This window comes from Delphinapterus leucas, chromosome 7, assembly GCF_059928025.1.
Source record: "Delphinapterus leucas isolate spDelLeu-1000000601 "Yukka" chromosome 7, BTC_Dleu_Yukka2, whole genome shotgun sequence".
Lineage (NCBI taxonomy): Eukaryota > Metazoa > Chordata > Mammalia > Artiodactyla > Monodontidae > Delphinapterus > Delphinapterus leucas.
In genome coordinates, this window is record NC_143135.1 from 88,945,727 (window position 1) to 89,067,308 (window position 121,582).

Here is a 121,582-nt window from a genome sequence, read left to right on the forward strand (position 1 = left end):
GTTACTGAGCCCGTGCTCTAGAGCCCACGAGCCACAACTGCTGAAGCCCACGCGCCTAGAGCCCATGCTCCGCAGCAAGAGAAGCCACTGCAATGAGAAGTCCGTGCACCTCAACGAAGAGTAGCCCCCGTTCGCCAAAACTAGAGAAAGCCCATGCACAGCAACGAAGACCCAATGCAGTCAAAAAAATAAAAAGAAATAAATTAATTAAAATATATATACATCAAAAAAATAGTCATTGTAAATCTTCAAAGCAAAGATCAAATCCAGTGCAATATTCAAATAAAATGTGAGGTATTAAATAGAATAGGATTTTTCTAAGCATGAAAATATGTATCATTCCCTAACCATTAGGCAAAACATCCATTTGGTTTCTAAATGTTACATCTTATTGAAATTATATGTATGTACTCTACACACATTTCCCAGATTTCTTCTTTAAAAAAATGATAGTTTAAAAAAGGTAAAGCGCTTCTTAGCACAGTGCATACCTAACAGTAAGTGCTTAATAAATGTTAGCTCATATTAAAAAACAATAAATGCTAATTAAAATTGCCTCAACAAACTTCTGGCATAATTCAGACATAGGGAATGAAGTAGAATTATGGAAGAGCTAGCTATAAAGCTAAAGAAAAATCCCTCAAATATGCTAGACTAGAAAAGTCCTACACTAATAGGACTTTAGTGAACAAATAGCTATAGCAAAGCATGTGATCTGGAAAAGAATAACAACAAAAAACTAGTCTAACTTGGGGATGGTAATAATAAACAAAAAAGGTGACCCTGCACATTCTGAACAAATTTGTCAAAAACATAAATATCATACTCTAATAGACAAAGTGTGATTCATTTAAGATCAAATCATTAAGATTATGTCTGCTTGAGAAATCTGGTAATTCACTAAAATGATTAAAGCTGACACATGGTTTCCAGGGCATTCTTCAGTTTTTTACACTACTTAATTCAGCCTCAATCAGTTAAGGTGTTTTTGCATACCAGTAACATAAAACCCTCATCAAAAAAGATTAAACAAAAACGAGATGTAATGAGACATTGTGAAGTAAGGAAGCTCTAAAGGTGACCAGTTAAGCAGTTCAATGACCCATCAAGGTCTCGGAGTCTTACCATCTTCTTGCTCAGCCATCATCAGTATATCATGGATACTCGTGATTTCAAGATGCCTACAGCAATCTGAGTATCACATTCTCATGCTCCAACATGCAGAGGAAGAAAAAAAATCAATCTCTCTCTCTGTCTCTGTCTCTCTCTTTCTCGCTGTCTCTCTCCCTCTCCCTCTTCCCTCCCTCCCTGTCTCTTTTTTGGCAAGTCTTTTTAAAGGTAAAAAGCTTTTCTAGAAGCATCTATAGCGAATTTCCTTCCTGTCTCATTGATCATAATTGGGTTGTAGCCCTTTCAAGACTCATCCCTACAGAAGGAAGGGAATTTCCATGATTGATTTAGACCAACTCTGGCTGGAGCTTGGGAGAAAGAATATGGTGGATACCTAAACCAATCTGGGGTGCTGTTGGCAAGACTGAAGGTAGTAAATAGGTTACTTAGGCAGCCAACAACGTCTGCTACACAGCCATAAAAATTGGCTCTAAGTTTAGAGAAATCTGACTTCTGGCTAGATCACAGCATTTCAGACTATTAGGAAGTTGTTTTTTAAGATAAAACATTTTGAACCTGTATAGATTTGCAATGTATATTGTCCTAGCTCCACACCCCTACAACATAAAAACTTTCGACAGTTGTTTCATGTGTCATATTTTAAAAGCATGGCCAATCCCCAAATTGTAGGTTTTGTGAAGGAAAGAGTCCTTGTGAGAAATCAGAAATCAGCTGGAAGAGGGTGCAGGAAAAATAAGAGTTGTCTCTAAACATTTATACCAGGGCTATTTTTCATTAATTGAATCAGAAGTTTGTCTAGACTCACAAAAGTGAAATAGAGGTGTTTTTGTAGAGCAGCATGTCTTTGTTTAAGCTAAATAATATAATCACTTATTGATCTGTTGTTATTCACTGTAATTCTTAAACCTTTTAAAGACAAATATCATATGATATCACTTATATGTGGAATCTAAAATATGACACACCAATAAATAAATAAATAAATAAATAATAAAAAGGGACTTTCCTGGTTGTCCAGTGGTTAAGACTCCATGCTTCCAATGCAGGGGGTGCAGGTTTGATCCCTGGTCGGGGAACTAAGATCCTACATGCCGCGTGGTGCGGCCAAAAAAAAAAAAAAAAAAAACTAAACTAAAATGTGACACAAATGAACATACCTACGAAACAGAAACAGACACATAGACATAGAGAACAGACTTGTGGTTGCCTGTGGCGGGGGGATGGGGAGGCAAGGATTGGGAGTTTGGGATTAGCAGATACAAACTATTATACATAGGATGGATGGACAACAAGGTCCTACTGTATAGCACAGGGAACTATATTCAATATCCTGTGATGAACCAAAATGGAAAAGAATATGAAAATATATATATACATGTGGATAACTGAGTCACTTTGCTGAAGAGCAGAAATTAACACAACACTGTATAATAAGTCAACTATACTTCAATAAAATAAAAAAAGTAAGGGACTTCCCTGGTGGTCCAGTGGGTAAAAATCCACACTCCCAATGCAGGGGGCCAGAGTTCCGATTCCGGTTGGGGAACCAGATCCCCCATGCATGCCACAACTAAGAGCCCACGTGCTGCAACTAAAGATCCCACATGCCACAACTAAGACCCAGAGTGGCTTAAATAAATATTTAAAAATAAATAAAAAACAAAAGTTAAACTTTTTAAATTGTGGGTCAATGGATTGTATATTCCCCAGTCTTAGTTTTAATAGGTGTTTACTGGCTAATTAAGGGACTACACCTGAGAGGCTTGTTTGGAGATAATCACTTGTCCTATTGTGATAATCACCTGTCCACCTTGTGAATCAGCTGAAGGCAATGCTTATCAGTAGCAAAATGTCAAAGTTGAGGACACCATCTCCTCCCTGGTGACATGATTAATTCCAGAGACGCACTAGGGCCTTTTATGCATTGTCATCCAGACCTCATTCAGGTTTGTTATTGGAACTGATGGCCAAAATCAAAGAGGGAGGAGAGGAACTAATATTCCTTGAACTCTGCTAAGGGCTTTACCTCCTTTTTCTCATTAATTTACTCCTTACAACTAGTGTACAAATCAGTACCCCATGTTATAAATGGAAGACCTAAAGACCATAAAGCTTAAGTGACTTGCTAAATTTATCCCATGAGTAAACGCTGGAAACAGTCATTCTGACTCTAATATTCCTGGAGTTCCCTAAATCATATGTGATGATTATTACAAAATATTCAAACACAAGACAGTTATCTGTTGCTGAATGATATTTATTAGCTTAATAATTTGGGCCTGCCCTTAGCATTAATAAGCTTCAGCACTAGTCACAAGATTTTCATTCACTGGTGGGGAAATTTTCTTGTTTTAAAAAATGCAGTTAGAGAAAGGGCATCTACTTCTTGGGGGCTGCAGTGACAGCAGGTTTCTCTTCACGGGTGATGGGAATGGTGCGCTCAGGGCCCGAGGCCTGTTTCCTTGGTCCATTCACAGTGAGGATGCCATCAGATGACAGGGATGAAGTAATTGTGAGAGGGTCCACATCAGCTGGGATCCGGTACTTCCGGTGGAACTCCCGGGAGACGAAGCCATGTTCATCCTAATCCAAGAGAATAAGGAAAGAGGTAGAGAGATAAGAACAGGAAATAGCATCACTTGCCTAGAACTCAGACATCCTCCTTCCCCTTACGTGCGGCCAAATGCATGGCAACATGAGAGAAAGCTAAATAGCTGTTCTGTTTGGGGCTAAGATGAAATTGCCTAGGTGGTCACTCCTACCAATGAGAGTCTGAGAAGTCTGAACCGCCAAAACTTCATAGCTCTCTAAACCCTCAGGCATGGACATGTTCAGGGGTATTTCCCAGAGGTTTAGATCAATGTTTTTTGGGCCTACACGATTTGGAATATCATCTGGCTTTGAAGATTTGAGTCCCTGAGGAAACCCAGAAATTGTCCTGACTCTTCAGGAATGTTCCAGAAGGTTCCAGACCAATAGACCTAATAATAACAACAACAACAACGAAGACTCCCTCCAGGGAGGCTCTGATCTAGAGTTGAATCATACAAGCAAAACTGAAACAGCTTGAGGACCTCACACTATACTCTTTGATGCACAAGTTTCTGAGGTGGGAATTCCCTGGCGGTCCAGTGGTAAGGACTCCGCACTTTCACTGCCTTTGGTAGGAAGCAAACTCATTGAAAAACTCTCCCAGAAAGTAATGAAAAGCTATTCCATTCTCTAGAATTTGGCTAAAGAATTCTGACCCTAACCTTTACACCTGCTGAATCTCAAGCATTTATCCAGACAGGCTCTCAACTGATTTCCACATGGGTCTAGGGTATTAGGAGGTGAGTAGAGCTCTGAAGCTTAGGCAAAGCAAGTAGTTCAGCATTAAGGTGGGCTAACGAGAAGTGAATTCCAAAACATCTGAAAGAAAAGTCTCAAATTCAAGGGGCTTCTGAGTGCATGCAGTTAATGTAATTATATAAAGCGATCAGATGTCTGACAACCACTACTCCTAAATCAGTGGTCTTCAACCTTGACTAACTGTACATTAGAATCCCTTAGGGAGCTTTGAAAAATCCTGATTTAACTGACCTGGGATATGCCTAAGCATTGCGATATTTTTTTTTTTTTTTTTTTTTTTTAGCTGTACGTGGGCCTCTCATTGTCGTGGCCTCTCCCGTTGTGGAGTACAGGCTCCGGACGCGCAGGCTCAGTGGCCATGGCTCATGGGCCCAGCTGCTCCGCGGCATGTGGGATGCTCCCGGACTGGGGCACGAACCCATGCCCCCTGCATCGGCAGGTGGACTCTCAACCACTGCGCCACCAGGGAAGCCCTGGGATATTTTTTTTTTTTTTTAATTCCCCTGGCAATTCTAATGTGCTCAAGGTTGAGAACCACTGGCTTAAACAGGAAGTTAACATCCCATCTATCCCATCTGAGGCAATCAAATCAAAACAAACAAAGATCACTTCTCTGGCCAAAACAACAACAACAATAACAACAACAGGTTTATCCCTGTTCTTGACTCTTATGGCTTAGGACTGGAATGCTTCCAGCCTCAGGGGCTGATGGCAGTCTCTGGCATATAGTACTCGCTGGATGAATGAGCAGAAGAGAAAGTCAGCTACGTACCTGGCGCTCTTCATGTTTTCCATGCACCTCAATCACATCTCCCAGCACCTTAACCTTGAGTTCCTCTGGGGAGAAGTGCTTCACATCCAGGTTGACAGAGAATCTGTCCTTCTCCAACCGCATCTGGAAATAGCAAGGTGGGGGAGGGGAAGACAAAAGATAGTAGGAATATGAACAACACTAGTACAGTCTCATTCTGCAGACTTGCTTTCTTTCCAGGCAGTTTATCCTCCTCGTTTTAGCTAAAGATCCCTTTTTGAATAAACATGACTCTCTAGTTCAGGGGTGCCACCACAGTGGTACCCAAGGCACACCATTTGGTCATCAGGCCAAACTTTATTTACAGGGACAGGGAAGAAGACAGACCACCCAGGGGACAAATCACAAGGATGGGTCTGGGCATGGCTTCTGCTGCTTCTCTGACCCAATGCCTGGCCTTGTCATTTGTCTGTGAGACAAAGGCCCCTTCTTCTTACTCAGGTCTCTGCCAAGTTTCCCACCCACTCAATCTGGAATGTTCTGCTAGCTCTGATTGTCCTTCCAAAGCCCTTGCCCACTTGGCTCCTGTTTACTCACTCTTGAATATTTTTAAACCAGAGTGTTATCTGTGACATCTTCTATCAATCTTATCTGTTTGCCCCATTCTCCTACCCTCTCAGGACAAGTGGAGGGGGGTCCCTAAACTTGACCTACCTTCTATCCTCATTAGGCTTGGACCCAGGCCAGTGCCCTGTCACAGCCCTGAGAAACCCAGAAAATCATAGAAGAGGGAATAGAAAGGAAGAAAATAGTGGCTGCTGTCTCCAGTTCCATGCAGCTGGGATGAAAAGCTCAGGATGAGGTAGGACTGCCTCCTGGCTCTGGAACTTGAGATGATAGTATTTGTCAGGAGTGTGAGGTATTAGAAGAGGTGAGCAAAGGAGTCTGAGCAAAGGCAGCTCCTTCCCTGTAGATCATTATGAACCAAACCAGAAAGGGACATCCTACTTAGAAGATGGGACAGAGAATGATCTTCATAACACATGGAGAAAATGTAATAAATAAGGATACAGAGGTGCATCGAATACAAACAGGTGACTGGGGAAGAGAGGAACTAGGGACCTCATCTTTCTTCACTGCAGGACACACAAGAGCCTAAGACACTTGGAACCCTTAGACCTAGTCAGATTTAGGCCAGGAGGAAAAGGACAGTGGATGGAGACGCTTCCAGGAGGCTCCAGAATGAACTCACCTGTCCTGGCAGAGGCGAGACTTACCTCTGAGAGCCCAGTGTCAATCCAGCTGGGTGCCCGCAGAAATGAAGGCAGCCGAAGGTAGAAGGGGCTCAGGGAAGTAGAAGCTGGGAAGAGATCAGACTCCAACAGGTGCTCGCCAAAGAACTGGTCAAAGAGGCGGCTGGGAGAGTGAAAAGGAAAGAAGGGGCGGCGGATCCAGGGGTGGTGGATGGCGATGTCCATGGTGGCTAGGTGAGTGTGGGGACTCAGCTGGCTGGTCAGCTCCTTCAGCCGCAGCTACAGCCAGCCCCTTATATACGCAGTCTTCTGAAGCTTCTGGAATGGTGATGTCAGGGGTTTTATTATCCCAGCTCACTGCCCGTTCATGGAGACTTGTGATTGGGGATTTGGCAGTGTGACACATACCCAGTACTCACTGAGCTAAGAAAAGAGAAATACAAACACGCCTGAGCTGGCCAGTGACTTGTCCTGGTCTTGTTTTACTCGCTTTCTGTCCGCACCCCATGCCCCCCCCCGCCCTTCTCTGGAGCTGGGACTGAGGCAGGAATCCCAGGCGGGCGGGCAGCGGGCCCCTCCTCCTCCCCTGTAGCCTAGCATGCCAAGGGAATGCGGCCAGAGACTATCTTGGGCCTGGGCAGGAACTGGAATCTTCCTAGGCTGGGCCCAAGGTTATTAACTCTTTGTGAGTCCCTGAAGGAGAGTAGTGATCACCAACATGTCAACGGCAGGTTTCCACGTGGTGCCCTGGGTCGTCCTGGGTTCAGAGAGGACCCTGACCTTAACCTTGGCAGGAAGGCCCCTCACCCCACCCCAGAGAAAGGGGAGAAAGTTGTTTGCGTCGTTCACTTTACAGGTCTGGCAGAACAGTAAATCCGGGGGAGCTTGATGAAGCAGAGCGCCGGCTGCCTACCACTGAGGAGGGGAAGAGGGGCGTGGAAAACGTGCAAACTCTTTGGGAGGGTCTCAGCGCGGTCTCTCCGGGGCCTCCGGCACCAGCCTCCCCTCCCCAGCTCGCTCCGTAGCCAGGACCCCCAGCTGTCCTCCCCGGGGGGGCCCCCCGTGACAGCTGAAGGGTGTGCAGCGGAGGGGACGGGGGTCCAGGCGGCGCGGGTCACACACTCGACGCGGGCGCTGCCCGCCCCTCCCCCACCGGGCTCGGCACTATTTTGGGTGGTGTAGACCCCGCCCCCACCTCCAAGTGCGCCGGGGCTCTGCGGCAGCTGGAGGGGTGCTGCTGCGCCTGCTGGGGCCGCACCTCGAGCCGGGGCCGCCGGCGGGTCTGCAGCCATGTCGGGCCGCTCGGTGCCACATGCCCACCCGGCCACCGCCGAGTACGAGTTTGCCAACCCGAGCCGCCTGGGCGAGCAGCGCTTCGGGGAAGGTATGGCACGGACGCCACCCCCTTGCCTCCCACCCCCACCTGCTGAAATTCTGGGCTGACCTCCCAAAGATACTGGCCTCCACCCCACTCTGGGCTTAACTGAACTCCTGGGGCGAGACGTCTCCCACCCCAGACTCCCCCCTCACCCCCCTCCGGGCAGGGCTCGCTTCCCTTCCTACTGACCTCGGTGCGGACTGCTGCCCGCTGTGCTCTGATACCTGCCCCTGCTCCCCTCGGGATGCCTCCCCTGCGAACCACCCAGACCCTGTCTGGTTTGCTCTTCTTCATCCCAACTCATTCCCTTTCTCAATCTCCTCTCCCCAGCCGCCTCATTCCAGCCACTGGGACCCCTCCTTCCCCTTCCCTGCTTCTCCTGACTCCCCTCCAGCTCTCCCGAGGCCTCACCTCCTGATCTGCTCTCATGTCGCCCTCCTTCCCACCCAATCCTCCCTCATTCTGCCTCTTGCCTTCTCTCTCTCTGCCCCTCAGGCCTCCTGCCAGAAGAGATCCTGACCCCCACCCTCTACCATGGCTACTATGTCCGGCCCCGGGCTGCCCAAGCTGGGGAGGGCAGCAGGGCAGGGGCCTCTGAGCTTCGGCTCAGTGAGGGCAAGTTCCAGGCGTTTCTGGATGTGAGCCACTTTACCCCCGATGAGGTAACCGTGAGGACTGTGGACAACCTACTGGAGGTGTCTGCCCGGCACCCCCAGCGCCTGGACCGCCATGGCTTCGTGTCCAGAGAGTTCTGCCGAACCTACGTCCTGCCTGCTGATGTTGACCCCTGGCGGGTCCGCGCTGCTCTCTCCCATGATGGCATCCTCAACCTGGAGGCGCCTCGGGGTGGCCGACATTTGGACACAGAGGTCAATGAGGTCTACATCTCCCTGCTCCCTGCACCTCCTGATCCAGAGGAAGAGGAGGAAGCCAGTGTTGAGCCCTGAGTGCCACAGAGCCAGCACCCTTTCTAGCTCCCGCGGTGATAGGACTAGCTGCTCACCACCCCAGAGGTAGCAGCATCCTTGGGGGAAGGGAAAAGTGCATGGTCACAATGTATGGTTTGGTCCCTTGGGACATGTCATAGTGTTTTCATTTAGTTTTGGGTGGAGCTGAATAAACCCAAATCTCAGGGCCTTATTTGTGCTGCTCCCTATTCTGTGGCCTGGAGGATGGGATGGGCAGGGAGGGAGACAAAAAGGACAGCTAGACAAAAAGGTCCTCAGTTAGATGTACCCAATGTCATAGCACCCTGAGCTCACACTTGGATGCTGAGATCACACCTGGAAGCTGACACTGGCTCCAGATCAAATTCCTGGCCATAATTTTCTCACAATGCAACAAAAGAGAGAGTGATCCTGGGAGGGAAAAGGGATATGCCATCCAAACAGCCCAGAGGGCACTGTCTGAGCTGGTGATTAGAGACACAAAAACAAGGGTCTCCAGACTGTCTGGCCTGTTTTGGGTAGGGGTTGGGAAATCAGCTTTTGGCTGCAGAGTTGCCTAAAGCCCTGGTTTCCCATACTAAGGTCTGTCCACTGTAAATGGTCTCTGATTCCGAGGGATCGAGTATGCAGACACAGGGGCACAGACACAGAAGCCTCTGCCATTGTCACTAAATCACAAAGCCTCCCAACCCTCTGCCTATGAGAGAAAGCATTTGTTTCTAACCTTGAAACATCCCAAAGAGAGGAATTGCTGCATCACTCCACCCAATCCAAGTCTAAATGCAGGGGAGCTAGGGTTATTGGTATGGGGGTGATGGCCAGAGAAACTTCCTTTGGAAGTAGAGTCTTAATACTAGGGGTATGATGTATTCAGGAGAGCCTGGGGGTGGGGGGGTTGACCTCTTAATTACTTTCTGTAATCAAGAGAACATGCATGTGTATGCTTTGAGGAGTGTCCAGAAGACCTCCCTGCCCCCAAATATATCTTTTACTAGGTTGTGATGGACATCTGAAATTCTTCCATTAAAGTGGTTGATACTTAACTTTTTTTATGGACCCTCTTGAAAAATCTGACAAAAGCAATAGATCCTCTTTCCAGAAAAACACACATGCTCCGAAATTTGGCATATAATTTGAATAGGTTCACACAGCTCTTGAGATCCATTCATATGCCCCTCTTAGGGAATCTGTGGACCCCAGGATAAGAACCCTCACTTGAAGAATACAATTCTTGGTTAAAGGATTGCCATCTATTAAAAATTAAAGCATGCCTTAGAGAAATAACTATTGATGTATTCTTTTGTTCACTCATTCAACAAATTAAACCCCAAGTAATATACTATGGAGGTTATACATTGTAAATATAAATTTAAAACTATGCTCCTTTGTTGTCTACTCTCAGGAATCTTAACGTCTAGCTGAGAAGAAAAAGAATTGTAAAAGGATCCTATTCAGACTTCAACCAGAACAGCTTCACTTTGATCTGTTTCGTAGTTGGAATTTTTACCTGAGCTTCATTTAAAAGAAAGGGTTCCTTAGCTAGAAAAAAATTTGAAACCTCTGATTTTGTCCAAATCCCCATCCCATTCAAATACTTTGAAGATTATTCGCCAACTTCTGGGACATTTTCAGTGACCGAGGGCTTAGAACTTCATAAGGTAGCCCATTTCATTTTCTTTTTGGACACATCTGTTATAAATTCTTCCTTCCATTGATCCAAAATCTGCATTTCAGTAACTTCTGCCCATTGGTTCAGGTTATGTCCAGAAAATAAATGCAATCCTTCTTTCACTTGAGAGTCCCTTCAAATATTTAAAAGTAACCATCCTGTCCTCCAAAAGCTTCCCTTTCCCAACTAAACATGCCTAATTCTTTTAACCATATTTTATAGGACTTTCCATACCACTTGTAACTCAGACAACTTTCTCTTCAATACACTGCCTCTTGACACTGTAACTTGAAATTCAACATGTAAACCTAAAATTATTATTCCAATCATGGACTGACTGGTACAGACTTCAATGGAATAATCAATACCGTTGTTTATCACTCTAGACTTCTATTAATGGTGCTTTGGGTATATCAGATTTTCTGGCCACCACAACACAGAGTTGGTTCCTTTGGAATTTCTGGTCATATAAAAATCTCACATGTTTTCCTTTAAATTTTTTCTTTAAATTAGAGAAAGTAGCTAGAAAGGGACCGAGATTGTGGAGGGCTTTGAGTGCCCAGCTAAGAAGTTTGGGTAACAGGATGAAAAGAATACAGTTAATGGTAGAGTACAGAATGGATTGCCAGGGAGAAGCACGGCCATGAAATAAGAGGCTAGTGCAATGATCCATCACCAGACAATAAAGTAAGATGCTTTACCATCTAACAATTAGCTGAGAAAAAGAAGTAATAATAATAACAATAGCTAGGACTTACTGAGAGGGTGCCATGTACCAGGCCCTGGACTAGAGTTTTATATATATTATCTCATTTAATCTTCACCACAATCCTACAAGGCTGTGACTCTTATTATCTCCATTTTTCATAAGGAAAGAAGATGGGGAGGAATGAAGCGTCCAGGGTACCCTCTGTGGAGGGCTGAGTGCTGGGTCCTGAACATCCATAAGGGACACACAAATAACTGGGCATCTGAACAAGACACTAAAGAGGGGGTGGGAACACTGAAGACAAGCCATACAGGTTCCACAAATTCTCCTAGAGCCCCTATTTTCTACAGAGGAATTTGCTCAACTTCATCCTAGTTGCCAGTGAGTGTGGATGAATCAGCTTCAGGTCATTGGAGGAGAAGCTGAGTTGAGGTTAAATGGAGATTCTGTAGTTCTGTACTGGGGATGGGGAAGTGAGTGGTTAAGAAGTGCTGAGACCATTCCAATCATAGAATCATATGATTTTTGACCAGAAAGGGGATTAAGTAATGAGTTCAGCCCTCCATTTTTACAGTCCTCGATAAAAGTGATTTGCCCACATTAATTCCAATAGCAAGGGAGAATACAAAAGGAATACATTTCCCTAAATTTTAGTTTCCCAAAGAGTCCAGTATTCAATCCCAGATTCTGGACAAGGATAATAAGAGACTGACACCGATTACCTTGAAAGTGAAACTCAATTAGACCTGCGTAGTGCTGGGGAAACATAGGTAAGACTCTTCATTATAGACGATACATTTCAATGACAGTGTGAAGTAGTAGAGAAACATTTTCTAAGGAAACCCAGAGCCCTTTTCTGTCTCAGGTTTCTTCTCACTGAAGCTTGAAGCTCAAAAGTTAACGCTTCATCAAAGCAGCTCCAAATCCCGAAGGTGAGATTGCTCTCACCTGGAGCCCCTGTGTGTTCCTCTACCCTTTGGCTGGGAGCAGTCACCTGGGAATCTTTCCAGCAGGTGGCTTCCAAAGTCCAACCTGTTAGGTTGAAATCTGACCGTGACGGAGACTCCCTGGGAGCTGCTACTGAAAGCTGAACCGGGAACCAGGAAATGCACAAGCCCCTATCTATAGCAAAACAGCTGGGCTCTCTGGGAGACAGAGCACCATGGGAAACCGGCTCTGCTGCGGGGGAAGCTGGTGAGTAGGGGGAAAGGTCGGAGGGTAAGGTCTCTGTTGGTGGACATGAAGGTCCCAAGAATAAGAGAGAGCCTGCAGCTAGTGCTCTGCCAACTTCCCACTGTCACCTTCTCCACATGGCACCTCCTCCACGTGGCACCTCCGGGGGCAAACACCAGAGCAGCACCCTTTCTGTGCTCCCTCCTTTCAGGAAACCTCAAAAAACAGCCAAGCCAGCTGTCTGTCCAACGGCTAGGACAGGGCTGGAATGGTAAATTGACATTTTTTTCTCTTTGTCTTCTTCTGCCTCCTCTTTCCCTTTATTCTCTTCCTTTCTCCTCCAGATAATGGTAATAATTGTAGCATTTGGAACTTTATAATCTCATTTAATTTTCCCAACAATTCTGAGGGATGTGGTCTTACTCCTTCTCCCATTTTACAGCTAAGAAGCTGAAATTCAGAGAAGTTAACTAATTTGTCTGGGGTCACATGGCTAGTAAGCAAACAAACCAAGATTCCAACCCAAGTTTATCTGACTTCAAAGCCCATACTTATAATCATGCCATAATACTGCCTCCTGAATCAAGCAAATCAACTTTGGAGAAATGTTTATTTAAAAGGGTAGAACTGGGCTTCCCTGGTGGTGCAGTGGTTGAGAGTCCGCCTGCCGATGCAGGGGACGCGGGTTTGTGACCTGGTCTGGGAAGATCCCACATGCCTCGGCGCGGCTGGGCCCGTGAGCCATGGCCGCTGAGCCTGCGCGTCCAGAGCCTGTGCTCCACAACGGGAGAGGCCACAACAGTGAGAGGCCCGCGTACCGAAAAAAAAAAAAAAAAGGGTAGAAGTAAAAATAATTAATAATAAAATAAAAGGGCAGAAATGAGAATATCCATACAATATTTGAATATAACTTTCACACTTGTTTGCTGTGTGACATTAGGCAAATTCTGTAACTTCTCTTTTTCCTCATGTGTGATATGTAGATAACACAACCTGTGTTGTTTAGATCACGGACTTGAAGAGCAGATTATATGTGAAAGCCTCACAATAAATGAATCATATTGTCTTTATTGTTCTTTCCCAGGATTGTCATCACTGTTGTTAAATAACAAAAATTCAACCAAGTAAATTTTAAAAATTTAATTGGCTTTATTGAACAGTTCATGAATGGGGCAGCATCTCATCTAGCAAGTAGAAAGGAGCTCCGAAGAGCTGTACAAAATGAAAGGCTTTTATAGGCAGAAGGGGGAAGGGATCAAGGGAAGAGCAGATGACCTCGTCTTCCTTTGGGTGATGGAAAAGGTCTGTGTGGCAGATTATCTCATTGATGCTGACCAGAAAATTCCAAACTGACGTTTAAGACTACATTCCTGGGGAAGGTTGAAACTCCTGTTAGGCTAGGTATTAAGCCATGGTTTGGTGGTATGAGCTTAGCACAAGCAACACCGTTTGAGGCCTGTTGTTTATTTTCTTTTCTTTTCTTAATTTTTTGGCCACACTGCACTTGGCATGTGGGATCTTAGTTCCCCGACCAGGGATCGAACCCATGCCCTGTGCAGTGGAAGTGCAGAGTCCTAGCCACTGGACCGCCAGGGAAGTCTCGGCCTGTTTCTTTTTAACACTATAAACCCGTGGGCCTAGTTTTATCCTGTCCACTGCCTTCTTAGCTCTACCACTCCATGCCTGCATCTGTCTTGAGGGTGTCCTGTTTATGAATAAAGTATCATTATGTTTAGAGAGATAGGTGAGGTACATTGAAAAGCACATATAATTTGGAGTCAGTACATTGGATTCAAGTCCTGCTCCTACTACTCAGTCATTTATTACACAAATATTTTATTGAACACCTATGTGTATCAGGCATAGTGATAGAGGCAGAAGACATAGCAATAATAGGAAATTTGGTTCTTGCCTTCTTGAGTAAGGTACCAAAGTTCTAGGGCCTTAGTTGGCCCATCTATAAAATGAGAACAGCGCTTTTTAAACTCTGAGATGTCCTATAGACATGGGACATCTAGAAACATGAAAACTTCCAGAGAAGGGGGTGTAAAGCATCTTTCACTCCCTTTCTTCCCTTTCTTCCCAAGTCTTCATAGTTTTCATTTTTGGTTATTTCTTCCTCAGATGGTGGTAGTCATAGTAGTCAGCTTTGACTGACACTCATTATATGCCAGACACCTAGCTGAGTATTTTACATTTATTATTTTATTTAAATTTTACAATGATCCCATGAGTCTTAAGTTCTATTATTATCTTCATTTTATTAATAAGAAAATGGAGGGAATTCCTTGGCGGTCCAGTGGTTAGGACTCAATGCTTTCACTGCTGAGGGCCTGGGATCGATCCCTGGTCAGGGAACCAAGATCCCGCATGCCATGTGGCATGGCCAAAATTTTTTAAATAAATAAAATGAAAATGGAAGCCTAATGACGTAAAAAACTTGCTAAAGGTCATACAGCTAGTCTGACACCGTCAATCAGACTCTAGAGCCTGGCTAGAAACACTATACCAGATATTCTAACCAAAATATATTTTTTCCTCTTAAAATATTAGTAGGACTGGATAAATATTGTTCTTCTCTATTTCTCATTATCTCAATAAACTTCAGAAACTTAAAGGCACTGTGAAAATTGAGATTTTTATTAAAAAAAATTTTTTTTCTGATTACAAAAGTAATACACATTCACTGTGTATTCGGAAAGCACCAAAGAGGAGAAAATAAGAAACAACCATAAATATAAGCACCCAGAGATGACAGGAACATTTTAGTGTATTTCCATGTAATCCTTTTTAAATACCTATATACATAGTTTTTATCCCAAAACATATTACCTTTATATTATCTTAATAAAGAGGAAAATTTTCCATGCTATTAGGTGTTCTTCCAACATAACATCTTTCTTAAATTGGTGTATAATGTTCCATTGATTGGACATGCCATTTATTTAGTTAGTTCCCAATGTTGGACATTTAGGATATTTCCTAGTTTTTGCAATTATAAATAATGCTTCAATGAGCATCCATATTTGCACCTGTCTGATTATTGCTTAGAACTGCTACATCGGAGGGTACACGCATTTACGTTTAAGGCTTCTTATACTTATTGCCAATTGCATTCTAGAAAGACTGCACCAATTTTTATTCCTACTACCAATATAGGAGAGTGCCCATTTGGTTTCCTTAATTCTGGGCTAAAAATAAAATCCTATCACCCGCGAGTCTAACTGAATATTCCATTTGGGCCGTGTCCAGGCATTGTGCAACATCCAACGTGGGAACAGGCTCTGTTCACTAAAATTGAGTCACCCAAGTCTACGTTATTTTAGAATTAATATTCTCTTTATCTGTTAAAGTAGAAGTAAGTAGGAAGACAGTAGTGACCAGGGGCAAGGAATTAGAGGCTGGGATTAGGCTATGACTAGGCAGTGGTAAAGGAAAGGAAGAGCTAAAGTGGAAGACGAGGAAGTAGAAAGACCCAGAAATAGTCTCAAAGCTTTTCTTCTGAACCACCTCTAGTGTTCAAATGGAGACTCAGATTATTCTCAGCTCAGCAAGCTGCATTAAAACCAAAAATCAAACCAAAACACAAACCTCTGACAGATATGTGTGGAAAAATCCTGATTTTCCTATATTAGTAAAATGAACACGATTTAGAAGTCCCCCCCCTTTCTTTTTAATTAGCAAAAGAAGGAAACTTCCTTGGGGAGACAGAAGTCAGATAAATAGGGTTGGCTCTGTTACAGTTGGAAATGTACTAGCAAGAAAAAGCATCCGGAGTAAGCCACAAACTATTCAGCCTATTTCCTCAGACAAGTGTTGTTTCTCTGGCCATCAAACAGTTGACAATCACGTAGACACACTGGCTCCGTTGGGGAACCCAGGGGCTCAGAAATTAGTATAAGAGATCTGTCCTGCAGGGAGGGCAATGTAGCTGAGTCACTCACCAAATTCAGAGCTTCCTGTGCTATGGATGTTAAAGCTTAAACATCTCTCACTTTCTCTGTTAATTAAAAACAAGGACAAAAAAGCAGGGCGGGAGGTCACCTGTTAGGAAAGGGCTGTGCAGGGCTCTAATTAGTCAGCCCTGGTTGTGGCAGTTTCTGTGACTCCCAGAATGAGAACCCCAGGTTGGCAGAGACCCTGAAGGAGAGACACCAGAGAAGAAGCAAGAGGGTCTCTGAATCCAGGAATATCCCATTATTTGGCCAGTTTCCCTTACCCTCTGCTGGGATTAGCCTGTTAGACAATCCCAGAATAGCCCTCAACCTAGCTACATACCTGGCATGTAGCCCCTGGTTGCCTGAGGCTGTATTTTGGGTTTGGTTATGTCAGTTGTACCACTCCATCTTCCAGAACCATCCCTTTGGGAGAGCTATGGTACCCTTGATAAATGCTTTGGGACTGGCTCAGGGTGAATCTTTGTTAGAGGGAGGTGAGGGAAGGTCATCCTACCAGAATGCTAAGGAGACCACAGAGCAAATGATGAAGGAGGGAAGATAGTGGCCAGGCTCTTACACATGAGTGATCTGTTTTTCCTTTCACAGGAGCTGCCCATCAACTTTCCAGAGGAAAAAGAAAATGGGTAATGGGTGCTGGGGGGGTGGGGTGGGGGATGCTAGGGGGAGTGCAAATTTAAGAAAAGAAGATAAGAGAACCAGTGTCTTTAGAAGGGGCATAGGGTGGGGGACGGCTAAAGGGAGATAGTACACCAAAGAGAATCGTTAGGTTACTGTGTTCAGGACCAGCTCTGAAACTCTGAGTCTCGTCCTTTCCATTATCTCAGAGTGGCAAGGTTGGTTGCTCATTCCTTCATTCATCTAGCAAAAATTTATTCAACCCTTATATTGTATGTGAAGCATTAGGCAGGATTCCAAGGAGGCAGAGAGGCACAAGAGGAAGGGCACATGGTTTCGGCCCTAGAGGGACTGAAAATCAAGTTTGAGAAAGAAATACACGTTAACAAGTAACCATAATACCACATATTATACACGTTAACAAGTAACCATAATACCATGTATTATACTAGTGCTCCCAACAGCACCAGATTCATGCTGTGAGAGAAGGGGAGAAAACACCGATGTTGAAGGAATAATAGCAAGTTCACAAGTTGGAAGAGGAGCAGGGAGGAGAGGGTATTTTAGGCCGGGAAATTATCTCATGCAGAGAAAAGAAAGACAAGAGAAGAGAGTGACTTTATGGAAAGTGACCAAATGTTTGGTGTAGCTGAGCTCTTACCATATTGCCCTGTAATAGTCTGTTTACTTGTCTCCCCTAGTAGACTGCAAGCTCCCCTGCACAGGAGAAAACAGCCTACTCGTCCTTCTATCCCCAGAATGTGGCACAGAGCCCGGCATACAGTGGGCTCTCAACATATGCCTGTTGAACTATGTTAGGGGCCAGTGAAAAAATAGGGTGGAAGATATTACGGACAGACTGTGAAAGGGCCAGATTGTATACTCTGCTAAGGAGTTTGAATGTGGGAATGGTAGAAGTAAGAGATGAGAGCAGAGGCAGGGAGATTAGTTAGAAGCCCACCATAATAATTTCACAGAGATTTGAAGAAGGCAATCTCAGTAGAGACAGGAAGAGAAAATGGATTTAAGTCGGTGGATTTAAGTCGGATTTCTTCCTCTCAGGGAGCCAAGCAAGACGGACATTAAAGCAGCAGCAGCAACAGAATGGCACAAAGGTAATGACAACCTCCGCCCCTTCCAGGAGGCTGCTCAGACATGGGATCCCAGGACTCAGCTTTTCCAACCTGGGACAGAAACGTCTCAGTCATCTGTAGAAGTTTCTGGTTTTGCCCATCTTCCTCCATCCCCCAAAGTAGCAAAGCAAAGTGTCATTTAACAGACCCTGTGTTGGAGGTGAGGGGCAAAACCAAGTCAAGAATCTCCCTTAATGCTGTCCATTCCTCTCAGGGCCATGACCTAACGGGACGTACGTATGAGCAGGTGTTAAAGCAGCCTGTGTCTCAGGAGACGAGTCAAGGCCTCAGGTCGGAGGAGAGCAGCTTACACTATGCAGACATTCAAGTGTGCAGCCTAACCCAGACACGCTCTGCCCAGGAGGTGAAGCACCTACAGCTAGAAAATGCTACAGAGTATGCGACGCTTTACTTCCCCCAGTCCACACGCCGCTATGACAGCAAGAACGGGACCCTAGTATGAGCCCTGGGGAGGATGGACCTGATTGCATCATTTCATCACTATGGCTGTGGGGAGAATCTACTGCTTTGGGGAACTGGCTAGCAGCCCAGGGATGGCAGACACGTTTTAGAATTACAGAGCCCCTGGAATTGAGGGCCCCAGTCTTGCGCTCTCCCTAAGCCTATCTCTTATTTGCCACCATTAGCTTGGGGTTGTATTTGGGTTACCTGGGGGTGGATGGAGTTCTACAAAATGAGGGGGCTAGGCTGAGTGTGCGGGAAGGTAGGGTTTTGCCCCCTACCTTTGCTCCTGCTCTCTAGAAAAGTGCAGAGAGAACAGGTTACCCTTGAAGCATCTGCACTTGAGCTGATTTTATTGGAGTTAATTTGATGGTATCCCTTCTACACACCTTAAACGCCAAAGCTGAAGAAGAAGAGGTGCTCTGGAAAGCATTCAGAGCTCTCGTACACAGCTTCTAGGGCTGTCTTGGGCAATTTCCTCAGTGGCTGGGTCAAGGGTCCCAGACCTATACAAACAAATGAGGACAGGGGCTGAGGCATGGAGCAAGCGTTTTCTGACCATCGATTACAAGGACGTCAAGTCACAGATGCTGACAGCACTGCGAGGCCCAGAAACTCCCTTTAGCTGGACTGTTTTCTCTCGCGGGTGCAGAGCCGTCAGGATCAATAAATCGCATAAGGAACATGCCTGGTGTGTTTTCTTGGGTGGAGGTCTGCGGGCTTTTCGAAGCACAGCGGGTCTCACTCAGCCTCAGGGTAGTAGGGAAGGCCAGCCACTTTCTGCCGCACTACAGGCTGCGGCCGGAGTAGAGCCCCGGAGGCAGTAGTTTGCACGGACTGGCGGCAGGTTCCCATCTACAAAAGGCAGAGCTCCCAGGGCGGGGGCGGGGCCGGCAGGAGGCGGGGTCCGGGCAGAGGGACAAGGTTCTGGCTATCAGGAGGCAGGGTCCGAGCCAGCGAGAGGCAGGTCTAGACGGGCAGCGGGCGCGGTTCTGGCAGTCGGGAGGCGGCGTCCGGGCCGGCAAGAGACGGGGTGAAGGCCCGCAGAGGTTGTGCTCTGGGCCATTAGGAGGCGGGGCTGGACACGCAGGGGGCGGGGTCTGAGCAGGCATGGGGCGGAGCCCGGGTGGACCAGGGCTGGCTCCGGTTGGCTGGAGGCGGGACCGGTCCGGGCAGGCCTCCGCCGTCACCATGGCAGCGGGCACGCAGAGGCGACGCTATAGCAGGAGGAGGCCGTGCTCAGAAGGGCTGGGGACAGAAAGGCGGAACCACACATCGACAATTTAAGAGGTAGGTGCTGAAAGGTGGCGGGTACCTACCTGGAAAGTATTATTACCACCGGTTGAGCTTCCAGACCAGAACTGGGGACAAACGGAGGGGCGAGAGTGTGGTGGGAAGAAGGAGGTGGAAGTTTCAGGTTCCGAACCCTCTCCAAGCTTTGCAGGTTCTTAGTGTGCAGTTCTTGATTCAGACTTTCGGAGCTTGAAGACTTCCCGTTCTCAAGCTGCACACCATCCTCTCCAAATACGGTGGCCCCCGGGTTTGTTCCTGAGAGGGAAGATTCCTTAAGGTGGATAGAGTACTGAAAAATGGAATCACAGCGCAAAAAATAGTTGGAAATAATAGTATCAACTACTTAGAGTATTTGTGAGAATTTAAAGCACTTGGAAGAGTTCCTAGGATGTGGGCAAATGATGCCTGTCACCATGATCATCACCACCACCGCTAGGCACCATTCTAGGCCTGTTCTCTGGCACACATTTAGTGCAAGTGGATTCAGAAGAGGTGGCTAGAACACTGCCTGCACTACTAATTGGCAGAACAACACACTAGCCTGTTTCCTGTCAGCTGCGGGTAATAAAATGAACTCGCTTTCCAAGGGTTGTTTACTATGCTGGTCAAATAAGTTGATATAGGTGATAGCACTTTATAAACTTCAAGTGCTTTATAAAAATTTCTGCCTTGGAATGTAAGTGCTGCCTTTCTAGGTTAAAACTGAATTCCTGACGATGAAGGGAAGAGTGAGCCAGAAGCAGAGCTCCCGGTTATTTCTCCTCATCGTCTTCAGAATCCTTCCTGTGATCTGTGACTTAACAGAAGAAATTTTCACATATTGAGGTATGGGAAAGTCATTATGGCTTATACATAGTTTAACTTGAATTTTGTGCTAACTATAACAGCCTGTTTGTGGCTTATCAAACATACATTGTACATCTGCTTTAATCATTATAGAAAAGGGTGCATTGACTAGAAGTAAAGAATAGCCATGTTTTAAAAGTAAAGATTAAATGCCTCCCTTCTTGGGACACCAATGCTGCTACTCCTTCGATGATAAGACTCCCTTCCCAGGCGCCAAGGCCATACTGACTTGCTGTGTACATGCTGATCTGTTTGTTTGAAAGATTGAAGGAACGAATCTCTGATTTGTTTGATGTTCTTTGTTCTGACAAGATTTAAAACTGTGCTGAAAACCATGCTTCTCCAGAGCAGTTCCTTAGAGTTATCTGAGAAGCTATCTCTGGGCTATAGTCCTCAGGTTGGTTCAAATAAAACTCTTTTCTATTTCTATTATAGATTGTTTATTGATTACTTCTGTCAACAGACTGATACATTTAGGGAGGAAGGAAAATGCATTCTTGCTTGACTGATAGGGAAGCACTTGTCTTTACTTATTACTATTAAAACCTAAGTCACTAGTATTAAAAATGCCACTGTGATAGCCCTGTTGTAATTATACTATCTTGGGCTGGATTTCCTGCTCACCGGGGTCCTAATTTTTCATACTTCCAGATGACTTAAATGGGTAGGCTTGGGGCAGGAACCTGACCCCTCTAAATTGGTTTAACTTTTGGAATTTTTTTCCTGACCTGTATTTTGGCATGGATCTTTCTCTTCCTATTTTAAGGTGGCCCTGATCCAGCTCTTCTAGGGACTCTGAAGATGGGTACCCAAGTGGTTAAGAGACTCTGTAACCCCCTGCTACCAGCAGAGCCCTCTGTAAGTTTCTGGTGTACCGTTGAGAGGAGTGTGATGACATTAATGGAATTTCAGTACAGCTCGACAACTGGGGGATTTCTCCATCAGTACTCAGATCCTGGAACAAAATTATAGTATATTTGCTTTCTTTTCTAGCTTCCCCTTCTTGTGGAAATTCTGGCTCACTTGATTTATTATCTTTTTCTGGAATTAATAAAATCAGGCAGAGGTTGAAAATTTCTAGCAATTAATCAGAACATATGGATTGTTTAAAAGACTTCAATAACATTTGTTATAGAAATAATGTACATGGGAATTCCCTGGTGGTCCAGCGGTTAGGACTGCATGCTTCCACTGCAGGAGGCATGGGTTTGATCCCTGGTTGGGGAACTGAGATGCTGTGTGCTGCATGGTGCAGCCAAAAAAAAAAAAGGAAATAATGTATGTGAATTATAGAGCATTTGGGAAAGAGTGCAAACCATGATTTTTTAAAAAATATAATCTTCCCAACTACAAGCAATCCTGTTAATATTTTAGAATATTTTCTTCTAGTCTTTTTTCTATGTATATTATTTACATATTTGAGATCATATTATGCACATAGTTTTGGCTTTTGCTTTTTCTGGCTTAATATTTGTTAATATGAAATTGTTAAAATATTTGTTTTCATATGAATACAAATGTTTGGTAGACATCATAATGGCTGTAATTTTCTTTTTTTGTTGTTTTATTTTTTTCTTTTGAATTTTATTTTATTTATTTTTTTATACAGCAGGCTCTTATTAGTCATCCATTTTATACACATCAGTGTATACATGTCAATCCCAATCTCCCCATTAATCACACCACCAACCCCACCCACTGCTACTTTCCCCCCTTGGTGTCCATACATTTGTTCTCTACATCTGTGTCTCAATTTCTGCCCTGCAAACCGTTTAATCTGTACCATTTTTCTAAGTTCCACATATATGCTTTAATATGCGATATTTGTTTTTCTCTTTCTGACTTACTTCACTCTGTATGACAGTCTCTAGATTCATCCACATCTCTACAAATGACCCAATTTCGTTCCTTTTCATGGCTGAGTAATATTCCATTGTATATATGTACCACACTTCTTTATCCATTCATCTGTTGATGGGCATTTAGGTTGCTTCCATGACCTGGCTATTGTAAATAGTGCTGCAATGAACGTTGGGGTGCATGTGTCTTTTTGAATTGTGGTTTTCTCTGGGTATATACCCAGTAGTGGGATTGCTGGGTCGTATGGTAGTTCTATTTTTTGTTTTTTAAGGAACCTCCATACTGTTCTCCACAGTGGCTGTATCAATTTACATTCCCACCAACAGTGCAAGAGCGTTCCCTTTCCTCCACACCCTCTCCAGCATTTGTTGTTTGTAGATTTTCTGATGATACCCATTCTAACTGGTGTGAGGTGATACCTCATTGTAGTTTTGATTTGCATTTCTCTAATAATTAGTGATGTTGAGCAGCTTTTCATGTGCTTCTTGGCCATCTGTGTGTCCTCTTTGGAGAAATGTCTATATAGGTCTTCTGCCCATTTTTTGATTGTGTTGTTGTTTTTTTTAATATCGAGCTGCATGAGCTGTTTATATATTTTAGAGATTAATCCTTTGTCCATTGATTTGTTTGCAAATATTTTTTCCCACTCTGAGGGTTGTCTTTTCATCTTGTTTATAGTTTCCTTTGCTTTGCAAAAGCTTTTAAGTTTCATTAGGTCCCATTTGTTTATTTTTGTTTTTATTTCCATTACTCTAGGAGGTGGATCAAAAAAGATCTTGCTGTGATTTATGTCAAAGAATGTTCTTCCTATGTTTTCCTCTAAGAGTTTTATGGTGTCTGGTCTTACATTTAGGTCTCTAATCCATTTTGAGTTTATTTTTGTGTATGGTGTTAGGGACTGTTCTAATTTCATTCTTTTACATGTAGCTGTCCAGTTTTCCCAGCACCACTTATTGAAGAGACTGTCTTTCCTGCATTGTATATCCTTGCCTCCTTTGTCATAGATTAGTTGACCATAGGTGTGTGGGTTTATCTCTGGACTTTCTATCCTGTTCCATTGATCTGTTTTTCTGTTTTTGTGCCAGTACCATATTGTCTTTATTACTGTAGCTTCATAGTATAGTCTGAAGTCAGGGGGTCTGATTCCTCCAGCTCCGTTTTTTCCCCTCAAGACTGCTTTGGCTATTTGGGGTCTTTTGTGTCTCCATACAAATTTTAATATTTTTTGTTCTAGTTCTGTAAAAATGCCATTGGTAATTTGATAGGGATTGCATTGAATCTGTAGATTGCTTTGGGTAGTATAGTCATTTTCACAATATTGATTCTTCCAATCCAAGAACATGGTATATCTCTCCATCTGTTGGTATCATCTTTAATTTCTTTCAACAGTGTCTTATAGTTTTCTGCATACAGGTCGTTTGTCTCCCTAGGTAGGTTTATTCCTAGGTATTTTATTCTTTTGGTTATGGCTGTTAATTTCTTGACCATTCCTTTGTTGTTGGACTTTTAGATTCCCCTCCCTGCCTTGTGAATAACTAATTGATTTTCTCATTTAAGACTTTTTCCCCCTCAGGATAGAGTTCCAGAAGTAGAATGCTAGGTCAAAGGATGTGAACATTTTAAGTAATGTTACTCTTTAAAAGAAGAATTGCAGTGTCAGATTTTGTATACATGCTTCCGAAGGCAGAGCGACGTCAGGTGGGAGATAGGAAGATCCTTGGTAGAAATCTGGCTACCTCTTGCAACGAGACCCAGGGTCCTGCAGAAAGATTATTTCACGTCACGGTAGTATAATTAGTCATGTGGAACCTTAACACATTATAAATGGCAGTCCAGAGACATGGGGGCATTTACAGGTGTTTTTATTTAGAGAAACTCAGGGTCACTTCCAAAATATCCACCAGATGGTGCTAGTCCTAATCTAATTTTTACCCACGGGATAGTTGGCAGATAACGTTTGAAATGTGAATTTTAAAAAATCATGTAGAATATATTTGCATATCTGCTTTGGTACAGTTTATATTAAGCACTAGCATCTGGTGACTACTTTGGCAGCATCCTACTCTAGTCTCACACCATTCTGTCTCTTTTCTCCTTTTTCTCCCCACTCAGTCTGTCACAATCACCCTGTACACTCTGTTCCCACATACTAATATTGGATTCTCTGCTTTACTAGTCTTCCTGTTACTATTCTTTCTTTTAGTCTTGTTTCTTGCCCTTCTGTGTGTGTGTGTGTGTGTGTATTTATGTGTAACTGTGACTTCTTGAAGTTTTTGCTAAAAGAATAGGACCTGCTGTATATAATAGGTGCTCAGCATACATTTAATATATGTTTAATCAAAGACTGCATTGGTGAAGGAGAGGAAAGTATAGAAGAATACCAGAAATTGTTTATATTTGTCTTGGAAATGCAGTAAAAGAGATTAAAAAATCACATTCCTAAATTAACTATAAAGTGCTAAATGATACAGTATATATAGCATGCTATCACTTTTAATTTTAAGGAGAAGAAGCCAATATTTATTGAGCATCTACTATATGCCATGAAATATTCTTGGTTCTAGAGATAAATCAGTAACAAAACATACAAAACTCCCTGCCCTTAATGCAGCTTACATTCTGGGCAGAAGGGAGGCTGACAATAAACAAGTAAATATTAGAGTATGCAAGATGGTGATGAATGTTAGGAAGGAAAATAAAAATAAACCAGGCAAAGAAGTTTGGGAGTGCTGAGGTGAGGAGGTGGTATCATTTTAAGTAGAGTGGTCAGAGAAGGCCAAACAGAATAAACACATTTGGGCGGAGACCTGAAAGAAGAGCAGGGATGCACCATGGGTTATCTGAGAGGTGGGTGTTCCAGACAGATTACGATCAGATCTGTCTTGATTTTAACAAACTCAGGAGTGGTCAGAGGAGTTCCATGAGGAAGTGGAACTTAAACTAGGCATAGTGAAGATTTGAGTAAATAGATTTGAAGCAGAAGTGTGGGACATTCTAGGCAGAGGGATAGTCATGAAGGTATAGAGGTGAAAATGAGCCCTGTGCATCTATGGAATGGTGAAGAGCCTGTGAACTGAGCATAGGCAGTGAGGGGGGAGGCCTTAAGAGCTGGGCATGAGGAATTTATATCTGACATGCTAGGAAAAGGGAGTGTTTGAAGACATTGAGCAGTTGAACAGCAACATGAATGTGTTGCCTAAGGAAGATTAAGGGATGCAGACTGGCAGAAAAGCCTGGAGACAAAAGAGAGCAGTTTAGGAGCCAGGACACGTTTGGGACCTTTGCCGGTGGACGTGAACCCTTTTGTGTATATGTATTTATGGTGATGTCTCTGAAGATAAATGCAATAAAAATTGTAAACATATGTTACTGCCAAGGAACTTGCTAATGTGAGAAAACAGAAAAAGACTGAGAAATTATTTCAGAGAGTCATTTAAAATATTTCCATTGACAATTTTAATTACTTGTTTATTCAAACTGCCTTTCTGCTTCCTGATAGTTATTAATGATTGCCCGTAATAGATGTGTTAAATTTTACATAGGTGTGAATTTCACACTTCTTAGTTCTCTGCAGGGAGAAGTCACAGTCAATATTTTCACCAAATGACAGTTTTGTTTGAGGTTCAAAGTCTTACTTAGGCTAACATGTTATTATCTGTATTAATAGAAGTGATGAATCAGTTTGCCAGTGTTTCCTCCATTGGCTCATTCTTTCATTCAACTAAAAACATATGCTGAGTTCCTTCTATGCTGTAACATCATATAAGAATATTGCATAATGATTAAGAACCTGGACTTCGGCTTCACTGCTTAGTAGCTATGGGGTTGGGGCAAATTACCCTCCAGATCTCTCTTTCTGCGTATGTAAAGTGGGGACAATAAAAATAACCTACTGATTGTGGTAACTGTGACCATCACATGAGCTAATGTATGTAAGTGCTGAGTACGGGGCTTGGCACATGGTAAGAGCTCAATTTTGCTATTATTACTTTTGTAGATAGATATTTGGGTAGCTTGTAGTTGGTGAGGAAAGTATCTGCCTTTACTGTTTTTTTTAAATTTTATTTTATTGAAGTATAGTTGATTTACCATGTTGTGCTAATTTCTGCTGTACAGCAGTGATTCAGTTATACGTATATATACACATTCTTTTTCATATCTTTTCCGTTATGGTTTATCACAGGATATTGAATATAGTTCCCTGTGCCATACAGTAGGATCTTGTTTATCCATTGCCTTTATTGTTAAAGTAATGCAGGACTGAGGAAGCTTGGTATAATTTCAGAAACCAGGCAGCATGACAGAGATATGCAGAAAGCAGCTTGCTTGGACTCTTTGCCTCTGCTCCAGGCAGAGTAAATAAGAGGCCTGTAGCGGTGGGAGTGGTTCCAGCTACCGGACTGGCTTGCAGTTTTCCCTGGCTCGGGCACTACAGGGTGCAGATCATTGTCCTAGTTATTCCTAGGTAATTTAGCTAACCCACTGATTCTCCCAGCTCTTGTGTTGATATCACAATAGGGTGAGATGGAGAGGATAGAAGGAATAGTAAATGTTAGCTCTGCTTAGAGCTAAAGCTTGATTCTTTACCTGGGTCACTTTCTAAGTCAGACCATGATAAGTATGGTGAACATATGTTTTGAGGGAAAAAAAAAATTGGGATTATCTGGTCCAACAAGAATTTTTTGCTTTTTCCAAGTCTGAGAGGCAGACTCTATGTGAACATATTATAATTTTTGGAACATTCCAGTAGTTGTGTGGGGACAATGGAACAGAATATTTTGGAATTGTACTACCTAAATTTAAACGAATTAATATTAAATGCCATGTCAATTTTAGTTCCAACCTTGCATTTGCCACATTTCAAGTTTTCATTAGCTACCTGTGGTTCGTGGCCACTGGATTGGACAGCACAGATATGGAACATTTCCACCATCACACAAAGTTCTATTGGATACTCTTGCTGTAGAATATGTGGTTGGTATTATTATAGACTTCCAAGGAATAGTAGTCTTGGATCATATGCCCTATAATAGATCTTGTATCTATTTACCACAATTCTCTCTAATTCCTCCAGCATAGGGCAAACAGCATAGTACTGGGCCTCAGAGGCCTTTGGTTCAGATCTTAGCTCCTGTACTGACTTGCTAAGTGATTGTGAGCACCTCTGCTAGCCTTGGTTCCTTCATCTGTGAGATGAGAGAGTTGGGCCAGATGAGATCTTTTTTTGGAGCTTTAAAATTCAGTGATTTAATGTCTTTCCCCAGGAATATTGAGTTCACAGGTCCTACTTTGATAAATAGCTTGTTGTTTGAGAAACAGTGACCTCTTGGCATAGATAACTGTCAGCAGAACCTCCCTCTGATGTCTCAATGTTTTATGCTGTATCCAAAGCATGATGGGCTGTCAACCAATCAGAATCCTTTATCCGGGGATCCACCAACTGGGTGTTCTGGACTTGCATCACTAAGTATGTAGATGTGTTGCATACAACTTTATACTCTTGGGAGTTTCACAATTCTCTTTAAAAGGGGCCTTGTTGCATTAACATGGGTTAGTGATTCAACTGAGGGTGGAACACCATGAACTGTGGTGGCCGCGAGGGGAGTTCTTGGCAACCAAATTCCCCATCTAGAGGATGAAGGACAGTGGTCTTCTGACTTGTGGGCTGTTCGGATTCAGTCTGAGTTGGTGTCATGGCTTTTCCCCAGCCTTAGCCAGAATTGAACCCACAGCATTCAACCAGCAGCAGCCACTTAACACCTCAGCTGACTTCTGCTTCCTCTTTGCAGTGGTCAGAGGGAGGTGTGTCTTTTCTCTTTGTGCTTAGCAGCTTTAGACATTCGGGCAGATGTGGCTAGTTCCAGCTGCTTTGGATAAGGATTTTCTTCCTTTCTAGTGACCTGAGGAGGAGGTCAGTTAGGTTGAAAAAGAGCCATGACTGACTTTTCGTCCTAAGGTACTAATGGGATTTGGGGAGGGAATCTGGGCCTTTTGCAAAATCACCAGTGTAGAGTCCTAGCTCCTCAAATAGCCTCTGTCACTGTCCAGCTGTGTCCTTGGGCGAGGCCTGACCTTCTGCACGCCTTAACACTATGTAAACCCTTCTGCCCATCTGGGATCACGAGGTGTAACATAATACGGGTGTTCTTTCAGCTTCCAGTTTTCCTGTAGAGACAAGAGTGTGCACTGAGAGAAAAGATGATTAGTATTTTTAAAATAAATATGACTGTGGCTGGAATAACTAAAAACAGGGGACTAGCTCTCTGTGTCACTTGAGGAAGCTTTTAGCTAACCCTTTCAAAAGTACCAGGACATTTTGCAGTTAAACCCATTTTCATTAAAACCCATTTAATTAATTTAAAACTCATTTAAAATATGGGTTTTACACACTTTACCAGTCATTTGAAAAAGAAAGACAGGTTTTTTTGGTAAAACCTTGTTCATCCTTGGTTCACCCTTGATGTTTCTGTTGTGATCCTGTGATTGGTTTAGTACTATTTTATTAAATGTACCCTAATACCATCAATAACTAAAGCTCTCTCTATCCTCTTTTTGTGTCTTTCCTTTCTGTTTCCCCTTCTTTAGCCTAACTTCACTGTCCAGGCCCCATGTGGAAAAAGGTTGCTATTTTCAGCTAGTCTGGGGGAAAAAATAATCTTATGATTCACTCCCCTTCCTACCCACCTTGTGGTGGGGCACTTGAGGCCTTAAGTCATCAGAACTTGTGTGTGTCTGTATGTGTGCGTGTATGTGTGTGTGTGTGTGCGCGCGCGCACAGCACATGCACATACACACGCCGGCAGGCCAGCCTGGTGTGTGTGTGTGTGTGTGCAGCGTACGCACACACGCCCATCCCCCGGCCCAGTGTGTGAGAGTGTGCGTGTGTGTGCGCGCCGCGGGGCTCTCCTTGACGCACGCCGGGCAGGGGGCCCCCAGCCAGCGCCCCTCCGCTGGGTGCGCGCCCAGCAGTTTCTATAGGAACCGCGACGGCGCCCGGGCCCCTCCTGCGGAGCCCGGGTGCGAGCATGCCCAGTGGAAGCCGCTAGTTTGGCCCGGGTCTAGGTTTCCAGTAAGTGGCATGCGGGACTCCGGAGACATCCCAATGAGCTGAGCCGAGAGTCTTTGTGTGCACAGGGAGAAGGAGGCGGTGGCCGCCGGGCCCGGAGACCCCGCCCCGGGGGCCCGGCAGGAACAATGCTAGCCTGCCTAACCCGGGGGAACTTACTGGACGTCCTGCAGGAGGGCTTCAATGAGGTAACTGTCCGCTCCTCCCACACCCCAGCTCCCCTGCCCTAGCGCCTCCTGCCTAATCTCTGGGAGGGGTCCTCTTCTGCCCCCATCCTCACCGGAACCCCAGAACAAACCCCCCACAGAGCCCTAAGGAGGCTAAGGTGGTGGGTACGGTACAGACGAGCCTGGTGAAATCAAAAGGGCCGACTTCCAGCTGAGCTGGGCGATGACCTTCCCTGGTAGCTTGCCTGAGCCCAGAAGACAGGACCACAAATTCAGAGGTCATCTCCTGCCAAAGGAAGTGGTCTCCTGTCTCCCCAGGCTTTGCCTTAAGGAAATCCCCAGGAAGCCTGTGAATATATGGCAGAGGTGCTCATTCTGTTTCAGGAGCTAAGTGGGTGAGCCAAGGGAGGGTGGGGTGTCATTGCATTGGTAGAAAGTTTGAGAGGGGGCAGGGTGAGTAGGTGGTCCACAGGAAGTGCCCGCTTCACGTTCACATCTCTTTCTAAATCTAGGGTAGTACATTTCTCCACAACCCCGGGTGTGATTGGCAGACAGGACCTAGGAGGAGAGAGAGGTTTCTGGGCCCAATTCAGGGGAGCTGTGTTTGTTCCTTTCTGTGTGAGAATGGGAAACTGGGGCCTCAATCTGACAGGCAGTATGGGCTAGGGCTGGCGGGGAGTCTTCTTCTCTTCAATGTTTTCTCTCAGAATTTTGTTATTTATTCCATTTTCTTCTCTTGTGACCCCGGACATTCTGGTTTAGGACCTTTGCCCCTTGCAATTTGCTCCATATGCCTTCCATTCCAACCCCTTGGGTTGCCTTATCCCAGCATCCAGGGAGACCCCTACGAGGAGAGCTGGACTGTTAGTTGTGTCTTTCTTCCTTTCTCCCTCTCCCTCTCTTCCCTTTATGTCGCTCTTTCTTAAGTCTAAGGTTTTTTAAAGTGTGTTTTTTTGTTAAGCAGTTAACATATGAATACATTCTCTTCTTAAATATGAACATTGCAGGCAAGACCGAGTGCCTTGGCCACCCCTGCCATCCTGGGCTTTTCCCCAGAGGTATCCATTCTCATGAATTTGTGTATAAGATTTTCTTTCTACATCTGCACTACAGACTCTTTCCTTAATTCCTGTTTTTAGTTAAGAAGCTCTGCAGCCTGACCTGCCTCAGATCCTTCCCCATTCCTGGCCCCTGTGCCCCAGCCTTTTTCCTGACACAGAGAGGAAAACTGCACACATGCTGTCCCAACCTAACCAACTGAGACAGAATTTTCCTTTGGCTGAGGGGTGTCACAGCCTTCGCTGAAGGGTAGAGCTTGTGTCCCATCTGCACTGCGCGGGTCCTCATCTTTGCGTCATCCCCCTTTGAACGCGTGGAAGGGGCTTGTTAACAAAGAGCTACAGTCTGAGAGTTGAAGCACAGACGAGCCAGGAAGCCACCTTTTTGAGTGCTTCCAGTATTCTTTTTTCACCCTCTGCCTTTGGGCCTCCCCTGGTCTTGAGCCTCATAGAAGCTCCTTAGGCCATCCTATGGTCTCCCGTTTTTGTCAGTCCGTCCCCAGGGACCAGGTTCCGCTATCTTATTAGGAAGAGGAAACCCGCACAGAGTGAGCCCTAGTCTTTGCCTTCTGCTCCTTTCACCTCCAAACCGTTCAGCTGAAGAGCCAGGTAAACCGAGAGGCTAGACTGTCTTTTTCTTTTTCACGCTTTGGTGCTTCCATAAATGTCTCCTGACACCCGATTCTTATAAAATATAAGGGAAAAGGAGAGTGGGAGAGTTTTCTTTTTGTGGTGGTAATAGAGTCTTCGTAAAAACAACAGACAACTTTATAATTAATTCATCTTTAGAATAATGCGGTAATGCCTTTCTTCCCTCTCTGACATTGGATTTTTCTACCCATCTTGTAAACTTCCCTCCATGCCCTCCACAGGCTAATGTACAGTCCACTCCCTTTTCTTAGTAGATTTGAACTCTGATAGCCAACAGGTACTTTCGCTTTCTCTGAGAAATTGACATTGTCTAAATGATAGTAATATGTTTAATCTCAATGATTCCTTACAGTTTAAATAATTCTTTCATATACATAATACATTATATTAAATAATGCTTTTCTCATATGGGATCACACGTAGTGCTACTGAATAATGGTACAGTTGGCCATTTCAGAGTCAGTGGGGCCCTGTTTGACCTATTCCAGCCTCTAGGGTTGCTTAATAGATCCAGTAATGTTCAGTCTCTTCTGTTAGAGTCATGTGATAAGGGTGTAAAGAGGGACTTAAAAGCTAATGTCAGAATACACTTCAATTTCTCTGAGAAACTCTTCCTACTGGGGCTAAGAATACCACTTACGTACCCAGTCATCTCCTGGGAATGAGCCAGGCATATCTGAAGCTGTTCTTTATCACCCAGATGCTTTACAGGTCTATGTGGTTAGGGCTGTGACCTCATTCTCTATGGCAGAGAAAACTGCCACAGGAAATGAAGCTATGGCCCTAATTGGTTAATTATAGGCGAACCCTGCAGCAGTGAAACTCTGCATTCTGGATCAAGGCTTCCCTCTACCCACTGTTCTCAGTCCACTTGCCACTCATGGATGACTATGCACATCAGAATTTTCTTCTACCACCTTCCTTTCTTTCTTCTACCACCTGTCTTCTTCCACCTTCCTGGCCTCCACACACCTAACAAATTACTCGCAGGACTGATCCATGTCAGTGCTGTCAGTGCAATTGCTTTTACTGATACGGCAAATCTGCATTGTGAATTATCCACGAGTTTTGGCTACTGCCTCATTCTGTAGCTCACCCTGGCTGTCGTCCCCTGTCTCCTACGTTCTGGGCCTGGCCAGGCTTTCTATCGGTCAGAATTTCCCCATTCTGCCTCTGCCTCAAAGCTATTTATTTGTTTTCTCTGCCTCTTGGTATTGATGTTATATGAATGTTGTCTTTGATTCACGTGCCAGTGTATTTTCTGGGGGCTGAACTTTCTTTTAAAAAAGACTTTGGTGCTTGTGTTGAAAGGTTTTGACAGACCTGAGACTACAATATGGTTTGGCCAGTAAGCATTCATTCACTTAGTTATTTAGTTCATTACTGGGCGGGGGGATAGATAAAATAATTGAAAAACACCTGGTCCCTGCTGCCAATGAATTTATAAGGAGAGAGATTTATAGTTGTTACTGAAAAAACCATATAGGGTGCTTAATGTGCTAAGTGTCATAAAAGAGGTAGTGTTTTTGGGAGATGAGAGAGATATCTTCCAGCTAATTATATCATGAAAAGCACCAAATATTTACCAACCTACCTGATCACTGAAGCCAGACTTTTTTTTCCTGCTCATTTAGTAAACATGCATGCAAACACTCAATCGATAGACAGTCACTGAATTACTGTGCTTACCAGGCACTGTGCCAAGCTCTGGAAATAGAAGGCAAATAACATAGAGTCTGTGCCCAAGTGGCGCTCACAGGCCAGTGAAAATAGAGCAAGTGTTCAGAGTGGAAACTTGGGAAAATTCTGACTATACAGAAATCTTGCTTGTCAGGCAGAGCCAGCTTGTGCCCGGCTGCAGTGTAATGGCCTGAGGGACTGGAAGTTGTGGGAATGGTTTATTAAAATGTTGGTTGACAGGAAATCAGTTCTCTGAGCCTTAACCTTTCAAACAGACGACTTGGAAGACTTTCCCTACAATTTTCCCTCCAACTAGAAAAATAGAAATTTAAATCCCACATTGAGAGTCATCTGCCTCAGAGTCATCTGCAGGCCCTGAGAAATACAGGAAGGGCCTTTCTGTGGTGTCATGCCCATAAGGGGGACACAGAATGAGTGAGGAAGGGGATTGGCAGGTGGAGCAGCTGCAGGGCACATCTCTCCTAAGTGCCCCATGCCTTCCATGGAGGAGGATTTGCAGCATGGGCCAATCGGAGGCTCTCAGTCATTTCCACAATGCATTCCTCTGTGATTTACTATAGAAAGTAAAGGCCTGTTAAATCTTCAGTGTAGCAGAGCACCACACCCCCTAGCCTTCTTTTTTCTATCCTGGCTGATTTCTGCTCTCCTCACCCAGGCTCCTTGGCTTTGTTCCCACAGGAGTCAATGCCAGCTCAACAGATGCTCCCTGGCAGCAAGCTGTCAGGCAGTTTTATGTTCCTTGTGGTGAGTGATGGCCTGGCCAGGCATGTGGATCAGTGATAGGGTGCGGTTTGCCAGGTGCCACTCCCCCGGGCAGTTCAGAGAGGCTGGGGAGCATTGGAAGTGCTTCAGCCGCCTTGACTGGCCTTGTTGTCTAGGCTGTGCGAACCAAAGATTCCAACTAGCGTTTTCCTGAGTGTATTTCCTTATTTGTTATCTCCAAGCCAGGCCCCCTTTGAGTGGTCATGGACATAACCTTCAGTGGTGAGGTATGGTAAGGGGGTAGGGAACCAATCCGAAAGGCCCTAACGGTGGGCTCCATGCTCTGTTTCTATAAGGGACACTCGTAGACCATACAGTGATACTTCATTCATTCATTCACATGCATTTTTTGAGCACTTACCTTGTAACATGTACTCATGAAGAAACAGAGTGTTTGTTGAACTCACAGTTAATGGAAATTTTAAAATAAGGTTAGGAGATGGTATCTTTTCAGATTTCACCATATCATTATTCTTTGACCACTGGGCTGAACAGGAATACAAAGAGCTCTGCCCATACAGGGAAGAATACATTTAATGATATTTTTACTTACTAACTTTATTTTTAAGTGTTTACCCATCAGGTTCAATGAATAGCTTTTCCTGGTTCAGTAAAGGCCTGAAAGAGTTAATAGAAAAGAAATACAATATTGCATTCTTTTACTGGGAGAATTTAGGCCAGTAATAACTCCAGGTTTCCAAACCTCCTGCCTTCCTCTCAGTTTCTCAGCAATGTCTCCACCCCCATCTCATCTTCTGCAGCTGGAGGAGGGTCTCAGAGTTCTAAACAGGTATCTGGTTTCACTGTAGAACTGATTTCCTTCCTGAGCCATTCAGGCCTCCTCCTGAACTCTCTCTCCAGCGCACCGCAAGAGCCCGCGCTTTTCGTGTTTGTCTCTCTTGCTGGCCAGCAGGGAGCCATAAAGCCAACTCCTTGGATGTCTCTCCACTGGGAACACAAGGTAAAGCTGGTGAAGCTCAGTCAGTGCTTTTGCAACTCTAATGGCATAAGTCCCCTGCAGGAATTCTCTTTGACCTAGAGGCTTAGAGTAGATAGAGAGCAGAGGCTGGGTTTACAGACTTGTTTGGAAGGAAGTTCAGGTCCCAAAGAAAAACAGAAAGAAAGTTACATTTGTTGACAAGAAAGCTTCCTTGCACAAAGGAAGAATGTGGACAGAATTGTCTGTTCTGGAAGAGTTTTATCTCATATTCTTGTTCAGTTTTGGAGTGACCTGGAGGAAGCTGATGGAGATACCTCCAGCCGCTCCCTGGTATTACCATTGCTCTCACAGCTTTAGCGGTCTAGTCTCATCAACGCAAAATCCTGCTCACACAGTTTTGACTATTGCTATGTCTGCTTTTCCTCCCCCTGAGGCCTGACTCAGATTGTCATAAAAACTCTGTCTTTCTTAACTTTTGGATTGCACAGGCATCCTTCTAGCTTCCCCAGAACAAATGAGAGATGTTAATCCTGGACTGAGATTACTTCTGTGCTGCCACTGACATCGTCTGTTGGATTGTCTTGTTTCCTTTATTAGTTTGGTTGTAAAGTGCCAAGAACCCATCTTGAAATGGCAGAGATAGAAAGTGGAATTTACTGACTCATGGAATCCAAGGAAAAGGCTGAAAAACTAAACCATGGAAAGGGCAAGGATTGGGCTGTGTCCCAGAAACAATGAAAATCAAGAACTCAAAACACTGGCAGGATCTCTCCCTCTGCTCTCTGTCTCTTATCTCTGGTTCTTTCTGTGGGTAGCTCTGTTCCTTCTCACTACAAATGACTTTTCTCTCAGGTGGGCAACATGGCTTATGGCAACATCCAACTTTTATATCTTACAACTTTGTCAGAGACAGAGAGAGAAAACTGACTCGATTCCTAAATGCCAGATCAAAAAATTCCAGAGATTGGCTGGATTTGACCAATCAACTCAGCTAGACCAGTCACCTGTGGCCAGTAGATGGGGTTACATGATACCAGCTGGTCCTGGGGCCCACCACTGTTTTTGCAGAGGGGGCGTGTTTCTAGAGAAGGGAAGTATTGTGAGCTGGGCAGCTACCCCAAGAGCTGTGAGCTACAACACCCCCAGGGGCCTGATTTGAACCTGACTGTGGTCCTACTGTGCTTCTCCAGCTGCTGCTGGAAACAGATCAAGAACTGGGGGGCATGTTCAAGATATATTTCTTAATAACCAAGATACTTTCATATTTTGGAACCTGTTGCATCTTGTCTTCACTGAATAATAGACTTACAAAATGACAGTGCTAGAAGGAAACAAAATGCAGTGCTTTTTTCCCCGGCTGCTGAAAGAAGCCCTAAGGAGTTATTTCAGATGTCCGGGGGGTCTGGGTGGGGGGTGGGTGGAGTTAGAGAAAAAGAAAGTAAGTGAACTGACCTGTGGATTCCCACCCCAGCCCTAACAGAGAAGCTCTGCTTTTCCCTATTCTACATATCTGGAGTTCATAGAAGTTATAATTTGAAAAAAGATTATGAAGCAAAAAGGAGGAGGAGGAAAATAAAAATAAAACTACTAGTCCAACACCTCAGAGGGTAACAGCCTCTTACAAAAAGCACATGTTATTTCATCTGCTGCAGGAGCAGGTGTAGTCAGTTGTAAAACCTAGCAGCAGAGCTACTCAGGGCCCGGGCTTGCACCCCAGGCCTCTTTTAAGATAAACATCTTTGTGGGCAAGGAAAGTGGGTGGTGTGGTTGGTCCTCGTAAGTGTGTACTTTGTCCTTCAGATCAGTTTTTTTCAGAGCCAGCAGCAGGCATTTATAGCAAGAACTAGGTCTTGCCTGCCCCCTAGGTGAGAAGTACAGGAATCTTCAAGTCAAAGAGGAGACAAACTGAGGCTTGGTTTAGTGGTTGGCTCCCAAGTTAGATTTAAAGCGAGAGGCCGAGACCTGAAGTCAATGTGACCCTTAACCTGTGGACAAGAATAGTCCCACTCACGCGTGAATCTCTGATCTCTTTGTTAGATGCCACTTAACAGATCAACATGCAGTCATAGTAGTGACATGACAAAGGCCTTTCTTCAACTAAAATTTTTTATCAATGATTGCACTGAAGACATGCTTATCAGTTTTAAAAATCACATGACTCTGGGCAGAGTAGTAAATATCCTCAGGATTTAACCATCTACCACTCTTCTGGAATGACTTCAGGATCCATGATGAAGACAGTCCTGCCTTGTAATTCCTTGACCGTCCCCACTGCAATGATTGTCCCCCTCTGTGCCACTTCACTAAGGGCACGTACTGAGGCCACATCCTGCATCTTATTCCACAGAATTGCCCTACCCCTGAAATCGTGAACTCTGAAACTCCACTCGGTGCTCAAAGCCCCAATTTCCACACTCCTCCATTCCCATGAAACTTATTTTCAATCGCACCAAGTTCTCTTCTCCTTACTCTTCTCCATCTTCTCAGTTTATCAGCTTTCATTTAGTTTCTTCTCCCAGGTGCAGATTCCACGATCAATCCCTTCAAATACACTCTCATCACCATCCTCACTTCCTTTGCCTTGGCGATCTCTGCCTCTCCTCTGACCAGTTCTGGTCCTACATTAGCCTATTTCTGGTTTCTTCCACTCAGGGCCCAGGCCTGCTGAGCACTTCTAGAGGAAACACAGAACCTTGCGGATTGATTCAATTACAAAATTACAATTTCCAGCCCCAGCTGAGTCCTTGGTGCTGCCAGGAAATCTTTAGCTCTTTCCAGCTTCCCACAGGGTCCCTTTCCTGAAGCCTCCGTCACTCTCCCTGTCCCTTTCACTCTCAACAGGAAGACCTGCCTACTTTATAATGGATAGAGGGGCAATTGGATTTGAGCTCCTTCAGCTGCTGTCTTCCCCACCTCCCCGTCTCCCCACAGAGGTACCTATTCCTGGCTCTCATCGTCATCAGAGGAAGTGGCCCTCTTCCCTCCTCATTCGTGCTCCTCCCCCTGTGTCTGTTTCTGCTTCACTAACCCCTCATCTCAGCCTGCAAATGTCCTCTCATCCTAAAAAACCCTCATTCCTTCCCACCTTCCTCTCCAGCAAATACCCTCTCTCCTCCTCTCACCATTTCTGTTTTCCTCCTTCCTGAGGTCTTCTCAGTTCACTGCCATCTGACTTTTCACCCCACCGTGCATGCTATCAGTTCTCAAAAAGGTCACCAAAGCCTCTTAAATGTAAATGAAATGGGTTTTACAGTCCTCAGCCTGACTTTTCTATAGCATTTGACCTTCCTGACCACCCGTCTTAACATTCTCTGGTCCTGGATTCCCACATAACACTTTCTCTTGATTCTTCGCCTGTCCCTCTGATTGCATGTTCTAAAATAATTTTTTTTTTTTTTTGGCCACGCTGCGAGGCTTGCAGGATCTCAGTTCCCCAGCCAGGGATTGAACCCGATCCCCTACAGTGAAAGCCCAGAATCATAACCACTAGGCCACCAGGGGACTCCCTAAAAGAATTTTTTTTGCTGCTCACTTCACTTGCCCCTTTGATGTTGATATACCCCAGCCTCTGACCTGAGCATTCCTTCCTTTTCTCTCATTGTATGCTTTCTTTGCTGTAGTAGAAATAATACATTCTTTAGAGTAAGATGGGGTGGGTTCAGATTCCATTTTCACCACTTATCAGCACTATGCTCTTGAGCAAGGTTTTCCACGTGAAAAATGGGGCTAATAAAATCGATTTTAATGACTGGATATGATGATTAAAGGAGATAATGCATACAAAGAGCTTCATTCAGTGGCTGACAGGGATGGGCACTCAGTGCATTTTCATTCTCTTCTTTCCCTCAGTGCCCTCTCTCTCCACTCCCTTTCCTGCCAAAATAACTTCTTATGGTTCACCTTACTTTTGTGGGTGTTGTAGATCCCAGGATTTGGAGTCAGCACTGGGATGAGATCCTTGTTCTGCCACTTACCTGTCCTGTGACCCTGGGCTTGTTGCTCTGAACTGTGGTTTCCACATCTGTAATATGGTAATAGTAGTTCCACATCTCTAATCAATGTGAAGGGGGGGATAAATATTTACATATTTGACCCTTGAACAACATGGGTGTTAGGGGCACCAGCCCTCCGCATAGTGGGAAAACTGCATATAACTTATAGTTAGCCCCTTGGAGGCCCACAGTCCCTCCACATCTGCATTAACTAACCGCAGACATTATAGTACTGTCGTATTTACTCTTGAAAAAAATCTGTGTAGGGAATTCCCTGGCAGTCCAGTGGTTGAGACTGCGCTTTCGCTGCTGAGGACCCAACTTCGATCCCTGGTTGGGGAACTGGGATCCCACAAGCTGCGCAGCACAGCCAAAAAAAAAAAAAAAATTATAAATCAATTATACTGCAACAAAAAAATAAATTAATAAAAAGGTTAAAAAAAAGAAAGTAGTCTGTTTATAATTGGATGCACACTGTTCAAACCCATGTTGTTCAAGGGTCAACTGTATAAATATATATGCACACACATATATAGACACACACACGTATGACGTTTTGGACTCTCTCTTTTCGTCACTGCCTACCTCCTGTCAGTCATCTCTGACTTAATTCTGTAATTTGTCCTTTTCTAACTGTACTGCTTCAGTTTAGGCCTTCATCTTCTCTCACTTGAATTATTGCCTGGATGCTGCTCTTTCTGTCCCATGTTCTGCTGCGTCCAGAGTGACCTTTCTAAGATACATGTCTCACCGTTTCACTCTCCTGTTCCAAAACTCCATGCTTTCCTTTTGAAGCTCTTTAGGCTTTAAGTCTAAGTTCTGGTAGGTTTTGTGCTGACCTGTTTCTCCAAAATCATTGCCTGCCACTTACAGCTCTGCCCACACACTGATTTGTTAACTGGCTGTTCCTCCAAGATACCATATGCCTTCAGGCTCTTCCTTTCTTTTTCTTTTCTTTCCTTTTTTTTTTTTTTTAATTACTGCTCACTAGGATACCCTTCTACTCTTCTCCAATTGGCAAATATCCTTAAAGAACCAGACAAATGTCTTCTTTCCTCTTGATCTTTCCCCGATAGCCTCATCATTCCAACCTGTTGCTCCTTCTGTGCATAGATAGCGTTTTTTAACACTTCTCCATTGTTGCAGTAATCATTTTGTATTAGAGTTATTTATATGCCTGTAATCAGTGAGCCTGGCACAATGCCTGGCAATGTTGGTTGATTTGAATAAATGAATACATGAAGTGACAGGATCTGGAAGGATCTTGTGAGATGGGATCTAACCAGTTGAAATTTGTTAAAGGTAAATATGCGTCAAGAAGACCAGTTATACAAGAATGGAAATAGAGGAGACTGGCTTCACAGCAGAATGTGTTAAAAATTTTTAGGGGTTTGGTTGATAGCACTGAGTCAACTATGTGAGGTGGTAACAAAAAAAGGAGAAGAAGAGGAGGAGGAAGAAGGGGAAGAGAAGGAGAAAAGAATGTGAAATATCTTGTCTGATTTTATAGCCAGAGTATTGGGTTTGGTTCTAGATATTATGGTTTTAGAGGGATTTAGGCCAGAATAGCAATAATTCTTGAAACCATTTGTAAAAATAGACAAAATAAAATGATGAAAATAAACGTGATGAGGAAGAAAAAAGGAGAAAGCACAAATATACAAAATAAGAAATGAGAGTGGAGAAGTAATCCTTGAAACAGAAAAAATTGTAACAGTCTTTGCAGGTCTGTACAAATAAATTTTAAAACTTTGGTGAAATTGATAATTTCTGAGGGAAATTCTGATTACTAAAATTGATAGAAATGGAATATTTAAACAGACCAATTTCTGTAGATGAAATAGAGAACCTTAATAAGGAACTATTCCTCAAAAAAGTACCAGGCAGAAATTATTTCACAGGGGAATTCTGCAAAACCTCCACTCGTCAGACAGTCCCAGTGCTCTACAGATGATGTCAGAGGATTGAAAATAAGGAGAAACTTCCTGCTTCATTTTATGCATATACCTACATGGTAGTGCAAAAAAGAAAACTACAGACTAATACTACTTGTGAATACCCATGAAAAAGTACAACAAATATAGTACTAATATAGCACTAGTAAATATTTTATTAGCGAACAAAATTCAAAACCACACTAAAAATGTAATTATTATGATCAAATAGGTTTAACTCCAGAAATGCAAGGTAGGTTCATTATTAGGAAATCCACATATACCATATTAGATCTCAGGAACAATAATCATAGAATTATCTCCATAAATGCTGACAAAACTTTCATCAAAATTTAACACCCGTTCCTTATAAAACCACTCAAGAAAATAAGACTTGCTTGGTAATGGCATCGAGATGTGGTTCGAGATTCACTCTGGGATCGCCATCATGACCATGTGCTTGTTCAAACTGCGAAAGGCCACTGCGCGCATCCACAGGTTCACTAACAGGGGCAAGGAAAAAATGGTTGCCCATTATTCGTATCAGTGGAGCTTGATGGAAAGACATAGGCGCATCTCTGGAGTTAATCGTTACTATGTGTTAAAGGGTTTGGAGAACATTGATTAAGGAAGCATTTTCCTGATGGATGAAAAATAACTCAGTTACGCTCGTCTACCCCTGCTAGAAGGTTATGCAGTGTATTGTGTAGCATGCCCTGTATTTTATAGTGTGTGATAAAAATAAAACAAAAAAGTAGGGACTTCCCTGGTGGCGCAGTGGTTAAGAATCCGCCTGCCAATGCAGGGGACGTGAGTTCCAGCCCTGGTCTGGGAAGATCCCACGTGCTGCGAAGCAACTAAGTCCATGCGCCACAACTACTGAGCATGTGCTCTAGAGCCCTTGCACCTCAACTACAGGGCCTGTGCTCTAGAGCCTGCAAGCCATAGCTACTGAGCCCACATGCCACAACTACTGAGCCCACATGCCACAACAACTGAAGCCCATGCACCTAGAGCCCGTGCTCCGCAACAAGAAGCTAGAAGCTCGTACACTGCAATGAGAAGCTTGTGCACCACAATGAGAAGCTTGTGCACCACAATGAAGAGGAGCCCCTGCTTGCAGCAACTAGAGAAAGCCCACATGCAGCAGTAAAGACCCAACGCAGCCAAAAATAAATAAACAAACAGACAAACCCCCAAAAAAGTCGAAAAAATAAAAAGAAAAGAATACTTGATGTATTCTTTCTTAACATGATAAAATAAATAAATAAATAAATAACCATATATATATATATATACACACACACACACACACACACACACACACACACACACACATACCTTATTCCTAAAAACCAGTCACTTTCTAAATTGGGAAACACTACAAGTATTTTCTCTAAGTCCAGAAACAGGGAAGGATGCCCACTATCTCCACTACTGGTCAACATTGTACCAGGGGTATTTAGAAATTGATTAGAGGCACAAGGCTTAGTAAAGAAGTAAAACTATTTCTTTTTGTAGATGATATGACAGTAATCCTGGAAAGCATTGAGAATTACTGATAAAACAAACAATAGAAGATAAGGTAACAGGATATAAAATTAACCTACAGCTTTCACATACACAAAGAGTAACCAATTACAGAATGTAATATGGTAGAGAAAACCACATTTATAATCACAATAAAGAAGAATTGAATACTTAGAAGTGAACTTAACAGGAAATGTATAAAACCTACAAGAGGAAAACTTCAAGACACTCCTGAAAGACACATTTGAACAAATGGAAAGACACCCCCTATTCTTGAATAGGGTGATTCAACATCATAAAGGTAACAGTTCTGGCTATGTCAATTTATAAATTTAATATAATCCCAATAAAAATTCTGACAGGCTTTATGGAAGTTCATATGGGGAAATAAGTTTGCAAGAATAGACAAGAAAACATTAAAAAGAGAAAAATTTCAAGGGGGAGGGACTAGTACCAGATATTAAAATATACTATAAAGCCTCTACAAATAAAACATTTTGGTACTGGTGCATGAATAAACAAATATACAAGTGATATAGAATACAAAGTCCAGAAATAGACCTAAACTCTGGAAATTTAGTATATGATAAAGGTGGCATCTCAAATCCCTGGGGTAAAGAGTGTCTTTTTAGTAAATGGTGCTGGAACAACTGGGTAGCCATTTGAAAAAAGATAAATTGTATCTATATCTCATATCATACACGAATAAATTCCAAATGGATCAGGGATCTAAATGTATACAATTTTGAAACCATATGAGAACTAGAAAAAAGCAGAGGTGAATTCTTTCACCTCAGTGTAGGGAAAGGCTTTCTGACCATGACTCAAAATTCAGAGGCAATAAAATAAAATATCAGTAAATTTGATTATATAAAAATGAAAACCTTTTCATGGCCAAAAAACTACCATAAACCAAGTCAAAAGATGACTGACAAACTGGGAAATCTCTGCAACATATGTCAAAGACAAAAGGGTAACATTCCTAATATATAAAGAACTCTTAAAAATGGAGGCACAAAGGACCAAACACTTTGATAGAAAAATGGGAAAGAGATGTGAACAGACAATTCATGTAGATATAAAAAAGATATAAAAGATAAGAATATAAAATGGATTCTTAAACCTACCAAAGGAGGTTCAAACTCATAACTAAAGAAATGAAGATTAAAACAGCACTGAGATACAATTTCTCACCTATCTATCACACTGGCAAAAATTTTAAAGTATGACAACATGTTCTGTTGGCAAGGCTGTGGGAAAATGCGCTCTCATGCATTGCTGTTGGGAATGCAAATGAATACAATGCTTTTGGCAGGGATTTTGGCAATATATGGTAAAGCTATCTACTTAATGTGCCTTTTTACCTAGCAATCTTCTTTGAATCTACCCTGAAGGTAGACCTCCATCAACATGAAAATACGCACGCATAAGTGTACTCATTGCTGCAGCGTTTCTAATAGCAAAATATTGGAAAAAACCTGAATGTGCATATGTAGAAGAGTGGTTGAATAAATTATGGCATAGCCACATAATGGAGTACTATGTAGCTGTAAAATAAGGAAGATCTCTAGACCATTATGGGGTGATTTCCAGAATATATTAAGTGAATATTAATTGAAGTGAAGTGAAAAGTGCAGGTGATAAAAGAATATCAATACTATGCTGTTTTTCACATAAGAAGGAAAGGGAAATAAGAAAATATACATCTCTTTTTTCCCCCAGATAACATAGGACGAATCTGATTGGTTACCTACAGGGGAGGATAGGAATGGGGTGGAAAGAATGGAGAAAAGGGAATGGAGTAGAAAGAATGATGGAGGAGTGATACTTCTGAATATATGTTTTTATATAGCTCTGACTTTTAGAATCATGGTAATCTTTCTCCTACCCCAAAAATAAATAATTAAAATCCACCAAAACGTGAGGAGAACCCAAAATGGACTGTAAATTGTAATAAATGTACCTAACCATATTGCAGTTAGTAACATAACCACACTGAAGGTGGTGGAAAGAAAAGAACTAACCTAAGTCACTTTGGAATCAGTATTTTGAGTGTACACTGTAAGGCCAAAGACAAAAAGAACTATATACAAATATTATGTTCTGGTTAGTAAATTTGTTTTTCACAAGGTATGGATTAGCAAGTCAAACTATTTGATGTGTTTTCTAGGACTGCGGAAATGTTGGTAAATATATTGTGAATAGGGTCAGATTTCTCACTGTGGGAGAAAGGAGTTACATATAAGGAAAAGGGAAAAGAGAGGTGAACCCTGTGGTGTTGGGCTGGAGGCGGGATCAGGATAATTCATGGTATGTCTCTCCATCAGTCTGTCAAGATGAGTAGACACAGATACGTGTGTATGTGTGTATACATACACATATTTCCTACTCTACTACCGAGCGGGCCCAGAATGTCACCCAAGTAGAATGAGCACACCTCATGCCCAAAGTTTGGATTCTAAAAACTGTTCTCCAGTAAAAGGAGCCAGAATTGTTTTCTTTTGAGAAATAGCTGATTACAGAGCTGGGACAGAGAAAATACAAGATGAGGGGACTCTTTTAAAAATACAGGTTCAAAAAAAAACAAAAAAACAAAACCAGGTTCTAATTCATTAGAGCTGGGGCACTGTTTGAGAGTCTGCATTTCCATTTTATTTATTTATTAGAAATTGGGGACCCAATTCAAGGGTCCCGCTATTCTTTTTTTAAAATTAATTAATTTATTTATTTATTGGCCGTGTTGGCTCTTTGTTGCTGCGCGCAGTCTTTCTCTAGTTGTGGCGAGCGGGGGCTACTCTTCGTTGTGGTGCGCGGGTTTCTCATTGTCGTGGCTTTTCTTGTTGCGGAGCACGGGCTCTAGGCACGCAGGCTTCAGTAGCTGTGGCATGTGGGCTCAGTAGTTGTGGCTTGCGGGCTCTAGAGCACAGGCTCAGTAGTTGTGGCGCACGGGCTTAGTTGCTCCGTGGCATGTGGGATCTTCCCGGACAAGGGCTCGAACCCGTGTCTCCTGCATTGGCAGGCGGATTCTTAACCACTGTGCCACCAGGGAAGCCCTCCATTTTATTTTATTTTTATTTTTTAATTTATTTTTGGCTGTATTGGGACTTCGTTGCTGCGCGTGGGCTTTCTCTAGTTGCAGTGAGTGGGGGCTCCTCTTCATTGCAGTGCGTGGGCTTCTCATTGTGGTGGCTTCTCTTGCTGAGGAGCACGGACTCTGGGCGCGTGGGCTTCAGTAGTTGTGGCATGTGGGCTCAGTAGTTGTGGCTCACTGGCTTAGTTGCTCCATGGCATGTGGGATCTTTCTGGACCAGGGCTCGAACCTGTGTCCCCTGCATTGGCAGGCGGATTCTTAACCACTGTGCCACCAGGGAAGCCCTTATTTTATTTTAGTCTATTCTATTTGAAGTATAGTTGTTTTGAAGTATAGTTGATTTACAATGTTTTATGGGAGTGCATTTCTAACAGGCTCCTGGGTGATACTGATGCTGCTGGTCCAGGGAGCACACTTCGATTAGTAGACAACTACTTACTGTAGATTATTACACAAGAGACTCAAACACTGGATGTGGTGGAAGAAGTGACTTCCATTCTAAGAGTTTTGGTGAGGTCATTTGAACCTCCGGGATGCGTTAATTTAGCTGGCAGTGTAGTCGAGTGTAGAGTGGAAGGAGCACTGGCTTGGGAGTCAGGGTGAATTTCATATGGTTTACAGTCTGGGTGGCCTTGAACAATTTACTTCACCTTTTTTGAGCCTCAGTTTCCAGTTAGCAAAATAGATACAGTAAAATATCCCTGGCAGATTAGCATTAGAGAAAATGTGTTTAAGGACCTAGCATAGCTCTTGACACAGCGTAGGTGTTCAGAATAGTGGTGACAATTATTATGCTGTAGAATCCTCTTTACTGGAAGACTAGAGCTGTGATTAATGTGCATGAACATTACTGTTTGGAGCCTCAAAGTAGTTTTGCATCAGAGACAACTTACTTTTATTCATTGACCAAAAGAAGGCTATGGTTACTTAAGTAAAATCGTCTTGGCCTGATGATGAAAAATACATGTTCTTGTCTGCCCTTGCATAATCAACTTTTACAATCATTTTAAGTCTTGGCCTGATGAAATGTGACAAATGATTCACTGATTCAAACAGATATTTGTTGAGCACCTGTTACTCTGAGTCCAACAATCTTGAACTCTTACAACTTCCTGCATAGAGCGTAGTTCAGACCTGAGCTCCTTTTGAGCTCACTGTCCCCTCTGCCTCCTCTCCTCCTTCAGGAACCCCTCCACCGCCGAGCATGGGCTTCAGGTTGGGCTAATACTCTCTTAGCACCTTGTACACCCCTGTCATAGTGCTTGTCTCTACCAGCCTGCAAGCTTCTCTTCCTCTCCCTCTCTTCTCGTATTTTTCCTGCAAACTTCTCGAAGGCATAACGCTCTTTGTAGCCCCATAGCAGAACAGTGCCTGCACTCAACTTGTTGAACGGATTGCTTGACACAGGACTTCCTCAAGGAGATCGGAGTCTGAGGTGTGTGGGAGGGTCAGGGAAGGCTTCCTAGAAAAGGTGATGCTTGAGCTGAGATTTAAGAGGAGATGGCAAGCAGGGGGAGGTAGCGTGGCTGGATAACATGGTGCATTTGGGGCACTGCACATGGTTTGGATGAACTGAAACATGGGGGGCAAAAGTGGGGAAAGGGAGTGAGTGAAGCTGGAGAAGAGGTAAGGGCCAGCATATGACAGACTTAAATGCAGCTAAGGAGATTGGGTTTTATCTTGAGGATAATGAGAAGCCAGTGAAGGATTTTAAGCAGGAATGTGTGGAGGTGGGTTGGGGGTGAGATTTGATACAGAGAGTTGTACATAAGCCTGGTAATCTGACCCAGCTGTTACCCATAATGCCTTTCTGGCCCGGAGCATAGTGGTTTGCTATGGAAGTGCCCTTTGCCTGGCCTGCTTCACACAGTGTTTTGGCTGTACAGTGGGAGCAGACCTGGACAGGAGTCTGGCCCATGTTAAGGCAGAAGGTGCAGCCGCCTCTATTCTGCAGAGTGAGTTGAATAGCAAGAGGCCCTTGGTAAATGCTTGGACCACCTTTACTGGGTTTCCTTACCAGGTCTGCCAGGTCCTAGCTATGGGGACATTAGAGAAGTTGCATAATTTCTCTGAACCTCATCCATAGAATGGAGATGATACCGACCCTTCAGTGCTTTTGTGAGAACTGAATTAGATAATGATAATGAAAATAATAATGACCATTTAGTAAGCATCAACTGTGGCAGGCTGTGTTCCAGGTACATTATTAACTCATTAAAACATATATAGGGGCTTCCCTGGTGGAGCAGTGGTTAAGAATCCACTTGCCAATGCAGGGGACACGGGTTCAAGCCCTGGTCTGGGAAGATCCCACATGCCGCGGAGCAGCTAAGCCCGTGTGCCACAACTACTGAGCCTATGCTCTAGAGCCTGCGAGCCACGACTTCTGAGCCCGCGTGCTGCAACTACTGAAGCCCGAGTGCCTAGAGCCCGTGCTCTGCAACAGCAGAAGCCACCGCAATGAGAAGCCCGCGCCCACCACAACTAGAGAAAGCCCACGTGCAGCAACGAAGGCTTAACGCAGCCAAAAATAAAATAAGTAAATAAGTAAATTTATTTTAAAAAACATATATAAAACATCAAAAATAGTGTTTAGTTCATGGTAGGTACTCAGTAAATATCAGATTCCTCCCCCCACCTCCTGCTGATCATTGCACTTCCTATAGTTTGTCCGTAGCTGATAGATTATTGCCTTAGCACTACCTTCCAAAAGACTTTATTTATTCCCACAAATCGACATAGAGAAAGAAAATAGTGAAGATTTCATTTAAGCCCAGGAAGAAGCCAGTGAGTAATTTCCAACATCATTTCATTAAGGAAGTACTTGGGGCTTAGAAATCAACTGTACTTTAACCAAATTATAGTTTAATACTGTTAGCCTTTGAACTTAATTTTTAGGTTCAGGGTCTTGGGCTTCTACAGAAATCAGACAGAACTGCTGCCTGTACTGACATTGTTCATGTGCTATTTTGATATTTAGTGCCCATCTTCAGAGCAGATAATCAGAATAAACACCTGAATGCAAGCTGTGTTTAAAATGGAATATGTAAGGTTGTCTAAGTGTTGGGATGAGTTATGTGTCCAACCTGAGTCTGACGGGTTTCTGATGGTACTGGGCCATAGCTTTGTCTGCAAATAAATGAAAGCTCCCTCCATCTGCAGCCCCAGTCTTCAGGAACACTGCTCGTCATAGCCTTTCTTTTTCTTTCTTTGTGCAGGTTTCAGGTAACTAGATCCTCTTTGACAATATAAAGCATGGATTAAAACTAGCTCCGTAGCAGTCCCAGGATTATAGGCTCAGGAGAATAAACCTTGGATTGGGTTCAGTTAAGTCTCATTGTAAAGAAATCAGCTATGGGAGAGGCATTTCTGAGCTTGGTTTCTGTTGATTCCTCGTTCCCCAAGATCAATTCTTAGGAGTGTCACAGTTCATTGTGCATACAGGACATGAGTGATTGTTCCTGAGAAGCATAATGAGTTGCTGGCAGCAGTGGTTACACTTGAAAACTGGCTGTGGTTCTGGCCCAGCCTTTATCCCTCATTAACAGAGCAAAACTCAAGGAAAGCAGGAGTCATAGTCACTGAAACACTCACCTGCGTACCTGTGTCCACACTGCCACCCAAGTCAGAGGTTAGCTTACCCCTGGAGACTAGCATAAAACTAGAGAATTTTAGAACATACTCCATGTCTGACCATCTTTCTTTCTTTCCTTAAAACCTCCTCCTCCCTCTGGATATAGATTGCCCAATCTCGAATGCTGCCTTAGAGGGTGCAGGGTAGAGGATAAGAGTAATATGCAACTATTGCCTTACTTCCACCTTTCATTTTCCAGCAACAGCTGCAGGCATATGTGGCCTGGGTGAACGCACAGCTGAAGAAGAGGCCAGCAGTGAAGCCTGTGCAGGACCTGCGACAGGATCTCCGGGATGGGGTGATCCTGGCGTATCTCATCGAGATTGTAGGTCAGTTGGCCCTGGACTCCAATGTTAGCGTAAACCAGAACATGGCCTCTTTTATCCTCCTTATGCCCTTCAGAGCAGATTGCTCCTTCTTTAAAATAAATGGAAATGGGACTTCCCTGGTGGTCCAGTGGTTAAGAGTCTGTGCTTCCACTGCACGAGCCACAGGTTCGATCCCTGGTTGGGGAACTAAGATCCCGCATACTGCGGCCAAAAATTTTTTTTAAATAAATGAATAAAATAAATGGAAATGGAAGTAGAGCAGCCTTAAGATACTCGCCCAAGGTTACTTTATTTATTTATCGTCAGTAGACACTGTGTTCCAGGTGCCGTGTTAAGCTTTGGGAATATGATGAGCAGTCTAGGCTCTCAAGAGTCTCCCAATCTATTTGGAAAGACTGGAAAGTGAAGCCACTTCCATTAATGTACTTCGTATTCTCATGGGGCAAGTACAGATAGGAGCACATGGGGGACACCCAACCCAGTCTTAGGGGTTGAGGGATGGCTTGCCAGAAGATTTGATGTCTAGACCGAGGCTGGAAAAGGAAGCGGTAGCCAGGCAAAAAGAAGGTGTGTTAGCAGCAAAAGGACCCCTCTATGGTATTCACTACCATGATGCTTCCCAAGAGACCTTGCTTTCTTGAAGCCCTGGAGTTGTTGCCGGTCATTCTTATTAGATGGTATCATAACCTTATTTCCGTAGCATTTGTCTGTAGCTCTGTTATTATTTCTCTCACCAAAAGGTAGTTATTTACTATCTATTTCTCCTGTATAGACTGAGCTCTTTAAGAGCAGGTACAGTATAATATTTTTTCTGTTTCTACAACCCCTAACCAAGTGCCAGACACATAGTAGGTACTCAAACGTTCATTGTCATGTAAGTCAGCTGACCTTGCTTAGAGTCTTTGAGGGATGTGGGTTTGCAAGTGGTATGTAAGAAGTCAGGTTTGCAACAGGCAGCCTGTCCATGAATACCTCATTCAGACAGCTCATGGATTCATTAGAGTATTCACTTATGGATATAATAACCATGGTAATAGTACTAGCAGCTGCTATGTATTAAACACTATCTCATTTAATTTCATTTGATCATCAACCTTTGAGAAACATAATAGCCCCATTTTCAGGAAACAAACTTGAAAGAGAATTTATAAAAATAAGTAAATTCATTGAGTACTTTATATATTATATATATATGTATATGTATATATCAAGCATTGTGCTAAGCATGCTACTTTGATGGACTTATGATATAGATATGATGTAAGTACTCTTTCACCCATTTTATAGGACTTAGAAAGGTTAAGCAACTTTACAACGTCACATAACTGTAAGTGGCAAAGCAGAGATACAAACCTAGATCTGCTTTAATTCCAAAGCTCATTTTAAAATGAGCTCATTTAATTCTTCATTCATTTGACTAGATTATACTGGAAATATAATCAGTTAGAAAATCCAGACAACACAAGAGGATATAAAGTCGAAAGCCATTTTTCCACCTCTGTCCCCCTGCCAGCTACCTGCTCTTTCTGGAGGCAACCAGTGTTAGCAGTTTCTTGCTTTTTTTTCCCCAGAGATATTCTATGCATATACAAGCAATATGAATATGTATTCTTGTTTACCCCAAACCCAGGTTCTTAAATGCTGCATTCTGTTGTGACTTGGCTATATAGAAAAATTCACAGAATTCACTGCCTTATTTCCCATTCTTTCTTTAGCCAGCCTTCACTGGGTTTTTGATCCCACTACTCCCCCGAAACTGCTCTCCTCAAGGCCACAACCTCTGCCTTGTCAAATCCAGTGGCCAGGCCTCAGTTCTCGCTGTATTCAACTTGGCAGAACCTGACACAGTGGATCTCTCCCTCCTCCTCCAAACACCTTCTCCCCTTGGACTCCAGGACCCTGTGGTTTCGAGTTTTCCTCCTTCCTCACTGGCCTCTCCTGTTAGCTTTGCTGGCTTTCTCCTCCTTCCTGACCTCTAAATGTTGAAGCTCTCCTTAGAGGCTTAGACCTTAGTCCTTATATATTCTCTATCCCTAAGTGAGCTCTTCCCAAATTTGTATCTTTAGCCCTAAGCTTTTCATTGAGTTCTAGACATGAATATCAACTTCCTGTTCAACATCTCTGCTTGGATGTGTAAAATGCAGCTCTCGGGAATTCCCTGGCTGTCCAGTGGTTGGGACTCGGTGCTTTCACTGATGAGGGCCTGGGTTCAATCTCTGGTTGGGCCAAAAGAAAAAACTGCAGCTCTCTTCATGTGTCATAATCAGAGTTTTTCCTTCTCCCCGCTGATCCCTCTATCCTCCGAGATTCTTCATTTAACACATCACAGTACCATTCACCCAGCTGTTAAAGCAGAACATTTAGAAGTTGTCTTTTATTATTCTCTTTTCCTCATATATCATATCCAGTCCTTCACATGTGCTGTGTGCTTTATATTAAAAATGTACCCAGGAGCTTTGCTCAGGTGTGGGTCTGGACCCTTGCGTAGTCTCAATGTGCAACTGATCCCAGGTTAAGATGGAGCAGGGAGCCAAGGGCCTGAGCCGGTGGCATGTGGCTCTGCACCAGTTCACAGAGGAGACTGAGAAGTCAATGTCCATCTTGGACGTGTCTTCATCTCCTGGAAGCAGTGGAGTGCACACCTCTTGGAACCATGGCCCATCAGGTTTTCAACATGTCCCTCAGTGCACAGAGCTGGAGAGGATCCCCTTGGTCTCTGCTGAGGCACCCAGGCAGAATGCCAGTGAAATGGGACCACAGTTCAGTATGTTGCTGCCTGACCACGGTGTGAGCCCCCAAGTGACTTTCAGTCCTTCCCAGATGATTTACTCAGGGAATGTCTCCTTCCCAGCCAGGAATGATGATTTTCCAGGGGCCCCAAGCAATGCCCTTAGGAGAGCCCAGTGTTCCAGGGGCCTCGACCTTTGGTGGGAATCTAAGAATGCCCCCCAATGGGCCGCCAGTCTCACCTGCCAGTGGAATCCCAATGATGTCCCACATCAGAATGCGAACAATGCCTTATTCTGGCTTCCCAACAGTAACTTCTAACAGAGACCCTTTAACACGTAAAACATTATTGTATACAACTGTGCCTTCCACTGAGGCCCAGGCAATGCTCCCCTCTTTGGCTCAGATGTTGCAGTCTAGAAACCCCACAACTTAGGGATGCCCCCAGCTGGATCCCATTATTGCTGGCTTTGGAATCCCAGGGCTCTTTTGTGAGCCAGCCAGTCTCCCAGGAAGACCCCTTCCTACCTAAGTAGTCTTTACCTGCTCCACGGAGAGCAGAGCAGTATTCCGGGGCCCAAGAAAGGGCTCCCAGGAGGAGATCCCCAGATTCAAGGCCTTAACCGCTGCAACTGAGAGAACTGGAAAAAGCTAAGGGCTCCCACCTCGTGAGTCACCAACGCAAACACACAGGTGAAAGGCCCTGTAAATGCATGTGGGAAACCTGTACTTGGTCCTTCTTCCGATCTGATGAACTTGGAAGACATACTCGGATACACGCCAAATACGGACCACATAAATGTGACCAGTGCAGCCGACAATTCATGAGATCTGACCATCTCAGGCAGCACCAAAGGGCTCATATGCGGATGCCAACATCCCCAGACCCACTGGCTGACAGTGGACGTATGGCTGGTTCTCCTGCTCCTGGTCTTTAGGTCAATCTACTCTTCCCCTCATTTTGACCTTTCTGCCCAGATCCTGCCTGCCTCTGACCAGCTAGTCTCTTTGGTAGGTGTAGGCTTTGATGAAGACAGAAAGATTATGAGGCAGTGTTGAAGCCCATGTGAGCTCTGGATCTAGTCAGAGCTCAAAAACTGTCTTGGATGTCCTTACATCTCTGGGGCCATCTCTTGGCATCTTTTGTGCCAAGTTCAGCCACATGGGAAGATGGAGCAAAGTAGAGATTGGGAGCTTTATAAAAAGCTCTTTATCTTACATCATTCCCAGCTTGAAACCCTTTAGCGACTCTCCTTTGCCTGCTGCATAAAATCCAACTTCCTTATCTTGGTCTTTGACAGTTTCCAGAGCCAGTTTCCAGAGCCAAGACTATGTTCAAATCCTGAGTTTACCACTTACTAGCTATGTGACCTTGGGAAAGGTCTTTGATCATTATGCCAGGTTCCCTCTTCTGGTAAAAGAAAAACACTGTTGGACTGTCATGAACACATCTTATGTACAAAACCAGATTCTCTCCGGCACTCACCAGCCTCATACCCAGAGTTTGTCTCCTCCCATCATTTCCAGACTTGGATGGAATGACCCCACAGGACATGGGATCTGGTATCTCAAGTAGCCACTAGCAACCCAGGAATGTGGAAGAGTTAGTGCTCCTGGGATAACATTTGACTAATGGGAGATGGGAGAAATCCAGGTGATAAATTCCCCCTTCTTCCCTCCCTTCCCTGAACTGGTGCAAGATACCATTTCTCCCACTGGGGAGACCTCCCAAGTAGCCAGTGGATACAGCTTTTGTGCCTCTTCGAGGCTTGTCATGAAGCAGACTCAACCCGCTATCACCTGGCATTACCTCCTGTTCTTCCTTGTGTTGAGTTCCTTTTCTTACTCTCAGTGCCCTGTAATCACCCATATAAACATTGGTACTTTAAAAAATTAATTAATTAATTAAAAATTAAAAAAAAATGTACCCAGTATCTGACTTCTCACCTCTCAGCTTCTTCCCAAACCATCATTGTCTCTTGCTTGATTGTTTTCACTTCCCTTTTAACTAATCTCCCTATTTCCTCTTCACATAATCTATGTCCACACAGAGTCAACTTTTAAAAACATAAATCAGATCATGTAACTCCCTTACCTCAAACCCTCTGTTGGCTGTCCATTACACATAGAATAAAATTCAAGGTCTTTGCTCTTTTCCTCTGGTCCCTAAAGCTCCACATGGCCTGGCCTTGCTTACTTCTCCACCTTACCCTAGGACTCGACTCCTTGCTCTCTCCACTCCAGCCCTATGGTCTTGTTGCTCTTCCTCAGATAAGCTGAGCTCATTCCCACCTTGGGGCTGGGATCTGTGCATTCTCAGCCTGGAATGCTTCCTCTGCAAATCTTAACCTCTCTTACTTTATTCAAGCCTCTGCCCAAATGTGTTATCAGAGAGACCGTGATCACTCTTCTTTGTCTTTCCTCATAGTACTTATCACTACCTGAAATTATATTGAAGATTTATTTGTTACCTTGGTCATCTGTCATCCCTACAGATATAACCTCTATGATGGAAGAAAAGACGAAGTCCTGGTCATTGCTGTTTCTCTGGTGCTTAGAATAGGGCCCTGGCACACGGTGAATATTTGTTGAATGAATATTCATGAATATTTGTTGAATGAATATTCATGAATATTTGTTGAATGAAAAAATGTATGCACAGCAACTTCACAGGCCCCTGGGAATAAATTTGAAAATTTGGAGGCCCTGCAAAAGACTTTCATTTTCCTATTCCCCATCCAAATTACAAACACCAAGGCCTAACTCACTTGCATATTTATAGATAATCTTAGTGTTTACATCAAATATTCTCTTTCTCTGTGTCTGGCTACTATGAAACTGTGATAGTACTGCTCCCCATAACTTCAAATATTTTCTTTATCCTAACAGCAGGAGAAAAGCTGAGTGGTGTACAGCTGAGTCCCAGTAACCAGCAGGAGATGAAAAATAATGTGGAGAAAGTGTTACAGTTTGTAGCCTCCAAAAAGATTCGTATGCACCAGACTTCAGCTAAAGGTCAGTGCTTCATCCTGTCCGTGGTGGGTGAGTACACTCATCTTTACCTGGTGATTGTCACCCTCAGAAGAACTATCTGTTATGTAGCTGAGGGTTCCGAGTAGACTCGGGTAGGGTTAGGCCCACGACCTCGTATCATTTTTCCATAAAGAAAGTTATCCTCTTGGGATAGAGCGATTATCAAAATCCAAGTGCTTTGGAAACCTGGGTGAAGATAGAAGTTCTCTATTCATTTTAACTGAGTAAAGTTTTGCTTGAGTGTGTGTAGGAAGATTAACAGAAAAGAAATTATAAAATTGTGAAATGAATTTTAGAATGTCTTGTTTAAGCTATCAAAAATGAAGATAGATTATGTTTTTTGAGTTTTTTGAGCCACATGGCCAGAAGAGGACACCTCTCAATCCAGTTTGAGCCCAGGCTTCAGGGAAGAAATGGTGTAGGTGTCCTCAGAAGGCACAGGCTCCCAGGTCCTCTCACTGCTTCTGTAGAACTGATTATAATCTGGATCTGTTTCAGATTCAGTTTCTGGGCCTGATTGCCTGTGGCTCTAATGAGAATGGGGGGCAGGAGGGAGCCCTCCTTTCGTGTGTTATTAGTGTTCTCTGTGTTGGGCTCATTCATGCGGGGCAGATACTGACCATTGAGAGTGCCTGTAGAAGGTATCAATCAATCCTTTTGGAAGCCTTGCATATTTAAAAGGCTATGAAACTAAAACATAGAATTTTACCTATTTCCTTATGTTAACCAGACCTATTATATTTTTTTCTGCCTGCATTTCTCTTTTTTTTCTAGGACAAAATTTAGAATGCCATAATATCTCAGATCTGGTCCCCATGAGGAGTGGGCTTGGGGATCTGGCCCATTAAAGTTGGCTATTTTGAGGGAACACTGCCGTTCAGGACATCATTGTCATTTACCTGGAGAAGTGCAACAGCTTCCTAATTAGTCCCACTGCATCCATTTCTGTCCCCCTCCCCTCTGCTCTCCACACTGCAGCCAGAATGATCTTTCTAAGAGTGTATATGCTCATGCCATTCCTCTGCATCTGAGGGCCCTTAGGAGAAAATCCAGAGTCCTTCCTCTGGCTCACCATGCCCTTTCTGACCTCACCTCCTGTTCATCCTCCTCCATCTTTCACCCTCTCCCCCTGAACTCTGAGCTCTGGCTATGCTGAGCTGCTTTCTGTTCCTCTTCCACAGCGTGTGCCATAGAAATATAACGTGAGTCTCATACATGACTTGAATGTGTCTAATAGCCATGGTTAAAAAAAAAAGAAAACGAAATGGTTGAAAATAATTTTAATAATATATTTTACTTAACCCAACATATCCAAAATATTATCAGCTCAACATATGATCAATGTAAAAAACTATTACTGAGACATTTTACATTCTATTTTTTGTACTAAGTCTCATGAGATTTTTCATTCTGTTTCTGTGTGTGTGCTAGGATAGTACTAGCATGTTTCAGTTCAGACTACAGCTACCTTTTAAGTGCTCAATAGCCACATGTGGCTAGTGGCTCCCATACTGGAGGGCGCAGTTCGGGTGTGTCGTGCTGTCTCACCTCTAGACCTTCATGCCTGCTCTTCCCTCTTCTTGGAATACTCTTTTCCTTCCCTTCCCTCATCTGATAAACCATTATTGGTCAGTCACGTCTCAGTTTAGAACTCACTTCCTCAGGGACTCCCTCCCAGAGCCCTCTAGACCAGACAAGATGCTTCTTCTCTGAGCTCCCAGAGAATCCTGTACTTCTCCTCTCATACGTTATTGTACGTTATTGTAATTGCTTTCAAATACTCTGTCTCCCTGTTGAACACAGAGAGCTTGATTGCCTTGCTTACCTGCTCACTAGCAAATACGTAGTAACTGAATGAGTCCTCAGCTCTCTGCCTCTCTCTTAGGACCTCTCGGTCTGTTCCAATCCTCAGATATCGTGGAAGGCAACCTGAAGTCTATCATGAGGCTGGTCCTGGCCTTGGCAGCTCATTTCAAACCGGGCTCCAGCAGGACAGTGAACCAAGGACAGGACGCCAGAGCCCCTCTGCAGAGTCACCAGCCACACTGTGCCACTGCTGTGGCCCAGGGAGCAGCTGCCGCCCTAGCTGATGTGTGTCACGACATGTCACGGTCAGGGCGGGATATCTTTCGATACAGACAGAGGTAAGGATGGAAATCTGGGGATGGGAACTCAACCCACTCTGATATTTCTTCCCTTAAATGATATAGTGCAGTAAAGGGAAATACCACGTAAACAGCCCACATTACAGAAAAGAGCATGGAGTGGAGGTTGGAGAGGGTGCTCCAAAAGAGAAAAAAGGCCCTTTCTTTTAGAGATGTTTATTTTGCCCTTAGTAGAAAGTAAAGGAATCGTATATGTAATTTTTTGCTTTGGTGTGCAGAGTTTTGTTTTATTTTATTTTTTTAAATATTCATGTATTTATTTATTTGGCTGCATCTGGTCTTAGTTGCGGCATGCGGGATCTTTTAGTTGTGGCACGCGGACTCTTGGTCGCAGCCCGCAGGCTTCTCTCTAGTTGTGGCATGCAGGCTCTAGAGTGCATGGACTTAGTTGCCTCGCGGCATGTGTGATCTTAGTTCCCTGACCAGGGATCGAACCCATGTCCTCTGCCTTGGAAGGCGGATTCTTAACCACTGGACCACCAGGGAAGTCCCCAGAGTTTCAAATATATGCCTTTGGCACAGTGTGTTTTCTGCACTGGGAGATATATGTGGCAGCAACATCCTGATTCATCCCTGAGTCTCCCCCTGCTGTGTATCCTAAAGGGCGGGCTGCCCTAAAGAGTCATAGCAGGAAACCCTTTGTGGGTTGTGCGTCTGCTGAGAGGGAACACGACTCTGAGGTGTTGCAGAGATTGGTGAAATTACTGTTTTTTTGTATCCACCTTTCTTACTAGGTTTCAAGTGTCCTTAAGGCAGGGGCTTTGCCTTATTCATCGTTTTTTCCCATAGTGCTCCCAAAGTGGTGTCTATCAGTACTTGTTGGGTTGACCTTCTCCTTTGCTGGTGCCCTCTGCCTTTAGGAACAGCAGCGTGGATGAGGAGATTGGGAATCCATGCTGGAGCGTGCGAGCCCTGGTGCAGCAGTATGAAGGGCAGCAAAGGTCCCCATCCGAGTCCAGCTGCTCCAGGTAACTGTGGCCTCAGATTCTTCACCACTACAGTCCTCCCTAAGAGCTGAACTGTGGGGATTCTCAGGGTTGTCAGCTTCAGGTAGTAATGCAACAGGCAATAAGGCACTGAAGCCCTTTCTCTTTCCCTCAGTTTATGTTTGGCTTTAAAGGGGTAGCCCTCAGCACGGTCTGTGGTTTTGTGCTGACAGGAGGGTAGGCTGGGATGCTTGTGAATTTCCTACATACCAGTGCCAGTGCTTCGCTGTGTCCACGTGGGGGCATGACTGGGACCTGCTAGGGCCCAGCCCCATGGTTCTGATATTTGCATATCAGCTGCCAAGTGTTTGTGAGAGCCAGTTCCATTGCACTGCCTTTGTGCCTGAGTCTGACTCTTAAGTTATGGCCTGAGAAGGCTGTATAAAGCTCATAGCAAGAGAAAATGAGCAGAGTTGTCTTAGAGCCTTTAGAATGTTCCCACCTTTCATTTACAGGGCTGGGAATTGTGGCCCATTAGTACATTTGAGTGGGCTAACAATGTGTGTGACTCTAGCTGAAAAATGTTGTCTATATCCCTTAGAGCCAAATGCAGAGACCAAAACAGGACACAGTGCTCTAATAAAAGCCTGATCAATGCCAAGTATAGTGGCAGAAAAAGATTATTTTCCTGGCTCATGTAAATCATGCTCCTATAAACACATCCCCAGGTCATGTTAGCTTATTTACTAACTTCATTTCATTGCTGAATCATATTTAATTTATGCTCTTATAACCTTTTCTCTCTTACCTCAACCCAGGATTAGTCTGTTCTAGTTAAGCCTAATTGTTCTTTGTCTAATATGTATGTATTTTATGTGTTTGTTTCCTTCCTCCTATTTCTTTTCCTAATAAAATTCCATCTTAGTTTGATGGACCATTTTCTAACTTGCTGAGGTCGCATGGAATTCTTTCCATCATTTTAATATACTGGTAACCTTGCTCGACTTTAATTTTCACATTTAATAGTTGTGTTTTTTTATTTTTAAAATTCACATGACATTAAATTAGCCATTATCATTTTACAGTGTACAATTCAGTGGTACGTAGTACCTTCATTAATATTGTGCAACCATCACTTCTATCCAGTCCAAAGAGATTTTCATCACCCCAAAAGGAAACCTTGTACCCATTAAGCAATAGATGTGGTTTTACAGAGAATCTAAACCATTCCTTCCTTGCTTGCTGCTTGGACTATCACTTGGTACAGAATCAAAGGATATTTCATTGTATAATGAGATCTGTTGCTTCCTGCATGGCTTCAGGCCTTTTACTTTTCTGTGCCTGATAGTGCTTGCCAGAGTTCGAGAAAAAAAGAGTCTGGATTTTTTCCTGAGAGCACCTGCTTTCCTCCTGTCTGGCAGAACTCAGACTGGGAGCAGGGGTATGAGACCGTGTGAATTAGGGGCCATTGGAAATCAGGCTCCAGTGGGTCGACAGTGACAGTTTTCTAGGCGAGGGGTCAGAGAATAGTTTGCTTTCCTCTTTCTCTCCTTCCTGATTTGGTCGTTTTCTTCTAAGCCAACCTCTCACTCACCTCTTTGGGATGCTCAGGCAGCACGCTGGAACCCAGAAGGCTCTGGCACATTCTGCCCCCTCCCCCCCCCTCCGCCACCCCCCCACTCAGGGGGAGTCCACCTAATGTCTAAGTGATCCATGAAGGCCAGGAGGTCCCTGGTATGTGATTCAGAACGGGGAGTGGTTCAGAAGGTAGGAAAGACAGGCTCTTATGTCCCATCCCCTCCCCCTGCTCCTTGAGAGACATCCTGGCAAAGCCCTGCCCGACTGCCCGCCTGTTGCTTCGTAGACCTGTAGACCTCGGGCCAGCCTCTCACCATATCCAAGCAAAACGATCCTTAGCTGGGAAAAAAGAACACATGAAACGCCCGAGGGGGGGGTGCGGGAGACAGACGTTCGGCGGGTTTCCGGGGGAGCCCCCTCCCACAAGGAGCCGCGTTAGACCCACCCCGACCTCCGTGCCCACGAAGGCAGGGTTCAGAGAGGAGAAGGCACCGCTATCAGTTCTGGGCTTCTCCAGACCGGGACCACAGACCCCTCCCTCTGCCGACCGGCGGCCTCTCCGGTGCCTCGCCAGGGGCTCCCGCTGGGCCCCGCAGCCCCGCCCCGCTCTGCCTCGAGCTCAGTCGGCAGGCCGAGCGCCAGCCTGGGTCCGAGCCCGGCGCTGCCTGCCCGCAAGTGACAGCCTGGGAAGCGGGGGAGGGCGTTGGGAGGGTGGGACCGGGGAGGCGGTGCGGAGCTGGGATCGCCGCCTGCCGCCCGACCGGGACTCGACCGCGCAGCCGGAGCTGCGGGCAGCCTTTACTCCGGTGGGTCGGAGATGGGTTGAAATGCCTGCGTCCGGGGGCACGCCCGGGGCCGCGCGGCCGCGGAGACCACGATGCTGCTGCCGGGGACCCGCAGCCTGCGAGGGGAGGCGGCTTCCGCCGAGGCTGGGCTGCTGCAGTGTCTGAGCTGCCGGGACAGCGCGCCTCAGAACCGGGAGCATCCCCGTCCCTGGGGCCGAGACGCCTGCTTCTCTGTCCTCCCTCCTCCCTCTCGGGACCGGGGCGAGCGGCTCTGGTAGTTGGCCTGCCCGTGGAGTCGTTCTTCGGGCCTCAGCGCGGGGAGACATGCCCGAATTGGGGAGCGCTGTGACTTTCAGCCTCCCACTTCACCCCGGGAAGCCGACTTGCTGAAGCCGGAGCCACGAGGGGGACCATGGGAGGGACGCAAGTCAAATGGTGAGGTGAAGCCACTTTGGCTTTGGAGGTGGGGGGCATGGGTGGCAGCAGGGCCAGGACTGGAGGATGCTGTTAGCCAGAGACAGGCGGGGATCGGTGGGGGCGCTATATTGGGGAGAACAGGCTGCTGGCCTGGGATTATCACTGTAAAATACAGTGGATTTAGGAAGCTGCAACCAGCGTAGGGGAAGGAGTGGACCTTGACCCTGTCTGGTCTCTACAGAAGGAGGCACTTCAGGACGGAACAGAACTCATATTGCCCAGCACCCGTTTGTTTTTTTTTTTAAAATTGATTTGACTCTAATTTGAAGGTAGCTTTTCTGGGAGATTGTTTGTCTGATAAGATTGGAGAGATGTTAGACCTGTGGGAATTAATATTGTAATCACTTGTTCCTTGACAGGATTATGATGGCAAGTAGGAAATTACTTGTTTATAAAATAGGGTTTTAAAGCTAATCAGGGAGAGCCTAAATCATATAATTAATTAGCATTAAAATACTTTTGTCTGACTTGAGGCAGAGGATTTAGTGTACCATCCTCATCCGTGAGGTTCGTCTTGGGGAGGCGGCAAGATGCCTGCTCTGACATGTGCCTCAGGATTTTTCTTCCTCAGATCCTTTACCTTTTGACTTGGCCAGTTAGTTTCATGGTTTTACCTCTCCGTGGCCTCACACACTGGCAGCCCCAATTCAAGAAAGAGAAATGTTGTTTTCCTTTGGCTGCTCTGCCACTCCCCCAGTGGGGTTGGATATGCAGACATCCGCCTCTTTCTGCCCTTATATGGGAGACAGCTCACTTAGGGGGGAGCCAGTGGAGCTGAGCATGCGTCTCTGCTTTTAGGAAAGCATTTTTCCGCCTGCATCCTAGGTTCACACCACCCCACCCCCGCCCCCCTTCATCTCACACATACCCACATTTAGTGGTCCAGCTAAATGCAGGCAAGGGAACATGTCAGCCATAACACCTTGTCAGCTGAGAAAGTGTTGTCTTATCATTTCTCAAAGAGGAGCAGCTGGTGCAGACCTCTTTCTGCACTTGGACCCCCATTTCTATAAGAAGGCGGATGCTGAGGCCTGAAGTGTCATAAATCTGTTCTTCTTATGAATGACATAGTACCCTTAGACTAATGCTTTTCCAGCAGCTAATGCATGTTGGCCTGGAAGTCAGATTGCCTAAGTGGTGAAAGATGGATAAGAGAGTTCTGTAAAGCAATTACCTTTTCTAAATACCACTTCTTGCCTCTCTCCACCCATCTTGCCTGTTTGGGTTGTAGATCTATAGATGTGATTAAGTGACTTTTTTTAATTCGAAGAAGCAAAAAACTAATTTTTTTTCTGTGGTTCTAATAAGGATGAGGGTGTGTTACTGGTTGAGGTCATTCCCACCAAAGCCCAAAACTCTGGACAACGAGGAGGTTGAGACACTAGTCCTCAGGCTGCTTCAGAGATTTTTGAAATCTCTTGCTAACTCCACTGTGCTTGGCTCTTGTTTTTAGTGGTTTCTAGGAAGATGAAATGTTAACTCCTGATCGTGGCTGGGAGGATTAGCCTGGGAGACTTCAGGGGCACATTAAGTGGGTCAATGAATCCAAGACACTTTCACTGTTGTCTGGGTGATAGATTTGGAAAGAATTCCTGAGAGGGGGCTGGGTCTGCAGACCCCACAACCCCTGAGATTGTTTCAGTGCTGATGTTCTCAAGGTGTGGTGCAAAGAAAGATGGCTCTTCAGATGGAAGCATCAGCCACATTCCCATCGTGTCCTGTAGATTTGCTTCTGGAGATTTAAAATTCTGCTTCCCTAAAAATGCAAACAGTTCCTTCCAAGGCTAGTAGTTATACTAGAATTTAAGAATTGTTGCAAGGTTTCTGATGACAATGTGAAAATAGTGTGGCAGAGATATGAATAACTCCTTGATGGCAGTAAATCAAGTAAACCTTTACCATCCCCTAGCAGGTCTTTTCCCCTTTTGACGTATTATCCTTTTCTGTATCATGTCCTAGCTTTGTTGATATGTCACTGCTCCTTTGCCCAGCCTGGCACTGTCCACACTCCAGCAGTTTCTCCCCTCTGAGGCACCCTCCACACCATCCCCTACTTTGGGATCAGCCTAGAGCTGATCTGCCGTGATTACTCTGCTGGTATTGCATGTGTCAGTGAAAGATCAACGTATTGGAAATAGATTTTCCTTCCAGCTCCCAAAGCTACTAAAACACATACTACATCAAGCCCCTGAACTTGGGCCCAGGGATGATGGTGGAGGAGGTGGTGGTTAAGTAAAAAACAAAAACAAAAACAAAAAGCCAAACCAAACAAAACTTAGAGTTCTTTAAAATGCTAGATTATCCATCCTTCTGGTAAATCTCTTCTCAGTGAGCTAGGCTTAAAGGCAGCCTTGTTGTGGAAAAGACTTCCTGGGACTGGGTCATTCATTCATTCAATATTCATTTCATTCATTTAACAAGCTCATCATTCATTCAACAAACATTTGTTCTTGCTGTGGGCCAGGCACCGTGTCAGGCAGTAGGAGTTAGATGAATAAGAACACGTTTCTGCGAAATTGAGCTGTTTGTAATGAGATGGATAGACCTAGAGTCTGTCATACAGAGTGAAGTAAGCCAGAAAGAAAAAGACAAATACCGTATGCTAACACATATATATGGAATTTAAGAAAAAAAAAAGGTCATGAAGAACCTAGTGGTAAGACAGGAATAAAGACGCAGACCTACTGGAGAACGGACTTGAGGATATGGGGAGGGGGAAGGGTGAGCTTTGACAGGGCGAGAGAGAGTCATGGACATATACACACTAACAAACGTAGTAAGGTAGATAGCTAGTGGGAAGCAGCCGCATGGCACAGGGATATTAGCTCGGTGCTTTGTGACAGCCTGGAGGGGTGGGATACGGAGAGTGGGAGGGAGGGAGATGCAAGAGGGAAGACATATGGGAACATATGTATATGTATAACTGATTCACTTTGTTATAAAGCAGAAACTAACACACCATTGTAAAGCAATTATACCCCAATAAAGATGTTAAAAAAATAAAAAATAATAATAAAAAAAAAAGAACACGTTTCTGGGATAAATTAGGAAAGCTGGCTTCTAAACAACGGTTCGCAGTAATTGTTTCTCTTTCTTTTCCTTCGGTCACAGCCTGACTTCCCCCAGTCCTATCCACAGTGCAAAGAGCGACTCTATTATAACCCAGTTGGAGGAGAAGGCAGATTTCGTGATTATTCCCTCTGAAGGAATAGAGAACAAAACAGGTACTATTTCTCAGCCTGCCTGGGTTGGCTCAAGGAACAGCTTCAAGAGTCTGGGGGTCCTGACTACCTCCTTGGCCTTCTCCCTCCATATTCTGTGCATGCAGGGTCCACTCTAGAGAGCTCTAATGCTTTGTAGCCAGTGAATGTTGTATCCTCTCATAGATTGTCACTTCTGATGTCCTAGCTGTCAAATATCCTGCAGCCGTGTAGACAGGCTGTTCATTAGCCGGCTGCCTATGAGTTAGGAGATGACTTTGAAACAGGCAGAAGCCTACTCAAGTTAACAGTTTTTATTATTTCTGTGTTATGCAAATAACTTCAGTGCTTCTCTAACTTAAATTGGGGCCAGGAATATATAGTAGGAGGTGAGGCATCTGTGAGAACATACAGCACAGAGCAGGTCTGCATCATGTTTGGTATAAAGGCTACAGAAAGGACCACAGAGTTCCCTTTGTGTAGACTTCTTCCTCTGTCTCGGTCGATCTTTTTCTTACATTAAACACAGAGGAAAGCATGGAAGAAGCAAAGCACAAGACTTAGAGTTTTATTTGCCTCTAAGGGGTATAATGAAACTGAAGCCCTCTGAAGGAAAACTGGAATTAAATTCTTCCTTATTCCATTTCCCATCTAGCCCTGATGTTAGTACTAAAAAGTCAGTCTTGTTCCTGAGTCAGAAATTCCTGGCACCCTGGGGAGGGAGAGGGAGGCCTTTACAGAGTGCTGGCTCTGAACCAGCTACCACGGGCCCTGCACATAGGTTACCTCATTTAGTCGCACAACAACCCAGAGGGATTATACTTATCATTCATTCTTATGAATGAAATCAGAGCAAAGAGACTGTAAAGATAGGGAAATAAAACCAGAGAGAGAGAGATGAAACACTTTGTACAAGTATGGTTTGTTTCCTTTGTGACTCACACAATGTTATATGTGAAAGGGGTTCAGTCATAACAGAATGGTCAAAGGAATTTGAGTTGAGGTCTTCCCTCTGAAGCTCCAGAGCAACCAACAGGAATTTTGTTTTCATTGCCTCTGACAGCTTCCCCCTTTGTAGCTGGCAGGATCAAGCTCTAGGAATGCCAATTCTAGAGAATTAAGAGTAAAATCTGTCCCATACCAAGATTCCCAGGGAGTCTTATTGCTTCCTGAAGGTTTGAAAGAGGATGGATCTCCCCAACAGAATAAGCGCCACTCCCGTGAGCCTGGAGTCAGTCAATGGCCAGTTCTTTCTGTCTCACAACCCCACCTGGTGGAGAGTCCAGTCTGTGCCGTGAGAGAAGGTTCAGCAGGCAGGTGACCTGGCCCTGTGAACACGCAGGACTGTTACTGCTTTCTGCCTGCAGCTCAGTTTTCTTCAACATGAACTGTACTCCCTCCTTTCCTCTTGTAGAGGAGACAGACTCTCCATTATCCCGGGACTGGAGACCAGGCAGCCCCCGGCCCTATCTGGAGACTTCATGGGAAGAACAGCTGTTGGAACAACAAGAACATTTGGAAAAAGAAATGGAGGAAGCCAAGAAAATGATATCAGGATTACAGGTAGCTCTTTCCCTCGTGGTTTGTCTTTGGTGTACCAATTTTTTTTTTTTTCCTTTTTCTTGGCGGGGCTGCATGGCTTGTGGGATCTTAGTTCCCGGACCAGGAATTGAACCCCGGCCATGGCAGTGAAAGCGCTGAATCCTAACCGCTGGACCACCAGGGAATTCCCGCACCAATTGTTTATTATTTTTAAGTCACTAGGATCAGTTGAAAGTAAACTGACTCAGTTATGTATGAGGTCAGAATTGGGGAGTTTACATGGAGTAGTGCAGGAAGAGCAGAAAATCCCTTACAAGTGAGTATGCTTAAATGGGCCTCAGGGACTCTTGTTGACAGAACAGCTGTTAGGAGTTCTGCAAACATGGGAGCCATATCCACCATTACCAAACATCTACTCTGGCTCTCTGCTTTGTGGGTGGGTTTCTCCCCTGTCTGCAGCCACAGACCTGCAATGGCAGCTTTCACCGAAGAATGGCATTGTGTTGAGTCAGGATTTTCTCCTAGGAATTCACCATCAGGAAGGCTGTAAATGCCAGTAACGCTGCAGGTCTCTGCCTGGTCTAGCTAAGGGATTTAGCTCACTCTTAGTGCATTTGTAAGTGGACGCCAAGGCATAATGATCAGGTAGAAGAGCAACAAAGCCCTTCAGTTTTTCCTATACTTTCTGTGCCAGCAAATCTCCCCCAGAGGCCAACTGACCCACTTGACTTAGTTCCTACCCTGAATGACCCCCCTCAATCTTCTGTCTTTGTGTGTCTGTCCCTGTTTGGGGGAGCCCTTATAGTGTTCTGATGACCCTGAAATTGCCTAGGAATATTCCTTTCTGTTTGTGCTGGGAACTGCACTGCTTCTGAATTGTCAAATATTTATGGACACGTAAACAAAGCCCACATTATGTGAGTGGCTCTGGCAGCCTGCAGGTGGTGGAGGGCGTACTCCCAGCCAGCCAGCAACAGGGTGGGGACACAAAGCATTCCTAAAGAAAAAGGGAGATTCGTGCAGTGGTAAAATAATTTGCATAATGTATGCCCCAGGAACCGAGAGGGGTTGGAGGAACGTTTACTGCCTAAACATTCCCAAGGAGGTTGTTGCTCTTCCCTCATTTGCTCTGTATTTTTAAATGTCTGCCTTTTAGTCCCCTTCTCTGTCCCTCCAATAAGGAATGGTTTAGTTAATGGAATCGTTTTTTTGTGCTGTCCTTTAATAGGAAGGATTAAAGCATGGAGAATTTTGGGATTGTACTCAACCAGGTTTTTCCCAGGATAATTTCATTGTATGAACATAGATATCCATCAATTTGGTTTTCAGTTTGGTTTGCATTTTTCAATCTGGGAGAAATCCCATAGCGGATTAGACAGAAAAAGAAGAGAATCAACAGGCAGAAAGTCAGCATCCTAATATTCCCTGCAAACAGAGGAGTTTTAATTCACAGCCACAGGATCACAATGAGAATTCAGTTCCATTACAGAATACAATGGGGCTCACAGCATCCACTGGGCTTCTTAACTCTTTCAGTGATGAACAAGTTGCATGCTGAGCCACGTCCAGGATTTCTGACTTTTTAGTGTACGTTATTAGAGCCGGGTGAACCCTTTGACCCTAGAGTCCATATTTCTGTAGTGTCGTTCTCCCCAGGTCCCTGCCACAACTCCATGGGATGTCGTTCTCCCCAGGTCCCTGCCACAACTCCATGGGATAACCAAATTCATTTGCTTGGCTAAAATTGTATTATCAGTTAGTACTTGGTAGACTTGGTAGTGGCTGGATCTTAAAATGATTTTATATACCAACATTTATGATGTAATTTATGTTATATTTATTGAAACAAGGTTTAACCTCTGTATCTGTTCTCTTTGGATTGGATTGAGAAAAAATCTTGATACAAAATGGTGCTAGATTTTTAAATCTTTCACTGAGCCTGTAGGTCTTGTACCTACCTGCAGGGGTAGATCCAAGTTTTGTGGGTCCTAAAGCATACCATTTGGGGGGGGCTTCTTTAAGAATTAAGATTACAGATTATGACTACAATGTTAGCTATAGGACCCTGGGAGGGGCAGGACTGGGAAGGCGCCCTGAGGTTTGAGCTTCCTTAGCCTCAGGGTAAATCTGCATCACCCGACACCCCACCGCCAATATTCTAATGAAAACAAAGCCTGGTGTGAAGCCTTGAAATAAATACGGACACCTTTCCGCAAATACGTTTTCCTTCTTGTTCTATCCAGGTTGCCCTAGGGAGCAAAAATGAAGAATTTTTAAATGAAACAAGAATCAAACAAACCCAAGTCCAAGCTCTAAATGTATTCCAAATAATTCCTTATAATAAACTTTTCTTTGCCGGGATAATTCTACACTGTTTCTAGTTCACTTTCCAGCTGGTAAAATTCAGTTTAAACAGCTCTGGTTTGAAATGTCACTTTTGAAAGGAAAGTTTATTTTTAGAATTTTTTTCTGGGGCCAAGGAGCCTTGGAGCAGAGGATTCAGGTGTATCCAGAGAGGTGAAAGAGGCCTGGAGCACCGGCCGGACAAAAGCACTCCAGACAGATTGAGGATGAGCAGTTGGAGGTATCTAAGGGTCCACAGTTACCAGGGAGATTTCTAGAGGAAGCCCAGTTGTAGTTTCATTTTGGGATGAGCTTACCAAGGCCAACTCTAGACTCCATCATCTGATGGGAGTTAAGTTTCTTTCTGCCTTTGTGGTTGTCCAGGCCTTACTGCTCAGTGGATCCTTACCCGAAGATGAACAGGAGAGGCCCTTGGCCCTCTGTGAACCAGGAGTCAATCCCGAGGAACAATTGGTGAGCTCCTTCTTTTGTGACTGGACGCTGAATAATCTGCTTTGAGTGTTTGATTTATTTTTAGCATTGGACACTCATCTGTGCCCTCTTAAAATGCTCTCTTCCCTGACTTCCACTATTCTGGTTTTCCTCATATATGTTTGACTACTCTTCCTTTCTCCCACAAATATTTATTGTGTGCTGACTACGTCCCAGACACTGTTTCAAAGAGCCAGAGACACCTGAAGGACAGATCAGACCTCAGACCCTCTCCTCGTGGAGTCTACATTCAGGTCCCTGTCGACTGATAAAAAATGCACAACCTAAAAGTCAAGGCTTATGTGTCATTCGGTGAGGACTTAAGGACAAAACTGAGGACTTAAGCCCAGGACACAGCATCTCAGATAACTCTGAGAGACTGCTCCGAAAAGGAAGGGGGGAAGCCAGGATATATAGGAGTTTTTGCAACCAAAACAGGTAGTCAGAACATCAAAAGATTACTCTTAATAAAAGAAAACCAGGTATTTCAAGGAATTTCGTGCTTTTCTATGTATGGGAAGATGCAAGAGTCTGGGCTCACTGAAGTCGTTCCTTTGATGTGCACCTCAGCTACCTGGGGCCAGGATCCTGTGCTTTCTCATCCTGAGTCTCCTCAGAGGTGGCTGTAGCAGTTGACTGCTAGATGCGGGCATTCTTTGTTTCCACCCTGAATTCCCTCAGGGCTCACCGCCCAGGCCGTTGTCCTGCGGTGGCTTGATGGCTGTCTTTATTTATTGACTTGGCAGGTGGCATTCTTAGTTCACATCCCCTTTGAAGCTTCTCTTTTTCTGCCTGTGCCTTAAATGTTGCTGCTCCTCAGGGTTCCACTCTGGGCCCTCTTCTATCTTGTCCATTCACCTGGGTAATACCTGCTGCCATGGCTTCACTTGCTTCCCACCTGTCTCATATGTTGCCTCTCAAATATTTATTTCTAGCCTAGCTCTCTCCATGGAGTTCTACATTTATAAATGTAACATGCACCTGCCTGTTGATTATCTCCCCTATATGCCCCATAAGCATCTCAATTTCAATGAGTCCTAAATTAAATACCTTTCTCTTCCTTCTCTCCCCATCCCCAAAACTACTTGTCTTTTAGGTTTCTGTTCTTTATCACTATCCATCTACCCAAATACCCCAAACAAATCTGAATCTCGTCCTAGAATCCTTTGCGGCCCTTCCCTCTATATCCAGTTAGCCACCAAGTTTTTCAGTATACTTTTTAAATATCTTCATCCAGTTTTCTCCATCCTCACAGCTACTACTTTAATTTCAGGCCTCCATCCAGTATTCTGGTGGCCTTCTAACTGGTTCTCCTGATTTCTGTCCTGCCCTCCTCTAATTCATTTTCCATAAAACAGCAAGAAAAATTTGACTTCAAAGCAGATTTTATTTTGTCATCCCTTTGCCTAAAACTTTTCATCAGTTCCCCATTGCCTTTCATCATCCTGCTCCATTTTCCTCTCGAGCCTCACCTCTTGTCATTTCTCTTTCCACTTGCCCAGCCCCTGCACACAACACACACATATTCATTCTAAACTTTATCCACATTCATCTACTCGCACCACCCCTGCCATATGCATCACTGGAGGGCAGGGACTGTTTCCTGTTCTTTGCAGCCACTGTACAGGGCTAGCATCTAGGAACTGCTCAATAAATAGTTGTTGAATGAATGCCCTCTGAATTTTACAGCATAGGTACATAACCGTCTCTTTTTGCCTTACATTCAGATTATAATCCAAAGTCGTCTGGATCAGAGTATGGAGGAGAATCAGGACCTAAAGGTATGTCAGGAAATGTACATTTTGCCCTTTGAAAAAAATTTATGGGACTATTACACACCAACTTCAGGACAGTAATGGGGAGCAGGGAAGGATGCAGACTCAAGACTTTGGCTGTATGTGTATTATGTCTTTAATTGAGAGAGCGAGAGATGTCCTAAATATAGCAAAAAGGTGATACCTTTTTAATCTCAGTGGTTAGTAATAGGTATCTATGTCATTATTGCTTATACCTTTCTGTATATTTGAAATGTTTCATATTGTTTATCTTTTTAATTAAAATAAACAGTGGATCTAATATCAATATGGTCGTTTTTAAAATAATTGACATAACATTATATTAGTTTCAGGTATACAGCATATGTATATATTATATCACAATAAGCCTAGTTAACATCTGTTACCATACATAGTTACAGATTTTTTTCTTGCGATGAGAACTTTTTAAAAATTAATTAACTAATTAATTAATTATTTTTAAATTTTTGGCTGTGTTGGTTCTTCATTGCTGCGCGTGGGCTTTCTCTAGTTGTAGCAAGCGGGGGCTACTCTTCGTTGCGGTGCGTGGGCTTCTCATTGCGGGGGCTTCTCTTGTTGAGGAGCACGGGCTCTAGGTGTGCGGGCTTCAGTAGTTGTGGAGTGTGGGCTCAGTAGTTGTGCCTCGCGGCCTCTAGAGCGCAGGCTCAGTAGTTGAGGCACATGGGCTTAGTTGCTCCGTGGAATGTGGGACCTTCCCGGATCACGGCTCGAACCCGTTTCCCCTGCATTGGCAGGCGAATTCTTAACCACTGCGCCACTAGGGAAGACCCCTAGTATGGTGTTTTTTAATGAACACTTTCCAAAATTCTTTTAGTTCAGTGGGTCTTAGCTTTTTTGAGGCCATAAGTATATGACTACAGCCATTAACCCTCTCCCCAGAAATTTGCATGAAAGCACACACACCCACTCACTGACTTGAATTTTGATTGGAGTAACTTTGGAGCCCATCTGTGGAGCCCAGGTCAAGAATCCCCATTTTAGATATGTTAATTCCAAACTCTTGATGGGGTGCAATAGGAAAAGAAGAGAGTACAGTCTGAGTTGTGGGTGTTCCTCTCCTATAATCTCTGTCCTAGTAACAGTCATAATCTGTTGTAAGGGAGGGTTAACTAAGTATATTATTATTGGGCTAAATGTGTTTTTGTTTGGTCCATAAAGAACAATACACTCTTTGAGAACAGAAGCACTCTAATCCTTTCTGAACATTAAAAATGAAGATAATTATTTCATGAAATTGGGGGTAACCATATTAAGATATGATCATATATTTCAGTGAGAGGGATTTAGATTGTTATGATTTATGATTAAGTTTCCCTGTTGGCGAGGATTGCTAAATATAGGAATGAGAACCTATGGGAATGTATGGTATCTTATTTCTTGGCAAGAAAGAGCATGGGCAGTTGAGCCTGGACAACTGGACAGCTGAGCCTGGGTGCCACAGGGAAGAATGGAATGGGTCCTGTTTTTTTCTGTGGGTCAGCCTTTACTGTTTACTAGAAGGCAGGCCTGCCTTCGGCCTCGGTGGAAGGTTGATTTTTCTTGGAATGGTTATCTGAGTTTTGTGTTCTTACTGACGGAATGAGGTAATGCTTCTGAAGCAACCCAGATGCTACCATCTGATCTAACTATATTTGGTTTGCAGAAGGAGCTGCTGAAGTATAAACAAGAAGGCAGAAACTTACAGGGGATAAAGGTAAAAGAAAAGACATGTAACTCTTTAAATAAACTCTTTACAAAGTAAAGCAGTCTGTGGATAAGAGTGGGTACTGGGGGGCTAGCTGGGTCCTATAGTCTTTTCTTGTGTACATCTGATGGGGCCTTTCCGTGCTACTAGTAAAGAGAGGGCTTTGTGGATGGGAAGTGAGACAGGTGGAGGAATATACCTCTTTTGCTGAGGCTTATTTCTGGTGGTTATGACTCATGGTGCTGTCACTTCCCTCTGCCACCTAGATTATTTCTATGTGTGAAAACAATCAGTTATTACAGTTTTCTTCAGTTACAGTTTTTTGTCAGTTTTCTTCAGTTCTAAGAAGAATATACTCTTAGAAATTGTAATTTACTTAGGTTTTGAATAGTTAGTAACATTCAAATGGTTTGAAGTTAAAAGGGTACAAAAGGATGATCCTTGAGAAGTCGGCCTTCTGGCCCTGTCCTCCCAGTCACCTAGTTCTCTTTCCTGGAGGCAACTTATCAGTTAGTACCAAATATGTATGTATGTGATTTTTCCCCAAATAATTACATACTACAAATACAGTTTGACACGTTGCTTTTTTCACTTAGCAATGTATCTTAGAGATCATTCTATTTCAGTACATAAAGACCTTAGTATTCCAGTATGTGTATATCGGATAATTCATTTAATCAGTTCCTACTGATAGTCTTCTGGGTTATTTCCAGTCTTGCTAATACAAACGGTGATCTAGCTAATAATATTGCTTATATGTTATTTCACCCAAGTAGGAGTATATGTGCTGAATGAATACCTGGAAGTGGAAAAAGATGTTCTCAAGCTGCTGCTTTTCCCTCTCCTCTTCCCGATACTCCCATTCATGGGCTAGACTAGGGTATAACTCAGCAGCGTTTTCCAGAGTATATTCTGTAGCCTTAGTCCTTTGAGATACTCCAGAAAACAGCATGTTTCATGCTCAAATAAAAAGCAGTGCTCTACAGTCTTGAAGAGTCATAATGAATAATAGCATATTAAAGGACCAGAGAAGGTCTGTCCTAAAGAGGCTGGCCTAAAAAAAGTTAGACTATTAACCACAGAAGTGCTTTTTCCCCCATGTAACACTTATTAACATCCCATGGAGCACACTTTGGGAAACGTTCCTCTGCACCACTGGTGCCAAGGGCATCTTAGACCACCTTGCCATGTACTGTCATGGCAAGACAGCATATTTAAGAGTGGGCTCCCACATTTTCCAGAGCCTACACCGTTTCTCTGCAGCCTGTAAAGAGAGAAAAATCAGGGCAAATCCCCTGTGATGCAGCTCCAGCCCATTAGTTCCATTTGAAGTCACCACGGTTGGAGGATTGTGTCATAGCTGATCCTTTTAAATAAGTATGTACAACCCACCTTGTCTGAGGCCTGGTGGAAACCAAGATGGTCCAAGCTAAGAGAAAGATAGCCTAAAGCTTGTAGGATCCTATGACACCGGGAAGAGGAAGCATCAGTCTAAGAACATTTCTGAACATGGAAATAGAATCCCAGTCCTGGTCCACACTAGGCACTGGAAGGCAGTGGAAGCAGGGCAGCAGCAGGGCTGTAGAAGGCAGGGTGGCAGTGATTCCAGGGCTCCTATATGAAAAGGGTGTCAGACAGTGATAGGGCCCAGCCCTCTAGGGCAAAAGAGCTCATCTAGATTTAGTATTTATAGGCCCAAGATACAGAGAAGAAAGCCAGGGAGGGAGGAGGGAGAGTGCATTGTCCAAGGTCACTGTCACGTAAGCAAGTGTTAGACGTGTAATTTGAGACTAGGTCTGTCTGATCCCAAAGACCACTTATTCTTCCTCTAGGCCATCATGCTGTCAGCAATGCAGTGGAAAGTAGGGGCAAGTAATGGATAGAGGAAAAAATCAGGTTTCCATCAGCTTGGTAGGACAATAGATATGATTTTCCTTTAGATTCTAGTGTCCTGGAAGGGAACTGAAAAATTTCTGCTCATCTCCTTGTGGCAAGACCCTGTACCCTTTTTGTCTCCCAGTTTAGTGATAACTGGCCGATTGATGAGTTGGGACCACAGTAGTGAGTGTGCTTTCTCCCCAGGATGCCTTGCAGCAGAGGCTGACTCAGCAGGACACGTCTGTCCTTCAGCTCAAACAAGAACTACTGAGGGCAAATATGGACAAAGATGAGCTGCACAACCAGAACGTGAGTTGAAAGAGTGAACTTGGACTTCATTGAGCCCCAGGTAGCAAAGTAGGATACAGTATAAAGTCCGTTTAGATCTATTCCCCATCAGACTCCTCTCTGTTCCTAGGTGAAAGCCCATGCCACACTGGCCTCGAGCCCTTCAACTTTGAGGGCACTGAGACACTGAGGCTGCATTGTGGTTCTATAGTCTGATTATCTCACTGAAGATGTGGAGAGCGGCTGTGTGTTTTTCACCATAGTCATGCCCTCTCTGTGCTGTATGCTGTAACTGCCAACATCAACTCCAGTTACTAAGTAGCTGGTTTCCTACTGGATTGGCAGACAATACTTCCACACCAAAGAATTCTTTCTTATTCTTCTTGCAGGTGGATCTGCAGAGGAAGCTAGACGAGAGGAATCGGCTCTTGGGAGAATATAAAGTAAGAATGTATATCAGTTTGGAAATTATTTCCATCCGACCTTTGGTGAACAGCCTGTTGTTGCTGTTGTTCAAACAGCATTTAAGTACTCTGTTCTCATTCTTGCTTTCTGCAAGGAAATCCTTTACTGAGTTCCTTTGATCCACTAATCCTGAAGGTAGATAGCATAGCTAGGAGCAAGAACACAGAACTAGGAGTCTGGAAACTTCACTTCAGTCTTAACCTTTACCTCTAGCTAGCATGGATGGCATGCAGTGGTCCTCCTGCTAATGGTAGTTCCCATCCTCCTTCCCTTTCCCAGAATCCTTTGCTCCGTGTGAGGCTCCCATGGTATATAACGTCTTCCCGTGCAGCTTGAGGAAAGGGCTGTTCCCTCTGAGGCTCTACTTTCCTCAGGTGGAAACTGCATCACAGCAGGTGAAGCGTTGGACGTCCTTGGCTTTGCCGTGCATCTGAAGGCTGTGTCTCTGTTGCAGAAAGAACTGGGGCAGAAGGACCGCCTCCTGAAGCAGTACCAGGCCAAGTTGGAGGAAGCACTTCGGAAACTCTCTGAGGCCAGTTACCAGCAGGTGGGGACATGTTCCGCCACGGACTTTCCTGCCCCTCTGACCTGAACAAGTCCTTTTCTGATGGAGTGTCTGATTTGCAGGTGGATCTGGAACACAAAGACGTCCTTCTGGCTCACTGTATGAAAAGAGAGGCAGAGGAGGTAACCTACCACTTGGGGTCTCCCTCCCATGTTTACAAGGGCAAAGAGGGAGATTCTGTTATCGACTCAGGGCTGAACCAACACCACAGGTCAGTTTGTCAGGAGGCGATTTGGCGAGGCACTTACAAGTGCGGGTTCTGGGATAAGAAAGTCTGGTTTCAAATCCCGGCTTTATTACTTTCTTACCACTGTGTACCTTCATTTGCTTCACTTTTGAACCTTAGAAATAACATTCATCTGGAAAATGACAGTGGCCTTTTCTGCCATTATGAAGAGTACATAAGATAACCCATTAAGTTACTAAACACAGTCCTGGTAGATCCACTTGGCACAGAGTTAGGCTCAAAAAATACTAGTCATTGTTCTTTTTTTTTTTTTTTTTTTCTATTACTGAAGCAAAGGCAGGAGATGCTGGAGCAGCATTCTCAGGCCCTCCAGGGGCCAGGCAGAGGCTAGGTTGGGGCCTCCAGGCGAGGTTTTCATTTTGTTCGCTCTGCATTCAGCGGTGCCTTCTGAGTGTCAAGTATTGGTGATATAGCAGTGAACAAAAGGGAAAAAAATCTCTGCACTGTGTCAGGAGGTGACCAGTGTAAAGAGGAAAAATAAGGTGGGACATCTTACTTTGGAATTCTCCATTATACAAGCATCATTTCTTCTTGCCGCTATAGGTGACCCACTGCAGCAGTCACAACCCTCAAAGCAATGGTTTTCTCCCTCCAGTGGCAGGAAAAGGAGCTGCTTCAGTCACTCACAGAGGGGTAGGTGCTTAGGATTTGAGTACAGACTTGCCACTTCCAGCCAAAACCAGAAGAGTACCCTAGCCATCGCCAGTGGAGTAGGCCTTTCATATCCCCATTCCCCAATTCTTGCATCTGTTGGGTGTGTAAAGTTGTGAGGCACTTGCTATCCAAAATTAAGAATTAGTGGACAGTGGGCTTGTATCTGTGGAGGAAAATTTTCTACAGTTTACACTTCCTCGCTCAAAAATAAAAGATCTCTTCTGGAAACCTCTCACCTGTATCTTCTTAAGCCCAGCAGTTGGGATGTGGTTAATAAAATGGCAGCGTGCCATGCAAGCAGCACCACGTTTTTGCCCACAGAGCAGTGACCTGCAGCTTGTTCGGGATGCCCTCCGCAGCCTGCGCAACAGCTTTAGTGGCCACGACCCTCAGCACCACACCATCGACAGCTTGGAGCAGGGCATCTCCAGCCTCATGGAGCGCCTGCACGCCATGGAGACCCAGAGGAAACAGGACAGAAGGGTAACCCTCTTTCGGTGGTGTTTCTCTTATTCCCCCAAAGAAGCTCGGTCTTATCAATTTTAATGTAGATGAAGGCAGTGCTAAGATATACAGTTGCTTTTCTCTTTGGTTTTCCTCTCTGGGGAGCTGACTGTTCATCATGGTGTGACAGTCCAGGGAGGGAATTCACGGGTAACTCTTGCTCTTGGCAACTGTGTAACTGTCTAAGGAATTGTGGTTCTTGACCCACAGGTGTCCCTTTACTGCTTACTCTCTGTCCTCTTCCCCCCGAATGAACTTGGCATTATAGATGGGAAATATATGGGGAAAACACTGGAAACTAAAAAGCTTTTTATTTTTATTGTTAGAATAAACATGTCCAATTTTATATACTGTGGAAAAAGATGTGGTAGAAAAGTATATATTTTAGGTACACTTTTAGGATTTAAGTTTCTTGGTTGAATTCTCCCATTGATTATAACTCTCGTGATTTTTGTGTGGCTCCCCAGGTTCGGGGCAAGTCACCCAGAACTCAAGCAGGTAGTGAATACCGGGAGTCCTGGCCCCCTAATTCAAGTAAGTACTCATTATTGCTTAGTAAGGAGTCCTAGCATATTAGATCAGAAACTTAGTATTTATTATGCTCCTGATATTTGGGGGATAGAGTTTTTCTTGTAGTACTTCACTCTTGGAATATGTTGTTTCTGTAGCAATACTAGAATTGAGTTATTTCTAGGACTGTGAAGACCCATAACATCATCATCACCACCACCTGAGTACCATTTGGCCACGTGCAAGGTGCTGCTGATTCAGAGAGGCTAAAATATCTTAAATAAAATATCTTTGGAAATATACAAGCTCAAAATAGTTACACCAAGCAAAGCAAAATATAAAAAAAAAAAAACACACTTACAAATCACCCTAAAGTTCCAAATAGCACAGAAAATTTCCAGTTCTTCCTAGAGGCAAGAAGTTTAATTTCTTTGTGGACTTTCATTAAAACTTTGAGTGCATAGGTCATTCCGTTTGTTTGAACCTGCTCTGTGCCCACTCATTACATCTTTTTGCCTTGTTAATTCTGACAGGTTGGAAATCTACCCTGCCTAGTAATTTCTATTTTACTTTGTATCTTACCTTTTGGTCTAATAGCATTCACGTTTTCTTACCTTTTATAGTTTACCCAGGCCTAATCTTAAAATATCTAAATAATAATTTATAAAAACCAAATAGTTAAAGGCTGACCATACCAGATTTATATGTTAAATATATAATTTTTAAAACCACATTAATAAACAAAATCTAAAGTAAAACATTTAAAGCATTTGCACAAATATGAAAGGTAAAATATTTTTTTGTAGAGTAGATAAGATAGCATTCTCAAGCCTCCAGGTATCTTTTCCTCTTGAATGAGATCTTTACACTGGGAATGAAACAGATTATGTTAGTACCAAAATTAGTTTCAGTTTCTTTTTCTAGCATTGTTTTGACCCAGTCATTTCTGTTTTCTTGATAGGGTTTTTATTTTATTGTTATCCTCTTCAGTACTTCCTTTAGGTTAGTATAAACTGCCAATGTACGTAGGCTAAATATTTGGAAATTCTTTTTCAGAAGTATAATAAATTTCTCCCTCCCTGGAATAATTCTCTTGTGTGTATGAATTACTTATTTAAAATACTACAAATAAATTCAGAGCTTCTTATAAACTAGGGTGTTAATCTAATATCTATATTTACAAATAAGCTGAAATGTCTCTCATCTAGAAATACAAACACTTGTGTAACTTGCTAGCCCTCTAGCTACTGGCTTACTTCTCTTATTCCCCTATGTCAAACTTCTTGAAAGAGTAGTCTGCAATTGCTCTTTTTTCATCCTTACCTCCCATCTAATTCTTAAACCACTAGTTGGACTAGTTGGACTCACTTACTCCACTTAGTGTTCTTTTTGTTGGATCACTGTTGACTTTCTCGTTGCCTAATCAAAGTGGTTACCTTATCTTCCATAGACTTTTCAAAAGCATTTACTATTCTTGAATAGTCTTCTTCTGGAAACATTTTTCTCCTTTAACTTTACTACCAAACAGTTATTCATTCAACAGATATTTACTGAGCATCCATTATGTAGCACCCTTGTTAGGCACTGGAGGTATAGAGATGAACAAGATGGACTTAGTACTTGCCCTCACTGGATTGTAGTCTCATGAAGTAGATACAACCTCCTCTTCTTCTTCTCTGTCTAACCCTTGAATGTGCCCTGGGATTCCACTAAGGTCTAGACTTAGGTCTCATATTCTTTATAGGTGATCCCTTCTACTTCCATGGCTTCAGCTACTCTTGTGTGCCAATTATTCTTTTTTTTTTGAACATCTTTATTGTAGTATAATTGCTTTACAATGGTGTGTTAGTTTCTGCTTTATAACAAAGTGAATCAGTTATACATATACATATGTTCCCATATCTCTTCCCTCTTGCGTCTCCCTCCCTCCCACCCTCCCTATCCCACCCCTCCAGGCGGTCACAAAGCACCTAGCTGATCTCCCTGTGCTATGCGTGTGCTTCCCACTAGCTATCTACCTTACGTTTGGTAGTGTATATATGTTCATGCCTCTCTCTTGCTTTGTCACAGCTTACCCTTCCCCCTCCCCATATCCTCAAGTCCATTCTCTAGTAGGTCTGTGTCTTTATTCCTGTCTTACCCCTAGGTTCTTCATGACATTTTTTTCCCTTAAATTCATGTATATGTGTTAGCATACGGTATTTGTCTTTCTGTTTCTGACTTACTTCACTCTGTATGACAGACTCTAGGTCCATCCACCTCATGTGCCAATTATTCTTAAACTTTCATCTCTAACTCCAAACCTTTTCTGAGCTTCAGGGCTATATTTTTGAATGCCAACTGGGTATCTCTGTAGGTTGAAAGGCACTTCAAATTCATGTGCAAAACTGGACACAAAACAATAGAGTGGAAAAAAGATGGAGTATAGAATCAAACAGATCTGTGATGCACTTGTAGCTATCAGCAGAATATATCATGGGCAAGAGTATTAATTAATGTTGTATTTTAGTTTTCACATTTATGTAATGGAGATAATCGTGAAGGATTATGAGCATTAAGTACAATATTATATGCAAATAATCTGGTGTTGCGTGTGGCATGTGAGATATGCAAGGCTATGCTCTTTCTCCTTTTCACTACAGTCAAATCTCCTAAAAGAGCAATCTTCTCTCTGAACCCACTTCCTGTCTTGCCATTTACTCTTAAGGAAAAACAACAACAATAATTATTTAAAAAGTAATACAGTAGACTAGTGGAATAGAATTGAGAGTTCAGATAAAACCCATACATCTATGATCATTTGACCAGCAAATAGTATCTTCAATAAATGGTGTCAGGACAACTGATATCCACATGCAAAAGAATAGAGTTGGACCCCTACCTCACACCATGTACAAAAATTAACTCAAAGTGCATTATTGACCTAAATACAAGAGTAAAAACTATGAAAGTCTCAGAAGAAAACACAGGGGGGAATATCCATGACCTTGGATTCTTCGACATCAAAAGCATGAAAAAAATAGAAAAATTGGACTTCATCAAAACTGAAAACTATTTTGCATCAAAGGACATTAACAAGAAAGTGAAAAGACAGCCAGAATAGGAGAAAATATTTGAAAATCATATATCTGATAAGGGCCTGGGATGAACAATATATAAAGAACTCTTACAGCTTAATAACAAAAGACAGAAAAATCTGATAACAAATGGGCAAAGGACTTGAATAGACATTTCCTTAAAAAAGATAAATAATTGACCAATAAGCACATGAAAATATGCTTAAAATCATTAGTTATTAGAGAAATGCAAACCAAAACTGGAGTGAGATACCATTTCATGCCTACTAGGTGGTTCTAAAAAAATGGAAAATAACAATTGTTGGTAAGGATGTGGAGAAATTGGAGCCCTTATACATTGCTGGTGGGGATGTAAAATGGTACAGCCACTATAGAAAACACTTTGGTGGCTCTTCAAAGAGTTAAACATAGAATTACTATATGACCTAGCAATTCCATTCCTAGGTATATACCCAAAAGAATTAAAAGCAAGCGTTCAAAAAAAAAAAAAACTTGTACATATATGTTCATAGCAGAATTATTCACAATAGCTAAAAGGTGGAAGCAAGCCAAATGTCCATCAGTTGATGAGTGGATAAACAGTTTCTTATATATGCATACAATGGAATATTATTCAGCCATAAAAAGGAATGAAGTACTGATACCTGCTACAACGTGGATGAACCTTGAAAATGTTAAGTGAAAGATGCCAGACACAAAAGGGCACAATTTGGATGGATCCTTTTATATGAAATGTCCAGAACAGGCAAATCCATAGAGACAGAAAGTAGAGTAGATTAGACAGATGTCAGGATTAGGAAGGGAGTGACTGTTTAATGGGTGCAAGATTTCTTTTAAGGATAATGAAAATGTTCTGGAACTAGATAGTGGTGATTACACCACACTGTGAATGTACTAAATGCCACTGAACTGTACACTTTAAATGGTTAAAATGGTGAGTTTTGTGAATTTTACCTCAATTTTTAAAATGTGAATTTTAAAAAAGACCTGGAAGGAGCCTTGTTCCTATGCTAACAGAAAGAAAAGGTTGAATAGTCCAAAATACCATAACTTTCTTGAATCCATCAGAGAGATGAAATCAGAGGGTAGCTAACTAGCCAGAAATGTAAACAGGTCCCTCAGTGGACAGATAGGATACAGCACTTGTTCACTTGTGGCAGAGCCTGGGAGGAAGATGGGACCACCATACAAACAGCTAAGATTTTAATGAATTGTGAAAGGCGTTGCAGAGATTATAGGAACCCTGGGGCCCATGAATGCAAGAATAGTTTGCACCTACTTGCTGACTCTTCCATCGACTTCCATTTGGGTGCTTATGACAAAGATTTGTTGTGGGAACAGAGTCTAGAGAAAACCTGTTTTGGTGGTGGAGGCCCAGAGCAGGGGAGCACCTGTCACTGCTGGAAAAATGTGAAGCCCCATCTGGACCTTTGTCCCTTAAAGAACAAAAGTCTTAAGCCACTAAGAAAGGGGAGCAAATTCTGTTGCCCCTCCCTCCCTTTCCCAGGCAAAGGTGAAGACCTATTTCAGCTAGGGGGAAGAAAAAAGGATGAAAGCACTCTCTACCCCAGGGGAGTGGCAGGAAACTGTATTGGGCTCAGATCACTAGAGGTTGCCTACCACTGGGGAAAGAGTAGGATCACTGAGAAAGCCCCACCCTCAAGACTGAGGTTGGATCATGACAACAGAGAAGCCCCCCTTATCCCTCACCACCAGATGAGCAAGTACCGTGTAAGAAGCAATAGCAGCCTGCCTCTGTGGGAGGGGCACACGTGTGAAGAGACTGACTCTGAGGCACAGGCACACAAGTAAAGTCTAAAGTTGAGGGTGGAGCAGGATTATTGAGGAAAAACCCTCCAGCAAACCAGCTACCTTCCTAAACATAACCCTAGAGAAATTTGAAGATGATGGTGTGCTGAAAGTAACCTTAACAAAAATCCCAATCCCAGCTCAATTCCTGACTAGATTGGCTCAGCTGTCCCCACCAATGGCCGGGAAGTACAAGCAGTGTGCCCATTTCTAGACATAAACCTTTTTTACCTTAGTCTCTACTGTCTTACACATGATGTCTGATAGTCAATAAAAAAATTATGAGGCATCCACAGAAGCAAGAAAAATAAAAGCCACTGTCAAGGGTCCATAAGCGTCTATTCAAGAGTAGACTCAGATGTGACTAGGATGTTGAAACCATCAGAAAAGGAATCTTTAAAAACTGTGTTAATGGCTGAGGTAAAAATGTTAATATAATGCATGTACAGGTGAGGAATTTTAGCAAAGATATGGAAATTATGAAAAGGAGTCAAATGGAATGTTAGAAATAAAAGTAAATATTACAAAGATAAAGGGTGCCTTCAGGGACTTCCCTGGTGGTGCAGTGGTTAAGAATCTGCCTGCCAATGCAGGGGACACGGGTTTGAGCCCTGCTCTGGGAAGATCCCACATGCTGCGGAACTAAGCCCATGTGCCACAACTACTGAGCCTGCGCTCTAGAGCCCCCGAGCCACAACAACTGAGCCCGTGTGCCACAACTATTGAAGCCCACTCGCCTAGAGCCTGTGCTCTGCAACAACAGAGGCCGCCACAATGAGAAGCCTGTGCACCACAATGAAGAGTAGCCCCTGCTCACCACAACTAGAGAAAGCCCGCGTGCAGCAACGAAGACCCAATGCAGCCAAAGATAAATTAATTAATTAATTAAAAAAAAAAAGCGTGCCTTCAGCAGGTTCATCAGGGTCATCAGAAGACTCAACACAGCTAAGGAAAGAATCAGTGAACTTGAAGATAGGTCAATAGAAATTACCCAAACTGCAATACAAAAAGAAAAAGAGTAGGAGAGAGGAAAAAACAAACAACCCAGAGCATCCAGTAGCTGTGGGACGATATCAAATGGACTAAGATACAAGTAATTAGAATCCCTGAACAAGAAGAGATAGAACAGGGCAGAAGAAGTATTTGAAGAGATAAAGGCCAATTATTTTCCAGAAATGCTTTAAAAACATCACACTACAGATCCAAGAAGTGCTGAGCATTCCAAGAAGTATGAATAGCAAAAACAACAAAAGAGTCAAATTGCTGAAAATCAAAGAAAAGAGAAAATCTTTTCCCCCTTGAAGAGGGGAAAATTACTACATACAGAAGAACAAAGATGAGAATTACAGATTTCTTATTAGACCTTGCAGGTTATAGGATAGTGGGGGGATATTTTTAAAGCACTGAAAGAAAAAAATCTAGAATTCTATAAAAATTTCTATAAAAAAAACTAGAATTCTGTAGGTAGAGAGTATATATATATATATATTTTTTACACAAAACCAAGAGAATTCATAACAAGCAGACTTGCGTGGCAGGAAATGTTAAAGTAATTTCATCAGACAGGAAGAGTATGATATGAAAGAAACTGGGAGATGCAAAAAAAGTGGTTAAAATGAAGGTAAATATAAAAGACCTTCCCCCACTTATTTTTAATTGCTCTAAGAGATAACAGGCTGTTTAAAGCAAAAAATGTATTGATGTATTACTGGTTTATGCCATATGTGAAAGTAAAATGTATGACAATAATACAGAGATTGGGATGGAGGAATTAGGACTCTACTGTTGTCACTTCTGTAGTTCTTACATTACATGTGATGCAGTAAATATCATTTGAAAGCTGACTGACTAATTAAAGATGTGTATTTAAATCCAAGAGCGACCACTAAATTTTTAAAGAATTAAATGACAAAATTAATAGTGGAGATAAAAAGGAATTGTAAAAATACTCAATCCAATAGCAAAAGAAGTAAAATATCTCACTATTTAAAATATAGTTTCCATGTTGAAATGGTGTATTCAAACTGAGAATCTAAACATACTGGGCTTTGAAGACAATACCAAAATATATACATGTACACATACATATATAGATATATACACATACACACATACACACTCCAAAAGCAGGGAGAAAAAGAGGATAAAAGAGAAAAGGAACAAAAAACATGGAACAAATAGAAACAAGGGAGATGATAGATTTTAAAAATAATCTGGTTTTTATTACATAGTTTTTTACCACTTACAAAATTATTGTTTATCAGCATCATATTAATTGAGAAGCAGCCTTGTTTGATGGGGAAAACATAGCTCAACATTGTGAAGATGGTTCATTCTCCCCAAATGATCTATAGCTTCATGCAATTCCAATAAAAATCCTATCAGACTTTTCGTAGATATAAACAAGCTGATACTAAAATTTATATGGATGAGACTAGAATAGTTAAAAAAAAAAGTTAAGAAAAAATAAAGTAGTTGAAGTGCCGCACTACCTGATTTCAAAACTAACTATAAAGTTAGAGTAATCAAGACAGTGCAGTATAGGTGAATGGATAGACACATAGGTCATTGGAACAGAGTAGAAAGTTCAGAAATAGACTTACTTATATTTGGCCAGTTGATTTTTAACAACAGTGCAAAAACTATTTGATGGCAAAAGGATAGGCTTTTCAACAAATTATTCAGAAAAAGAGCATTGACCCATACCTCATACCATATACAAAAAATCAACTCCAAATGGATCATAAACCTAAACTTAAAAGCTGAAACTGATTTGTGATGCCTTTTAAAATCATGTATTAAATTTACACACACATGTATGTGCAAGGCTATGTTTCTGGGTCGTTTATTCTCTGAGGTTTTTGTATATGATTTTTATAGTATTGTCACCCTGAAACAGCAATTATCATTTTATCACATGAGTTAATGTTGAGTAAGACTATTTTTCCCTCATTAATCTTTTTCTGTTTTACTCGAAAAGCCTGTGTAATCCAACTCAGCCTTCTTCATTAGTCACCTGAAACTCCTCTCACTAATGTCATCAGTGACCTGTTTACCAAACCTGTCTTTATCTACTAGACCTCTGTGTGGCATTTGACATACTCTTACCTTCAAATTCACCTAAAATGTGTACATAACATTTTATCGGTCAGCTTGGGCTGCCGTAACAAAATACCATAGACTGAGTGACTTAAACAACAGAAATTTATTTTCTCACAGTTCTGGAGGCTGGAAGTCCCAAGATCAGGATGCCAGTGTGGTCAGGTTCTGCTGAAGGAGGGCTTTCTTCTTGGCTTGCAGATGGCTGCCTGCCTGCTGTGTCTTCACGTGGTGGAGAGAGAGCGCTCTGGTGTCTCTTCCTCTTCTTACAAGGGCGCCAGTTCTATGGGATCAGGGCTCCACTCTTATAACCTCATTTAACTTTAATCCCTCCTTAAAGGCCCTATCTGTAATACAGCCACATGGGAGTCTAGGGCTTCAACATATGAATGTGGGGAGGACACAACTGAGTCCACAGCAATATTATTTTCATGTTTTATTTTATTATATTATAACTGTTTTGCTATTTCACCCCACTAGACTTTGAGCTCCTTAATGGGTGGGAATTGTACCTAGTTTATCTTTGTATCTCTAGTACTTGATACGTAATAGGCACCCAGTAAACATTTTAAATGGATGATACTTCTGTTCCCCTATCTTAGGTACTGGTAACTACCATGCATCTGTTTTCCTAGATTATAAATCTTAGTTATTTTTCCCTTTCCCTTTTATCCTTGATGTTCAACTATATCCAAAGTACTAAGACTTTTACCTTCTAAAGTTCTCTCAAATCCATCCCTTCTCTAGCTCCAGGGCTATATCTTACCCTTCCTCATCTTTCAGATTATTTTAATTGCCTCTTAATGGGATTACTGTTTCCAGAATTTCTCCCATCCAACCCATACTAGACCCATACTTGCTGCTAGACTGACCTTTCTAAAATGCCAGTCTGATCGTATCACTTCCTTTGAATATCTCCCCAGAGCTTAAGACTAATATCTAAACATCTTAGCCTGGCAGAGTCCTTTGTGATCTGGGCCCTGCTTTATTATCCTCATCTTCCATTACTTCCCAATGTATTACTTACACTCCAGCCTTACTAGATGAGTTTCAGTTTTATAAATACATGATCCATCCCTTTTCACGCCTTTACAAGTATCCTTCATTCTGGGAATGCCCTTTCCAACTTCTATATCTGATATATTTTTTAGGTGCTTTGTTTAACAATTCTCCAACTATGGGACCTTTCTGACCTCTTCCAGGTAGAATTAACTACTTCATCTTCAGTCTTCTTGTGCAGTTTGTACCAATCTGATTTTAGTGTATTGTAATTATTTATTATCATACCTGTCATCTATACTGGACTGTGAAATCTTTGAGGTCAGAGGCATATAATTAATTTTATATTCTCAAAATCTAGTGCATGGTAAGTGCTCAATAAATGTTTGTTGAATGAATGAGTGAAAGGATCCATCATAAATTTAATGATAAGAGTGAATATTTTATTTTATTAAAAAGCCAGTGTGTGCCAGGCCCTGTTCTAGGTGATGGAGTCAAAGGAACATCGTGGCATGTAGGTTTCAATAATTGGCATTCTTTGAAAAAAATTCTGAAAACTGATTGATTGCCGTGCAAAGAGAGAATGTTCCCTTGTCTTTCTCTCCTGTATTATTCATCCCTCCTACTTCCTTATTTTAAACCCCTTCCTAGGGAGTTCTCTCGTGGTCCAGTGGTTAACACTCCATGCTTTCAATGCCGAGGGCCCTGTTTTGATCCCTGGTTGGGGAACTAATATCCCACAAGCCGCACTGTGCGGCCAAAAAATCAGAAACAAAAACCAAAAAACCCCTTCCTAGAACTGCTCTCTGGTGGCTGCCTGTTTGATTGGGATAAATGCCTAGAATAAATGAAGAAAACGTGTAGCTGGAATTGCAGGAGTTATTTTAATAAAAGTTAAATTATTTTTGGTCCTTGTGATAAAAGTTTTTAATTGGTCTTTTCTTCTATTCTCTTAAAGTCATAATCACAAATAACTCATTGATTAAATTTTTCCATAAGTACCTATACAAAGAATAGAGACAAGATATGGATTAAGAAATTTAAGTTAAGAACCCCGGGGACCGGGCTTCCTTGGTAGCGCAGTGGTGAAGAATCTGCCTGCCAGTGCAGGGGACACGGGTTTGAGTCCTGGTTGGGGAAGATCCCGGATGCTGCGGAGCAACTAAGCCCGGGCGCCACAACTACTGAGACTGTGCTCTAGAGCCCATGAACCACAACTACTGAGCCTGCGAGCCTACAGCCCGTGCTCCGCAACAAGAGAAGCCATTCCAATGAGATGCCTACGCGTGGCAACGCAGAGTAGCCCCCGCTCACCGCAACTAGAGAAAGCCTGCATGCAGCAATGAAGACCCAACGCAGCCAAAAATAAATAAATTTATTAAAAAAAAAAAACCACGGGGACCAACACATATAGATCCTATGTAGCTAAGGGATAAAAGTAGACTTTTTGCCTTTTAGACTGGAAATATAAGGCCTCTTGGAATCTGAGTTTCTACGGTTACTTTGCTTCTGTGTTTCTTGTTCCTAATCAGTTGTCTTTTCATTGAAGTTCATGTGCATTCTCTACCACTGACCTCCGCAGTCTCAATGCTGGCAGTGTCTGCAGCTCCTGCTGTGTGTCCGTTCTGCCCTAGCTGAAATCTTGCCTGGCTTCTCTGACCTCTTTTGACTCTTGGCAACAGTGCCTGTCAGAACAGTTGCTGTTCCCCTGTTAGAATCACCTGTGACGGGTGAGAAATGATGGTCCTTGTGATAGCATCCATGTCCGAAGCACCCCTTGTCTTAGTGGCCCCAGTGGTGACTTCCTGTGGGTCACACACCCTGTGGACAAGGTGTTTGGCAAGAGTGTGAAAACTGTGCTATGACCTCAGGCAGCTTCATTCTCCTGGGACATTTTGAATAACTAGAAATGACGGGTTGTTGGAAGCAAATTGAATGTTCTGACCACAAAGTCTCTCTCTGATTGCAGAGCTGTCTCACTCACAGAGCTCTCCAACTGTCAGCAGCGCCTGCACGAAGGTGCTCTATTTCACTGACCGGTCACTTACGCCCTTCATGGTCAATATACCAAAGAGGTGAGATTCTGGGATCATTATTTCTCCTTTAAAAAGGACAGGAAGGCAGAATCATTAGTTACTGCCCATCTAACCAGCTGTAAGGTGTTTGAGAAGCAGTGTAGTAAGAAGGGCACAGGAGATAGAGATTCAAGTTCTAGTTTCACCACTAACCAGTGGCATTACAAGGTACAGACACAATAATAGTGCTTCCAATCCTGATATGCAAAGATGCTCCAAGTTAGGAAAGCAATTTTTTTAAGTGTTCAAAATAGCTTCTGCTGATAGCTTTGGATTACAGCCTGGCATTCCAGGGCTACTTATTACTCATTGATCTTTGTTACTATTTGATGACTGCAGCTAACCTATAGAGAATTCATGTTAAAAACCTTCAAACACTCAATTAATATACTCCCTTCTAAGGTAAATGGCTTTGAAATAAAGATTTTTAAACTCTGGAACCAACTGCTGAGAGAGGTGATAAGATTTCCCTTTCCTAAAGAGTCTTGCTTGGTTTGTGTTAGAGGGGAGCTTTCTGAAGTAAAGATGGTGATACTTGATTTAATTCTACCAGCCTATAGAAATGGAATTGTTGCAAAGAAGGAAATCAAGAGAACTTAGACATATTGATAGTTTAACAAATTAGATTTCAGAGACTTTGTGTCTTATTTTCAGAGTAAAACAGAAAAAAAGTAATTTGGCTGCTGCCAAAGCAATAAATCTATTTTAAATTCTCAGATCAACCCATTTGTAATGCCATTTTCATTCCCTAATAGTGACTGGCTCCCTAACTTCTGCTGTTTCAGAATCGTCTGGGTTATCAAGGGTGGTGACCTAACAAGGCCACGCTGTTTCTGCCTCCAGAGACTTTGGCAGGGGCCTGGATTTAAAGCTGACATCTTATCTTTCCAACCTACTGATAAACGGTCTATATCAGTGTTCTCTCTTTTTGTTGCAGGTTGGGGGAGGTGACACTGAAGGATTTTAAAGCAGCTATTGACCGGGAGGGAAGTCATCGGTATCACTTCAAAGCACTGGATCCTGAGTTTGGCACTGTCAAGGAGGAGGTACAGAATCCACAGGGAGTCTGGGTGGTATTGCTGGTTGTTCTTGAACCCTAAAGACTTCTACTCAAGGACTAGTACCCAGAAGTACCTCAGTTCCCTAACCAGGTCAGAGGAGTTTCCCAGTGCCTCCGACCAGTTGATTACTCTAGACTGAGAAGGTTCAGGGAATGGCCCAAGAAGTTGATAGCTTCTTTAGTTCAAGGTCTTAATCACTCTAATCAAACTTGGATAGAATTTTTATTTTAAAAAGGAAAAAGTTTTGTTAGGGAAAATGAAGAACCTACATTGAACAAATGCTTGGCTTTCGAGTCTCTTTTCTATCTGTAACCAAACCTTAGAAAACTTTCTGCTTCCTATGTAGAGCAAAATAAACAAACTGCCATGAATATATGAAACTGTATATTGTGGTGGTAGTTTCTCATATAATGAAAATGAGGAAATTCTGCAAAGTCATCTATGCTTATTCTCAACTCCTTGACTATTTTCTTAGCTTATACTTCTACTTCTCTTTGTAATATATCTGCCAAAAACAGACCTTTTCTTTTTTTTTTTTGAAAGAGAGTTCTGAGTCATGACGTATTATGAGCGCTCTCATAGTGGTTACAGAATGAAAAAGGTTGGAAAAGCCAATACTTTATTTTGTAAAGATTTCCTGGACTTTCTTGGCGGTCCAGTTGTTAAGACTCCTCACTTCCCCTGCAGGGGCCACAGGTTTGATCCCTCGTCGGGGAACTAAAATCCTGCACGCTGTGTGGTGCAGCCGAAAAAAAAAAAAAGATTTTCTCACTGAAATGTTTTAATAACCCTTTCTATTTATTAGTGGCTTAGGAAATGAATTGAACGAATGAGCCTGAAAAGAACTGCATGCACACATGTTAAGATTGGTCTTTGTTCTAACCCTTTCTTTACAATGCTTCGGGCCAAAATTTTCCCCTTTCTCATTTTTTAAATGCTTATAGTACTGCTTTCTTTTGAGAAGCCCAGAGTGCTCTATGGTTAGTAATTTATTAATTCTTATAAATCTCTATGAGCAAAGCAGTACTAGAGGGATGCTTTTACCATTTCATAGATGCGGAACTAAGGATATATAAAGCATATATATATATATATATATATATATACACACACACATACAGTGTTGACCTTTGAACAGTATGAGTTTGAACTGCATGGATCCACTTATATACAGACGCTTTTCAATAAATACCTACTACAGTATTACACAATCAGCAGCTGGTTGAATCTGAGGATGCAGAACTGTGGATATGGAGGGCCGACCGTGAAGTTATATGTGGATTTCTGACTGCACAGGGCCAGGGCAGGGAGGGGGGCGGGCAGTGTCTCTAACCGCTGTGTTGTTCAAGGGTCAACTGTATATATATATTTTTTACCAGTTATAACTTTAGGGACAAAACCAAAGGGACATAGGCTCTAACTCAAGGCTTTCCTCTATACGTTTTTATCCTTTATGTCTGAGATCTTCTTTTTCAACCACAGATGTTTAGTGAGACCCCCTGTCTTATAATTTTTTCATGGTGGCTTTTCTTCTTTCTCTAGGTTTTCCACGATGACGATGCCATCCCTGGATGGGAAGGGAAAATTGTAGCCTGGGTGGAAGAAGACCATGGAGAGAATTAATGCTGACTATTAGATTGAGGGCTTGTGGAACTTGGCAGTCCCTGGCTGCTTCACTCAGGAGAGAAGACTAAAACCAGAATACGCTAAGAAGTTTTTAGTTTGTGCTGCCAAAACAGAAGCTTCTCCAGGCGTGACAGCTATAGGCTAGTCCTATTTCTGTGCCTGGCACGTGTGGTACTTAAAGTCCCTGTCCAAAAGTAGACCATGGGTTCTTGTGGAGTTCCTTGTCCGTGGGAACACAGTGTTTTATTCTACTCTGAGGACAACAAACCGAAGGCCTTAACCAATGGGGATGGATGATCCCACTCCTTTATGGGCATGGCTGCTATTATCTGGAACCTGGGAACTGGATGTATCACTCCTGTGTGTTACAGTATTATTTTAATTGGCCTCAGTGGTTGCAGCAGAGTACCAGCGTTTGTACTCACAGACAAGGTGAAGGTACCAGCTTTTTTGCTTCTTTGCAGCTATTGCAAACCAAGAATAACTCATAAGGTGGTACCAAAGATGAAAGCCCACTCTTCAGGAATTTTTTGGACTGGACATGGATGGTGCTGAATTGTTGAATGGATTGAAAAAGGGCTGCCCATATTGTGCTATATACTATGCTAAAACCATAATTAAGTAAGACCTTGGGCTGCCTCTTGTGTCTTAACTGGTTTTGCAACTTGTCCTTTAGCCCACAGAGGGCATATTTCATGTACTGCTCATTTTCTCTGGGGACTCTTTAACTTTAGAGCCATTTTTTCCCCTTTCAGCTGATGAACTTTGTGTTTGAAAGGAATAAGGAGTGAAAGTCTCCTTTCAAATCCAGGCGGGTATGGAAAGGTGCTGCTACCCATGTCTTCTTGACTTTCTTTCTCTCATGACTTTCTTTAGCTCATGGCATCTCCTTTGCAGTCAAAAGGAAACAGACCATTAGCTTCAGTATTTGTGATTTATAAGTACTGAGCATGAGTTACTGGTCTACCCCTCTTCATTTCAAGGCCAGAGTTCTCTTCTATTATATATTTAGTCTAGGCTGATCCTTTGGCCACAAAAGAAACCATGGGGGCATGGAGCATGAGTTGTGAATGGCAGGGTTGATTCTGGGTGATAACACCTAGAATCCTTTCTCATGTGCAACACTGTCAAATGTAGAAGCTAAGATTTAAACTTTCAGAGATTACTTTATACCTTGAGTTTTCTCATTCATTCACCAAGCACCATCAACCAATCAGATATATCAGTCTCTCTGCCTGTGATCACCAGTGTACACTGCCAACCAGAAGAGTCAGACAGATCAGCTGTGGGTTCTTGACCTGTCTGTCTCTAGTTCATCTCCCCTTTTCAGCCATTTCAACAGACGACTGATCGGAGCTCTGAGATGACATTTTGTTGTTTTATATAGATGTGTCTTTAAGTTCATGTTTGGAGAATTCTTTTCTACTCATTTGCTTTTTGTCCAAGAACCATGTCTATTTTTATAACTTGAGTGAGAGTTCTGTATATTCTCACATTCTGTATACTAGATCCATTTTCTAGAGAACCCAGTTGCTTTTATAAAAGCCTGTTGCTTTTATACAGGCTCTGCTCTTCTTACCAGCCCTTGTGGTTTCGGAACAAGCTTTATTTTATTACAAGTATACTAATGACAGATTATTCCAATTCTACCAGCCATTTTAGTTATGGAGTTAGTTTTACGGAACCTATTTGATGGCTCCTCTAGCTGACAGAAGGAACTCAAAAGACACCTGATGTCCTTCATGTAAGTTTACCTGGTTTCCTCCTACTGAAGAATGATTTCTCATCAGAAATGACTGGGAAAATTTGGGAAAGTCATTTATAAGCAAGAATAATTCATTATGAAAGCAAACAGAAGAAAACAGTATATTCCCCATTCCCCCCCCAGCCACCCACCCCCAGGAAATCTGGAGAAGAAGTCCTCATGTCACCAGTTTCTCTGTTGCATGTATTTTAGTGTTTTGCTATAAGACAGCATGAGGGTTATCAGGCCAAAATTTGTTATTGTATTTTCAGTACAATGTATCTTGAACATCTGTCGCTTAAATCAGTTTTACTTGTCAGTTTTCTTTCAGCAAACATTCTTACTATTATGTAGAATTTAACTTTTCAGAGAAAATTAAATCAGAGAAAATTTTCAGAGTCCTCTACCTTCTTTGTCTTTTATCTCTATGTCTTTTGGAAAAGGAGCTGCATGGCCTTAGTGCCTCCACAGAAAGCTTAAGTTGAATTAATAGCTCATTAATCTCATATGCCACGGGTGATACCTAAGCACCCCCATTACAGGATGGCACACCAGAGTGTTTGTATAAAATGTGTTGGTAATCCTCATTCCAGTTTCTAAACAGAGGAGCCTTCTAGGAAGAGTGTGCATTGATTCATTCTGGTTTGAATTGTCTCCTATTTGATACACTAGGAGGCCTTTTGACTTATTCAGAGCATTACCCCCTACTGACATTTGTGTGGGACAGTGCATCCTGCTACTGCTGAAGTGCTCTTTCTTTGAGAAAACTAAGGAACTAGAATGTTTAGAGTTCATGAAATAATCTCTAAACCTGATTTAAAAAATGACCCTCTCACAAAAACTAAGTTAGTAAAAAGCTCAATTCCTTAAACAGTCTTCATTTAAAAACTGAAGACTGTTCTCACTCAGTTAACTAAAGTAGCTGGAATTGGAACACTTTACAATTTCTACCTAAAGGATTTAGGTTAAACTTACTTGGTAATATCAATGCTGCTTACTGACCAACTTTCCAGCTCTTTTTGACCAGGAAGGTTGTAAATTAAGGAAAATATCTTTATACTCTGTATTCAATCCAAGAGGACTCTAATTACTTAAAATCATTTAGGTCATAATAATAATAATTTTCATTTTTTTCCATAAAATAAGCATTATGATTGCACACTCCTTCTATTGTCTGAATTTATGTAAGAGGTACAGCTTGCTTAAAATATATATGTAAAGTTATATTTTCTTAGAAACATGGATGTTTGCAACCATTGCTTTCAAAGAGATTATTACCATGTATTCTGTTTTACGTTTTCATGAAGATTGTGTTATACCAGAGGCTTCTGATTATCAAAGTGATAAACAGTTTTAACTGTCTGTACCAGATTTGTGACCTAATTTAAAAAAAACCCAGAAACAAACTACGAATAAAATGGAGTTTGCAAACTAAATACCATTAATAATTTTCACTTGTGTTTACTGACTGAAATTAATCAAGAAAGCCATTTACATTTAGTGAAAGAAAATTTCCTCAAGTGATCTCCCTGGTATCATGTTTACTCATTACTTGGGGAGTAACAGGATTACTTGGAGAGATAAGGATTACTTTATTGCTACAGATATTACTATTGGTATTTCTAATGTAAGTGCAAAATATCAATAGGTTATACTATCAAAGAAAATTCATTTACGTAGCACTTCTTTTGACATTATATATAAATGTGCAAACAAGTAAGAACCCAAGACTCTAAACTGTATGACAAAACAGTCTCTAATGCAAAAGCAAGAAACATTAACAAGAGGCTTTCAGGAATGTGTATTTAAAAGAACCAGAACTTTCAAATTAATTTGAAAGATGCCTTCCTAAAACTTAGCCTTCATTTATCACTTTAAATGTCTTATATAGCTAAATCTTTAGCCCTGGGTGCTTTCACTTGCCTTCCAATTACATATTTTCAACTATTAATTACAAGCCATTTTAACTGGGTTATTCCATTATTATGTTAAAATTAAACATGTAAAGAACTTTCACTACCAACTAATTCCTCTTTACATCTAACCCATTCTGTACCAGTAATATCATTCTACAAGTTTCAGGACTGATTTGACAAACCTAATTATTCCTAGCTTACCTCTGGGGTAAACTTACCACTCCTAGACTGTTTAACCTGTGCCCTCTCATGATTTAGCTACACCTGTAAAAAGTATATTCAAAATGCAAACTCGCTATGCACTGAAAGATGCAAAACAGGTTTAAGCAAGGCTACCTAAGTAACTGAACAGCAAACTGAAGATCATCTCATACAAAGACTAAAGTAATTTAGATCCAGTTATTCAAATGCAGTGGAAGTACTGTAGTAAGATATCTTAGCCAATTCAAAATCGTTAACATTTTTATAATAATTTACAGTTACAGTATAAGCCCTTTCACTAATCACAATTATTCTTACGTTGCTTCTTCCAGTTGTTACTCATAAGTAGTTTTACATTATGGTAACAATATAATTGCTCTACTCCTATTTTTATTTTATTTTATTAATGTTTTGGCCACACCGTGGGGCATGCAGGATCTTAGTTCCCTAACCAGGGATTGAACCTGCGCCGCCTGCAGTGGAAGTGCAGAGTCTTAGCCACTGGACTGCCAGGGAAGTCTCTCTACTCTTAGTATTTCAAATGTGCCTTTCCATTTAATCTGGGAATTTTGTTTCTCACTTGTACTCCCTGCATATTATTCTGCCAGACAGCCGTGCCTGCTTAATCTTTTCCTCATTTTTGGATAGTTAACGTTTTTCCAATTATTTTTCTGTCATGAAGATATTAAAACTTTTTTTTTTTAACCTTATTTTGGATGCCTTAAGGATACTAGAATAGGATTTGGGGGAAATGTGCAAACATTTTTTCCCTGGTTCTTTTTCCCTACTATCCTACCATCTCTAAAAACAACCTCTCGACGAATGCATCTCCTTCTCTTCAATCTCATTAATACTGAGATGTTAGACTTTTTAAAGTTTCCAATTTAAGTAGGTATGATATAGTGCCTTCTGGCTGCCTTATTTTTCCAAATGTTTAATTACCAGCAAAGGTGAACACGTTTTCAAATGTTGGTTTTTCTTACTTCTTGTGTTCTTGATGTACACTGGGGATTTAGGGATATAAATATAACACGTGCTTCCTTCTAGTTTAATGTCACTCTCAGCTGAGAAATGAGACATTTTCTAATTATAGGATAACCCTACACAGAAGGGTACCTAACAAATGTAGGTAGACGGGATTACATGGCAAACTCGAAACAGAAATCTGTTTTGTAAACTTGTAGCTTCATACATAGAATATGCTTAATCCTGCTACAGTACTCTAGAATGTGGGAATATATCTTCCATTCGGCTGCCCTTCACATCATTTGGCTGGAAAACCTGTTCACCCCGGTTTCCTGTTGGGCTACAAACCTGAAATTAAATCTTTGTAACCCGGTACAGCCTGCGCGGAGCGACGCCCCAAACCTGGTGGCGGTTGGGTCCGTTGAGGCTGCGGGCGCATCCGACGAGCACAGTGATGCCCCGTTCTCTGCCGGAGCGCCTAGACCCGCCCCTCGGCCGCAGGCTCTCCGCGCCCGGCTGGTCCTCGAGACCCTTCCCATTCTTTCCTCAAAACGGGGCCACGCCCCTCAGCCCACCTCAGACCACTCTGCCTCTAACAGCCCCGCTCTCGCCACCTTTTTAGGCCCCTCCCTTTCGGCCGTGCCCTACACAGCGCTTAGGTGAAGTCCTCCTCTGAGATGCGGCCACCACTGCGAGCCCACCACCTGCCACTCCTCTCCACGTCTAATTCTTCCAGACTCGGCCTGCGGAAGCTCCGCTGGAACGCCCCTGCCACTCGTGGCTCCACAGTACCCGCCCTGGGCCACCCTTTTCCCCGACACCCGGGAGAAAGACCGTACGTTCTACACGGTTCTGGTCCACGGAGGGTGTAAGGCGAATCTTTGGAGCCCGTTTTACGACAACTTGCGGCCGCGCGGTGCGGCTGACGGCAACGCCGCGCTGCTCTTGGAGAGGTCACTTCGGAGACGGCGCTGGCTTTGGGGTGTGGGGGTCAGCGGCAGTATGTGGCGCGTCTGTGCGCGACAGGCCCAGAATGCAGCACCAAGGGCAGGATTTGGGGCTCGGTGGACGGCCTTGCGGGAGGAGCCGGGAGCTCGGTGCGTGACCCCGCAGGCTGGCTCGGCTCCGGCTCGTTGCTGCAGCAGGACCACAGGGTATGGCAGGCTCCGGGCACTCTGCGGCTGGAGCCCCAGCTCCTGGGCCACACCGCGGAATCGCGTCCTGCTGCAGCTTTGGGGATCTCCTAGGTGCCGCTGGTATAGCCTCCCCCCGCATCAGAAGGTGAGCCCCATACCTGTCCTTCGCGGGACCCCGTTGTCTTTCATGGGATCCTTCCTCAGAGGCCTCAGTCAGTGATCTTCCATCCCCCTCCAAGTATACTGCGTGTCAGTGTCCCTTCTCCATTACCCAGCTTTGCTGTAGCTCTTGAGCTTCCTTCTCCTGACCTATTCCATTGAAGAGCGCCAAGCCTGGGGTGGTATGTGGAACGTCTGCTGAGTACATGCTGTGAGACCCACGCAGGCCTGTGGAGCAGGAAGCCTGTCCTTCTGGTGGAGAGCTTCTGGTGGCAGAAACCCCCTTTATATCCCCAGTGCCCACTGTGTCTTGGGACTCAAACTCTTTGCGTTAAATTGTAGTGACTTGAGTGAAGCGTTAAACCAGAATGAGAGTTAGGTAGCTCTTTGTAAATTTCGTATTTCTCCTTTGTCTTCTCCAGGTTCCATTGCCCTCTCTTTCCCCCACAATGCAGGCAGGCACCATAGCCCGCTGGGAGAAAAAGGAAGGGGAAAAAATCAATGAGGGTGAATTAATTGCAGAGGTAAGTTGTTTTAAAATATGGAAATGAGTTAGAAGGGACCGGCTTAGCTAAACTGAGCATTAACTTCCTGAGTGAGTAGTTATCCCTTTTGCTTAAGAAACTTAGATGTTTTTTACAACTTGATATTAGAGAAAGTTGGTTAGCTAAATAAGTTAGCAGCAGCTAGCCAAACTGATTTTTAGCTAAGCTATTTTTAATAGTAATTCTTTCAAACCTGTGATAGAGGCTTTATTTTCTCATGACTGTTGAACTGTATGATTTTTTTAAATTGAAGTATAGTTGATTTACAATGTTGTGTTAACTTCTGCTGTACAGCAAAATGATTCAGTTATACATATATATACATTTTTAAAAAATATTCTTTTCCATTATGGTTTGTCACGGGAAACTGAATAAAGTTCCCTTATTGGACCTTGTTGTTATCCATTCTATGTAATAGTTTGCATCTGCTAACCCCGAACTCCCACTCCATTCCCCTCCTACCCCACAACCACAAGTCTGTTCTCTGTGTCTGGGAGTCCGTTTCCATTCTGTAGATAAGTTCATTTGTGTCATATTTTAGATTGCACGTATAAGTGATAGCATGTGGTATTTTTCTTTTTCTTTCTGACTTACTGCACTTTGAACTGTATGATTTTAGACACAAGCTAATAAACTTCATACTGGCAGTAGAAGTCTAAGCTCCTGCTTTTGTGTTAAAAGGTTGAAACTGATAAAGCTACTGTTGGATTTGAGAGCCTGGAGGAGTGTTACATGGCAAAGATACTTGTTGCTGAAGGTACCAGAGATGTTCCAATTGGAGCAATCATCTGTATCACAGTTGAAAAGTGAGTAGTACCATGGCAATCTGTGGAACTTAGATGCTCAAGTGGAGTATTTTAACCCAGAATTGAGAAGTTAGTTAAAGGCTTCTAAGACTACTGAATGCACTTTGTAACCCCCTTATACTTATGCATTCTTTCTCTTCCTTAGACCTGAAGATATTGAGGCCTTTAAAAATTATACACTGGACTCTTCGGCAGCACCTACCCCACAAGCAGCCCCAGCACCACCCCCTGCTGCCGCTGCTCCGTCACCTGCACCTCCCGCTCAGGCTCCTGGTAGCTCATATCCTCCTCACATGCAGGTGAGGCTCAGCCTCTGGGTGTTTGCTCTAGAAAATTTATTATTCATTTATTATTTTTCATAGGTGGCTCTCACATCCTGGGAACTGGCATTAACTATGGCTAGTTTTTGTCATTTGAAAGTAAATAGAGGTTTAAACATGCAAATTGACAACTTTTATTCCTGGTGGTTATTTCCAGGTGTGTGAACCTGGCTAGTTCTTTTAACCTCTCACAGCCTCAGTGTAGCAGATAGGATAATGTTTGGTACTTCTCATTCAAGAACATTTTGTTAGATTTTGAGGATGATTTGTACTTATACTACTCCCTGTATAAATAAGAGTTTTTAGTAGGCCCCAAGTACTGTCTGTTGAATGAAAGTTCCCAATTGGTGTTTTTCCTTGACATGTGGTATTCTATTTTCTAAGAGTAAGTGAAGTAGTCCAGTAGTATTAATAAAAGACTGAACTAAAATAAAGAATAAGTGTCAAATAGACATATATAATAACATTGCAACAAAGCTGAAGGTGGTAAATATAGTCACTGTTGATTCTATTAACTAAATCAGTTTATAAGAAGCTAATTAGTTTATTAGATATTAAGATTATCCCATCTATATTTGTGTTTCAGATACTGGAAATGGATAAAAGCCAGCTGCACTTTTTCTAAAGGATTAAGACTAGAACTTTCCTTCACTTAGTTTATTTGTAGAAATTTTTGTATAGGAATAATTTTCTCCTTTGGACATCATGTTCTATTCCATGGTCTTTTTTTTTCCTATAAATTTATTTATTTATTTATTTATGGCTGCATTGGGTCTTTGTTGCTGTGCACGGGCTTTCTCTAGTTGCGGTGAGGGGAGGCTACTCTTCGTTGAGGCGTGCAGGTTTCTCATTGTGGTGGCTTCTCTTGTTGCGGGCGCTGGAGTGCGTGGGCTTCAGTAGTTGTGGCACATGGACTCAGTAGTTGTGGCTCGCGGGGGTCTAGAGCACAGACTCAGTAGTTGTGGCGCATGGGCTTAGTTGCTTCGCGGCATGTGGGATCTTCCCAGACCAGGGCTCGAACCCGTGTCTCCTGCATTGGCAGGCGGATTCTTAACCACTGCGCCACCAGGGAAGTCCTCCATGGTCTTTTATTAACATTCACTCATTATAAAGTTTTGCCTGGTGGTCAGTTCACGCATTTATCTCATCCTGTTCCACATATTCTGTCTCACTACACAAGACAGTACATTTCTCTATAATTTATGTCTTTGGCTTTTTGTGAAAGTTTTAGGGTTCTGTCTTAATTATCCTTTAAGATACAGTATAGAGATTATTGGATCCACTAATTTTTAAGAAGTAGATGAAGATGAGGGACTTCCCTAGTGGTCCAGTGGTTAAGACTCCATGCTCCCAATGCAGGGGGCCCGGGTTCGATCTCTGGTCAGGGAACTAAAAAAGATTCTGCAGGTCGTAATGAAGATCCTGCACGCAGCTATGAAGGTCCCGAGTGCCGCAACTAAGACCCGGTGTAGGTAGGTAGGTAGGTAGATAGATAAGATAGATAATTCTGACCTAGAAAAACATTTTAAAAATTTTCTAATTAGAGTTCTAAGTTTTGTTTTACTCCCCCCCCTCACCTTCCTGAGACATCATCAATTGAAATGATTTTTCTCTCAGCATAATCCTGTTGTTAATTAGAGGGCTTCCCTGGTGGTGCAGTGGTTGAGAGTCCGCCTGCTGATGCAGGGGACGCAGGTTCGTGCCCCGGTCTGGGAAGATTCCCACATGCTGCGGAGCGGCTGGGCCTGTGAGCCATGGCCGCTGAGCCTGCGCATCTGGAGCCTGTGCTCCGCAACGGGAGAGGCCACAGTGGTGAGAGGCCTGCGTGCCACAAAAAAACAAAACAAAACAAAACAAACCTAAAAGATAGCCAACAAAACCCATAATGAGTAAGCATCCAAATTCAGTGGACATACAAGCCATATAAATAAGAAAGCAATTTTAAATTTAGATCAGCCAATCTGATGTTTAGATTTTACTGGGGTGGAAGTGACTATTGTAAGAGCAGTTTGTTCATTTGTTCATTCATTCATTCATTTTTTTTTTTGCCGCACCGTGTGGCATGTGGGATCTTAGTTCCCCGACCAGGGGATCGAACCCGTGCCCCCTGCATCGGGAGTGCAGAATCTTAACCACTGGACCGCCAGGGAAGTCCCAAACAGTTCTTAATAAGAGTTTTTTTTTATCTTGAAAAAGTATCTGGCAAGTTTGGGAGAAATTCAGTTTCCCCTGAGTGAAAAGATAGATGCCAATACAGCACACAGTAAAATTTTAGTGGAAAGTCTGGACTAAGGTCATTCTGTGAAAATGAAAAACTGTAGCTTAATCTAAGTGTTAAGAAAGACGAAAAGATGTTCTGTGCTTAGATATTTATTGAGGAATTAATTTTTAGTAAGAACTCTTTCCCATCTGCCCATTGTTTTTACGTTTGGAGGGTGGAAAAGTATTTCGAAGGTGGGTCAGAGTATCGCTGGTACTATAAAAGCTTGAGATTTGAAAGTTTCACATGTAGGGATACTTGAGGCAGTGGGCTTTTACTGCTGTGGGGGCATGGGAATTTGGATGGTCACAGTCACTATCATTCCATAAAACTGTTTGCTGGCCTGAGTTCCACTGTGTCCACAGCTTCCTAGTATTACACAGTAATAAAATGTGTTTGTTTCTACAGGTGCTTCTTCCTGCCCTCTCTCCCACCATGACCATGGGCACAGTTCAGAGATGGGAAAAAAAAGTGGGTGAGAAGCTAAGTGAAGGAGATTTATTGGCAGAGATAGAGACTGACAAGGCCACTATAGGTGAGATTTCTTCAGCTCTTAATGGTTGAGGCACTGAGTTTTCCAATGAGGGAAGAGGATTGCCGTCCTATCCTATAATGAGTGAGTGATAACATGAAAAATTTTAATTCTTGGGATTCATTTCCTGGAACAGAATATTTCATAACAAAAGTGTGCATAGTTGGATTTGTCAGTGCCATACTGTATGTAGTCTCATTGGATCAAGGATATGTCAGCTTAGGGATTATTTTTAGGCCAGAGTTTGCTTATTTATTAGCCTTATCATTGTCTAAACTGGGCAAGGGGGAAAAAAGAAGAAACAGGAGAAAATAACATCAAAGGCAGGAAAATACCAAAGAATTTCAGATGACTTTGAGGGAAGACTTGAAAGCAGGGCTTAGATTGTTTTCATAGTTTGAGAATGAGTGATGGAATGTATGTGTTACCTGTTCAGATATCATATCACATTTCCTTTTATTCCCTCTCTGATTTATTTTTATGCTTAGAACAAAACCCATATAGATAATCATATTTGTCATACCATGTATAGATATTTGTATTCTCTCTTTTTTTTTTTTTTGCGGTACGCGGGCCTCTCACTGTTGTGGCCTCCCCAGTTGCGGAGCACAGGCTCCAGACGCGCAGGCTCAGCGGCCATGGCTCACGGGCCCAGCCGCTCCATGGCATGTGGGATCTTCCCAGACCGGGGCATGAACCCACGTCCCCTGCATCGGCAGGCAGACTCTCAACCACTGCGCCACCAGGGAAGCCCTAGATATTTGTAGATAAATGTATTTCCTGTCCAGTTCTCAGAGATGCAGTAGGAGATTCTGGGCATCCTCTGCAGTGGTTGTTTTCAGATTTTGTTATTCAAACCCTTGATGGCACGTTGAGGCAAAGGAGAACTTAAGGAGCAGCACTCTACTGTTCCGTGCCCGCTCCCCCACTTCCACCAGGACACCTCCTTTTTATCTTTCTGCATATTGCGCTTCCTCCCATAAGATTTTATTAGAAGAAAGGATTCTGTTTGTTAAAAAGAGAGAAACAAACAAAAAAACCCTGGCAAAAATAGATCTGCTTTGCATTTTAACTTGAATACCAATGTTGCTGTAGAGACTAGTATTCTAAAGACTCTGGTCACTAGAGAAGTATTACCTTGGTCAAACTCTTTAAACTCTATTGTGGCCTTGGAGTCTTTTCTTTTTATACATGTCTTGTATTGTGTATTAATTCTCAACTGGGGTATGGAAGGATTCATCAAAGATGTGTTTGTCAGGGAGAGGCACAACGCCACAGAAAGCCAAGATCTGGAAGGCAAAAGTTGTCCTCTCCAATGGGTTCTTTTAGTTTTACTTTCGGAACTCTTCATATTTGAGTTCCTTGTAAGAAAAGCACTAGCTGGGAATTCCCTGGCGGTCCAGTGGTTAGGACTCCATGCTTTCACTCCCGAGGGCCTGAGTTCAATCCCTGGTGGGGGAACTAAGATCCCGCAAGCCGTGTGGCCAGAAAAAGAAAAGAAAAGCAGTAGCTGAATAAAGTCAACACCACAGAAGCTCTAGTTATGCTGTATTTCTTCATAATGAAATAGTTGGTGTAATACCAAGTATGGCCTCTCAAAAAGTTCCAAAGATGCTTTTAGGGGTGTAATCCCATGTCACTATCAACTATAGTAGGTCTTTTAATTTAACCATGTGGTTCTGATCTTTAGCAGTACAACTGATGCCATCTTGGAGTCTTGTGGGTCTGCAAGGGGCTGCCCCTGGGGATGTTTTAAAGAAAACGTTCAGAACTAACCACTGTGTAATCTCTTATAGTTTTATTTAACAGATATTTATTTAGTATTTACTTTGTGCCAGGTACTGTTTCTAAGTACTTGGAAAATGTTCACTTAATTTTTGTAATATCCCCGTGAGGTAAGTACTATTGTCATTCCCATTTTGTAGGTAAAGAAGCTGAGACACAGAGAAGCTAAATAGCTTGCAAAAGGTTATATAGCTACTTTGAAGAAGAACCTTTTACTTAAAACTGTGCTTTGAGTTTGGTAGGATAGTGGAGTCCTTTAAGTTCCATAATGGTTTTTTCTTTCTATTTAAGGTTTTGAAGCACAGGAAGAAGGTTACCTAGCAAAAATCCTGATTCCTGAAGGTACAAGAGATGTCCCTCTAGGAACCCCACTCTGTATCATTGTAGAAAAAGAGGCAGATATACCAGCATTTGCTGACTATCGGCCAACTGAAGTAACTGATTTAAAACCACCAGCACCACCACCTACCCCATCCCCGGTAGGTATGCTTCTAGAATTGAGGGAACACTTAAACCTTATTCATCTCTAAATTAAGGGATTAAAGTAGATGATATTCTAGGTTCCTTCCAGCTCTAAGATTCTATGAATAAGGAAGGAGATAGTTAACATTTGTGGAGACCTACACAGTGTGTGGCACTGCACCATTCACATAATGGTCAATAGTTTGATTTGTATAGCTTTTGTTTTTTCCTGGTGTCTTGAGTCCTGCCGAGAACAAAGCTGAGGTGACATGTTCTTTTTCTGCTTCAGGTGTAGATAGATACATATATATATATATATATATATATATATATATATATATATATGGAAGGTAATGCTTTGTCTCCGATTTTCTGTAGAATTTGTAGTTTTTGTCATTGTCAATCCTCTTGGTATTAACATATAGTAGGTCAAGCTTATATTTGTAATACATTGGAACCTTCACGTAAATGGCTTATTTTGCATAGAATTTAGTCTGTCTCTATGCACTGTATACTATATACCTATAACATGAGCTTGTATGAATTCCAGGCATCAGTAACACTATAATGAAGCTTCTGCAGGTGTAGAATCATGTGAGTTTAGATGAGGTACACAGTTCTGTCAGAGAAAACTTGATTTCTGACTGCCGTACATATATGGGGAGCTGGCAAGTAGTTGTAGTGGTTTATTTTTTAATGTGTTTCAACATGGAACCTTCCAGAATAATTTATTATTTTGGAATTAGGTTAAGTAAAAACAAAAGCCATGTAGGTGATATAAGAGAATGAGAATAAAGAAGGGACAAGTGATTAAAGTGAAGAAAGGCTATAAGGATGTTATATACTGGTTACCAAAATTAAATTCCATGCCTCTCTTTGTTAATCATGGAGTTAGAGAATTTGACTTTGTTCTGTCTTTGACATAAAATAATGTTATTCTATTCATATTGCTGTATTATGTTGGGTAAGCAGGAAAAATGTACATTTGATATTTGGAAAAAAGATGAAAGTTATTTAATTAAAATAGGTTTTACTAAATAAACTATAAACTCTTAAATCTTTCAGACCAATCTTTGCAGTGGTGAATTAACAATCTGTAACTTTTTTCAAAAGGCAGCCCCTGTTCCTCCAACTCCCCAACCTGTAGCCCCTACACCTTCAGCCACCCGCCCAGCTACTCCTGCTGGACTAAAGGGAAGGTTGTTTGTTAGCCCTCTTGCAAAGAAGCTGGCAACAGAGAAAGGGATTGACCTTACACAAGTAAAAGGTAAGTCTGTTTCTATGGAGTGGGGTTTTACTAAAATTTAGTAGAGTTTCTTCCTTAGGACCAGAGGGTACAACTATATATAGTCATCTTATCTGCGATAGTCGGGGGAAGGATGAGGGAGGGAAATATCTCCTTTGGTGCCACCAAAGAGTAGGAAAATTTACTGTGCTTTGTTTAGTCTGTCTAAGAGCTACCTATATAATTTAGATAGCTTTTTTTCCTTCCCTGTTAACGGGAACTGCTTAATTGTTGGTGAAAGTATGATGTGTTTGTTCAGCAGAGTTGGGTTATGGTACTTGATTATATAATAAGAAATCTGTATTAGTGCTAGGCTGATTGAATGTAGTAATACACAGAACAAAACATGAAGTTGGGGTGATTTGAAGTGACTTAAAATAATAAAGTTCATACAAAACTGAACTAACGCCCCTTGAGGGCAAAGGAAAATGTCTTACCTATCTTTTCCTCCCCAGAGAGATAGTGTAGCTTAGTGATAAGAGCATGGGGTCTTGAATCAGACCATCTAGGGTTTAATCCTGGCTTTATCATTTTCTGTGTAATATGTCTTTTGATGAATTACTTTAATCCATCTGTTTTTCCATCTGTAAAACTAGATAATAGTTTACATTAAAACAGGTGAAGTGCTTAGAACAGTATCTAGAATGTAATAAGTACTCAAAACATATTAGTTTTGTTCACATTTTTACTGTTATTGGCTGGCATTTAAATGTTTTAAGCTAAAATTTAATGTAAGGTAATTAATATACTTTGGCAAAGGGGGGAAATTACCATTCCTGGAACATGGTTTCATGGCTAATACTATGTGCTAGTCTTTTAATTACCAGATTTAATTTGCATAACATTTATTGAAGTAAGAATTATCATTTCCCATTTTTTTATTGTCCAGCTATGAGCACTCATCAGTGGTTATCATCTGTCTGCAATCTATTGTTTTTATGGTTAGAAAGCAAGCCAATCCCCAAAGGCACAAGAATAGAATATTATCGCTGTTTTACTTCAGAGGATTCTTGTAATATTGGAAGACCCTTTTTTCACCTTAATATTATTTCACTAGTGTATTGCCATTCTTTATGTACCTGTGATTAGAATCAGGGACAGCAATTTAAATTGGAATACATTTTAAGGGGAGGAGGGACTAGGTTAATAATTATATCTGAAGAATTTAGACAAGTAAACAAGGACCATTTATTAGATATTTAGCAATACTGACTGCCTTAGGAGAGATTTAAGTGGAAAAATCTCAATATTCTTACCATGCAGTTAGAGTTAAGTGATTCATTTATTTAGACAAATATTCATTGAGTATTGTCTATGTATCCAACACTTGTTCATAAGACAGACAAGATTCCAGTTTCAGATGATCATATTACCAACAATAAAGAATTAAATGGACAGGGAGTTATAGCATAGTAGTTAAGAGTATTGGCTTTGGAGCTGGAGTGCTTGGATTTAAAACCCAGTTCTGTCGAACACTAGGTGTGTTACCTTTTGTGTCTCAGTTTCTTCATTTGTATATAAAAATAATAACTTATAGCTTGTTGGGATTAAATAAGTTAATAAACAGTGCCCATACATAGAAAGCATTAGCTATGATGATAGCATTAGCTATGATGATAATAACTTATTAAGTAAGATGATTTGAATGCTAAGAAAGAAATAAACCAAGTGATATACTAGTGAGTAACAGGGTGAATATATGTGTAGTCATGACTGCTTTTGGACGGGGTGGTTGGAGAAGGTCTTTTTGATGAGGTGACATTTGATCTGACCTGAAAGATGAGTCAGGTATGAGCCAACCATGTGAAGAACTGGAGGAAAACCATTTTGGGCAAAGACCAGCTTGAAGTGGAAAGAGCTTGGCATGTTTGAGGAACAGAAAGGAGGCCAGTGTTAATGGAGCACAGTGAGCAAAGGATCTAGTGGTAGGAGATGAGGTCAGAAAGAAACTCAGGGGTGAGAACATAAAGGATTTTACAGGTTATGATAGTATTTGAATTTTATTTAAAATACAGTAGGAAGCCATTGAGAGATTAATATGAGGAAGTGGCATAAAATGATTTATATTTTTAAAAGATCATTTTGGCTGCTCTGTGCAAATGGATTAAATGAAAGCCAAGGCACCTGTTAAGATGCTGTTGCTGGAGCTGATGATGGTGGCTTACACAAGGGTGGTGAGAGTAGAAATGAAAAGAAATGGACAGCTTCAACATACACTTCTGCCATAGAATCAACAGAACTTAGTCAGGGATTGGATATGGGGACTCGACAACAGCAACTTCAAAAGAAATGCGCAGTGGACGCTGGTCTGGACAGCTTGAAAAATGAAAAGTGGATGAAGAAGTGGAGATAACATTGTGGACAACTTATTCAAGAACATTTGCTGTGAAGGAAGGCATAGAAATAGAAATGTAGCTTTTGGGAGCATATGGGCTCAAGAGAGAGCTTTTGGAAATGAGTGATAGTAGAACAGGTCTAGTGTAGAGTTTCTCAGCTGTGGCACTGTTGACATTTTTGACCAGGTAATTCTTTGTTGGCGGGGTGGCAGCTGGTGTCCTGTGCATTGTAGCATGTTTAGCAACGTCCTTGGCTTTTACCTGCTACATGGTAGTAGCATACCCCACTTGGGACAACCAAAAATATTTTTAAACATTGCCAGATGCCCCCTTGGGGGCAAAATTGCCCTGGTTGAGAACCAGTGGTCTAGTAGAAAGGGATAAATTGGTGATGTAGAAGAGGAGAAAGAGCAGAATAATTTGGCAAGGTACAAAGGTTTTGAGAATGTAAGAGGGTATGGGATTGGTTTGGGGTAGAAATTAGGACAGTTTGTCTACTTTTATAGGAGAGAAGAGAATATGGGGTAGGTTTATAGGTTTGGTGGTAGCGGATGAGGAGAGTACCTCTCTGGTTCCTGCTATTTGATCAGTAACATGTAAAGGGAGGGGGTAGTTCCCTGGTGGTCTGGCGGTTAGGATTCGGTGCTTTCACTGCTGTGGCCTGGGTTCAGTCCGGGTTAGGGAACTGAGATCCCACACGCAGCCAAAAAAAAAAAAAAAAAAGTATAAGGTGAGGGGATCTGCTGGAGAGTTAGTGTGGGAAGGTCTGAGATTAGAGAGATTGTGAAATAGTGTTCTCAGAGACAGGGAAAGTGAATTCAAGGGAAACAATTTAATTTCTGGGTAGTTTTGTGTGTCTATTTTAGTTTTGTGCCTCTGAATTTATAGTACAGTCATTCAGCTAGTGTGTACTTTTTCCCCCAGCAATATTAAGCTACTCTGGTGCTGGCACTGAGAAGGCATACGTTTTAGAGTTTGACCAGGAGTGATTATAGCAGTGATCCATAGAGTGCTGTAGGCTGGGTCAGGAGGAAGTGAAGACAGGAGGCTTGACAGCATGATGAGAGCAGAGGAATTAGTGGACTGGAAGAAATTTTGCATGAGGGGGAGTGAGTGGCCTGAAATAAGTGAGCTGAGAGGATCAGTGGTTGGTGTTTTATGACACCACCTCTGACACTAAATGTAATTTTCTTTCCACACCAGCAATCAGTTCTCTACACCACGTGGGTATCCAACAATTCAATCCTATTCTGACACTCTCCAGAGTTAGCATCAGACTCCACAGGTTTTTGTTTTTGTTTTAAATTATTTATTTTTGGCTGCGTTGGGTCTTCGTTGCTGCGCACGGGCTTTCTCTAGTTGTGGCGAGCGGGCTTCTCATTGCGGCGGCTTCTCTTGTTGCAGAGCACAGGCTCTAGGCACGTGGGCTTCAGTAGTTGTGGCTCGCGGGCTGTAGAGCGCAGGCTCCGTAGTTGTGGCGCACGGGCTTAGTTGCTCCGTGGCATGTGGGATCTTCCTGGACCAGGGCTCGAACCCGTGTCCCCTGCATTGGCAGGTGGATTCTTAACCACTGCGCCACCAGGGAAGTTCCGAGACGCCACAGGTTTAAAGGCTCAGTCCCGCAAGTCTGCCCCCACTTGAGATGCCAGGCCTGAGGATCACCCATACTTCTGACACACTGGCTATAAACCAGGAATTCCCAAGACCCCCTCCTCGGGTTTGATAATTCACTAGAATGACTCACAGAACTCAGGAAAACACATTATTTACTATTGCCTGTTTATTATAAAGGATACAACTCAGAACAGTCAAATAGAAGAGACGCATGCGACAAAGTATGGGGAGTGGGGGTTGGTGCTGAGCTTCCGTGCCTCTCTGGGAGCACCCCCCCGCCCCCAGCACATTAATGTGCTCACCAACCCGGAAGCTCTCCAAATCTTGTTGTTCAAGAGTTTTATTTTTATAGGGGTCAATTATTATTTTTATAGGCATCATTGATTGTATCATTGGCCATTGGTTATTGAACTCAATCTCCAGTCCCACCCTTACCCCTTTCCCCCAGGGACAGATTGCTTACCAAATTTGACCAAAATGTCATCATTTGGGGAGAAACTGTTCTGAAAGCCTAAACCCTGATGTTCAGAGTTTGATTTGTCTCAGAGCTACCCATATTATGGTTTATATTTCTTTGATGCAGAGCATTTTCACATCACTGTCCCATTTTATCCTCACAGCATTCCCATGAGTAGGGGCTGGTATGATAATCTGTCCTACAGATGAGACTAAAGACCAGATAAGATTAAGTGACCACAGTCATCTGTCTAGTTTATGTTTGACAACAACCCTACGTTTTTTACTCCTAGTCTAGTGTTCTTCCCTTTATACCATATTGCTTTATGATGGTCTGTTGTACCTTCTTAGGGAGAGAGACAAAAGAATTTCAAAGATTTCAGCTAACTCCTAATAGGAAATTCTTATAGGTGGATGAAGCTTAGTATAAGGCAGGTGGTACTGTAGTTTCCTCATCTTGAGGGGCTACAGTGTCCAGATCAGCCTTGATTGTAAGGGGAGGTTATGGTTTCTGTCTTTTATAAGGAAGGGAATCTAATAGGCGTACTGCTGCCTCTGTTCTAGAGCTCCTGGTGAGGATAAACACAATCCTAGCCAACTCAGTTTTCATAATGAAGGAAAGGAGTTGGGACGAACTGCACACAACGAGAATCCTTTTAAAAGTCTGCCTTGGGGGAAGATGAATCAATTTGACCAAATATTTTCTAGAAGTGGGCCAGTGTAAAAGGTATTTTAATAACTAAATTCTGAATCTCCTTAGAATTAAGGTTCAGGATTATCTACTTAGGTGTAATGTTAAACCTAAGAGGTTGTGGATGGGAGGAGGAAAGAAATTGAATGAAAGTAAAATTAAGCCTGTTGAGGGAACTTTGAAGATCTTTCTTCATGTGTAACATGGCACCTTTTTCCTTCATAATCTCTAACACAAGCCAATATAGCGCCTTGGCTACTGTGAGAAAGCTGTGAATAATGGAGACCACATATAGAATGAATGGTTCTAAAGATGAGATCATTGCATTTGAGAGTTATTCATGCTATTTCAGGGTAAAAACAATTGACTTGCCTGATTTGTCCAAAATAATTGTTATATCTGTCGACTCTGTAGCAAGGGAATTGTTTATGAGCAAATGAATGTAGAACCCAAATGAGATCTATTCCAGGGTTTCAGAAAGGGTGTTTTGGAGCTAACGGAGAGGAGGGCAACAGTAGTTGTGGCGTATTTTTAGGGAAAAGTTTAAGGGGCATGATTAAGGCAGTGGCCCCTTTAGAGGGTCTTTGTTAGAGAACCTTTAGGAACTTGCACTTCAGGATCACAGTGCTGATCTCCTTGAGGAATTAGCGGTACGCTCTCATGTGTGTGGTATTCCTGTGTCTCTTCCAGGGACGGGACCAGATGGCAGAATCATCAAGAAGGACGTCGACTCCTTTGTGCCTACTAAAGCTGCTCCTGTGAGTTATATTTCGCTTCCTAAATTTTGGTTGCAGTTTGTCCCTGCAGAGTGCTTTGTCCAGCCTGTTAAACCCTTGCACACATTATTTATGAATGAAATAGCTTAATCAGAACTGTGTTTTCTTTTGTCTAATTTCACTGGCTAGTAATAAGTACATATGAATGTGCTGTTATTCATACACAAAAGCAAAGATGATATACACATTGAAATCCACTCCAAGTTGTTTCTGTTCTTTTTTGAGTAGTGATACTAAATTTTTCCTAACTTATCATCTTATTCAGGCCCTATTTTTTAAAGCATGCTTGCAAGTTGGTTGGCTAGTGTTTGAGTTTTATGTAGTTAATTAGTTCACAGGGGCATTAAATCCACATAGCCAACTCTGTTTGATCAGTAAAGGCGCTAAAATAATCAACTATAAGTAAGGAAAATGATTTAGTTATTTAGATGTTTGCTTTAAAATAAAAGATTCGTCTTTTTTTTTTTAAATAAATTTATTTATTTTTGGTTGCGTTGGGTTTTTGTTGCTGCGTGTGGCGTTTCTCTAGTTTTTGTGAGCAGGGGCTACTCTTCGTTGCGGTGCACGGGCTTCTCTTGCTGTGGAGCATGGGCTCTAGGCGTGCGGGCTTCAGTAGTTGTGGCTCGTGGGCTCAGTATTTGTGGCTCACGGGCTCTAGAGCGCAGGCTGAGTAGTTGTGGCGCACGGGCTTAGTTGCTCCACGGCATGTGGGATCTTCCTAGACCAGGGCTCGAACCCGTGTCCCCTGCATTGACAGGAGGATTCTTAACCACTGTGCCACCAGGGAAGCCCCTGTCATTGTTTTTTCTTAACAGTATTCAGGAAAATACATTACTTTCTTTGTATTTATCTCTTAATCTTTTCAATTTAGGAATGCTTTGATTGCTTTTATTGAAGAAAGTTTTGTGAAAACAAAATTATTTTGATATAAACTAGTCATAGAAACATTTAAAACATGATTACCCAATTCTAAGTATGAAAATTAGAAACAAAACTCTTAAACAAGCACAGTCCAAATCGGAGTCCCTTTTGCTCCCTTGGGATAGAAATAGCTGTTTTCCTACAAACCATTTAATTTTCACTTTGCCATCTGTAAAAGAGTCACTAACAGTTGTTCACAGTTGCTTATGCTAAGACTAAGAACTTTTTTACCTCCTTCTAGACTCCAGCAGCTGCTGTGTCTCCCCCGAGTCCAGGAGTGGCGCCGGTTCCTACAGGTGTCTTCACAGATATCCCAATCAGCAACATTCGCCGAGTAAGAGTATTACCATAACTTTTCGACCCAAAGCTGTTGGGGACATCTTTACTCTGATTGTTCAGTTGCATCCACAGTTTGAAACACTAAGAAGAGACTTTTTTAAAATTGGGAACCTTAGATGATTCATTTAATAGGTGTTTGGTTTGGCCAATAGAATTCTTGGGATACACAAACACTGTGTTCTGATTAAATACTATTGGAAGGGGCTAAGTTATGTTGCAGTCCTCCATCTTCCAGTTCTAATAATGCTTGAGGTAAGCATTACCAGGGAGCAAGGTAAAGGGGCAAACAGAGAGCCCTGAATGAGATGAGGTCTCATTTCAACTCAAGATAATTGATTTTTGAATCTCTTTGATTTTAGGTTATTGCACAGCGGTTAATGCAATCTAAGCAAACCATACCTCATTATTACCTTTCTGTTGATGTAAATATGGGAGAAGTTTTGTTGGTACGGAAAGAACTTAATAAGGTAAAAGGTCTGGAAATTCTACCTTCATAAATTCTAAAAATCTTGTTTTCCCTCACTGAATATTTACATTTTTGCTCATATATTGTATTTTGTTACAAATGCCAATTGATAATGGAAAAATGGATGTCATCTTAATTTTAACTGACAGAGAGTATCCTGGAGAATTTTCATTTTCTAACCCTTGATTAAAGTTTATGATTAAAGTCGACTTTGCTATGGATCCATTTTAGCCTAACATAGTCCCTATGATCCTATGAGACTACTTGAGTCTCTTCTGGTAGGAACTAGTATGTTTACTTTGTGTTTATAGTTAGTACCAAGCACCTACTTAGTGTTTAGTTACTTAGTAACTTATGGGATGCAGCTAAAGCAGTGCTTAGCAGGAAACGTACAGGTGTAATGGTCTACATTAAAATAGATGAAGAAAACCAACTTTTGGTTTCTTTTCATCCTTTCCACCTCAGGACATCGGTATATCCACCCCCTCCCACCTTCTCAAGATTATATAGTTTCAGTCTTTGAGAAGAGAATTTAAGAAACTACTATGGTTTCTTGTCTTTGCAGATGTTAGAAGGGAGAAGCAAAATTTCTGTCAATGACTTCATTATAAAAGCTTCAGCTTTGGCATGTTTAAAAGTTCCTGAAGCAAATTCTTCTTGGCTGGACACAGTTATAAGACAGTAAGTATAACACTTCTGGGGAAGGTATACACATATATATATATATATATATATATATATACACACATACATATACATATATATCCGTCAGCAGTGTTTTGTGTGCTGTCTCACGTATAACTAGGAGTATAGGGAGTAAGGAGAAGCAGAAGATGGAGGGGAGATGGCTTCCACAGGCAAGACAATTTGAAAACAACATAAAGCTATTTCTGAGATAATGCCAAATTTAGTTAGTAAAGACTACAGATTCTTTGAGTTCAGAAAAGGGAGATAAGTGTAAAATATGTATAATTAAGTTGATAATGACTCTCACAAAGCAGGATTGAAATGGTTTTGTTCACCAATGAGTTCTGCTAAACTTTAATGGAGGCAAAATTGAAAACAAAACCAAAAACACAGTATTTGTTAATATTATGGTAGCATGTGACTGGCATGGTGCTCTTGGTGTCTTTCACATGTTGTCTCATTTAATCCTTATGACCACGTTATGAGTTAGGTGGTTTTACACATTTTCTAGATGAAGAAACTGAGGCTCAGTAAGTTGAGTTACTCCCTGAGTTAATATGTTAGTAGGTAGCAGAACTGTGATTGGAACCAGGATTCTGACTCAGCCAAGGTTTTTCTACTATGTAGATGCTTTTATATTATTAATTTAAATTTTTTTACAATAATAGTGTGTACATTAGAATATTAATTCATGGCTTATGGTGACCTGCTCAACCTTTAATCTGAGGTCCACTCCCAAGAGGCAAACACAGCCTTTAAATTGTTATTTCTTTTGGTATTTACTTTCCTATTTCTAAACATTTTTCTGTTGCCTTTCATAAATTTTTCATTTCATTTACTTTATCAACTGACTTCCTATTAAAGAAGGTTAAGATTTAGCTTTGTTCTACCCTCTCTACAAACACACACACACACACACAACCCATCATCCTACCAAATTGATTGTAGCACAAATTTTGGACAAATCAGTATTCAGTGTTAATATCTTTATGACTATGAAAAATTGTTTATGACTAAGGAAGTATAGTATACCATGAATACCGACCTGATTTTAATGATTGCCTAAGAGGGGCTAATTTTTAAATTACTCATCATGAAATCTTTCTGAAACTCCCCAAGAGAATTCTAAACGTGTTTCACAGGACTGAAAAATGGTTTACTGATTCTAATTTTTTCCTTGGTCACCCCACTCTTAGAGAACATCTGAGGGTCTTACTATATTTTTAGAGACTATATTAGCTTTCTAGGGCTGCCATGACAAATTACCACAAAATTTGTGGCTTAACAAAAATTTATTCTCTCTTAGTTCTGAAGGTCAGAAGTGTGCAATCAAGGTGTCGGCAGGACTGTGCTCCCTCCACAGGCTCTCGGGTGGACTCTTGCTTGCTTTCTCCGTTCTGGCGGCTCCAGGCATACCTTGGCTTGTGGCTGCACAGCTCCAACTCACATGGCCTTCATGTGTCCATGTCTTCTCTTCTGTCTCTTACAAGGACACTTGGCATTGGATTTAGGGCCCACCCAGATAATCTAGGGTGGTCTCATCTCAAGAACTTAATTACATCTGCAAAGACCTTTTTACTAAATAAGGTCACATTAATAGATTCTGGGATTAAGACATAGACATATCTTTTAGAGCATGGTTATGAACATTTGAGGACAGTTCTTTGTGTTGACATATGTTTTCACTTCTCTTGGGTAGACTCCTTGGAGTGGAATTACTGGGTCATAGGGTAAATTTATGTTTAATCTTTTAGGAATATGTGAAGGAAACACTACGTAGATGAAAGGATGGACATTGCAGGGCAAGTTCTATAAATTATTTATTAATCCTTACCAAATGCCCTTCAATTTGTTCGTACAGCTATTCAACAAATATTTATTGAACATATACTGTTTGCTGGATTTAGTGGTGAACAAGATAGGAAACACCATCCCTACTCTCTTAGGAGGAAGATTATTGAACAAATAATATTGTAATGACAAGGTAATTTAATTAAGAAAGAAGTGTTTGCTGTTTGATACCTTGGCCAGAGCCCAGCTACGGTAGTTGCTAAATGTCACACACTGTATTATTAGAGCAGGTCCCTATGTTTGCAAGTGACAAAAGCCTGCTGCCTCTGGCGAGCTTGGGCACACTGGGGGGTATGGTCCCCATAATCTCCAAAGAGCTGGAGTTCTTCCTTCATGTGAAGTTTTTAACTTTTTCTTTTTTTTTTAATTGAAGTATAGTTGATTTACAATATTATATTAGTTTTAGGTGTATGGCATAGTGATTCAGTATTTTTGCAGATTATACTCCATTATAAGTTATTACAAGATAATGGCTATAATTCCCTGTGCTATACAATATATCTTTGTTGATTATCTATTTTATACATGGTAGTTTGTATCTGTTAATGCCATACCCCTAATTTGTCACTTCCCCCTTCGCTCTATCCTTTGGTAACCACTAGTTTGTTTTCTGTATCTGTGAGTTTGTTTCTGTTTTGCATGTGCATCCATTTGTATTATTTTTTACATTCCGCATATAAGATACACAGTATTTGTCTTTTTTTGATTTATTTCACTAAGTATTCTCTAAGTCTGTCCACATGGCTGCAGATAGCAGAATTTCTTTCTTTTTTATGGCTGAGTAATATTCGTGTGTGTGTGTGTGTGTGTGTGTGTGTGTGTGTGTGTGTGTGTGTGTACTTGGGTTGCTTCCATGCAGTGGAAGCTTGGAGTCTTAACCACTGGACTGCTAGGGAAGTCCCTTCTTCCATGTCTTTAATTAGTATGTTCATTTTTTCCAGATATATTCCCAGGATTGGAATTGCTGGATCATATAGTAGTTCTATTTTTAGTTTTCTAAGGAACTTCCATACTCTTTTTCCACAGTGGTTGCACCAATTTGTTGATACATTCTCACCAACAGTATACAAGGGTTCCCTTTTCTCCATATCCTCACCAGCATTTGTTAACTTTTTCTTTATTGCAGATCACTTTAGCAGAGGCCCTTACATAGACGACCCCTAAGGAGACTCTGATACAATTCAGGAGTTTGGGAACTTGGTTGCGGGGGGGAAGTCATTCTTTTCTACTAACCTTTAACTGAAATTTAGCATTTCCTCCCATTATTAATATAAAGAACAAATCAAAGAGGTATTAATAGTACTTGTGCTGATGACCAAATAAAAATCAAGTTACTTTCGTATCACATTGTAGTTATTGCGGATATCTTAAAATATATTTTTTTCTTATCACTACTTCAAAAGTATAGCCATAATTAGACCTGCTGCAAGATTATTGAGTTAATACAGAAGTGCATATATCAAATTTTGTTTTTTGAATAGCTTGATAACTGAATTTCAATATAGTTTGTTTTGGGGGAATTTTTTCTGGTAATTTGAGTATTTTGTTTTCTGTGTTTAAAAAATATATTCTGAGAAGGGACCCAAATGCAAATGTGCCCCATGGCGTAGAAAGGATTAAGAATCCTACTTTTATGTTTTGAGACAACACCACCACCCTACCACATGAGTACTTCTGTTTCTCCCACCATGGAGTCCTTTCCCTTCACTCTTCCGTTCATCTGCTCAAGTTCTGCTTGCAGACTCAGCTCCAGCCAGTCCATTTCGTTTCAAAATCTAAGGAGTTCTTTTTAATTCTCACGGATGCTGAACCTTTTTTTCCCCACCTGTACCCATGGTGTTAGTCAAGGCAGATGAGGGGTAGTTAGTGAGTACGTGTGAAACCAACCTACTGACATATCTCTCATTCATTTTTTAAAAGTGCAGGTCTAAGGGAGGCCACAGCAAAATTTAAAAACCAGGAAAGAGCTCTCCCTGGCTGAAAAGTAGCACAAACTGAAGTAAATACCACTATTCTTGGGTAACCTAAAACAAACTCTTAATTAAACATTGTTGATGATTATTGAGGTTTACTTTTCTTTTTCTTTTTAAATAGAAATCACGTTGTTGATATCAGTGTTGCAGTCAGTACCCCTGCAGGACTCATCACACCTATTGTATTTAATGCACACATAAAAGGACTGGAAACCATTGCTAATGATGTTGTTTCTTTAGCAACCAAAGCACGAGAGGGTAAACTACAACCACATGAGTTCCAGGTAAGGTATTAATTATTTATCTTCTGAATGCTATTATGTTATTTTAAAATTTGGCATTATGTTTCTATTGCATTTTCTGCCTTTTGATTCTGCCTTGTGTTCTCACTGACACAAGGTCTTGAAAATAAAGAAAAATTGAGTAACCTATCAAAAGCTGAAAATAACACATTTTCAAGTAGTGTGCAAAAGCCACGCAACTGACTTTCGTTCATATTGCTATAGTTGTATGTTTTCAGTAAAGTGTATTCCATTCATTCCTTTTTTCCTTTCGGCTTTATTTATGTATAATTAGCAAATAGAAATTGTAATATTTAAGGTGTACAACTTGATGTTTTGATATATGTATACACTGTGAAGTGATCATGACAAGCTAATTATCCATCCCCTCATATATTTACCATTTTCCTTTTCTTTTTTATGGTAGTTGAATCCTTTTTTAAAATTCATTTTATTGAAGTATAGTCGATTTACAGTGTTGTGTGAATTTCTACTGTACAGCAGAGTGATTCAGTTATACATGTATATACATTCTTTTTCATATCCTTTTCCATTATGGTTTATCACAGGATATTGAATATAGTTCCCTGTGCTATACAGTAGGACCTTGTTGTTTATCCATTCTATATATAATAGTTTGCATCTACTAATCCCAAACTCCCAATCCATCCCTCCCCCACCCTCTCTCCCCACTTGACAACCACAAGTATGTTCTCCCTGTCTGTGAGTCTTGCTTATGTTTCGTAGAGAAGTTCATTTGTGTCATATTTTAGATTCCGCATATAAGTGATATCATATGGTATTTGTCTTTCTCTAACTTACTTCACTTGGTATGATAATCTCTAGGTCCAATCCATGTTGTTGAGAGTCCTTAAAGTAAAATATTATCTTAAGGTCTTTTCACAAAACATTTGTCATTTTTTTCTAATTTATGTTGACAAGCAGTTACCATGATCTGTTTTTAATCTTTTTTTCTTTAGGGTGGCACTTTTACGATCTCAAATTTAGGAATGTTTGGAATTAAGAACTTTTCTGCTATTATTAACCCACCTCAAGCATGTATTTTGGCAATTGGTGCTTCAGAGGATAGACTGGTTCCAGCAGATAATGAAAAAGGGTAAGTGCCAAAATGGAGAGGGAGTTGTAAACTCACTTTCATTACAATATACCTGTTTTTGAGTCTCAGTTTTTATAATTATTGCCATGGCATATTGGAGCTTCAGTCAACAACTCTTCTTATTTTACTGTTTGAGATGGGAAGTCTTGTTTACTCTAGGTCAGGGGTCAGCATACTTTTTTCTTAAAGAGCCAGTTAGTAAATTATTTTATGCTTTCTGGGTCATACGGTGGCTATTGCAAATACTCTGCCATTGTGGTGTAAAAGCAGGTATAGGCAATACATAAATGTATTCCAGTAAACCTGTGGGATTTGGTCTGAGGGCTGTTGTTTGCGGACCTGTATCCTCTAGATGGCTGTCTGGTCTGTTTCTTCAAACTATTAATTTGAGCTAGAGGTGTACAGCCCGTGAAGAATAGGTGGAAAATAATGTTACCTGGTTGGGATTATAAGTTAGGTGTTGTCATTTGGGCTGGTTACTAGCTAAAATCTAGTGATTGCTTTCAGAATTCCTAATAATGTTTTTATCTTTTTCTAGATTTGATGTGGCTAGCATGATGTCTGTTACACTCAGTTGTGATCATCGGGTTGTGGATGGAGCAGTTGGAGCCCAGTGGCTTGCTGAGTTTAGAAAGTTCCTTGAAAAACCTATCACCATGTTGTTATAATTAACCCAAGAATTTCTAGACTTTCCCAGGTCACACTGCTTCATTCTTACCAAGATATAAATATGTTATTAAACGGTGGTTCTCTTTTTATTTTAAGGTTGACCAGTTACTTTTGAGTCTGTCCAGATAAGTTATTTGTAATGGGCATTACTGAATTTTTTAAAATGCCAATTACATCCAAATATTGTGCACATTTAATCAATACCAAATTTTAAGCTGTATACTCCTAGTCAAGGGGCATGTGGCTTAGCCCTTGGGTCATAAGGACTTCCACTGGGAAATGTAGAGGTAGAATTGTGGTTCCCTATTGAGACAGGCACATAAAAGTAACCTTGATGAGATCTTGAGGTTTTGAAATTTAATTACCTCAAATGTTTTGTTTAGATTTGAGAAAAAGAGAAGAAGTCGGGAAAATTAGTTTTCTTGGAGAAAGGGTTTGAATTGAAGCTTGATTTTGGAACATAAACCTAATTTAAAATTTTCTGTTACATAATCTCGGTTTATCATGGATGGGAAGCATATAGAACTAAAAGGAAAATAAGTGAAATTTTAAAAGTCAACATTTTCTTAGAACTGTTCCACCAGCTGTTCTTTGTTTATTTTTCTATGAATTCAGAAATGGTTGTTTTCCCCTCTTGAGATGAAGATATAAATATGAGCCAGCTACTTGGTATAAGTGAGAATTTGTGTGGGTATCTATTTAAACAATTGAAATGTGTCATTCTGAGAGCAGAATTCTATAATTACCTCCAAATAAAAGAATATGCTTATAGAATTTGACAGAGTAAAGTTGTGAAAGTAGAATTTTTCCTCCAAAAGTAACTGGTGGTTACTTGCAAATGAACTTAATTACCAGGAGTTATTACTTAAATAACTTTGAAAAGCTATATCAAGTAACTGTGGAATTAAGTGTGCATATGTAAACTATGTTTCCTAGTGAGATATGTGCCAAAGTCCATTTATCACCAGGTTCTATCTGAAAAGAAGAGGGGAGAGATATGCTGGTGAAAAGTTTGGAGTGATAAAAGATGATGACCAAAACGAAGTGGTTAGTTCTACTTGCATAAAGTGAAAAATGTTAAATGTGTACAAAACGTTCTGTGTTTTTCCACCCCAGTGTTGTCTCGTGTAAAATAAGAAAGCCCTAAAATCCTATCGGAGAGAAAAAAATTATTTAGGTTGTTTGCTACCTTATCAACCTAAATTTTTTTTTTCCATTTTGTTACGATTTTTCTTTCTTTGGGGGGGTGGATGGTGGTGATATTCAGGATAATAAAAGTGAATTAGAAACATCACAATTCTAGACTTTCTACTGAATTGATGTGTTTTAATAAATACTTGGAATTGTAATATGTGGAGCTGTTCCCTGAAATTTAGGTCTTTCAATGTTGAATCTATTTCTAAATGTTCGTTATTTTATGGTGCACAAGTGACACTCCATATATTCCAGAAATATTTTCCTTGCTGTATTATTATGAAAACAATTCAATACATTAATCTGATTTTTCAGTGATTAGTAATTTTAGCTTGAACTGAAGAGTATGCAGAAGGAACAAACTTATGACGAGGGACCATCACCAGTATGAGCCATATCTGGTTCAAATACATGAAACTTCAAAGATAACTCATTCTTTGCTAATGTTTATGGCTCTGTTGTTCCCTTGAGAGAAAAATAAAAAGTTGCATTCTAATAAAAATTGTTCTGAGTTAAAAATTAATCTGAGCTATAATCTAAATCTGGATTCAGTCTAGTTTGCTTACCAGAACTGAATGAACAAAAGTTAGAAATAGTGCTTTGGTTCAAATTAGATTGTTTAAAAATTAAACTATATGATTTCAATGTTTCTGGTCTAATATTTTTGATCTGTGGGTAATTATTTTTCACATTAGATTATTTAAGACCAGGAACAGCTGTGTACATGACATGGTAAGCTCTTAATACAGAAACATTTTGAGTTTATAGAATTGGTAAAATAAGGACTGAGTTTAGGAGCATATAACCTAACGCTTTAGGCTTAAGGAGCTCTCTTGTTGGGGGGTGGCACATAGCAAGATGGAAGTGTGGTCTGGCTCTGTTAGGTACTTTACTCCATTCCTGAGGTTTGTGAGTGAAGTTAAAATATCCCAAGGCATGGTCTACAAGAGGAGTTGACCAGTGCAAGAGATAATAGGAATGTGCTGTAAGGAATACTCATCACCCAGTAATGCGTGAACTCTGGAATACATGGGAAAATAATCACTGCTGATTACTGATCTCTAACACCAAGTTTACAGAAAA

At 42.2% G+C, this 121,582-nt stretch overlaps 5 protein-coding genes and 2 pseudogenes across 11 annotated transcripts; 6 read left to right on the forward strand and 1 right to left on the reverse strand.

The window, feature by feature from the left end:
- Nucleotides 1-3,353: 3,353 nt before the first annotated feature.
- Nucleotides 3,354-6,915, reverse strand: CRYAB (crystallin alpha B). Its single transcript, XM_022561589.3, has 3 exons — nt 6,511-6,915; nt 5,255-5,377; nt 3,354-3,714 (listed from the first exon to the last, which is right to left on the reverse strand). The coding sequence occupies exons 1-3, from the start codon at nt 6,709-6,711 to the stop codon at nt 3,511-3,513; spliced, it is 528 nt and encodes a 175-aa protein (XP_022417297.1). The 5' UTR covers nt 6,712-6,915; the 3' UTR covers nt 3,354-3,510.
- Nucleotides 6,916-7,655: 740 nt separating this feature from the next.
- On the forward strand, nt 7,656-10,181 carry HSPB2 (heat shock protein family B (small) member 2). Its single transcript, XM_022561588.3, has 2 exons — nt 7,656-7,870; nt 8,360-10,181. Exons 1-2 carry the CDS (start codon nt 7,777-7,779, stop codon nt 8,809-8,811), a joined length of 546 nt encoding a protein of 181 aa, XP_022417296.1. The 5' UTR covers nt 7,656-7,776; the 3' UTR covers nt 8,812-10,181.
- A 696-nt stretch (nt 10,182-10,877) lies between these two features.
- On the forward strand, nt 10,878-19,395 carry C7H11orf52 (chromosome 7 C11orf52 homolog). The gene is made up of 3 exons (XM_089915539.1): nt 10,878-12,383; nt 17,999-18,051; nt 18,284-19,395. The coding sequence occupies exons 1-3, from the start codon at nt 12,296-12,298 to the stop codon at nt 18,530-18,532; spliced, it is 390 nt and encodes a 129-aa protein (XP_089771665.1). The 5' UTR covers nt 10,878-12,295; the 3' UTR covers nt 18,533-19,395.
- A 69-nt stretch (nt 19,396-19,464) lies between these two features.
- DIXDC1 (DIX domain containing 1) lies at nt 19,465-94,191 on the forward strand. Of its 7 annotated transcripts, XM_089915533.1 has the most exons (22): nt 19,465-19,821; nt 20,520-20,649; nt 21,437-21,528; nt 49,256-49,385; nt 55,002-55,127; nt 57,058-57,289; nt 58,171-58,278; nt 64,188-64,300; nt 65,691-65,839; nt 68,546-68,635; nt 70,381-70,434; nt 72,113-72,163; nt 74,237-74,341; nt 74,710-74,763; nt 75,240-75,332; nt 75,413-75,472; nt 76,141-76,230; nt 76,573-76,734; nt 77,223-77,289; nt 88,219-88,324; nt 89,262-89,370; nt 90,928-94,191. In XM_089915533.1, exons 3-22 carry the CDS (start codon nt 21,472-21,474, stop codon nt 91,006-91,008), a joined length of 2,037 nt encoding a protein of 678 aa, XP_089771659.1. In that variant the 5' UTR covers nt 19,465-19,821; nt 20,520-20,649; nt 21,437-21,471; the 3' UTR covers nt 91,009-94,191. The 7 variants fall into 7 exon arrangements, with proteins under 7 accessions (XP_089771659.1, XP_089771660.1, XP_089771663.1 ...); XM_089915534.1 differs by having other exon boundaries at nt 19,465-20,649; XM_089915537.1 differs by lacking the exon at nt 21,437-21,528 and having other exon boundaries at nt 19,468-19,821.
- Nucleotides 34,909-49,249, forward strand: LOC149748811 (NADH dehydrogenase [ubiquinone] 1 alpha subcomplex subunit 1 pseudogene; annotated as a pseudogene).
- On the forward strand, nt 49,403-54,987 carry LOC149748812 (Krueppel-like factor 17 pseudogene; annotated as a pseudogene).
- A 2,577-nt stretch (nt 94,192-96,768) lies between the features above and the next one.
- DLAT (dihydrolipoamide S-acetyltransferase) lies at nt 96,769-119,382 on the forward strand. The gene is made up of 14 exons (XM_022558993.3): nt 96,769-97,119; nt 97,556-97,657; nt 98,360-98,484; nt 98,630-98,783; nt 101,473-101,599; nt 103,673-103,860; nt 104,957-105,110; nt 110,916-110,983; nt 112,164-112,256; nt 112,621-112,728; nt 113,293-113,408; nt 117,360-117,522; nt 118,500-118,636; nt 119,175-119,382. The coding sequence occupies exons 1-14, from the start codon at nt 96,841-96,843 to the stop codon at nt 119,302-119,304; spliced, it is 1,944 nt and encodes a 647-aa protein (XP_022414701.2). The 5' UTR covers nt 96,769-96,840; the 3' UTR covers nt 119,305-119,382.
- The last annotated feature ends 2,200 nt before the right edge of the window (nt 119,383-121,582 follow it).

Coding starts and splice junctions, on each gene's coding strand:
- CRYAB (XM_022561589.3), bottom strand. CDS start 6,711: ATGGACATCGCCATCCACCACCCCTGGATCCGCCGCCCCTTCTTTCCT. Junction 5,378..6,510: donor TTGACACTGGGCTCTCAGAG/GTAAGTCTCGCC, acceptor TGCTATTTCCAG/ATGCGGTTGGAGAAGGACAG. Junction 3,715..5,254: donor GAAAACATGAAGAGCGCCAG/GTACGTAGCTGA, acceptor CTCTTGGATTAG/GATGAACATGGCTTCGTCTC.
- HSPB2 (XM_022561588.3), top strand. CDS start 7,777: ATGTCGGGCCGCTCGGTGCCACATGCCCACCCGGCCACCGCCGAGTAC. Junction 7,871..8,359: donor CGAGCAGCGCTTCGGGGAAG/GTATGGCACGGA, acceptor TCTGCCCCTCAG/GCCTCCTGCCAGAAGAGATC.
- C7H11orf52 (XM_089915539.1), top strand. CDS start 12,296: ATGCACAAGCCCCTATCTATAGCAAAACAGCTGGGCTCTCTGGGAGAC. Junction 12,384..17,998: donor CTCTGCTGCGGGGGAAGCTG/GTGAGTAGGGGG, acceptor TCTTCCTCTCAG/GGAGCCAAGCAAGACGGACA. Junction 18,052..18,283: donor AGCAACAGAATGGCACAAAG/GTAATGACAACC, acceptor CATTCCTCTCAG/GGCCATGACCTAACGGGACG.
- DIXDC1 (XM_089915532.1), top strand. CDS start 29,725: ATGCTAGCCTGCCTAACCCGGGGGAACTTACTGGACGTCCTGCAGGAG. Junction 74,342..74,709: donor ATGAGCTGCACAACCAGAAC/GTGAGTTGAAAG, acceptor TTCTTCTTGCAG/GTGGATCTGCAGAGGAAGCT. Junction 74,764..75,239: donor GGCTCTTGGGAGAATATAAA/GTAAGAATGTAT, acceptor TCTCTGTTGCAG/AAAGAACTGGGGCAGAAGGA.
- DLAT (XM_022558993.3), top strand. CDS start 96,841: ATGTGGCGCGTCTGTGCGCGACAGGCCCAGAATGCAGCACCAAGGGCA. Junction 103,861..104,956: donor CACCACCTACCCCATCCCCG/GTAGGTATGCTT, acceptor TTTTTTCAAAAG/GCAGCCCCTGTTCCTCCAAC. Junction 117,523..118,499: donor TACAACCACATGAGTTCCAG/GTAAGGTATTAA, acceptor TTTTTTCTTTAG/GGTGGCACTTTTACGATCTC.